Source organism: Anolis carolinensis, unplaced genomic scaffold (assembly GCF_035594765.1).
Source record: "Anolis carolinensis isolate JA03-04 unplaced genomic scaffold, rAnoCar3.1.pri scaffold_10, whole genome shotgun sequence".
In the NCBI taxonomy this organism is placed as follows: Eukaryota; Metazoa; Chordata; class Lepidosauria; order Squamata; family Dactyloidae; genus Anolis; species Anolis carolinensis.
The window spans coordinates 25,571,839-25,716,017 of NW_026943821.1; the positions used below are offsets into that span (position 1 = coordinate 25,571,839).

The window sequence follows — 144,179 nt, forward strand, 5'->3', positions numbered from 1 at the left end:
TGTATAATTAGTTTTGTTTATTTGATATAAGTGAAGCAAAGCATGAAAGGCCAGACTCTTGCAAAATTAATGGAAAGAAATGTGTTAGGAAGAGTCTGGAGAACATGCCCTACGAGGAGCGGCTTAAAGAACTGGGCATGTTTAACCTGCAGCAGAGAAGGCTGAGAGAAGACATGATAGCCATGCATAAATATGTGAGGGGAAGTCACAGCATAGCAAGCTTGTTTTCTGCTGCCCTGGAGACTAGGATGTGGAACAATGGCTTCAAAGTGTTGTCGAAGGCTTTCTTGGCCGGAATCACAGGGTTGCTTGTTTTCCGGGCTGTATGGCCATGTTTCAGAAGCATTATCTCCTGACATTTCGCCCACATCTATGGCAAGCATACATCACAACCTCTAAGGATGCCTGCCATAGATGTGGGCGAAACGTCAGGAGAGAATGCTTCTGGGACATGGCCATACCACACCTTGTTTATTGTTGCTGTGTGCCTTCAAAATCAAAATCATTTTTGCCACGGCTTTCCTCTGAGGCTGAGAGAGTGACATCCCCAAGGCCTTGCTTAAAGACAAGGCCTCTAGATTAGAAAATGGCTGGATACAGAAGAATGACAGTGAACTACGGACATACCTAAGGAAAGGTCCAAGATGGTGGTGGTTGTTGTTGTTGTTGTGCTTCTGGAGGAGAGATGTTTCCGGCCCATTTGACTACCTCAGGCATGGCCAACTTGGGCCTTCTCTCAGGTGTCTTGGACTTCAACTCCCAGCATTCCTCACAGCCTCAGGCCTCTTCCTTTTGCTTAAGCGGCTGAGGGGGAAAAGGAAGAGGCCTGAGGCTGTGAGGAATGCTGGGAGTTGAAGTCCAAGACACCTGAGAGAAGGCCCAAGTAGGCCCATGCCAGGTTTAACCCCACCCACATACACATATTAACACTGGGAGTGATTTACAAAAATATTTAGGGGCAAGCGGGAAGTAAAGGCCTGAAACAGAAGCCTCAAGACTGAAAAATGAGGCATCTATCAGGTGTGGTGAAAAATCCAAAATGGAAGCCTCTTGAATAGAAGCTGAGGCAAAGTCTGGTGTGTTTGAGGTAAGAAATCCGAAATGGAAGCCTATTCCATGGAAATTGGGGCAAAGCCGTGTGTATTTGTGGTAAAAATTCCGAAATAGAAGCCTCTGGAATGGAAATTGAGGCAAAGTTGGGGTGTTTGAGGTAAAAAATCCGAAATGGAAGGTCTTGAATGGAAACCGAGGGAAAGTCGGGTGGGTTTGAGGTAAAGAATCCAAAATGGAGGCCTCTTGAATAGAAATTGAGGCAAAATTGGGCATGTTTGTGGTAAAAAGTCTGAAATGGAAGGTCTTGAATGGAAACTGAGGCAGAGTCGGGTGGGTTTGAGGTAAGCAAATCCAAAATGGAGGCCTCTTGATTGGAAATTGAGGCAAAATTGGACGTGTTTGTGGTAAAAATTCTGAAATGGAAACCTCTTGAATGGAAACTGAGGCAGTCGTGTGTGTTTGAGGTAAAAAATCCAAAATGGAGGCCTCTTGAATGGAAATTGAGAGAAAATCGTGTTTATTTGTGGTAAAGTCTGAAATTGAGGCCTCTTGAATGGAAACTGAGGCAAAGTCGGGTGGGTTTGAGGTAAGCAAATCCAAAATGGAGGCCTCTTGAATGGAAATTGAGGCAAAATCGGGCGGGTTTGTGGCAAATTCTGAAATGGAAACCTTTCAAATAGAAACTGAGGCAGTTGTGTTAAAAAATCCAAAATGGATGGTGTTTAATGGAAACTGAGGCAAAGTCGGGTGGGTTTGTGGTAAAAAGTCTGAAATTGAGCCTCTTAAATGGAAACTGCGGCAAAATCGGGTATGTTTGTGGTAAAAAGTCTGAAATGTCAGGTCTTGAATGGAAACTGAGGCAAAGTCGGGTGGGTTTGAGGTAAAAAAAATCCAAAATGGAGGCCTCTTGAATGGAAATTGAGGCAAAATTGGGTGTGTTTGTGGTAAAAATTCCGAAATAGAAGCCTCTTGAATGGAAACTGAGGCAGTCTGTTGTGTTTGAGATAAAGAATCCAAAATGGAAGCCTCTTGAATGGAAACTGAAGGAAATGTGGGTTTGTCTGAGGTAAAAAAAATGTGAAATGGAAGCCTCTTGAATGCAAACTGAGGCAAAATCTGTTGTGTTTGAGGTAAAGAATCCAAAATGGAAGCCTCTTGAATGCAAACTGAGGCAAAATCTGTTGTGTTTGAGGTAAAGAATCCAAAATGGAAGCCTTTTGAATGGAAACTGAGGCAAAGTCGGGCGTGTTTGTGGTTAAAAAGCCTGAAATGGAAGCCTCTCGAATTGTAAATGGGGCCAAGCCTTGTGTGTTTGTTGTCTAGAGGGAAGGTTGGGGTCCTATATATCTATGCAAAAAGCCTAAATTTCTAAAACATTGGTGGAGGCGCAAGGCCTGAAAGAGACGCTTTAATGGTTGAAAACCGAGTCACAAACTAACTGGTGTGTAGGCGTGCTTGGGTGTACTGTTGGCTTGAAACGGGCACATGTTTGTATTCCCCCGACTTTCCGCGGGCCAAGGCAGCCCGGCCTGGGAAGCCGCGCCTTCTCTTCTCCTCTCTCCCCTTCCTTCTCTGAGAGCCGGAGCGTCTCTCCCTGGCTGAGGCAGGCGCCTCCGAAACTCAGAGAGAAGCGCCGGCGGCGAAGGAGGGAGCGAGGAAGGGGAGGGAGCGAGCGGGCGAGGGAGAGAGGCTGTTCCCGGCTCCGCGCCGCGTTTTCCCGCTCTCCCTCCTCCCTCTCTCTCGCTCAACGAGCTCTTCGACTCCGCTCAGCTCAGCTCAGCTCGCACACACTTCTCCTTTCGCCTCTTTGGTGTGCCTCCGCCGGAGCCGGGCCTCGTTTCCCTTCCCTTTCACAGACACACACACACAGAGCATCCCCGGCCTGTCAGAGTCTACCACAAAGTCACTGCCAAGAGAGGGCGAGGCTTTGGGGAAAGGGAAAGGCCCAAAGGGCGAAAGAGGCGGCTTTGGGGGCGCAAGGGGGACTATTTCGCGTCCTCCACAAGGCGGAGGGGTTTCGGGAGGGAGTGACGCGGCCCAGCGAGACTGCGGCTCTGCTGCTCTCGGCGCCCGCTTCCTGGAAACTCCCGCTTCGTGCGGAGAGAGAGAGAGCGAGAGAGAAGGGGAGGGAAGGAGGGAGATGGAGAAGGGGGGCGGGGAGCTCGTCACTCGGCCTCAGAGCCGGGAAAGGCGAGCACAACTCCTCAAAGTACAAGGAGGAAGGCGAAGGAGGAGGGAGGGACCCCATTCCGTGTCAAGCCTGACCTACAAAAAGGAAAGGACCGAGTGAGGGTCCTCAAGAGACACACAGGCCCTGTCACAAGGCCCAGGAAGTCCAGGGCCACAGAGTTGGGAGTCTAGAGAGCCAGACCCCCTCAAACTCAGGGCAGCCTGTGTGATGTCCAAGGCTTTCGTGGCCTTTATTATTATTATTATTTTATTTTTGTTCCCCGCCTCCATCTCCCCGGGGGAGGGGGGGGGGGACTCCGGGCGGCTTACAAATACAAAATGAACATAACAATAACATCAAGTTATCACGGAGTTGCTGTGTTTTCCACTATATGGCCACTGTATGTTTCAGAAGCATTCTCTCCTGACCCTTCACCCACATCTATTATTATTATTATTATTATTATTATTATTATTATATTTTATTATGACACAGCAAACAAGATAGACATGCTGGACCTCGCATCACAAAATCACAAGTCGAACACTTCCCAAGTGTCTAGGACTGTGTGATGTATTTTCGGATGATGCGTGCAGATCCCAGTCGGGTGGCCTTTTGCAGTTGGCAGAGGAAAGTGTGAATGTTGCAATTAATCGCCTTGATTAGCACTGAATAGCCTTGCAGCTTCAAAGCCTGGCTGATTCCAGCCAGGAAACAATCAGGGCCAGCTAACACCTCCCAACTAGACGAGTGATGCTTATATATTATCTGCAGAAGGTCAAGGGTGGGTGAAAGAATAGCCTTGCAGCTTCAAATCCTGGCTGAGTGAGGCTTATATATCTCCGAATAACGTCCAGGGTGGGAGAAATAACTCTTGTTTGTTGGAGGCAAGTGTGAATGTTGCAATTAATCGCCTTGATTAGCACTAAATAGCCTTGCCACTTCAAAGCCTGGCTGATTCCAGCCAGAAAACAATCAGGGCCAGCTAACACCTCCCAACTAGGCGAGTGAGGCTTAGATATTACAGTAGAGTCTCGCTTATCCAACGTAAACGGGCTGGCAGAATGTTGGATAAGCGAATATGTTGGATAATAAGGAGAGATTAAGAAAAAGCCTATTAAACATCAAATTAGGTTATTATTTTACAAATTAAGCACCAAAACATCATGTTATACAACAAATTTGACAGAAAAAGTAGTTCAATACGCAGTAATGCTATGTAATAATTACTGTATTTATGAATTTAGCGCCAAAACATCACAATGTATTGAAAACATTGAGTACAAAAATGCGTTGGATAATCCAGAACGTTGGATAAGCACAAAATCACAAGTTGAACACTTCCCAAGTGTTCAGGACTGTGTGATGTATTTTCGGATGATGCGCGCAGATCCCAGTTGGGTGGCCTTTTGCAGTTGGCAGATCGTAATTTTGTCAATGCCTATTGTTTCCAAATGCCAGCTGAGATCTTTTGGCATGGCACCCAGTGTGCCCATCACCACCGGGACCACCTGCACTGGTTTCTGCCAGAGTCTTTGAAGTTCAATCTTGAGGTCCTGATAGCGGCTGAGTTTTTCCTGTTGTTTTTCGTCAATGTGACTGTCACCTGGGATGGCAACATCAATGATCCAAACTTTTTCCTATTCCACAACTGTTGTTATTATTATTAGTGACATTTATATGCCACCCTTCTCACCCCGAAGGGGACTCAGGGCAGTTTACAAGTATATATACATACAATATATTATATTATACGACTATATTGCAATATTATTAGTAATATTGCATATAATATAAATATACAATTATAATAGTGAATTATAATTATTACATTGTATTACATCATAATATTAATATTACATGTATATACAATATATTATAATATTATTATTAGTATAGTATATTATTATTATATATCATTAAATTGATACAGGAGACATGGTGTATCTGGCAGGCACCCTCAGAGGCTGTGGGGACTTTTTCTCCCACCCTGGACCTTAACACAGATATAGAAAACCTCCCTTGCCTTGATTCCAGGTATGAAACAATCAGGGCCAGCTAACACCTCCCAGCTAGGCGAGTGAGGCTTATATATTATCTGTAGAAGGTCCAGGGTGTGTGAAAGAATAGCCTTGCAGTTTCAAAGCCTGGCTGATTCCAGCCAGGAAACAATCATAGAATCATAGAATAGTAGAGTTGGAAGAGACCACATGGGCCATCTAGTCCAACCCCCTGCTAAGAAGCAGGAAATCGCATTCAAAGCACCCCCGACAGATGGCCATCCAGGGGTGCTTTGAATGCGATTTCCTGCTTCTTAGCAGGGGGTTGGACTAGATGGCCCATGTGGTCTCTTCCAACTCTACTATTCTATGATCAGGGCCAGCTAACACCTCCCAACTAGGCGAGTGAGGTTTATATATCTCCGAATAACGTATAGGGTGGGAGAAATAACTCTTGTTTGTTGGAGGAAAGTGTGAATGTTGCAATTAATCGCCTTGATTATCATTAAATAGCCTGGCAGCTTCAAAGCCTGGCGGATTCCAGGCTGGAAACAATCAGGGCCAGCTAACACCTCCCAACTAGGCGGGTGAGGCTTAGATATTATCTGTGGAAGGTCCAGGGTGGGCGAAAGAACTCTTGCCTGGCTGATTCCTGCCTGGGGGAAATCCTTAGTTGGGAGGTGTTAGATGGCTCTGATTGTTTCCTGTCTGGAATCAGCTGCATTGCTAATCAAGGTGTTGAATTGCAACCATTCATACAGACAAAAGGGTTCTTTCTCCCACTCTGGAGATGGATCTATAAACCCCAGTTGCCTAGTTTCTATAACCTCACAAGCCCTGCCGTAGATGTGGGCGAAACGTCAGGAGAGAATGCTTCCCAGGGCTGGAGAGATGACTCCACCCCCCCTCCCTCTCCTTTCTCTTCTTTCTCCCACAGAACTTTTTCCATCCGAGGGGGAGGCGCTTCCTGTGATCCCTGCCCCCTCCCCCGAGGAAGGAAGGAAGGGAGGGGAGAGTTGGTGCCTCCCTCCAAAGCTTTATTGGGGGGGGGGGGAGAGCGAGGGAGTTGTGTGTGTGTGTGTGTCCGTGTCCCTCCCCATCTGCGCCTCCCTTTCTTTCCCCGGGAGAAGGGAGCGGGAGGGAGGGAGGGAGGGAGGGAGGGGGAGGCCGGCCTTCTTTCGCAACCGCTGGCCCCTCCCCGCCAGGCTCCTTTGCCTCATTCTCCTTTCAGAGACCTTCAATTTATCCCATCGCCGAGCGAGCGAGCGGCGTGTCAGCTGCGAGGAGGAGGAGGAGGAGGAGGAGGAGGGGGCGGGGAAGGGCCTGGCTCCGCGCCTGCGCAGAACAGCCCGCGCCCAAGGCTGGGGGAAGGGAGGCCCACTTGGAAAATGGAAACAGCAGCGCCGAGCACAATCCGGAAGGGAAGGCGGCCGGCTGCGGGAAAAGGCCCCTCTGCTGCCTCCTGGCGCCCCCACGCCGCACTGCATCCACATAGAATCATAGAATCATAGAATAGTAGAGTTGGAAGAGACCACATGGGCCATCCAGTCCAACCCCCTGCTAAGAAGCAGGAAATCGCATTCAAAGCACCCCCGACAGATGGCCATCCAGCCTCTGCTTAAAAGCTCCAAGGAAGGAGCCTCCACCACGGCCCCGGGGAGAGAGTTCCACTGTCGAACAGCCCTTCTCACAGTGAGGAAGTTCTTCCTAATGTTCAGGTGGAATCTCCTTCCTTCCCTGTAGTTTGAAGCCATTGTTCCGTGTCCTGGTCTGCAGGGCAGCAGAAAACAATCTTGCTCCCTCCTCCCTATGACTTCCCTTCACGTATTTGTACATGGCTATCATGTCTCCTCTCAGCCTTCTCTTCTGCAGGCTAAACATGCCCAGCTCTTTAAGCCGCTCCTCATAGGGCTTGTTCTCCAGACCCTTAATCATTTTAGTCGCCCTCCTCTGGACGCTTTCCAGCTTGTCAACATCTCCCTTCAACTGTGGTGCCCAAAATTGGACACAGTATTCCAGGTGTGGTCTGACCAAGGCAGAATAGAATAGAGGGGGAGCAGGACTTCCCTGGATCTAGACGCTATTCCCCTATTGATGCAGGCCAGAATCCCATTGGCTTTTTTAGCAGCTGCATCACATTGTTGGCTCATGTTTAACTTGTTGTCCACGAGGACTCCAAGGTCTTTTTCGCACACACTGCTGTCAAGCCAGGCATCGTCCCCCATTCTGTATCTTTGATTTCCATTTTTTCTGCCGAAGTGAAGTATCTTGCATTTGTCCCTGTTGAACTTCATTTTGTTAGTTTTGGCCCATCTCTCTAGTCTGTCTCTCCACTCTCTCTTCCATACTCTCTTCCTGAGTTATCAATGTCAAATCCCAATTCTGGGATGGGCAAACCTCCCTCCAGGTGTTTGGGTTGCCTGTTGTTTGGTCGATGCTTTTAATTTTTTTTAATTCTACTGGTTTCTATTGCTTTATATTAATAATATTAATAATAATAATAAAACTTTATTTATACTCCGCCACCATCTCCCCGTGGGGCCTCGGGGCGGCTTACATGGGGCAGAGGCCCAAACAACATAAGGACAAAATATAAGCAACATAATACAATCACAATATAAAACAGATAAAACAGTAATGCAATATATCAATTAAAACAACAATACAGGATAAAAAATTACAGTAGAGTCTCACTTATCCAACGTTCTGGATTATCCAACACATTTTTGTCGTCAATGTTTTCAATATATCGTGATAATTTGGTGCTAAATTCATAAATACAGTAATTACTACATAGCATTATTGTGTATTGAACTACTTTTTCTGCCAAATTTGTTGTCTAACGATGTTTTGGTGCTTCATTTGTAAAATCATAACCTAATTTGATGTTTAATAGGCTTTTCCTTAATGCCTCCTTATTATCCAACATATTCGCTTATCCAACATTCTGCTGGCCTGTTTACGTTGGATAAGCGAGACTCTACTGTACATTAAAAACACATAAAAGGTAAGACCGTAATAATAATTATAATTCACTATTATACAGTAGAGTCTCACTTATCCAAGCTAAACGGGCCGGCAGAACCTTGGATAAGCGAATATCTTGGACAATAAGGAGGGATTAAGGAAAAGCCTATTAAACATCAAAATAGGTTACGATTTTACAAATTAAGCACCAGAACATCATGTTATACAATAAATTTGACAGAAAAAGTAGTTCAATACGCAGTAATGCTATGTAATAATTACTGTATTTACGAATTTAGCGCCAAAACATCACAATGTATTGAAAACATTGACTACAAAAATGGCTTCGATAAGCGAGGCTTGGATAAGTGAGACTCTACTGTAATTGTATATTTATATTACATGCAATAGGAGCCCCGGTGGCGAAGTGTATTAAAGCCCTGAGCTGCTGAATTTGCAGACCAAAAGGTCCCAGGTTCAAACCTGGGGAGCGGAATGAGAACCCACTATTAGCTTCAGCTTCTGCCAACCTAACAGTTCGAAAACATGCCAATGTGAGTAGATCAATAGGTACCGCTCCGGCAGGAAGGTAACGGCGTTCCATGCAACCTCTCGGGGAGAAGGGCGGGGGAGAAATATTGGAAATAAATCGGAAATAAATGCAGTCATGCCAGTGGCCACATGACCTTGGAGGTGTCTACGGACAACGCCGGCTCTGCAGCTTAGAAATAGAGATGAGCACCAACCCCCAGAGTCAGACATGACTGGACTTAATGTCAGGGGAAACTTTTACCTTTACTAAGATGTGTGGCACAGTGTGTTAAAGTGCTGAGCTGCTGAACTTGCAGACCGAAAGGTCGCAGGTCCGAATCTGGTGGGCAGAGTGAGCACCTGCTGTTAGCCCCAGCTTCTGCCAACCTAGCAGTTCGAAAACATGCAAATGAAAATATGGGAAAGTTTATTAAACTATAATAATAATAATAATAATAATAATAATAATCCTTTATTTATATACTGCTCCATCTCCTCGAGAGGTTTCCACCATGTGTGCTAAAAAAGAGTCAATAGTCAAAATCATACAGCAACACGAACATAACAAACATCATAAAAACATCATAAGACAACAGTAAAAAACAATTCAATTACAATGGACATAGTTATGGTTCCAATCAGTATATTCCATCAGGGAGTCAAATACCAGGAATCAGGGCTGCGAGGTAGACATAATCAATTACAGTAGAGTCTCATTTATCCAACATAAACGGGCCGGCAGAATGTTGGATAAGCGAATATGTTGGATAATAAGGAGGGATTAAGGAAAAGCCTATTAAACATCAAATTAGGTTATGATTTTACAAATTAAGCACCAAAACATCATGTTATACAACAAATTTAACAGAAAAAGTAGTTCAATACGCAGTAATGCTATGTAGTAATTACTGTATTTACGAATTTAGCACCAAAATATCACAATGTATTGAAAACATTGACCACAAAAATGCGTTGGATAATCCAGAATGTTGGATAAGTGAGACTCTACTGTATAAGGGATAGATAAAGATGTGTACATAGGGCCTGGGGGTGAATAGTGTCCAGAGCAGGGTCAGTATGTTAAACAACTGAGCTAATCTTGCTCAAAGACCTGCAGGAACCACCAGGTTTTCAGTCCTTTGCAGAAAGAGGGCAATGTAGGGTCTTTCCTGCTCTCTCCGGGGAGGGCGTTCCATAGCCGGGGGGCCACCACCGAAAAGGCCCGCTCCCAAAAACCTGCCAGCTTACCAGCTGTTAGGAATTGTGGGAGCTGAAGTCCAAAACATCAGGAGGAGAAGAGTTTGAGAAACACTGCCCCAAACAATATTTTGGTTGCAGGCCTCACTTTTGCATCCCTGACATCTTCAGTTAAATTAACTCAGCCCAAAGGACCAAGATAATTCCTTTAGACCCAAGTCAGCATACAGAGTAATGAGCCAGATGGATGGCTGGAGCTGACTGAGATAAAACAGCTCCTCGTTCTTGTGTCTGTGTGTCGTCAACTCGCCAGTTGCATGATGGTGACCCCATGCATTTCATAGGGGTTTCTTAGGAAATTAATATTCACAAGTGGTTTTGCTAGTTTCTTCCTGTGAAATGTAGCCGACAGCACCAGGTATGATATACCAATATACCAGTCCTAAATAAACTCCAGTACAATTTAGAGCATGCAAGCAGTTCAGAAACCCAGAATACTCTGCACTTAATCCTTTCTACAATTTAACATTTACTTAGCCCCAAAAGTGTGTCAGGCTCTATTAAACAGGAATTTGCTGAAGCATATACATAGAGCCCGGCTGGCACCTGGGTTAGCTTAAAGCCTCTCTTTGTCAGCACCAGAATAAATGGAGGAGCATTAATGATCCTATTTTAAGACAATGAAGAAACAAACAAAAACATTTGAGTTTGGTAGCATTCTTGTCCTTTCACAAGGAAGGAACACAAGGAAGACAGCGTGGAAACATTTTGTAAGATTAGTACTTCTTATTATGAGAAGATTTTTGCTATGATTCTAAAACAAAGCAGAAATCAAAGTGCCAGTCCTTGTGCTGTCAGTCTTGGACAGCTATGGAGCTTTATTTTATTTTCACATATCAAGAAATATCCCTTTGTCATATTCAGATGTTATGTGTCTTGTTTTATTTATTTATTTCTATAAATTATAATCTACTTTTAAAAATTCAAATCAGCTTACAAGTATGTCAAATTGTTTATTTTCTTCTGGGGTGTGTGCTTCTAGTCTTAGGGCCATTAAGCAGAGTGAGTGGTTGCCTCTGGCAGTAGGTTTAGGATATCATGAAAGAGTTGCAAATTGCCCATTATTTGTTGTTGTGTTTTTTAGGAAATGGGAGGAGACACTTGTTAACATTTTCTGCCTCATCTGCAAATATAACTTGGCTGACTTAAGATATGATGCTCCCGGAATCAGGTTCAAGCTGCAGCATACCTGAGGACCCTGATGATAAGGCTGGCCCTGATTCCCTTCCATCTGTTGATGCCTCCTGGTACGTACAAGGATGGTGTCTTTTGGCCACATAAAGTTACACTTGTAATCATACGTATTCTGGTATTTACATTCTGCATCCCTTCTGCCCACATTCTATATTCACTCCTACAATTATTACAGACCTTCTGAACCCAGTAGAAATAAATTTAGTATACATACCTACAACATTTTTTCCTCGTCTTTGGGACATATAACTCTGGCCAACCTCTGCTGGTGCTGAGCAAGAGAGTCACACGGAAGGGTATTAAAACTTGTGACCCTTCAGGTGTTTTGGACTTCAGCTCACATATTTATTGCCTGTTAGACAAGCTGGCTAGCTAATTGGAGGCCCAAACATCTGGAAAAACATAGATTAAGGCAGTGGTTCTCAACCTGTGGGTCCTCAAGTGTTTTGGCCTACAACTCCCAGAAATCCCAGCCAGTTTACCAGCTGATAGGATTTCTGGGAGTTGAAGGCCAAAACATCTGGGGACACACAGGTTGAGAACCACTGGATTAAGGAAATGGTTTACCATCTGGTCTGGGGGAATTCCCCTTGAAATACTTTTAAAGCAGCCTTGCATTTAGGAAGACGGGTTCAACGGCATGACTGATAATGGGACAAATTATTCTCAAAGGATTTTGCATGCGAATAATTTCCATCATTTTTAAACTGGGCCAAATGGACCCACAGTGCTCACCCTGATAAAAGATCATAAGGTATATGACATGTGTCCTCTAATTTATCTTTCCCATGTTTTGTTCCTGTTAATGTGGAAAACCCAATTGTGGAATGCAATCCTCCATCATAGTTATCCATCCTATAGCACTATTTTTTAAAAGAAATTTTATTTGATACATCCTGACAATTAACAAACTTTTGCCATACAGAACGTATCATATAGCACTATTTAATAAATATATGCGATCTAATTAAATATCTGGCAAATAGGTGTAGAGGACAAATAGTTTAAGGTTGCCAGAAGTTTGGAAGCTAAAGAAAGATTTTTTAAAACGTCCTTGTTGTAACTGCAAGGTAAATGTGTGTGTCTCTGCTTTCTCCTTCATGCTTTAATCATTTTGACATCAGGCTGTACAGAAGTAATTTAAAATTAATGTGATTGACGTTTTGTGGATTGCAAGTCTCACCACAGAGCTCCGCCTCTGAAATGGGATGGCTCAAGTTGAGCTTTCAATTGGCTGCCGAGCTTAAGGCAGCTGACAGAACACCTAGCGAAAACAGAGCAAACAATTAATTTGCTAATTTCGTTTTCTTTCCAATTTAAAACCAGAAAATTATCAACCATCAGGTCAGAAGAGTATCTGTCTTCTCTCATGGTTTTACACGGGGAGAACACTTGCTATGTTACTTAAAGAATCAAAATAGAAGCCACAAAAGTAGATAAAGGAAGGCATTTTTAAATTATTTATTTTTTCTTTAATAATATATCTCTCAGTATTACAAGTAATGAAGAAGAAATAACAAATTGAGATGGAATCAGAGTGTTAGGGCTCTGCAGGCAAAGGGGTTTAACAAGTGGGATGGAGCAGCACAATGGTGTTCTCTGAGGCAGCCTGTTAAGGAACAGGATGAGATCATGCTTACTCCAGCCTCATAACAAAGTAATAATAATATGCTGTCTAGGGCTCAGAAAACTCTTCTTCCTGGCATATGAAATAAATTTTCTTAGCCTTGGGGGTAATTGTGTCCACCTGTGAATAGCAAGATAATACTCCATAGTGTACTTTATATTCCTTTTAAGACCAGGAAATTTATGCAAGTTTTTGGAGGGAATAATAATAATAATAATAATAATAATAATAATAATAATAATATCACACAGTCCTAGATACTTGGGAAGTTTTCAACTTGTGATGTTCTGATATCTATCTTGTTTGCTGTGTCATAATAAAATAATAATAATAATAATAATTTTATACCCTGCCTCCATCTCCTCGCAGGGACTCGGCACGACTAACATGGGGCCAAGCCCAAAATTGGGCTTGAACTTTTTAATTTTTTAAAAATAGTTTTTTTTCCTCATGTCAGGAGCAACTTGAGAAACTGCAAGTCGCTTCTGGTGTGATAGAATTGGCTGTCTGCAAGGATGTTGCTCAGGGAACACCTGGATGTTGGATGTTTTACCATCCTGTGGGAGGCATCTCTCATGTCCTCGCATGGGGAGCTAGAGCTGACAGATGGGAGCTCACCCCGCTCCCCAGATTCAAACCGCTGACCTTTTGGTCAGCAGAAGCATGGTGCTGAGCCTTCAAGGCTACTCTGTGAAGACCTTAATAGCTCTGCTGCCGCCCCTCCTAATGCAGAATAGGAAGCTGGTGGGAGCAATATAACCAGCCCCTTTTGTTGCCTATGTTTAAAAAAAAAAACCATTTACCTTCTTCAGTACAATGAAATCCAATGAAATGTGTCTGCGCATCCTTCGCATAATTATTCTGCAATTTGTTGTTTACTTTGTTAAGCGCCTTTGTAGCCTAGCAGCAAGTCTGCATAATTTGCAAATTGGTGAACATGTGGCATTCATTCGCTGGTGAGCTGGAGTAGAGTGGGAGCAGGTTCACCGTTAAATAAATATAGATGTAAAGGAGACAATGGAATATTCATTGGAAATAGATGGTCTTAGCATTCATATAGAAAATACTGAAGGGATTGCAGCAACAAAGTGACAGTTACATAGGAAAGCAACTAGTGTCCCTGGACTTGAAATCCTTCAGAAACTTTGAACATTTTTAAAACGGCTTGTGACTTTTCAGCCAGCAACGTCTTTTGTTGGCTCCATGGAAACTAATTTTCTAATCTACAGACTAACAAAACGCTGTCTGATAGCCATGTGCAGTTAGAATTCCATTTCTATCAAGGGAGGAAAAAACAGCTCAGTTCACTAAGGCAGCACTGAATCTCTAATTGACATAATTGAGACAAACCAGCCGCTGGATTGATGGGGCAGCAGGAAGGGAGCAGGTGTCCCGGCCGAGAAAGAAATAGAAATGCAGCCACACGGCCTCCCTCTCTAATCAATAGCTTCCTAACAAGAAAAAAGTTTTATTTAGAACGTATTTTAGAGTACAAATAAAATAGATAGGTGCCTAAAGTGGTAAGAATACATGTATATAACTGGAGTAAATAAATAAATCTGCTAGGTTTATTCTGTTTACATCCTGTTTTGGATACTGGACCAGACTGTGGCAATGTTTTCATTTTCAGCCAAGGCAATACTTATTCATTGCTAGCTGTAATACCCAACAGGAGAATATTTAACCACGGTTAATGATAATTCAGTTTAAACTCTTCTGAAAGAAGACTATACCTGCATTGTTTAGAGTTCAGACATTCTTTATGTTGTACATTAATCTCAGTTGCCATTGAGAGTGCCTTCCTCTCCCAATCATCCGTCTGGTCCATGTGATTGTGATCTTACCACACCTCAAAATTAATTCATTTAGTTTAGAAGAATAAATAAATAAAATTGTGCCATAACTGGTTAAAAACAAGACATGCAAATTGAATTATACTGAGCAGTGATTCTCAGTTTTTTGTCCTCCAGAAGCCCCACTCAACACAGTCGGTTTTTAGGGATGTGTTAGTCTAAAACTGGGAGAAGACAATGTCCAGTGTGTTGTCGAAGGCTTTCATGGCCAGGTTCACAGGGCTATTGTATGTTTTCCGGGCTGTATGGCCATGTTCCAGAAGTATTATCTCCTGACGTTTTGCCCACATTTATGGCAGGCATACCTCACAACCTCTGAGGATGCATGCCATAGATGTGGGCAAAACGTCAGGAGAGAATGCTTCTGGGACATGGCCAGACAGCCTGGAAAATATACAACAACCCCGACAATGTCCAGTCTTGGGCCGTATGTTGCTCCAAAGATAGTTTTGCAGCTCTCGGCCCTTCCACATTAAACTTTCCTTTTTTTCTCCCAGAAGGTGGACTGGAATTAATGACCCCTGGAAATACCCATTGTTTAAATGTAAACATACTATTATTTTTCAAAACAAGAACTGGATTACCATCCCCTCTCATTTTTTTGGTATTTTTAGCAACCCAAAGGGCAGAAAACTGGCTCCTAGATGTACCACAGTTGCTGTCCTTGTGGTCTGAAATAACAATGAGTAACATTTCACCCTCCAGATGTTGCTGAACTACAGCTCCCAGAACCCCTTTCCATCAGCTACATTTTCTAAGGCAGCTGGTAATTGTAGTCAAACCTGCATTTTACCTATCTGCATGTGGGCAACCAACAACGTGGACTCATTTATTGTGAGTATATTACATTAAAGACCCTCAGCGAGTTCAACCAAGGTATGAAAAACCAATATTCCCTGATGACTAATTTAAAAAAGGACTAGAGACACAGGATAAAGAAGAGTATGAGTAGAAATTGATATTATAGCCACTAGAGGGCAATAGTTCAAAGTCATATGAGACTTCTGTTTGCGTACCAGTCAGGAGGAGCCTAATACGAGTACACTATTATCCAATAAAGTAACTTGCCCAGGCTCTTTGGATCTCTAAACTTCTCTCATTTTGAAAGCGAATTGGGCAACCACATAGTTAAACAAGGTTATCCTGTTATGGAGTTTGATCAATGTTGCAATAGGTTTTTTTAAACAAAATTTCTCAATATACTGTATAGAAGAAACACAATTGGAATGAGCGTGATTACTTTCAATTGCAACACAAAGAGACACCAAAAGAACAACAGGAATTGAGTAGAGTTGAGGTCTCATAGTAAAAAACAACTTCAGTTGCATGACATGTTTATTTGAAAAGTCAGACAGAAACCCTGAGTTGCCAGACACAGAATCAGTTAAATAAAAAAGGACAGAGCCAAGCTGATTTTTTTTTTTTGCATTTCACACAATGAGGCTCTTGCTTGTGCTATAGTTTGTTTTAAAAACAAAAGACATTCCTCCCACCTTGATGACATTCCCACCATGGGGAAACCATTTTTTACAAGCTCATTGCACGTTCAGAAGTTAACTATGGCCTGGCGTGGGTCTAGGGGCCAACTGCATTACAAGAGATAGAAAAAAATAATCCCAGTGTGGCAAGTGAGGATGTCCACAACAGTGTGATGTTCAAAGAGGGCAGGGTGGAAAAACTTACTGCTGTGATCATCTGGGTCGGGCTCCCCGGATACCAACTGAGGAGACAGCCAGCAGAAAAAAAGGCCTGAATTTGCTTCTGCTGCAAACAAGCCCGGCAGGTAAAGCGTCTACTATCCAGTCAGCAGATAAGGCAGCCTCGTGTCAGGAGTAGGATGCTGCCAGACTAGTCAACTATTTGGCCTGATCGAACACATCTATTGTTTGTTAGGGAGCGTTAAGTTGTTGTATGAATGCCTTATTATTTGCCTCATCTTTTCTCTTTTTTTGTTGGGGACGTTGTCTGTTCCTGTATTGTTTGATTTTAATTCAATGTATATGGGAAATGGGGCGGCAATACAAGTGGTACAGGGCAAGGCAGGGTTATATGTGCTTAGAGAGGAAGGGGAGAAAGGTGTTTTAACACCCATCTCACTTCCCAGACACCCTGCCAGCCTGGGAAACTTGGGAAAGTGAGTCAGGCCACCCACCTCATCTTGCTCTTAAGTAATGCCAGGTAGGTTAAAAATAAAACACACATAATATACAACCTCCTCAAAGTTGAGAGAGCTGACTCGGCATGCTCTACTGAGACTTGGCTGGGGGATGATAGTGGTCCAACCAGGGCTCAGGACCTCCCAGGCAGGTACTGCGTGAGTGAGCAAGTGAGGGAAAGTGAGCGGAGAGGGTGTAGTTGTTGTATATAAAGCCCATCTTAGTTGTTTCCCGGATCAATGCACTCAGCAGGTCATACTCTGGGGAGTGTCTGCTCCATCCTGCCAGAGGACATTTCATCAGCTGCCCCAAGACTGTGGAATGACCTGCCGAAAGGGATCTGGCAGCTAAATCAGCCATAGGAATTTAAGACGCAATTAAAGACCTATCCAGTCAATTTTTAACTATGAATGTTTAAACTCCTGTCCTGTATTTATTGTATTTTAATATATGCATTTCATAGAAATACATTTCAATATCTCTATTTTACATGTTGTATAATGATATGTTTTTAACTGTGTTGTACCCTGCCTCAATGAGAGATGAGTAAAAAATAAAAAATAGGATTAGGATTAGGATTATTATGAAAGAAAAGAGACATTTGTTCAAAATTCTTTTGGACTGCAGCCACGTAGCTTCAAGGATTGGGAACATTAAGTTAAAATGCTCATGCACATCAGATCTCGTATATTAGTAAAAGAGAGAGCATCTGTAGAAACAGAGGGTATCCTGTACGAAAAAAGTCTCTGTTAGAATGATTGGTGAGAGAGAAGGACAGAGCATGTTCCAGTTGTACCAGGTTAGCATTTCAGAGGCATTGATTCATCCAATGCTTGCTTGTTTGCAGGCTGAAGAGGCTGGCTATGTCATGGCAACAAGCAGTAGAGTGATGTGTGTTCAGCTTCTCAGATGCATGATATAGATCCCTTTACAGATAATTTCTCTGTACACTGAAAACAAAAACAAAGAGGGGAATCCAGAGAGAGAGCAAGAGCTAGTCTATCTGGAGGCACTTGGCCCTGGAAATACATTTGAGGATGTGCCTCAAAACGGCGTCTTGCTGGGACAACGTCTCCTGTTCCCGTGGAAATCCAAGGAAGATTGTCAGAGAAGCAGCACTGGTTGGGGGGCCTGGGGAACACCCAGCATTTCCACGTCACAGTGTGGTCGATGGGAGCTTCTTGACTCGCCTCTGCGCGAGGAAGGAGTACTCGATGGGCTTCAGCTGGGGACCTGGCTTGGAGTTGTTCAGTGCAGAGTATGTGGCAGCCATGGCACCCTAGAGAGAGAAGAGGCATGGGTGTCTCCCCCAAAGGCACACATAGGTTTTCCTCACCCCAGTTCATATTAAAAGCATGAAAAAAGAATAGGGAGGGACATTTCACCCCACGATTTCTAGATGAGCTCTGAAACACATATGTTACCCTACACGCATTTGCATATGTACACATCCTATCAGGAAATCAGAACACTTACTCTCCGCTGCATGCAGTTTTTGGCAGCAGGCCTGCATAATTGCAAAACAGCCCTAGATTTTCAAAGAAAGCTTTGCAGCAAATAGTCCAAAGGGCCTATGGCTGTCGACAAAGTCACTGGAATGATGCTGCCTAGCATTTTGGCACCCTGGATCCACCTGGCTAATAACTGGCTCTAGGAGAATGGGACAATGCCAACAAGGGCTGGAATTCTCTTTCAGCATATGGGCCACATTAATTTCAAAGAAAATTCTGGCTACTGCAGCCCAGCAATGAGCAGGGTCAAAGGCAAGAGGGTGGGACCAAAAATATCGGCGTGTTTGAACCTAAAACTCTTACTACCAATAACTGCATCATTTCAACCTTTTGTAATGTGAGCAAATCCATACAGTAACTGGTATGGGATAGGGAACGATATAAATAAACAATATTAACAACAATAACATCAATCAGAAAGAGGATCTTCTGAAGAATTACTCCAATAATATGGAATGGTATTCCATTGTATTGTTTACTAGAGAAACTGGTGATAAAAGAAGATTGTTGGATAGAAAGAACAAATGCTGCCATTTCTATTTGAAATGTAGGATTTAAAGTAATATATTCAATAGGTTAAACATCTAACAAATATAGAAAGGAACACAGAAATCCTGTGTCAAGCTATTTATCCTTTTAGCTCAGTATTGCCTACCCTGAGAGTGCTATGTTGGGTGTGGATATGCAACATGTGGCCTAATAGGTATTACTAGAATGAAAGTCCCTAGCTATCATAATCAATTATCAGGAATTCTGGGGGTTGTGATCCAACAGTGTCTGGAAGGTTGTGTGATTCCTGCATCTGGTTTGCCTTAGGCAAACATCTTTCACTTTATTGCTACATAAAATCCTTTTAAAATTAGATAGTGCAGTGATCAGACGAAGGATGCCTACATGTAAAGCAGGTGTTCTACCATTTAGCTATGGAGAAAGAGCAGGTAGATTGGAATATTAGGACTTAATATGAAGGTTTTATTACATGAAGGTTCTTTTTAGCAGTTGTATGGAGAGATCATTCACGCCGGGTCTGACTCCTGCTCATGTGTGACAGGCAGAACTTGTGTTTATCAATTATCTTCAGCATCACGAAGGGGAGAGCCAGCCCTTGCTTCCCAGTGATGGAATGACAAAGCTCCAAGCAAAAGACAAAAACACTGCCAGTGGCATAAAACCACACAAAGATACTAACTAGCATGGGAGGGATTTCCCTCCACACGCTGCTGAAAAGGAGCCTACCAATGTTCCGTTTTCCCAAGACAACCCTTCATGCTTGGACCTCCACAAGTGGTTGCCACACCCCCAGGGCAAGGGAACAATCTGCTATAAAGACCCAATCCACGATCAAGACCATGGCTTCCCAAAAAAAGATGCATCTGTCGAAGCAAATTTGTTAATCCTGTAGTGTTTGATGAAAGAACACAAAGAGGCCCAAGCGGCTGCTCGACTAATCTCCGACCTCGAAGAAGCTCTTGTGCTCGACGTGGAGTGTGCCTGAATCCCTGCTGGGACAGGTTGGGAACACAAACCAATTCTATACCCTGTCACAATCAATGGGACAATACAGAGGAAGATACACATTGTGAGAGCATCGAAAGCCAAAGCCCCTCCGTCCAAAATCTTGACACAAATTGAGGCAGTCTGTGACTCTCCTGGGAGGCAAAACACACCTAGTGTTTCTCTAGCATTTGAAATACTAGGCAATTCAGAGCCATTCATCCTGATCAGGCTCATCTGCTTAGTTAATTGGCATGGCTATTTAGTTGACCAGTCAGGTATTCACCCCTGAATAAATGAAAGTAACTATCCCCATATCACACCACAAGCATTCAGAATAGACCTAGGTCATAAAGACAGCGTTATCTAGGTAGAGATTCACTAACTATCACAAAAACCAATTTAGCTGGAGTGCGAAAGCGCTGTCCAGAATCTATCTGCTGCAAGATGGAACTGGGAAGGTGGGACTGGCTCTCCTCTTTATGATCATAAAGGTGATTGACATATAACAAACCCTGCCTGTCAAATGTACGGAGAAGCCAGACTCAGCACCAAGACTGCCTCACTACACTCCTGGGAAAACAGCAAGGTAATAGTCCTTTACTGTGTTGTAGGATGCTTTTGGGGACAATCAGTGTGGTGCAATGGCTTCACCAGTAACTCATTGTAACTCTGGAGCCCAGGGTTCAAATCCCCACTCGGCCACAGAAACGCTTTGGGTGACCTTAGACAAGTCACACTCTCTCAACCCGAGAGAGAGGGACAAAGGCACCCTCCCTAGAACAAATCCTGCCAAGAAAACCTCATAATATGTTATTCACTTTACACTTCAAGGCATACAACAACTACATAACAATGACTTCAAGGCACGCAACAACTACAGTAGAGTCTCGCTTATCCAACCTCCACTTACCCAACGTTCAGTATTATCAAACGCAGCCGGTCTTTTAGTAGTCAGTGTTTTTGTAGTCAATGTTTTGGTGCTAAATTTGTAAATACAGTAATTACTACATAGCATCACTGCATATTGAACTGCTTTTTCTGTTGATTTGTTGTATAACATGATGTTTTGGTGCTTAATTTGTAAAATCATAATGTAATTTGATGTTTAATAGGCTTTTCCTTAGTCCCTCCTTATTATCCAACATTTTCACTTATCCAATGTTCTGCCAGCCCGGCCCGTTTATGTTGGATAAGAGAGACTCTACTGTACATAACAATGACTTCAAGGCACGCAACAACTACATACATGCTTTTAGAACTTTAGGGTAGGAATAAAAGAATCTTATTGAACAAAACCTCCACTAAGTATGTCTCTTAAAGACCATCAGATGGCGAAAGGGACCAGGTTTTACTAGATCCAATATGCTACCTAAGAGGAGACACACCAATCCGTCCAATTCAACCACAGGTTCATACCTTGACAAGCTGTACATCCTGGTGACTCAGCTGGCTCTGGGGCAACCTGTCCTTCTGGGTGATCCACAGGTGCTGGAGGACTTGCTTGGCGGTCAGGCGCTGATGAGGATCAATATGGAGCATCTTTGATACCAGGTCCTACAAGAAGCATTCAAAGAATACAGCTATGGTATGCGTTTTCCACATGCAGGTAGTTTGGAATGTCAGTGTGGGATGAAGAATGGCTACATGAATTTGAGATCTGGTCTCACAATCGGACCCAAGTTGTCTGGAAGCAGATCTATTTTGATTGTCAGGTACAAACCTCTTTCTGCATTCAAAGAGTAATAGCATGTTACCTTCTTAAACTATTGCTCCAGATTTATCAGTGGGCTTAAGTGGAAGCATCACATATTTGATCTGAATGTAAAATATGACAGCCTTACCTTGGCTGCCTCAGAAACTGTGTCCCAATTCCCTCCTTGGAGCGAAAATTTGCCTCCGCCTATCCGAGTCAGGATTTCCTCAGGGGTGTCACTGGGCCCATTGGCAAATGGAGTATACCTGTGAGAGGAATTTTAAATTATTTTAAAACAAGGTAAAGGTAAAGGTTTTCTCCTGACATTAAGTCTAGTTGTGTCCAACTCTGTGGGTTGATGCTTATTTCTAAGCCGAAGAGCAGGTGTTGTCCATAGACACCTCCAAGGTCATGTGGCCACTGGCATGACTGCATGGAGCACCATTACCTTCCTGCCGGAGCGGTACCTATTGATCTACTCACATTTGCATGTTTTCGAACTGCTACGTTGGCAGAAGCTGGAGCTAACAGCGGGCGCTCGCTCCGCTCCCGGGATTTGAACCTGGGACCTTTCAGTCTTCAAGTTCAGCAGCTCAGCAGTTTAACACACTGCGCCACCAGAGGCTCCCCACTATGTTATATTATTATATAATACAATCTCACTCGCATGTACAAGCTGCTCAAAACTGTACTTAGATTTAATTAATAAACACTTTATCATATTCTTAATTCCCTCTTGTAGAGTCTGCTGAATTTTATCTTACAGTTTGTATATTGTATATTATGTTCAGACTCTAATGTTTTGATGTTGATGTTTTATGCTGGTTTGTATGTTTATACTATTTTACTTGTTTTTCATTGGTTTAATTATGCTGTATTTTATTGTATGTTGAAACTGGGCTTGTCCCCATATGAGCCGCCCCGAGTCCCCTCTGGGGAGATGGGAGCGGGATATAAAAATAAAGTTGTTGTTGTTATTATTATTCTGTGGTTGGAAAATGTATGTGCTTCCGGTCATAAGTTGTCTCATTTTTCTGAGTCGTAATGGCCCACTGATGTCATCTCTAGACCCTACCCAGAGACTATAGCTGTGCCCACCTCCTGTCTTTGGGACTTCTCCTTTAGATGGAAAAAATGCCTTCAGTACTCCTGTCTGCTGCTCTCATGCAAAGCCTTTCTCAGACCACTGCCTCTTCCCAGACTAACTGGGATTCTTTTCTGGCTCCACGTCCTTCTCTATGTGGATGTTCGCAAGAAAAAGGAGGAGAAAGCTGCTTGCGGACTCAAGAAAAAGGCTGCCATCTAGCGGCAAGAGCCGATCCGGGACACCCAACCGAAGGGTGTGGCAGGCTTTCCCTGGCTTTTGCAGAAGGAAGACTCTCTTTCTGGATCTGCTCTGTAGCTGAAACTCTAGTTAGAATCTGGTCAATGCCAGGAAGGACAAATAGCCAGCAACCCATGTAAAGCAGCAGTAGCCACTTCTCTGCAACAGTCCACCTTTGAAAACAGTCCAAAAAATTCAGATGCAACGAAGATGGTGCCAAGATGCTTAACTGGAGGAAAAATATGAAGCCACTGCTTTTCCATCCGTGGTGCAGTTCAAACTCTGGTATTAACTTTGGAAGTCCTACCTGCCTTGGGGCTAAATGACCTCAAAGACTTTCTCCTCCCACCTATAGCTATGTAGAGTTCTCAAAGACTTTTCTCAGGACATACTGAGGAGACATAATGTATGTCTAGCAGAAAAATATTTTCAGCAATTGCATCCTAGTTTCCGGACCTCACAACTGTTCTTGGGGTCAAGGAAAGTCTTCATTTTACAAGGCCTTCAGTTGTAGAACAATGATCTTTCGCACTGTTGTTATTCTTTACCTCTGGTTTTATTCTGCGTTTAAAAATCTGTTCTAGGTTTTGTGTCGATCTGTTAGGTGCGCACTTTGCAGACAGGAAGGAATGCCTCTTAAAAGCAAAACTTGTTATAACACAGAAGTATCCTAAAAAAAAAAATACCCCTTCTAACCTTCAAATAGTCATTGTTGAGAAAGAGGAGGACCAGGAATGTTCCCTTAGACTCCTTAGATGATGTGTAGGCTGCAAATTCAATAAACATGGATGTCTGGAGCTCTAATATTAACTAAACAGACAAGATGCTGCAACCAATAATAATAATAATAATAATAATAATTTATTTTTGTATCCCGCCACCATCTCCCCAAAGGGATTCGGGGCGGCTAACACGGAGCCAAATCCAAAATACCAAGTGTGAACAAGTTAAAATATAAAACAAGACAATAAAACAGGCAAAAAGCAATATAAAAAACACAAACGAATTCGGCAGTTTTAACAAATACAAAAACAATATAAAAACCTACCCTGCCAACATTGTGTAGAGGAGGATCCCTAAACTCCAAATATCACAGGCTTCGTCATACCCTTGGCGTTTCAAAACCTAAATGAGATGAGCGGGAGAGAAGATATTTGAGAATCATCCACAACTGTGATAAAATTTGACAGAAAGTGTTATAAAAGTTGAGCTGACTTTGAGTCCTGCGCTCTTAAGAAGAAAGTGCCCCAAATAAGCACACAATTCAGTTTCATTGGCTTTGAGTTACTACTACAACATAATGAAACAAGACGGTTGAAAACACACAACAGCAATAATTCAATATTGTTTAGAGATGTATATGTCTGGCAACTGAACCTCGGAGGAAATTCTCCATACTATGTTGTTAGAAAGAGTAATAGTTATGTTGTACCTAGCTTCAAGCACTCACCATAACATCATCAGTCTAGACAAGGTTTGGTTGTATTTTCATTGCAACTAGGCTCGTGAGCGACTTACCTCTGGAGCCACAAAGTTGGCAGTATAGCACGGGGTCATGAGGAGCCCATTGTCCGCTCTCAGCTGCTTGGCAAAGCCAAAGTCACAAATGCGAATGGACTCTGGGTTTACAGACTCATCTACATAGAGGATGTTGCTAGGTTTCAAGTCTCTGTGAACCACCTGTGAAGAAAGCACCAAAACCCATGGGTTATCTTATCTGGCCATGACTGCATCCCAACTTATAGGCATAGCTGGCATTCTGTTGGGTTAGTTTCAGCTATGGCAGACCAATCCAATCAATTGGTGATTGAAAAGTCAACATGCAGGAAAATTAATGGGTCTACTATAGACAGGACTAATAACTTAGATCAATAGCTCCTGCCATAGACATTAGTGCTATTTATTTATGCACTTTTCTACAAAACAATGCCTCTTCAGAACTTGGGAGGTTCCTCCACATCACATACTCACCCCTTGGGAGTGAAGGTATTCCACAGTCTTACAAATTGTGTGCAGGACGGAGCTGGCTTCCCTTTCAGAGAAGCATTTCTGCTTGAGGATCCTGTCCAGCAGCTCCCCGCCTCTCATCAACTCCGTCACCAGATAGACATGCTTGCCATCGTCATACACCTGCCAAATGAATGGTAATGTGAAAGGCTGTTACTTAGACCACAAGGGCCATCTAGTCCAATCACAGTCTGGCATGCAGGAACACACAATCAAAACATTCCCATCCCATCCAGTCTCTTGAAAATTTCCAAAGACGGCGTCTCCGCCACACTCTCAAGCAGCATATTCTTTTGTTGAACAACTATTATTATCAGGAAGTTTACCCTAATATTCAGGTGGAATATTTTTTCCCATTAGATCATCGCCAACCAGAAGATTGGCAGTTTGAAGCCCAAGTTGGAGTGAGCACCCATCCGTCAGCCCAGCTAACTGTCCACCTAAGCAGTTCGAAAACAGCTGAGTTGTGAGTACAGAAATTAGGCTCCGCTTAAGCAGGGAGGTATTTTACGGCACCATAAAAATGCCGGCGATCACAGAACAAGGAGGAATAACTCTGCGATCTTCATCGTCATAGCAGATGGAGCGACAGCACCCCGTGGCCAGAATCGAGCATAACCTCCAGGTACTGAAGTTGGACAAAAAGGCTGATATCTCTCTATCTGTTTGTCATGTATGTGTGTTGTGATCTGCCCTGAGTCCCCTTCGGGGTGAGAAGGGCGGAATATAAATGCTGTAAATAAATAAATTCTAGGAATCTTGCAAGTCATGCCTATGCCCTATATCAACAGCCAAAGAGTTGATCTTCCCCCTTGTCACGGGTCTTTTCTTCTATACATTTCAGGCAACACATTCACACAAATCCATGTGTGAACAAAGCCATCCTTGCGCGTTCACAACTGCTTTATCCTGACAAGCATGGGGACCTGATTGGTCCTACTTACATCCTTCAGCGTGATGATATTTGGGTGCTGTCCGTATCGTAGCAGTATTTCAATCTCCTCTGAGGGATCTCTCTTACTTTTGTCGATCACCTGCATGACATATATTGCTTATTATTACTATATAAGAACATCAATTTAGCATTTGAGGGTCGTAAACACTGCATGTGGGTCAGTTCAGTAATTTTTCAGCAGTCCGACCAGGTTAGTTCAGCATTATTCCCTTACTACCTATAAGGACTGAGGCTGGAAGATCAAGAACTAGCCTGAGGCTATTGAATCAAGGCCTGATTTGAAAACAGGGACCTCTCAGCCTCCATTACTATGTGGCATCTGCTCAGGCTGGGGGTCCAACAGTGCAAAGAGAAATAAAAAGAAGGGGAAAAGACTGGCACTGCTTTATTGTATTCAAGGTGTTGTCTATGAAATCTTATGCCAAACAAAACTTGCTTAACCATTAAGGAACCGTTAGACTCTGTTGTTATTACTGCAATAGCATTAACACTTCTACCCTGCTGGCCATTATACAACTGGCTCTTTGTATCCACAGATTCTACATCCACACATTTCACCATTCAAGGCTTGAACATATTTTTAGAAAATCCCAAAATCAAAGCCGGATTTTGCCATTTTGACCTAAGTAAGCAACACCATTTCACTAAAGCATTGCATACAATAAGTCTTTAAAATCCATGGATTTTGGTATCCACAGGGAAAGTGTATGTGTCTTGGAACCATGTCTCAGCCGATACCAAAAGGCCTCCTATACAAAGCGTTGGATTTTAGCACAGCAGGTTTATCACCAAGCTGCAAAAAATCTCGCCAATCGGAAGGTTGAGAGTTCGAAGCCCGGGTCAGGGTGAGCTCCTGACCTTTAGCCCAGCTATTGCCTACCTAGCAGTTTGGAAACAAATGTGAGTAGATAAATAGGAAACGCATTAAAGCAGGGAGGTATTTAGACTTGGTGTTTCGATCAGAAAAAAAGAGGAAGTTTACAAGCAAAGAAAGCTCTTCGGCAAGGAGATGGAGCGACAGCACCCGAGTGCAGCCTCCAAAGATGCCGAAAGACGGGAAAGCCTATGTATACCTCTATCGGTTGTCTGCCTTGTCAGTGTTATAATTGGCCGCATGTTTGCCGCATATGTATATTCTGTGATCCGCCCTTTCGGGATGAAAAGGGCGGAATATAAACACTGTAAATAATAAATAAATAAATACTATAGATAAATGAAATTTGTCATTTTTAGTAACTTTCCTGCCCTTCTACAAAAGAAGGCAGCATATTCCACTGTTTTATGAAGAAAGACAGGGGCGAAATCAAATAAAATCTCACTGGGATTCCACAATAAAAGGTGGCATTTTCCTAACTGCCCAATGTTCCTGGCTCCTCGTTAACCCCTTTTAACGAAGTGTGACGATTTATGGGTAGAGCCAAGGAGAACGGCCCTCACCTTCACGGCGTATTCTGTGTTCGTTGCCTTGTGGACGCAGCGCTTGCACACGGAGTAGGAACCAACACCGATGGCCTCCTTCACAACGTAACCGTCACTGAACTGTAGGTTCTTGCCATGGAGTTGCTAAAGTCAGGGAATAAAAACAAAATATAGGGAACTGAGTGAGCATCAGACTACAAGGAGGAAGAGCTGAGCTTTTGTGATGCTGCCAGGCATTCCTCACGTGTCTTCTTACCTGGACGGCAGAATGTAAAGGCACTGTTGGGGATTTGGCCTTCTCATCCTCTATTGTGCCAGAAGCCACAAAACTGAAGCCACGGAAGAGCTGATGGGCCCCTGCGCTTGGTGGGATCCCAGGTGAATCTGGAACGGGGGAGTGAAGACAAGGCTTTGAAGCTGCAAGGCTATTCAACGCTAATCAAGGTGGCCAATTGCAACATCCACACTTGCCTCGGGCAGACAAGAGTTCTTTATCCCACTCTGGACCTTCCACGGATATATTAACCCCACTTGCCTGGTTTCCAACAGGCCTCACAACCTCTGAGGATGCCTGCCATAGATGTGGGCAAAACACCATAGAATCATAGAGAGAATGCTCCTGGAACATGGCCATACAGCCCAGAAAGCTCACCGCAACTCAGTGATTCTGGCCATGAAAGCCTTTGTCAACACAGTAAAGAACAGTGCCAACCTTTTGGTGTGCGGGAGGTAAACTCTTTGTCAAAGTAAAAAGTATCATCAGGACGACCCACGGCAGGCTTGAAAGGCGGCTTGATTTCTCTACGAAAGAGCTTCTGCAAAGTGGAAAAGGAGGCAGAAAGAAGGGATAAGTGAACCCATCTTACAAGGAAAAAGCTCCTGAAATACAGAGACAAAGTTGTAGTTTCAGAAGGTATTTAGCTTTCTCTGCCAAATGCTACTGGTGTCTCACCGAACTATAACCTCCATGTTTCCATAGCATTGAGTGATGTCAAACTGCACTAATTCTACAGTGTAGATGCACCCAAAGAGCAGGGGTCTCCAAACTTTTTAAGCGGGGCCAGTTCACGGTCCCTCAGACCGTTGGAGGGCCAGACTATAGTTGAAAAAAAAACCTATAAACAAATTCCTATGCACACTGCACATCTCTTATTTTGAAGTAAAAAAAACAAAACCCAAATGGGAACAAATACAGCCTTAATGTTAATGATAATCATAATAAAAATAATGAAGCGGGTTGGAAGAGATCCCTTGGGCCATTTAGTTCAACCCCCTTCTACCTTTGTGCACCAAAAGCACAAGCAAAGCACCCCTGACAGATGGCTACCCAGACTCAATGTTGTTAATAATAATAATAATAATAATAATAATAATAATAATAATAATAATAATAATACATCACATAAACCTAAACGCTTGGAAAGTGTTCAACATATGATTCTGTGATATGAAATCCAGCATATATATCTCATTAGCTGTGTTATACTTTGTGTTTGTGTCAATAATAATAATAATAATAATAATAATAATAATAAAGAGGATTGGAAGAGACCCCTTGGGCCATTTAATCCAACCCCCTTCTGCCTTTGTGCACCAAAAGCACAAGCAAAGCACCCCTGACAGATGGCTACCCAGCCTCAATGTTGTTGTTAATAATAATAATAATAATAAAAAGGCCACCCTGCTGGGATCTGCGTGCATCATCCGAAAATACATGTATGTTTGACTTGTGATTTTGTGATATGAAATCCAGCATATCTATCTTGTTTGCTGTGTCATAATAAAATAATATATCACATAGACCTAAACACTTGGGAAGTGTTCAACATACGATTCTGTGATATGAAATCCAGCATATATATCTGATTAGCTGTGTTATACTTTATCTTTGTGTTAATAATAATAATAATAATAATAATAATAATAATAATAATAATAAGGATTGAAAGAGATCCCTTGGGCCATTTAGTCCAACCCCCTTCTGCCTTTGTACACCAAAAGCACAAGGGGATGGATGGGGTTTTCTGGAGTTGTAATCCAACACAGCAGAAGAAGCAGGTTTGAGAAGGTTGCTAGATGCTCATTGAACATTTTAAGTGGTAGGAAAAGGCCAATACTCACATTCCAGTCAATGGTGGAATAAAAAGGGTGTCGCTTGATTTCCTCCACACCGTCCGAACCAGACCCTGGAAGATTAAAAACATCGTTTTCAACTGTTCTACACAGACCCTTGTGCAGCGCAGGGAAAGGTCAACGTGCTCAGAGTTACAACCAAATGAAAGAAACACACGCACACAAGCAAAGTTTTATAAACAGGGCTGCTGAGATTCAGCATAAGCTCGAGAAGCTCAGCTTCATTTAGTACAGAAGCGCAATTCTTAGTTCCTATGGTTGCAAGAAAGTGTGTGGGCAATGCCTGATGGAATACCAAACGCGAGGAATCTACTACGTGCGAAGGAAGCGTTGCAGACAAAGGGGATAGTCAATCCACCAGATGCTTCCTAACAGCAAAAAAACAAAGCTCAATGGCAACAAGCATCTTTTAATAATAATAATAATATTACGTGGAACACCCTCCCCAAAGATATTTGACAAGTCCCTACCCTTTTGGACTTCAGAAGAGCCCTAAAAACATGGCTATGTGCCCAGGCTTTCAAGGAATAGATGATAAAGACGGCACGGATAGACCTATGGATACAGTACAAGGCTTTCTGGACGAACGGAGCTGATCAAATGTTTTAAATTAATATATTGTATTTAATAGTCTTAATTAATTTTATGTATTGTTTGATATTGTTTTTGTGTGGGCATTGAATTGTTGCCATTGTTGTAAGCCATCCTGAGTCCCTTCGGGTGAGAAGGGCGGGATACAAATGTTGGAATTAAATAAAATAATAATAATAATAATACAGTAGAGACTCACTTATCCAAGCCTCGCTTACCCAAGCCATTTTGGAATTGATTATATATACGTTTTTAAGGTGTTTATAATGTGTTTTAACAATGTTATTAATGGATCTATTTATATTGTTTTGTTTTTAGGATTGCATTTTGGACATTAAATTTTGCCAATTTTTGTAAGCCGCCCTGAGTCCCCTCAGGTGAGAAGGGCGGGGTATAAATGTTGTAAATAAATAAAGAAATAAATAATAAATATTTGTAGTCAATGTTTTCAATATATTGTGATGTTTTGGTGCTAAATTCGTAAATACAGTAATTACAACATAACAATACTGCGTATTGAACTGCTTTTTCTGTCAAATTTGTTGTAAAACATGATGTTTTGGTGCTTAATTTGTGAAATCATAACCTAATTTGATGCTTAATAGGCTTTCCCTTAATCCCTCCTTATTATCCAAGATATTCGCTTATCCAAGCTTCTGCCGGCCCGTTTAGCTTGGATAAGTGAGACTCTACTGTAATAATAATAATAATAACTTTATTTATACCCCGCCACCATCTCCCCATGGGGACTCAGGGCTGGCCCGTTTAGCTTGGATAAGTGAGACTCTACTGTATATATATTTCTATTTGTTTCCCCATGGTTTATTTCTTTGCCCTTTTCTCTCACTCTCTTCTTTTTCCTTCATTTTCCTACTTTCTATAAAAACTAAATGTCCTCACTCTTTCGATGTTAAGCTTCTGCCGGCCTGTTTAGCTTGGATACGTGAGACTCTACTGTAATAATAATACAGTAGAGTCCCACTTATCCAAGCCTCGCTTATCCAAGTTTCTGGATTATCCAAGCCATTTTTGTAGTCTCTCTACTGTAATAATAATAAAACTTTATTTATACCCCGCCACCATCTCCCCACAGGGACTCGGGGCGGCTCACATGGGGCAAGGCCCGACCAGCATAATTTACAAAAACAACTGTATAAATACATTGTACAATATGCAAAAATAATAAATCACAGTAAGTGTGTTTTATGGCACTTGAAGCTACGGTAGAGTCCTGTTTCTCCGACCTCCACTTATCTGACGTTCTGGTTTATCCGAGACAATGAGCTGCTGTTTTATGCTGCGGATGTGCCTGGGCGCAATGCAAACAAGGGCGCCTTACCTAACCGGTTGGCTGGGTTCCTCTTGAAAAGGGATCGCAGGAGACTCTGTGCTTCAGCGCTCAGGAATTGGGGCATGCCCAGCTTCGCTCTGCAGAAAAGGCAAAGGCACACATACATGCATAGGTATGTTATGCAACTCACCATGAGTCATGGAGAAAGAAGCAAAGGAGCGGTGGCACCTCCAGCTTATATATGAGTCTATACCAGGCATGGGCAAGCTTGGGCCCTCCGGGTGTTTTGGACTTCAACTCCCACCATTCCTGGCCTCAGGCCCCTTCCTTTTCCCCCTCAGCCGCTTAAGCGGCTGAGGGGGAAAAGGAAGGGGCCTGAGGCCAGGAATGGTGGGAGTTGAAGTCCAAAACACCCGGAGGGCCCAAGCTTGCCCATGCCTGGTCCATGCAGGACCTTGCTTTCTTTGTTTATGTCTCCCAAATCTTACTTGAGGATGAGCGTCATGGTCTCTTTCCGGTCCTTCCCTTGGAATGGCAGGGCCCCCGTCAACATCTCAAACTGCAAAGAACGGCAAGCAAAAATGTCAAATGTATAGGATGGCCTGGAGATAATTGATGATTTTATTTAAAATTCTTGTATATATATTTTTTCTATTTAGAATGAAACATATAACAATGTAACGCAAAACATTTTCAAACCCACGCCCTGCGTTTTGGTCTCCGTTCTGTGTGATTAATGTGCATTTTATAGGTATGTCTCTTTTATGGAACTGCATTGTAATATGTGTGTTTCTAGCAATTCCTGTGTGCATTTTATAGGTATGTCTCTTTTATGGAACTACATTATAATATGTGTGTTTGTAGCAATTTATAATATACAATTATAATAGTGTATTATTATTATTATTATTATTATTATTATTATTATTATTAATATTATATTGTATTACATTATAACAACAACAACAACCAATTATATTATATTATTCCAGTTTATAATATTTAATATTGTTAGCATAGCACAATATAAGCATTATATATTACTATATCGCACTATACCACTATACTGCAATATTATTAGTAATATTACATGTAATATATAATAAACAATTATAATGTCCTGCGTTTTGGTCTCCGTCCTGTGTGATTAATGTGCATTTTATAGATATGTCTCTTTTATGCAACTGTATTGTAATATGTGTGTTTGTAGCAATTTATAATATACAATTATAATAGTGTATTATTATTATTATATTGTATTACATTATAACAACAACAACAAATTATATTATTCCAGTTTATAATATATAATATTGTTAGCATAGCACAATATAAGCATTATATATTACTATATCGCACCATACCACTATAGTGCAATATTATTACTAATACATGTAATATATAATATACAATTATAATAGATTATTATTATTATTATATTGTATTACATTATAACAACAACAACAACAACCTATTATATTATATTATTCCAGTTTATAATATATAATATTGTTAGCATAGCACAATATAAGCATTATATATTACTATATCGCACTATACCACTATACTGCAATATTATTACTAATACATGTAATATATAATATACAATTATAATAGTATATTATGATTATATTATATTATTCCAGTTTATAATATATAATATTGTTAGCATAGCACAATATAAGCAGTATATATCACTATATCTTACTATACCACTATAGTGCAATATTATTAGTAAAATTACATGAACTATATAATAATAATAATAATAATAATAACTTGGGAAGTGTTCGACTTGTGATTTTGTGATATGAAATCCAGCATATCTATCTTGTTTGCTGTGTGATAATAAAATAATAAAAATAATACGTTTATTTGTATCCCGCCACCATCTCCCCGGAGGGGACTCGGGGCGGCTCACAGAAATATCAGATACAAAACAATAACAATGTACAATACATCAATAAACAATAACATGCACCAGTTATAATATTTAAACATTGACCAAAAAAATGAAACACACTTACTAAAAACGTAGCATTAAAAACAGCGAGGTTGTAATGATAGATTAGCAAAGTGCACGAACATAGATAAAGTGCCACAGATTTCAGCTTCTAAGCCTGGCTGCTTCCTGCCAGGGGGAATCCTTTGTTAGGAGGTGTTAGCTGGTCCCGATTGCCTTCTTGTTTTTACCCCATTTTGTTTTGAGAAAGCCAGATGGATATTAAGTAGGAACCGCCACAAGATGGCAGCACTGATTCAGTAAACAATCTTTATGACTTCCATTACAGCAGCCAGAGTTAACCTTTTACAAATATTTTTAATTTAATCGATGGGCATGATTTGTTGAGGTCCCTCAATGGATTGTTTTGGGGGCTGCGATAGCAATTCTGAGGCTGTTTTGTTGGAGGCATTTTAGAACTTCCCTATCTTCATGAGTTTGTCTCAATACGTCGTTGGTTAACGCAGGCATGGGCAAAGTTGGGCCGTCCAGGTGTTTTGGACTCCAACTCCCACCATTCCTAACAGCCTACTACAGCTCCCAGAAGCCCCCAGCCTGCATTCGCAGGCTGGGGGCTTCTGGGAGCTGTAGTAGGCTGTTAGGAATGGTGGGAGTTGGAGTCCAAAACACCTGGACGGCCCAACTTTGCCCATGTTTGGTTCAACATCTATCTGGCTTTCTAACAACAATGTCTTCTTGGCAGAAGAAAAGTGTTGTTGATTTATTGGGACCTACCATTAACACCCCATAGGACCACCAATCGGCGCTCTGAGTATGGCCCTGGCGATTCACCACTTCCGGGGCCATGTACTCCACGGTCCCGCAGAAGGAGTAGGCCTTCTTCTCGTGGTCGATGGCTTCTTTGCTCAAACCAAAGTCTACAGAAGGGCAAAGGCATTGGAGAGCAATAAGGGAAGGCAGGTGGAAAAAGGGAGCGAAGGGGATCAAAAAGAGAGACGAGTCAATAGTCAATCACTTTATCTACTCAACAGTAATAAAAATAAACAATTTTCAATAACCTTCTCTACTCAATAGTCAAAAATACATCGTTTTCAAATTACCGTATATACTCGAGTATAAGCTGACCCGAATATAAGCCAAGGCACCTAATTTTACCACAAAAAACTGGGAAAACATTGACTCAAGTATAAGCCGAGAATGGTAAATTTCAGAAATAAAAATAGATACCAATACAATTACATTAATTGAGACATCAGTAGGTTCAATGTTTTTGAATATTTACATCAAGCTCAAATTTAAGATAAGACTGTCCAACTCTGATCAAATCATTATTCTCATCTTCTTCAATGTAAATGTGCTTATGTATCCTTTTAATAATAATAGAGTAAAATAATACATGTAATAATAATAATAAATACAGGAAAATAATACATGTAATAATAGAGTAAAATAATAAATGCAATAATAATAATAATAAGATCAGCGTGAAATAATAAATGTGTTAATAATAATAATAAATACAGGAAAATAATACATATAATAATAAATAGAGTAAAATAAAAATGTAATAATAATAATAAAATCAGAGTGAAATAATAAATGTATTAATAATAATAATAAATACAGGAAAATAATACATGTAATAATAAATAGAGTAAAATAATAAATGTAATAATAATAATAATAAGATCAGAGTGAAATAAATGTATTAATAATAATAATAAATGCAGGAAAATAATACATGTAATAATAAATAGAGTAAAATAATAAATGTAATAATAATAATAATGAGATCAAAAGTGAAATAATAAATGTATTACTAATAATAATAAATACAGGAAAATCATACATGTAATAATAATAAGATCAGAGTGAAATAATAAATGTAATAATAATAATAATAATAATAATAATAATAATAATAATTACAGGAAAATAATACATTTAATAATAGAGTAAAATAATAAATGTAAAAATAATAAGATCAGAGTGAAATAATAAATGTATTAATAATAATAATAAATGCAGGAAAATAATACATGTAATAATAGAGTAAAATAATAAATGTAATAATAATAATATCAGAGCTTCTCTACTCAATAGAGTCAAAAAGACATCGTTTTCAAATAAACAGTCACAATCAGTAAGAAACATTGTACCTGTGAGCTTGATATGTCCTTCGTCGTCCAAGAGAATACTATCAAGAAAAGAGAGACAGAACATAAACAAGGTGCAGAAATAATATATATCAGTGGTTCTCAACCAATCCTAATGCCGGGTCTCCTTAATACACTTCCTCATGTTGTGGTGACCCCAACCATAATATTATTTTTGTTGCTACTTCATAACTGTAATTTTGCGACTGTTATGAATCGTAATGTAAATATCTGATATGCAGGATGTATTATCATTCACTGGACCAAATTTGGTACAAATACCCAATACGTCCAAATTTGAATATTGATGGGGTTGGGAGGGTTGATTTTGTCATTGGGAGTTGTAGTTTCTGGGGATTTATAGTTCACCTACAATCATGGGAGTTCTTTTGTACCAAGTTTGGTTCAATTCCATCGTTGGTGGAGTTCAGAATGCTCTTTTCCACCAACGATGGAATTGAACCAAACTTGGTACAAAAGAACTCCCATGACCAACAGGAAATACTGGAAGGGTTTGGTGGGCATTGACCTTGAATTCGGGACTTATAGTTCACCTACATCGAGAGAGCACTGTGGACTCAAACAAGGATGGATCTGGACCAAACTTGGCACGAATATTCAATGTGCACAAATGTGAACACTGGTGGAGTTTGTGGAAAATAGTCCTAAACAAACAGTGAAAACGTTTGGGTTCTGCGTACTTCTCTGGTTTAAGGTCCCTGTAGACAATTCCCAGGCGGTGCAAATGGCCGAGGCCCAGCGCCAGCTCTGCAAGGTAGAACTTCACATCCTCTTCAGTGAACATGACCTAAGATTAACCGAGAATAGAAAACGGAAGAGGTCACGCAAGGCAGATCTCAATTAGCTAAGGACTGTGTCCCCCCATGTATCTTCCACTCTAAGAGACCAACAATGGTAAGGCACACTCTCATTTCAGTGCCACCAACATGATATAAACACACACACTCACACACCTGCAATTCTAAGACACACCTCGTTTTTGGAGATGTTTATATGGGGGGGAAAGCATCTTGGAACAGAGTAATATGATGGGTTGCTGGGAGTTTTCCAGGCTGTCTTGCTATGTTCCGGAAGCATTCTCTCCTGATGTTTCGCCCACATCTATGGCAGGCATCCTCAGAGGTTGTGAGGTCTATTGGAAACTAGGCAAGTGGGGTTTATATTTCTGGTCCAGGATGGGAGAAATGACTCTTGTTTGGGTTGCTGTGAGTTTCCCACCAATGAAGTCAACTGAATTATACTTGGTGGTTGATGGATATTACTACCGCTGTATTGACTCCAGTTTTATTGTCTTACTGTGTTTTATTTTTTGTGCAATGTATTTATGCTGTTGTTTTTGTAAATTATGCTGGTTGGGCCTTGCCCCATGTGAGCCGCCCCGAGTCCCTGTGGGGAGATGGTGGCGGGGTATAAATAAAGTTTTATTATTATTATTTTCCAGAAGCATTCTCTCATGACATTTTTTTTAATCATGTCAGAAGCAACTTGAGAACATGCCGCAGGTCGCTTCTGGTGTGAGAGAATTGCCCAAGGGATGCCCGGATGTGTTACCATCCTGTGGGAGGCTTCTCTCATGTCCCTGCAAGCTTGAGCTGACGGCCGGGAGCTCACCCCATCTCGCGGATTTGAACCGGCAACCTTCAGGTCAGCAACCCAACCTTCAGGTCAGCAGTCCAGCCGGCACAAGGGTTTCAACCCATTGTACCAGGGTGATAACAATGAAAGCTTATACAGAGGAGTGACTACAAAGGGAAAGGAGAGGTTGCTAAGCATTTATTTCTCTTTGTAACCAGGGCGCAGAATAGGAGCTGGAGTACTGGAATCGGACTGACTCTGGCTTCAAAATAAATATGGAAAATTTATATTGAATGCCTAATCTGTTGCATATTAACTACCATAGGGTAATATATACTCACTTCTTTGGAAAGGCGCATGAAGAGGTCTCCTCCTCTGAGGAAATCAAGGATAAGGTACAATTTCCCTTCTGTCTGGAAGGCTGAAATGCAATGAACAGAACAGGAGTCAGGCTTCCTTTCTACCTAAGTGACATTTAGAAGGTATTCCTGGAAACTAGCCTATTCCCTTCTCTATTCAATGTACCGTATGTCCCCCATGTCTGTGGGATCAATATGCACGGTTTTATTTATCCACATCTGACAATGTCCTCTCTAGATGTTTTCTAGGTCTGCCTGGGCCCTCAGTGTTTAAAACAATTCCTTGAGAACAGTAATAAACATTGTTTTTCAGATGTATGCATGCACAGCTGCTTAACCAAAGAGATCGCCTGGCTACAACCTTGAGCAATTCAGCACATGATCGAAGGGAAATTAATGTTGACACTCACCGTAATGGAGTTTCACAATGAACGGGTGGTTGACTTCCACCAGAATGTCCCTTTCCATTTTTGTCCTGACACGGTCTCGGACTGTCAACAAAGAATACAGCAGAACATAAGGAGGAGGAGGAGGAAAGAAGCCATATACTTACTGTATATACTCGAGTATAAGCCTAGTTTTTCAGCTCTTTTTTAAGACTAAAAAAGCCCCTCTCATCTTATACTCAGGTGAGGGTCCTGGTTGGCTTATATTTGGGTCAGCTTATACTCAATAATATATGTTACATTTATTACTTCTCTCTATTCTTATTGGTATTACAGTAGAGTCTCACTTATCCAAGCTAAACGGGCCGGCAGAAGCTTGGATAAGCGAATATCTTGGATAATAAGGAGGGATTAAGGAAAAGCCTATTAAACATCAAATTAGGTTATGATTTTACAAATTAAGCACCAAAACTTCATGTTATACAACAAATTTGACAGAAAAAGTAGTTCAATACGCAGTAATGTTATGTTGTAATTACTGTTGTATTATTTTGGTTTAGCACCAAAATATCATGATATATTGAAAACATTGACTACAAAAATGGCTTGGATTATCCAGAGGCTTGGATAAGCGAGGCTTGGATAGGTCAGACTCCACTGTACTATTACATTTATTTTACTCTATTTTTTTATTATTATTAATACATTTATTATTCCACTCTGATCTCATTATTATTATCATTATTATTATTTTACTCTATTACATGTGTTATTACATGTATTATTTTCCTGTATTTATTATTATATGTATTATTTTACTCTATTATTATTAAAAGGATACATAAGCACATTTACATTGAAGAAGTTGAGAATAATGATTTAATCAGAGTTGGACAATCTTATCTTAAATTAGAGTTTTATGTAAATATTCAAAAACATTTGAACTACTGATGCTTCAATTAATGTAATTTTATTGGCTGATAGGAATGGTGGGAGTTGAAGTCCAAAACACCTGGAAGGAGGGCCCAAGTTGGCCCATGCCGACCCTAACATGTGGCGCTTTCTCACCTTTCAGCGTTGCTTTCTTCAGGACCTTCATGGCATAGAGTTGCCCATTATCTGGAGGGGTGATTTTTCGGACAAGGAAAACCTGTGCAGAGGCCAGAATGAGAAAAAGAAAACATAGAAAGACATACATTAAAGGAGCAATAAGACGTTTTGGAGAGAAGAATCATGTCAACCTGAACCATACTGTTGTGTTCTATAGTGTTATGTATAAATCCATCAAGAAGGGGACTCACTTTGCCAAAAGACCCCTGTCCTAGGACTTTAAGCAGCTCAAAGTGGGATTGATCCGCCTTCTCAGACCCTTCTTTCACAAGGTATGTGATGGTGTATTCTTGGACAGAGCCATCTTTCTGGGGGGCGAAAAAGAAGAACATAGTGTTAGCACAACTTACAAACTTAAACCAGAAAAATCACATGGGGATTTAGAAACAGAAGTAAACATGAAACAATCAAGGCCGGCTAACACCTCAAAATAAAGTATTCCAACCAGGCAGTCTTTGAAGCTGCAAGGCCATTCAGTGCTAACTCAGTGCTTTCCATACGGTTGGCTTCCTTTCCTTCCTTGGTCGCCCACTGAACCAGCTAACACTTTCCAACAAAGGATTCCCCCAGGCAGGAATCAGCTAGGCTTTGAAGCTGCAAGGCTATTCAACGCTAATCAAGGTGGCCAGCTGCAACATCCACACTTGCCTTGGGCTGAAAAGAGTTCTTTATCCTAGTCTGGACCTTCCAGGGATATATAAACCCCACTTGCCTGGTTTCCAACAGACCTCCCAACCTCTGAGGATGCCTGCCATAGATGTGGGCGAAACATCAGGAGAGAATGCTTCTGGAACACGGTTACATAGCCCAGGAAATTCACAGCAACCCAGTCTTTCCTTTCATTGTTAGATTCTCTGGCCTCCCTTCCTAACAACATTTAGGCCGGGCTGTGGCGCAGGCTGGTTAGCAGCCAGCTGCAACAAATCACTCTGACCAAGAGGTCATGAGTTCGAGGCCCGCTCGTGCCTGCGTCTGTCTCTTAATAATAAATAATAATATTAAGTTTATTTATATCCCGACTCCATCTCCCTCCATCTCTTTCTCTGTTCTATGTGATGGCATTGAATGTTTGCCTTATATGTGCAATGTGATCCGCCCTGAGTCCCCTTCGGGGTGAGAAAGAAGGGCGGAATATAAATACTGTAAATAAATAAAATTCTATCCCCATCCATACAAGAGTGTTGTGTGTCTGTGCCAACACCATCCTTTACGGACAGGAGGACTCTGTCCCTTGGAGCCTGGATGACCGTAAACGTGCGAGCCTAAAGAGGCCACGATATCTCTAATTTCACCCCTGTGTCGTGCTCCTGCCAGCCGGAAAGCTTTCAAGTCAACAGCTTTGTGGCTTGCAAACATGTGCTGTTTTCATCCAATACCATATGTGCCTCCCACTCGCACTCGTCTCTCTCCTTCTCCCGCCTCCTCCTCCTCTTCCCACAGGATCAGGAGCTGTGGTGCGTTTTGCCATTGACTTCCCCGGCTTCCCTTGGCAGGTGGCAACGAGTGCGAATGTTTGTGCCACCACAATTACCCGCCATACCATAACAAACACCCCGGATTTGTTGCCTAAAACAGTTGGTGCGCCTGGCACATCCATCCCACCCCACCTCTCTGGCCCGCCAGGCCATCTGTTCCGCTCCATGCGCCGTTCCCGTGTCCCCCCAACATCTCCTCCTCGCTGCAGGGAAAGAAGAGCCTGAGCAAAGGCCAAATCCTTGCATCTGGCTTGGGCTGGAATGTGCCTCGTTCAGATCGAGACGCATACATGGTCTGCACCGAGACACCTGAGTGGTTGCATTCACTGAAAGATGTCACGGTGACCACGGCGTCTTAGACATTTCCTCCGATTTCGCTTGCAAAACCAATGAAGAAAAAGCAGCAAAATGAACATAAGCGGAGCTTTGTTCATGCACCGAGTCTGTCAAGCTCCCTCCCACACTGATCCGCCAGATGTCTTTGGGAATCCCATAAGGAAGACAAGATCCCTCTCTGCTTGTCTGTCACTCCTCATCAAACTGGCATCTAATCCACGAAGCAGCGTATAGATATTGAAAAGAATCCACTATGCATTCGTCTTATCTCAATTCAACGCCATCTGAGCTGCCTTAGACAGGAAATCAAACCACTTGCCTATCTGGCACACGTTCAGAGAAGACGATCCAAGGTCTGGAGATCATGTTTGATGAGGAATGGCTTAGGAAAGTGGGAAATGTTAAGCCAGAAGGAGAGAAGATTGAGTCATGGAAGAAAACGTTGGTCCCTCTAGATCAGCCATGGGCAAACTGTAGCCCTCAAAAATTGTATTTCAGCACGACTGAATTATTATATTTATTCTTTTATGCTATTTAAGGGAATATTATTTATTTATTATATTTTATTTACGTTGTATTGTCAAAGGCCAGAATCACAGGGTTGTTGTGTGTTTTCTGGGCCATGTTTCAGAAGTATCCTCTCCTGACAGAGGATGCCTGCCATAGATGTGGGCGAAACGGTAGGAGAGGATACTTCTGGAACATAGCCATAAAGCCTGGAAAACACACAACAACCCTTTATTTAAAGGTTTCCCCTGACGTTAAGTCCAGTCGTGTCTGACTCTCGGGTTTGGTGCTCATCTCCATTTCTAAGCCGAAGAGCCGGCACTGTCCATAGACACCTCCAAGTCATGTGGCCATTGGCATGACTGCATGGAACGCCGTTACCTTCCCACCGGAGCGATACCTATTGATCTACTCACATTTGCATGTTTTCGAACTGCTAGGTTGACAGAAGCTGGAGCTGACAGCGGGCGCTCACTCCACTCCCCGTGTTTGAACCTGGGACCTTTCGGTCTGCAAGTTCAGCAGCTCAGCGCTTTAACACACTGTGCCACCGGAGGCTCCAACCCTTTATTTATGTTATTTAATAAAATAATAAAATAAAATCCAAAAATTATAAATTAAATTGCATTTCCTACCTTTTGAATAAATCACACAGACAGTGGAAGCACTGGACATTTTGCTAAGGTCTTCAGTGCAGGTGAGAATAAGAACCATCCAAAGAGCAGGAGGAGAAACCTACCACTCGCCCACAACTGTCTTGGGCTACAAGCTAGAAGAAAGCAAGCCTAGCTAAGGCAAACTTGCTCTCTGTTCAGTACTGACCGGGTTGCTGACATTGCCTGGAGAAAGCAGCGTCAGGCGGCAAGGCTCCTCGCGGCGTTTCCCGTGTAGCCACAGGGTCAGGAAGGCAAAGATGCGAGGGAGCTTGGCCTTGCTAGCCACATCCATCGTTCTATCCCGGCCAGAGCGACACATCTCCAACTGACCGGTCCTTCTGGGCTCCCTATGGGCCCGTGGTTGTTGCCTGGAGGCGCTCCATCAGCCGGAGCACACTCCGTATTGCAAAGGACCATCCACCGACTCAGGTGATAAAAAAGCCAAACAAAACGGAAGTGTCGCTCGCAAAGTACAGCAACATGCAAACAGAGCTTCCTGCCTTCCCTTGAAGCAAAACACTTGTGGTAAGTAAACTTCAAACACCTTGCAGCTTTCGTGGCCCAGTTTCACTTTTGCTATTCAAAGGCAAACAAAACTTGGGCTGTTTTGTAAATTCTACAGGACGGATATAAACCTAGACGTGCTGATCCCATAACAATTCCCATCAAGTGGGAAAATATCGTTTATGTACACACCTTAGAAGTACAGTAGAGTCTCACTTATCCAAGCTAAACGGGCCGGCAGAAGCTTGGATAAGCGAATATCTTGGATAATAAGGAGGTATTAAGGAAAAGCCTATTAAACATCAAATTAGGTTATGATTTTACAAATTAAGCACCAAAACTTCATGTTATACAACACATTTGACAGAAAAAGTAGTTCAATACGCAGTACTGTTATGTTGTAATTACTGTATTTACGAATTTAGCACCAAAATATCACGATATATTGAAAACATTGACTACAAAAATGGCTTGGATTATCCAGAGGCTTGGATAAGTGAGACTCTACTGTATTCATTATCCCCACTTGTTTGTCTGCAGCTCACAACACAAGAGTGGAAAAGCCATCTTTATTTTTGCATGCCTTTGTTGTTTCCCACCCATGGCCACCCTAAGATGATCTCACATGGGGCTTCTTTGGCCAGATTTGTTCAGAAGAAGTTTGCCCTTGCCTTCCTCTGAGGCTGAGTGTGACTTGACCAAGCTCAAGGGCTTCATGGCCAAATGGATCTCAAGCCCTGGACACCAGAGTCGTAGTCCAATGCTCACATCCAGTGGTTCCTAATAATAATAATAATAATAATAATAATAATAATAATAAGTTTATTTATATCCCGCCTCCATCTCCCCCGAAGGGGACTCGGGGCGGCTCACAGCAAAATCAGATACAACACAATGATAAAATAAAATATGAAACATCAAAGAACAATAATAAAATATACACAGCAGCCGGAAAAAAAAACAAAACACACAACACGGTATTAAAACATCGAGTTAAAAACAATGAGGTTCCCAACCTTTGGCCCTTCAGATGTTTCAGACTTCAGTTCCCATAATCCCTAACAGCTAGGATTTTTGGGAGTTGAAGTCTAAAACCTTTGGATAAGCTAAGGTTGAGAATCACTGCTCAAGTCCCAAAACCGTGCTTGCTTTGAAAATTTTAAAAAGCTCTGCAGCGAAAACGCAGCATAACCTTCAATACGTTTCTCAGCAACCCATGGTGACATCTTTCCATTTAACTCAGATTAGCAGGGAGAGATCTATTTACAACTTGGAACAGGCTCCACTTGAGGCAGGTGTGTGGATGTGTACGAGTGGCAGAGCTTTACTCATCGATAACAAACAAACACACACACTCACACACACACCCACGGGAGGTCTTCAAATGAGCTCTGATTTAGAGTCAAGGAGCCAATGCAATATCACACCATCCAACCACAGGCTCAACTCTCTCCTGATTTGATTGATTGAGGGGGGAAAGGAAAGGGCCTGAGGCTGTTAGGAATGGTGGGAGTTGAAGTCCAAAACACCTGGAAGGAGGGCCCAAGTTGGCCCATTCTTAGGCTACAAGTGTGGTTTTTTAAGTGTGGTTTTTTATTTCTATAGGTAACGGTGCTCCATGCAATCATGCCTATGGCCACATGACCTTGGAGGTGTCTACGGACAACGCCGGCTCTTCGGCTTAGAAATGGAGATGTGCACCAACCCCCAGAGTCGGTCACAACTGGACTTATTGTCGGGGAAAACCTTTACCTTTACCTTAGGTTAATGTTTAACATTTTATAATTTGTGTATGTTTTTTGTTTATTGATGTATTGTATATTGTTATTGTTTTTATCTGATATTATCTGTAAGCCGCCCCGAGTCCCCTTCGGGGGAGATGGAGGCGGGGTATAAATAAACTTATTATTATTATTATTATTATTATTATTATTATTATTATTATTTCATTATGACACAGCAAACAAGATAGATATGCTGGATTTCGTATCACAAAATCACAAGTCGAACACTTCTCAAGTGTCTAAGACTGTGTGATGTATTTTCGGATGATGCGCGCAGATCCCAGCAGGGTGGCCTTTTGCAGCTGGCAGATCGTGATTTTGTCAATGTCTATTGTTTCCAAATGCCAGCTGAGATCTTTTGGCACGGCACCCAATGTGCCCATCACCACCGGGACCACCTACACTGGTTTCTGCCAGAGTCTTTGAAGTCCTGATAGCGGCTGAGTTTTTCCTGTTGTTTTTCATCAATGCGACTGTCACCTGGGATGGCAACATCGATGATCCAAACCTTTTTCTTTTCCACAACTGTGATGTCTGGTGTGTGTTGTTCCAGAACTTTGTCAGTCTGGATTCGGAAGTCCCACAGTATCTTTGCGTGCTCATTTTCCAATACTTTTGCAGGTTTGTGATCCCACCAGTTCTTTACTACTACTACTACTACTACTACTACTACTATTATTATTATTATTATTATTACATCAATTCATCTCCAGAAATAAATTGTCCATCTCTAGTATTAGTTCAAGACATGCAAGGAAGGTGAGAGCATTGGCTGGTCTTGCAATGTTGTGTTTTTTTACCTTATCTGCCGTGTTCACAGAGTCTTTTTCTATCCAAGCAGTTTCTCGTTTTGCCTGCAGAAGAAACAAAAATGAGTATGGAGAGCCAAGCCACACTTTCCTAAAGCTTTCACTTGAAGAGCAAATGTCACTTGCAGGGCTGGCAACATTGCCAGTCAGAAGTACAACATATGCAGGAATTATCAATTCCCTCATAATTTGCCATCTTTCAGATTTCCAATTTTTTTGAAGCAAAGCTTCCTGTACTTACTGACATAACAAAAAGTGGGGAAGGGGGTTCAATGTCCCTCTGCCATTCTCTCTTCTGCTCCAGAAACGGTTCAAATCAGAGCTTGGAAGTTCCGAGCGGGTTGGGATGAGGAGGAAAGTAGTAATTCATCCCCATTACTCTTTACAAGGTTGTGCCTGAATCAATAATTTGCGTAATTGCTCTTTGCTCAAAGGGAAATTGTTATTTTATCTGCCAGTGGCACACTGCTAATGCACTACTTTTTAATTGCTTTCTTAAAGCCTTAAAAAGTCTTCGCTTCAAATGGCACTCAATGTCTTAACAGTAACATTTGAGGAGTAATGTGTATCTATGGGGTTTGACTTTTAGAAAGTTAAACGTACTCTTGTTGCAGATGTGTGCCTTCAAGCCTCTGTAAATTGCATAATGCCACTGAATGTTTGCCATATATATGTACCTGTAATCTGCTCTAAGTCCCCTCAGGGAGATATTATTATTATTATTATTATTATTATTATTATTATTATTATTATTATTATTATTATTATATTATGACACAGCAAACAAGATAGATATGCTGGATTTCATATCACAAAATCACAAGTCGAACACTTCCCAAGTATCTAGGACTGTGTGATGTATTTTCGGATGATGCGCGCAGATCCCAGCAGGGTGGCCTTTTACAGTTGGCAGATCGTTATTATTATTATTATTATTATTATTATTGGGATCTGCACGCATTATTCGCCGATACATCACACAATCCTAAACACTTGGGAAGTGTCCGACGTGTGATCCAATACAACAGCCAGGAGAGTGTCTGCTGTGGACTCACCTTGTTGTGTTTCAAGTAATAATAATAATAATAATAATAATAATAATAATAATAATAATAATACTTTATTTATACTCTGCCCTTCTCCCCCAGGGGACTCAGAGTGGATTGCAGTATTTACATACATAGGCAAACATTCAATGCCTTTACAATCACATGAGACACACAAACACAAACAAATATTAAATAATAATAACAATAAAACATTATTTATAACCCGCTTCCATCTCCCTGAGGGAAATAGTACATTTAGCTAAGCGCAGTCATCAGATAGAGCAGAGTATAAATAAAGTATATTATTATTATTATTATTATTATTATTATTATTATTATTATTATTATTTTATTATGTCACAGCAAACAAGATAGATATGCTGGATTTCGTATCACAAAATCACAAGTCGAACACTTCCCAAGTGTCTAGGACATTATTATTATTATTATTATTATTATTATTATATTATGACACAGCAAACAAGATAGATATGCTGGATTTCGTATCACAAAATCACAAGTCGAACACTTCCCAAGTGTCTAGGACTGTGTGATATTATTATTATTATTATTATTATTATTATTATTATTATTATTATTTTATTATGTCACAGCAAACAAGATAGATATGCTGGATTTCGTATCATAAAATCACAAATCGAACACTTCCCAAGTGTCTAGGACTGTGTGATATTATTATTATTATTATTATTATTATTATTTTATGTCACAGCAAACAAGATAGATATGCTGGATTTCGTATCACAAAATCACAAGTCGAACACATCTCAAGTGTCTAGGACTGTGTGATATTATTATTATTATTATTATTATTATTTTATTATTATGTCACAGCAAACAAGAGAGATATGCTGGATTTCGTATCACAAAATCACAAGTCGAACACTTCCCAAGTGTCTAGGACTGTGATGTATTTTCGGATGATGCGCGCAGATCCCAGTAGGGTGGCCTTTTGCAGTTGGCAGATCGTAATTTTGTCAATGTCTATTGTTTCCAAATGCCGGCTGAGATCTTTTGGCACGGCACCCAATGTGCCCATCACCACCGGGACCACCTGCACTGGTTTCTGCCAGAGTCATATTATTATTATTATTATTATTATTATTATTATTATTATTATTATTATTATTATTATTAGAACCCTAGATGTTCAGTGTCCTCATCGAACATTCAAACCACTGGTCCTTGGACAGTGTTGCCATTCATTCTCCAGGACAGCAGTGCATGGCAGGTAGTTTTGCGACTTGGCCCACATTACTTTCCAAGCTCTGGTTTGAACCCTGGAAACAGAAGCCATTGAGCAACAGTAGATTGTACACATTTCATAAGCAAGCTTGCAGAATTTGGGTGCTTTTGGGTACCAGTATCCACAGCCTTAGGAAGAACTAGACTAGAGAGATAAACACAGCTCGGTTGAAACATCCCTCAAACGTTGTTTGACAATGGAATACATTGCCTGGGAGTGTAGCGTAGTCTCCTTCTTTGGCAGATTTAAACAGAGATTGGATTGATGGCTGTCAGTTTTAATTGTATATTCCTGCAAGGAAGACTGGGGTTGGACTGGATAGCTCAGGTATGGGAAAACTTTGGCTCTCCAGATGTTTTGGACTACATTATAGCTTATGACATGATAGATAAATAAATAAAAACATTTGATGCTACGGAATTCTGGATGTGAAGCTTGGTGAGGCACCAGGACCCGAAAAATCAGAAAACGTGTGTCTCGGGGAAAGGCATTGCACGGGTGTTGCCTGGTCTGTTCACACAGGAGCAAATGCTTACATATTCTGCAAAATATACACTTTTCCCCTCTGCTACTTTGCTACATCTTTTAGTCTTTCCGATGGTTTTCAAAACGGGAAGTTTGTTTGCATCTAAGACAAGGAGGAGGAACTAGCTTCTTCAGAAAATTGCTTAAATTACCCACAGATTGTACAGGAAGACGTTGTGAAAAAAAGTTTATGCTACTTATTGAAACAGAGGCGGACTAAAAACTACCAAAAAGTGCAGCGCACATTGTTGTGAGATGGTGAGTAGGGGTGATTATACACATATTGTTGTTTCTGGTACACATTGCAACACATTGCCAATACCCACAGTGTCATATAGAGTGGGTCACATCTGGAGGGTCCCATGCCAATAAAGGTTACTCATTCATAGAGTCACAGAATTGGAAGAGACCCCAAAGGCCATCCAGTCTAACCCCCTTTTGCCCTGCAGAAAAAGCACCACCAAAGCACCCCCGACAGATGGCCATCCAGCCTCTGCTTAAAAGCCTCCAAGGAAGGAGCTTTTCCTTGGCAGAGAGTTCCACTGTTGAACAGTTCTTTTTACAGTCCCTTATTATAAGAAATGTCCCCTATTTGAAAGCTGGAAACCGTTCCCAGTTATATAGTCTGAACAATATGCCAATAATTCTGTATTACGGGGCATAGGCCCTCCATAATATCAGAAGTGTATGCATCATGTAATTTTATGGATGTCTTAATAATAAATACAGTAGAGTCTCACTTATCCAATACTCGCTTAACCAACGTTCTGGATTATCCAACGCATTTTTGTAGTCAATGTTTTCAATACATCGTGATATTTTGGTACCAAGTTCGTGAATACAGTAATTTCTACATAGCAAAACAAGTGCTTTTATGCACAAAAAAAAGCATTTTTGCAACAAAAAATATCCTAAAGTAAGGGAGAAATACTTAATAATGTTCAAGAGATTTTATAATTCACTCAGCACAGAGCAAAATCTGGGTTTTTTCCCTGCCTATGGCAGCGAAACAGGTGAAGATGTGACACCCCCAGGTTTCGGGCAGTCCTTCCTTTCCTGTCCTTTCTAGCTCTTCTTGTGCCTCCTACGCAAATATTCAAAAGACGGGGTTTTGCGGTTTTTCAGAACGTCTTACAGAAATCCTGGCCTCGGCCTTTGCATGCATCTGCAGGAAATAAAGAGAATTAAGAGCTCCCCGCCCTCGATGTTCAAGTGAGTCTGTTTAGAAGAGAAGGCGGAGAGGAGACATGATTGCCATGTATAAATATGTGAAATCGTGTCATAAGGAGGAGGGAGCAGGCTTGTTTTCTGCTGCCCTGGAGACTAGGACTCGGAGCAATGGGTTCAAATGACAGGAAAGGAAATTCCACCTGAACATCAGGAAGAACTTCATAACTGTGGGAGCCGTTCAGCAGCGGAACTCTCCGCCTCAGAGTCTGCTGGAAGTTCCTTTTTTGGAGACTTTTAAACCAAGGCTGGATGGCCATCTTTCGGGGCTGCTTTGATTGTGCTTTTCTTGCCTGGCAGGGGGTTGGACTAGATATCCCATGCGGTCTCTTCCAACTATGATTTTATGACTCACATAAAATCATTGTTTTTTCTTTGTATGTGAATTAAGTGAATGTATCCTTAATGTGAATTAAGGTAAAGGCACGTGAAATAGAATTACTGCTGCTTAGAAAACACAGCAAGCTCATATTTATGCTCCTTTGTAGAGAATACTTTGGCCTTTTCAAAAGCATGTCCTTGGGGCAACTAAAAACATTTCAATTAACGCACTAAAATGCTCACTCATGAATTCAAACGCCATCTATTAATGATGGAATTATGAAAACAGCAGCATATTTGTGGGGGAAAAAATTTTAAAAATCTAAAAGGGAAGAGAAAATAAATAATAATAATAATAATAAAGAATTAAGGGTTAGAAGGACTTCCTTCTAACTTTAATAGTTCTATAGTCCATTTCCAGACCGTATTTTCTTGTTTTGATTTTTTCCCCCACGGATAGATTTCCTTTTTTAAATCAAGCACTCTTAAGGGTAGAAATAGGTAATATATACAGCAGAGTCTCACTTATCCAAGACTCGCTTATCCAAGTTTCTGGATTATCCAAGCCATTTTTGTAGTCAATGTTTTCAATATATCATGATATTTTGGTGCTAAATTCGTAAATACAGTAATTACAAGATAACTTGCATACTGAACTACTTTTTCTGTCAAATTTGTTGTAAAACTTGTTTTGGTGCTTAATTTGTAAAATCATAACCTAATTTGATGTTTAATAGGCTTTTCCTTAACCCCTCCTTATTATCCAAGATATTCGCTTATCCAAGCTTCTGCCGGCCCGTTTAGCTTGGATAAGTGAGACTCTACTGTATGTTTTTTTCATGGTTTATTTCTTTGCCTTTTTCTCTCATTCTCTTTTTTTCTTTTTTCTTCATTTTCCTACTTTCTATAAAAACTACCGTGTTTCCCTGAAAATAAGACTGTCTTATATTAATTTTTTCTCACAAAGATGCTCTAGGTCTTATTTTCAGGGGATGTCTTATTTTTCTATGAAGAAGAATTCACATTTATTGTTGAACAAAAAATGAACACTTATTATATACTGTACAGTAGTAGTCATAACAAACCAGCATAACCAGACAAACTGTGAGTCCTATCAAGAATTTCTTCTTACAACCATTATTTCCATGTACAACACTTTATGGTATGTACATTTACCGATCCTGCATGCTCTGGTGTTCTGTTCAGCGGACAAGCTTCCAAACAAAAACTTTGTTAGGTCTTACTTTTGGGGGAGGCCTTATATTTAGTAATTCAGCAAAACCTCTACTAAGTCTTATTTTCTGGGGATGTCTTATTTTAGGGGAAACAGGGTAAATATTCTCACTCTTTCGGTGTTAATTCAAGCTATTTTATAAGAATAAAAGCTCAATAAAAAGATTTATAAAAAAAAGAAAACAGCAGCATATTTAAAAGGATCTAAAAGGCATTCTGGGCAAAGACAGAAAACGGTGTTCACCTCTGCCAAGGATAAAGCAGGCATGGGCAAACCTGGGCCCTCCAGGTATTTCGGACTTTGAACACCTGGCTCCCTGGCCCTTCTCTCACCCCACAGGCCCTGACTCTCCACGTCTCACGGGTGCGGCGCATGCACGGAAGAGCCGCGTTGCACTTGCCTTGGTGCGGAAGAGGAGCCGCATCATCCTCTCCGCAACTCCCTGGGAGCCGCTCTCGCCATGGCCTACCAGCCTTGCTCCCCGGTGCATGGACGCTGCTGCCCGGAATGTCTCCGGCACTCTGTCAACTGGACATATTCTGGAACTTTTCAGCGCAGAGGAAGCGGTGTAATTTCCCCACTGATAAACCACAAAGAATATTTCCAGCACAGAGACACAACTGATGAATCAGATAGGTAGTGCTGGGGTGTATGTCTCTCTGTGTTTAGAGAACATACAGTATGGCTAGAGTTTGGAGACATCACTTTTTTGGGGTTGCTGTGAGTTTTCCGGGCTGGATGGTCATGTTCCAGAAGCATTCTCTCCTGACGTTTCGCCCATATCTAGGGCAGGCATCCTTAGAGGTTGTGAGGTCTGCTGGAAACGAGGCAAGTGAGGTTTATATATCTGTGGAATAACGTCCAGAGTGGGAGAAAGAACTCTTGTCTGTTGGAGGTGAGTGTGAATGTTGCAATTGGCCACCTTGATTAGTACTGAATGGCCTTGCTATTGCTTTCCTCTTAGGATGAGAGAGAGTGACCTGATCATGATCCACTACTGGGTTTCATGAGCATGGATTCAAATCCTCATTGCCTGGACTCCATTTGGTCACCCAGAAGACCATTACTCAAACTGGGTCTCGGTAGAGGTGCCAGGAAGCCAAACTGGAAGTCTAGGGATCCAAACATTGGCATCTAGATTTACTACCAGCTCCAAATCAATGGCCAATTAGAGTGTTGATTTCTTAACTACAACAACTTAGCTTGGAGGCCGACCTAATCTGGCAACCCAGAATTGGTACCAAAGAAAAGGTATAGCCTCAAGACTAAGTCCAGTGTGCCTCCCATTTGGAGATGAAGAATAAAGCCACCCACATTCGGCATGTGGACAACTTCAACAGAAAGGAGGAAACCATGATTGAACAAAATCTGGCTCCCAGTATTAAAAAAAACTCTAAAATCAGAACAGTAAATAAGAAGCAACACTCTGAAAACAGAGGAGTTCCAGACATAAATCAATCAGGGGCAGCTAATGACTCTGAACAAAGGATCCCCCCAGGTAGGAAGAAGCCAGGAGATGAAGCTATTCAATGCTAATTAAGGTGATTAACTACAACATTCACACTGGCCTCCAACTGACAAGAGTTCTTCTCTCATCCTGGACTTTCCACAAATATATATAAACCTTCCTTGCTGAGTTTCTCCATACCTCGCAACCTCTGAGGATGCCTGCCATAGATGTGGATGAAACGTCAGGAGAGAATGCTTCTGGAACATGGCCATATAGCCCGGAAAACATACAACAACCCAATTCCACTTTAAGTTTTATAGCAAGAGACTATGGAAAATAGATTTGCAGTTCAGGCAGAGGCATTTGAGATTCCCAGCCAAGGAGTTTTAGTTCCTCACCAAACTACAATCCCCAGGATGTCAAAGGATATTGCTATAGCAACTGAAGTGCAATCATAGTGCTGTAATGACGAACGAAGCCTGAAAAAAGGGCCTGATCAAACCAACAGCACTTGGCGCACATTATGGGTGCCAATCTGCAGAAGCGCACGATGGCTTTGGAAACGCAGTTAGAATAATGACTCAGCCTGGTTTTGACAAGGCAGTGCTTTTGCATCGCATTCTTTGGATCCAAGAAATAAACAACCTTCAAATACATATAAGCCCTCGCAGAAAAAGAATTGGCTTGAACCCACAGTGGATTAGATTCATGGCGGCTTTACTGTACACTAAGGGTGCTGCCAAAATGTATTACATTCCCTTTTTTCCAAGCTTGTCTGCAAAGGCATTTGTGCTTCGATGGCAGCTGATAGGATCATAGAACCGGGCACCTTTGGCGTGCCCTGATTTTCCCAAGAGAGCACTCCAGGAGTGAGAAAACTGGCCGCTGTTGTGTATCAGGATCATATATATCCTGCAGATTATGTGGCAAAAAGTCATAGTGTGAAATTTCATCAACAGGAAGCCACTGGTAGGAGGAAACCACTCCAAAGCAGCAGCTGTCACTCTGTGATGCGCGGGATATTTCTGGCCTCGCTCCAGCGAACACATGCTAAAAAGGTTCTCATGAACTCCGTCCCTATCTCCACTTTGGACTTATTGTGGTAGGGACTTGAAGGAGAACCTTTTCTCATACCATCCTGCCTACGTTCTTAAGGAAATTTGCAGAAGACATGCTCGGCAGGATGTAGGGTAAAGAGATATACAAAACACAACGATGGTTCAAAACGACTCTGAGTCTCTGCAGTACTGGAAAAATTCTTCAGGACTCCACAGGTTTTGAATCTAATACAGGGTCTAAAATACTTATAAGATCTTCATCTGATGGTTTGATTATCTAAACCAGGGGTCCTCAAACTTTTAAAGCAGAGGGCCGGTCCACAATCCTTCGGACTGTTGAGGGGCCGAATTATCATTTGGGGAAAAAAACTGAACCAATTCCTATGCACACTGCACATATCTTATTTGTAGTGCAAAACAACAATAACAATGAAAGAACAATACAATATTTAAAAATGAAAATAATTTTAACCAACATAAACCTGTCAGGATTTCAATAGGAAGTGTGGGCCTACTTCTGGCCAATGAGATAGTCAGGTTAATTAGGATTGTTGTTGTTGTTGTGTGTCTTCAAGTCATTTCAGACTTTGGATAAGCCTAAGTCCAAAATTATTTATTCATTCATTTACTACATTTATTTACTACATTTATATCCCACCCTTCTCACCCCGAAGGGAACTCAGAGCAGTATGTACATACAATATATTATATTATTAACATAGCACAATATCAGCATTATACTATATTGAACTATACCACTATACTGTAATATTATATGTAATATATAACATATAATTAATATTATTATATGATATTATTGTTAGTTTTGTATTGTATAAAATGATAATATTATTATCAATATTATATGTATATACAATATATTATATTATTAAAACTGATATAAAAATATTATATTATAAATGAGGGCGGGGGCCAGGTAAATTACCTTGGAGGGCCGCATCCGGCCCCCGGGCCTTAGTTTGGGGACCCCTGATCTAAACTATTAGATTCAAAACCTGTGGAGTCCTGAAGAATTTTTCCAGTACTGCAGAGACTCTGAGTTGTTTGACTTATTCCAGGTTTAAGCCAATTAAATTTATAGTAAATTCCTCTAGGACCACAGAGACTTATATCATCATATATTGTTTTGGGAATGTTAAATGTATATTATGCTCTAATATACATACTGTGTTGACAACATATGTTTTTGGAATCCTGAGGAATCTTTCAAATACCGTAAAGACTTTGAGTCAGTTTGACTCTAGTACGTATTGAAGACTCTAGGTTTGCAGTTTCTTATATAATTATGTTTGATTGATAATATTTAGTAAGATACATCTGCGTATTATAACATTGACCAGGGCACTATTTTTGTGAATGTTGAATGTATATGTTGCTCTAATATACATATTGTGTTTATAACATATGTTTTGAACCATCATTGTGTTTTGTATATCTCTTTACATTGTTTAGAATAGACATCTGTGTTTATTTATTAGGATGGAGGGTAACATAGGCCACTTTCGGCTGCGATGGACGGACGAAAGAATGCCCTCCTTGTCATGGCTCATCCCATGCCAGCTTACCTCCTGCTTGGCATCAGGAAAACATGCCTTTAATTCTTCCGGGCATTTGTAAACACAGGAAACTGCCTTATACCAAGCCAAACTATTCTAGTTCAGCATGTTCTAGAACAGGCATGGGCAAACCTGGGGATTGATTCGATACTGTTTCTGTTCTGCTGCTGCAGAACCAGTTTGGACAAGTTTTCATTGCTGACTGAGTACTGCTGGCGAAGAGAGGTGTGTACTCAAAGAGGCCTTGCTATTTTTGAGGCCTGTTTGCTGCTGAGAAAAAAAAGGGGAGAAGAACCAGGACTGTATTCTTCTCAGAAGCAGATTTGTGGACTGAGAAAGGACTATTTATGACTGTGGACTTATGTAAGTGATCAGAGGGACCATCATAAATACTACTGTTTTGATCTCTTGGAATCAGTAAAGTTCCTGTGTTTTTGTTCTGCAAACCTGAGTGGCATGTTATTGTTCTGGGGGTGACTCTGGATCGCGGGCACACACAAGAACTTCCAAGGTGCTGTACACTAAATTTCAGAGGAAGGAATTGGCAAAACTATCTCTGAATATTCTTTGCCTAGGAAAACCCTATATGAAAATCATGGGGCTGCTGTAAGTCGAGGCGACTTGAAGGCTTTCACCCACAACCACAAACATTCGTATCAAAAGCATATTTCAGAACTATTTCTTTGCAGAAGTGAAAGTGCTGCTATTAACTGCCTGCTAAAAATGAAGGCATAGAAACACGGTTGAGAATTGAGCTGCATGGGGGATTTCGTCACAAGTCACCAACAAAATGCGCGCACACACACACCACCTCATCCAATTTTTAGAAACTTGTCAAAGTTGTGGCCACTGTTAACATGATTCCATCTTGTGGAAAAATTCCTTAGGCTTGTTTGGTTGAGCAGGTGGTACCTATATTTCCATTCTCTCCTGACATTTCGCCCACATCTATGGCAGGCATCCTCAGAGGAGAGAATGCTTCTGGAACATGGCCATACAGCCCGGAAAATGCACAACAAACCAGTGATTCTGGCCATGAAAGCCTTCAACAACACAAAGTCTATTATTATTATTATTATTATTATTATTATTATTATTATTATTATTATTATTATTATTATATTATGACACAGCAAACAAGATAGATATGCTGGATTTCATATCACAAAATCACAAGTTGAACACTTCCCAAGTGTCTAGGACTGTGTGATGTATTTTCGGATGACGCGCTCAGATCCCAGCAGGGTGGCCTTTTGCAGTTGGCAGATCGTAATTTTGTCAATGTCTATTATTATTATTATTATTATTATTATTATTATTATTATTATTATTACAGTAGAGTCTCGCTTATCCAACCTCCACTTATCCAACGTTCTGTATTATGAAACACAGTTGGCCTTTTAGTAGTCAATGTTTTTGTAGTCAATGTTTTCAATACATTGCGATGTTTTGGTGCTAAATTTGTAAATACAGTAGAGTCTCACTTATTCAACACTCACTTATCCAACGTTCTGGATTATCCAATGCAGTTTGCCTCCCACCCCAATCCACAGCTGTTTCTCTAGACAGCAAGGATTGAACTTTTTATGGATTTAATTTCTGACAATGTTGCTACTATAAGTTCATTTTATGTAATTCTATCTTTATTTGTAGTCAATTTGTTAGTAGCGAATGTTTTTTTAGTCAATGTTTTTGATATATTGCAATGTTTTGGTGCTGAATTTGTAAATACAGTAATTACTACATAACGTTACCATGTCCTGAACTGCTTTTCCTGTCGATTTGTTGTAAAACATGATGTTTTGGTGCTTAATTCGTAAAATCATAATGTAATTTGACTTTTAATAGGCTTTTCCTTAGTCCCTCCTTATTATCCAACATTTTCATTTATCCAATGTTCTGCCGGCCCATTTATGTTGGATAAGTGAGACCCAGTACCATCCAAGGGAGCCAAAGACCTTAAGATCATGACCGGGGGGGGGGGGGGGGGGCTAGTAGGGTGTATCTAAATGCTGTTTTATGTTTTAATATCTTAATGTTAATAGTTTTAAATTGTATTTATATGTTGATTGTTTCTATTGATTTTATGTTATATTTTATTTGCTTTGTATAATGAGGCATTGAATTTTTGCCTAAATGTATGTTGTAATCCGCTCTGAGTCCCCTGCGGGGTGAGAAGAGCAGGATAGAAATGAATAATAATAATAATAATAATAATAATAATAATAATAATAATAATAATGTATTATTATTGGTGGAATAAAAGACAACAACAACAACAACAAAAAGCTAACCAGGAAATCAAGGACCTTTGGGGAGGTGACAGGGACTTTGGGGGTGGAAAACAATAGGCTACATCTCCCCAACCCTGTTGTAAATGAGGACCTGCTTGATATTGCATAAAATAAAATAAAATAAAATAAAAATAAAAATTAGTATTATGAAGCTGATGTTCCAGGTGTCACCAAGCAACACCTGAGAGGCCAGATCCCACTGCGATCATTCAATGAGACATACACTCTCCCTCCAACAAGAACAAAAATATCTCCTCCAAGAAGAGGGCAGAAAAAAAGGCAAGTTCCATTTCCTGGCATCCTTCCTAAAGGGCTTCTACTATCTGTTGTACTAATTCCACAAACCTGAAGAGGGCATAAACACTCTGTGCGCTAAAGAGAGATTTTAAACCTGTGCAAGAAGCTCCACCAATGCAATGTCAACATCCTGACTGTTTAAAACAGTCATCCATGTTTCCTGTTGAGAAAACAGAAGCTAGCAGCACACGGGAAAAATTATAGAGAGAAAACAGAAAAACTTCAGTTAGAGAAGATATTTTCCTTATTGTCACTTCTCTGAGACAAGAGTTGAATTAACATGGAAAGAATAGGGATAGGGTGTCAATTCCGCAAAAGCGAAGAGCAGTTCAATCTGTTTCGGTTTTTGTGTTGTCGAAGGCTTTCATGGCCAGGATCACAGGATTGTTGTATGTTTTCTGGGCTGTATGGCCATGTTCCAGAAGTATTCTCTCCTGACGTTTTGCCCACATCTATGGCAGGCATCCTCAGAAGTTGTGAGGTATATGGAAGCAGGCTATAAATAAAGATTATTATTATTATTATTATTATTATTATTATTATTATTATATCCTGCTATATATACCTCACAATCTCTGAGGATGCCTGCCATAGATGTGGGCGAAACATCAGGAGAGAATACTTCTGGAACATGACCATACAGCCCGGAAAACATACAACAATCCTGTTTCATGTGTTGTCGAAGGCTTTCATGGCCGGGATCACAGGGTTGTTGTATGTCTTTCGGGCTGTGTGGCCATGTTCCAGAAGCATTCCCTCCTGACGTTTCGCCCACATCTATGGCAGGCATCCTCAGAAGTTGTGAGGTATATGGAAGCAGGCTATAAATAAAGATTATTATTATTATTATTATTATTATTATTATTATTATTATTATTATTATATCCCGCTATATATACCTCACAACGTTTCGCCCACATCTATGGCAGGCATCCTCAGAAGTTGTGAGGTATATGGAAGCAGGCTATAAATAAAGATTATTATTATTATTATTATTATTATTATTATTATTATTATTATTATTATTATATCCCGCTATATATACCTCACAACCTCTGAGGATGCCTACCATAGATGTGGGCGAAACGTCAGGAGGGAATGCTTCTGGAACATGGCCACACAGCCCAAAAGACATACAACAACCCTGCAATCCTGTTTCAGTTTTTATTCAAAACTAACCATCTGACTCACAAGTGAAAAGCAGGTAGTCGCAGGGAATTTCAGTAAACATCAGCCAGAAAAACAGTGGTGTCTGTGATCTCCAAAACACTCAAGCAGACAAACGATGTGTATTGGAAACGTCAGGAGAGAATGCTTCTGGAACATGGCCATACAGCCCAGAAAATGTACAACAATCCAGTGATTCCGGCCGTGAAAGCTTCCAACAACACATCGTTCCTACAAACAATTCAGTGCCTGAAGCAGAGAAAGCCCAGACCAACGGTAATTAAAAATAATTAGCTAAATAACTGACCATTTGCAACCCTGGTGGCATTCCCAAATGGGGAAGACCGTGTGTGTGTCAATTCCACACAAAAGGCCCAGTGGTTTCTTTTTCAGTCCAGCAAAACAAACCCCAAGGTACAAATACCTGTTCAGACAAAGCCCGGTTTGTTTTCCATCAGATATCGAGATTCCCGCAGCCGAACACACACCCATCGCGGTGCCATGGACTATGCAAGCACAATGCAACACTCAGGTTTTTTCTTTTTCTTTTTGAGGAACGGAAATACGCTGTGCAAAAAGATATGGTGTACCTGAAGGAGACAAGTGGCCTCTTGAAACTGGGAATATGTCACCCGAATTCACCAGGTTTATATTCCAGTATAAATAAGCTCATTTGAATTGCTAGAGGCAAGTTCCAAAACCCACACTGTGATGCAGGCCAAGTATCCCTTCTCTGAAACGTTTTGGATTTGAGATTGGTTTGGATTTTCAAATACAGTAGAGTCTCACTTATCCAAGCTAAACGGGCTGGCAGAAGCTTGGATAAGCAAATATCTTGGATAATAAGGAAGGATTAAGGAAAAGCCTATTAAACATCAAATTAGGTTATGATTTTACAAATGAAGCACCAAAACATCATGTTTTATAACAAATTTGACAGAAAAAGCAGTTCAGTACGCAGTAATGTTATGTTTTAATTACTGTATTTACGAATTTAGCACCAAAATATCACGATATATTGAAAAAATTGACTACAAAAAATCTTGGATAATCCAGAAACTTGGATAAGCAAGGCTTGGATAAGTGAGATTCTACTGTAGCTGTGGCGCAGCTGGCTAGTAACCAGATGCAATAAATCACTACTGACCGGGAGGTCATGAGTTCGAAGCCCGGGTCGGGTTAAGCCCCCGACCATTAAATAGCCCAGCTTGCTGTTGACCTATGCAGCCCCAAAAGACAGTTGCATCTGTCAAGTAGGGAAATTTAGGTACGCTTTATGCGGAAGGCTAATTTAACTAATTTACAACATCATAAAACTGCCAGCAAAACACGAGGAAAGGAACGAGGAAGTACAGACACTAGTGGAAGGTGAAGCAACAGCTCCCCCTGTGGCCGGAATCGTGAAGCTGGAAAAAATGTTAAATGCCTCTGTGTCTGTCTATACTGTATGTTGTTTGTCTGTTGGCACTGAATGTTTGCCATATATGTATTCATTGTAATCTGCCCTGAGCCCATTTCAGGGTGAGAAGGGCGGAATATAAATACTGTAAATAAATAAATAAATAAATATTTGCACCTAAGCACATAACGAGTTATCTTGGAGATGGGACCCAAGCCTAAACATGAAATTCATGCATGTTTCATACACACCTCATACGTATCGCCTGAAGGTAATTTTATACGCCATATTTCAAATAATGTTGCGTGTGGAACCCATTTAAATAGTTGTTGACTTGATCTTTCCTGGGAACCATGCTGTACTCAAGCTTTAAAAATTTAATGCTATCTTTCTCCCCCAAATGTGCTATATGTATAATTTGGAATTTTGCAGCTCACTATCTTGCATATCAGTAAAACAAACACTCAACACCACCCTACCAGGGAAATGCATAACCTTCCCAGGATGTGCAAACATCCCTTATGCACGAAAATGGGTATAATCTGAAGCAATAAATTCAACAGCAGGAGCATATCTGAAGTCAGTTTGGCCTGCTTGTGAAACACAGATGTGCAAAGCCCAAGGAAGGTTTGAGACAGATACATTTCAAGAACCATTGTTTACAATTCTATGCATCTTTCATTTCTGCTAACCTGGTTTGCCAAATCAATCAAATAAAATTGTAATTCAATTGGCGCAAGTTTTAATGAAGCCCAGGTCAGGGTGAGCTCCTGGCCTTTAGCCCAGCTTCTGCCTACCTAGCAGTTCAAAAGCAAAATGTGAGTAAATAAATAGGTACTGCTTTCAAAAAAAAGGAAATGCCAAAAAAATTCCAGCAATTCAATCAAGGAGGACGTTTATGAACAAAGCTTTTCAGCAGGGAGATGGAGTGATAACACCCGCTGTGGCTGGACCCGAACACAAGCCTCCGAGATGCCAAAGATGGGAAAAGCCTATATTTCTATCTATAAACAATTGTGTGTCCTGCAGTGTATAAACCTCTTTGAATGTTTGCCACATATGTATGTTCTGTGATCCACTCTGAGTCTCCTTTGGGGTGAGAAGGGCGGAATATTAAATACTGTAAATGAATAAATATGGTGATGTATTGCGAAAGGAGGACAAGTTGTCCTCCTTACGTGATTCAAAACACTTTAAACTTCAAAAATTCCTTAGAAGCTGTCACGGAAGCTAACTTGACAATTGAGTAAATGTAGCATGTGTTTTGTTCTTAAATATTACTAGCTGTGCCCGGCCACACGTTGCTGTGGCGAAGTATGGTGGTATGGGAAATAAAATATTGAGGAATTGGTGGTAGTTACGGTAAAGGGTAAAGGTTTTCCCCTGACATTAAGTCCATTATAAATGGGTTATATAGATGCGTGGAAGAGCCTTGAGTCTACACTGCCATATAATCCAGTTAAAATCAGATAATCTGTATTTTATAGGCAGTGTGGAAGAGGCCTAAGTGAGGCCTAACTCTGCCTGTCCCCTGGGCTGAGTGGGTTGCTAGGAGACCAAGTGGGCGGAGCTTAGTCTTCTAACTGGCAGCAATTGGAATAAAAACAATTATTCCTCTCCCTCTAATTAGGACTTTATTTTTCTTTTCTTTTTGTTGTATGAATGTAGAGGCATGCATGAGGGGTTGTGCTGCCAAGTTTAGTGTTTCTGGGATGTGTAGTTTTGTTGTTTTGTCCTAGGCCGAAATTTCATTACCCTTTTATATATATAGATTAGGAATGAGGGGCTAGGGACCAAGAGCCCGAGGAAGCTTCTATACCAGGAATGGGCAAATTTTGGTCCTCCCGCTGGGTGTTTTGGACTCCAACTCCCACCATTCCTGGCCTCAGGCCCCTTCCTTTTCCCCCTCAGCCGCTTAAGCGGCTGAGGGGGAAAAGGAAGGGGCCTGAGGCCAGGAATGGTGGGAGTTGGAGTCCAAAACACCCGGCGGGAGGACCAAAGTTAGCCCATGCCTGTTCTATCTAAATGCATCTTTTACAAAAACAAGACACAACGTTTGGAGCACTTTCAAAACAGCAATTGTGCAACTAAGCTATTTCCACAGCAGTCGGGGAAAAAAGCTAGCTGCTTATGAGGAATGCAGAGCTCCAAAAACAGATCCTTTTTGAATTATTAATTGGGGACTAAGCAGAAAGAGAGCAGAACTGATAGATTTGTTTAATGGCATCAAAGAAGAGTCTCCCATTAGCAGGCACACGACCATCAAGAGCTCCGGGGGTAAGAGATGCACGTGCATGAAATCACCCCAACGTTAGAGCAAAACTACTGACTTGTTAGAAATGCACTATTGAATTATGAAAACAAACAAGAAATTGACATCGAAAATGTACAAAAACCTTCTGGAATGGTCAACGGAGATGGAAGGAGTAAAAGACTATATGACTACTTGGGCAAAAGATGTAGGCCATACAATCATGTTGGAAGATTGGGAAATAATACAGCAGACAAAAAACCAGTACAAGAAAACCGCACTACAAACTAGAGCTGACAGCTGGCACAACAAAACATTGTATGGAAAGTTCCTTGACAAAATTGAAGGAAAAGCTGACAAGGAGAAGACCTGGCTATGGCTCACGAATGGGACCCTGAAGAAGGAGACAGAAGGCCTGATCCTTGCAGCCCAGGAGCAAGCCATCAGAACAAAGGAAATTAAGGCCAAGATCGAAAAATCAGCTGATGACCCAAAGTGCAGACTCTGCAAGGAAACCGACGAAACCATTGATCATATCCTCAGCTGCTGTAAGAAAATTGCACAGACAGACTACAAACAGAGGCACAACTATGTGGCCCAAATGATTCATTGTAACTTATGCCTCAAGTACCACCTGCCAGCAGCAAAGAACTGGTGGGATCACAAACCTGCAAAAGTATTGGAAAATGAGCAGGAAAAGATACTGTGGGACTTCCGAATCCAGATTGACAAAGTTCTGGAACACAACACACCAGACATCACAGTTGTGGAAAAGAACAAGGTTTGGATCATTGATGTCGCCATCCCAGGTGACAGTCGCATTGATGAAAAACAACAGGAAAAACTCAGCTGCTATCAGGACCTCAAGATTGAACTTCAAAGACTCTGGCAGAAACCAGTGCAGGTGGTCCCGGTGGTGATGGGCACACTGGGTGCCGTGCCAAAAGATCTCAGCCGGCATTTAGAAACAATAGACATTGGCAAAATTACGATCTGCCAACTGCAAAAGGCCACCCTGCTGGGATCTGCGCGCATCATCCGAAAATACATCACACAGTCCTAGACACTTGTGAAGTGTTCGACTTGTGATTTTGTGATATGAAATCCAGCATATCTATCTTGTTTGCTGTGTCATAATAAAATAATAATAATAATAATAATAATAATAATAATAATAATAATAATAATGACTTTATTTTTATACCCCGCTCCATCTCCCCGAAGGGACTCGGGGCGGCTTACATGGGGCCTTGCCCGATAAAATAATCAAATATCAAAACACAGCAATAAAACAGTTATCCAATAAAAACATCAATTACAGTAAAAACAATCGTTAAAATCAACATAAAACATACAATATTCACACTGGAGACTAATTCATGGAACCCCGGCAACGTGCAACATGTGCCGAAATGGGCCGAAATGGGGAAGGTAATTTCACAGTGGACAATAAAAACAATAAAAAATGTGGACAATAAAAAACAAATGGATATATGCGCCAGATTTAAAGGAAAATTGGATTAAGATGATGTATTGTTGGTACATCACACCTCAAAAACTGGCAAAAATGTACCCAAAAATGAGTGATAAATGTTGGAAATATGAAGAAAAAACGGGGACGTTTATACACATGTGGTAGAATTGTAGAGTGGCTAAGAAATACTGGTCGGAGATTCATGAGGAGGTAGAGAAAATTTTAAATGTAAAAATTCAATTGAAATAAGAATATTGTTTGCTGGGAATAATCGATTTTAAAATGACAGAAAATGAAGAGAAACTTTTCCACTTTTTAACAATGGCAGCCAGGATCAACTATGCGAAAGTCTGGAGATCCAAGGAAAAACCCACAACTGATCAATGGATACTAAAGATAATGGACACTATGAATATGGACTCATTGACTCAAACAATAAAATATTTCCAAGGAGTAAAAAGTAAAAAAACAGATTGGTCACCATTAAAGAAATATATGCTACAAAGGAAAAGGAAAATGTTAATAACGATTTAGATGAAAAAGCAAGAACGAAACAAAACAAGGTCTAAAGATTTTAAACAAGGTTTAAAAATGTAATAATAATAATAATAATAAAACTTTATTTATACCCCGCCACCATCTCCCCAACGGGGACTCGGGGCGGCTTACATGGGGCCATGCCCAAGACAATACAATAGACCATAACATAATACAATTAAATAATACATTACATAAAATAAAACAGTACAACATAAGATCAAAACAGCAATATAACACGAGCGGGCCGCATGAATACTACATTTAAAAACTAGATTAAAAATTAAAACTCTGGGTGAGAAAGGGATCAGAATAAAACCTCGAGGGACGGGACATCAGATAGTGAACCAGTCTAGAGGATAAATATCGGGGGGGAGTAGCATAGAACATTTACTCTCCGAAAGCACACCGGAAGAGCCATGTTTTTAAATCTTTCCTGAAGGCTAAAAGGGTGGGGGCTTGCCTGATTTCAATGGGCAGCGAGTTCCACAAGCGAGGGGCCACCGCAGAGAAGGCCCTCTCCCTTGTTCCTACAAGGCGAGCCTGAGATATAGGTAGTGGCGACAGGAGGGCCTCCCCCGATGATCGGAGAGGTCGGGCAGGTTTATGATAGGAGATACGGTCACGAAGGTAGGCGGGTCCCAAACCGTTTAGGGCTTTATAAATGATGGTCTGCACCTTGAATTGGGACCGGAAGATGAACGGCAGCCAGTGGAGCTCCTTAAACAGGGGAGTAGATCTCTCCCTGTAACTCGCCCCCGTTATTAGTCTGGCGGCCGAACGTTGGACCAGCTGTAACTTCCGGGCCGTCTTCAAGGGAAGCCCCACGTAGAGCGCATTACAGTAGTCCAGTCTAGAGGTAACTAATGCATGCACCACCGTGGTCAAGTCAGACTTCACGAGGTATGGTCGCAGTTGGCGCACAAGTTTGAGTTGTGCAAAAGCCCTCCCGGCCACCGCCGACACCTGCGCTTCAAGCGTCAGCGCTGAATCCAGGAGGACCCCCAAACTGCGGACCTGTGATTTCAGGGGGAGTGCAACCCCGTCCAGCACAGGTTGCCACCCAATACCCCGATCCGACGAGCGACTGACCAGGAGGGCCTCTGTCTTGTCAGGATTGATCCTCAGCTTGTTCCTCCTCATCCAGTCCGCCACAGCGGCCAGGCACTGGTTCAGCACCCAAGGAGCTTCCTTGGAGTCAGGTGGGAATGAGTAGTGGATTTGTGTGTCATCTGCGTAGAGATGGCAACACCCTCCAAAACTCCGGATGACCTCTCCCAGCGGTTTCATGTAGATGTTAAAAAGCATGGGGGATAAAATAGACCCTTGCGGGACCCCACAGGTCAAAGGCCAGGGGTCCGAGCAGGTATCCCCCAGCTTCACCATCTGGGAACGGCCCTCCAGGAAGGACTGGAGCCACTGCAAAACAGTGCCACCGAGTCCCATCCCGGAGAGCCTCCCCAGAAGGATACCATGGTCGATGGTATCGAAAGCCGCAGAGATGTCCAGGAGAACCAGCAGGGTCACACTCCCCCTGTCCAGTTCCCTGCGGAGGTCATCCACCAAGGCGACCAAAGCCGTCTCAGTGCTGTACCCAGGCCTGAAGCCAGACTGTGAGCGGTCCAGAAAATCAGTGTCATCGAGGAACTCCTGGAGCTGCGTGGCCACCACCCGCTCCAGAACCTTGCCCAAAAACGGGAGGTTGGAAATTGGTCTGTAGTTGTTACATACAGATGGGTCTAGCGAGGTCTTTTTTAGTAACGGTTTTACCACCGCTTGCTTAAAACAAGATGGAAATGACCCCTGACCCAGGGAGGCATTTATTATAGCCACAAACCAATCCAACAACCCCTCTTTGGCCTGCTTAACCAGCCAAGAGGGACAAGGATCCAGAGCACAAGTGGTCGCCCTCACAGACCCAAGAATCCCCTCCACGTCATCCGGAAGAACAAGCCGGAAAGAATCCCACAAAATCGGACAGACAGGTGCCTCGGTTACCTCCGCTGGAACTACAATTAAGCTGGAGTCCAACTCATGGCGTATCTGAGCAACTTTGCCTGCAAAGTGGTGCGCAAAATCGCTGCACCTAGTTGCCAAGTCATCAGGAAGCCCCTGGGTCTCAGGAGGCCGCAGGAGCTCCCCAACAACTCGGAACAACTCCGATGGCCTGTTGGCCGCAGACGCTATGCGGGCAGTCGTGAAAGCTTTCCTGGCTGCTCGCAGAGCCACGGAGTAAGCCTTAATAGCGGCTTTAGCCCGTGTTTGGTCAGACACATCCCGAGATTTCCTCCAGATGCACTCTAGTCCCCTCCTCGCACGCTTCATCACAGCCAGCTCCTCAGTGAACCAAGGAGTCGACATGACTCTACGCAGCGAAAGAGGACGTTCGGGAGCGATCGTGTCAAGTGCCCTTGTCAGCTCACTATTATAGCGATCAGCCAGGACATCGACAGGATCGCCAGTCTCCAGAACAGGAAGATCCCCAAGAGACCTCAGGAGTCCATCCGGATCCATCAGCCTCCTGGGGCGGACCATCTTAATGGGTCCACCACCCCTGCGGAGGTTAGAAGACACGGCGAAACTCAAACAGATCAGATGATGGTCAGACCATGACAATGGAAGAATATTTTGCTCTTCCACTCTGACTGTCCCACCGTCCACAATGAAGACGAGGTCCAGCGTGTGTCCCGCCTGATGTGTGGGCCCAGATATAACTTGAGTCAGCCCCATGGTCGTCATGGCAACCATGAAATCCTGAGCTGCACCTGTCAAAGAGGTCTCGGCATGAATATTAAAGTCCCCCAAAACTATGAGTTGTTGGGAGACCAGGGCCGAATTGGAGACCACTTCTGCTAGCTCGGACAGAGAGACTGCTGGGTCGCGGGGTGGACGGTACACCAGCAGAATCCCCAAGCTGTCTCGGGCTCCCACCTTCAGGAAGACACACTCAAACCTCGAAGACTGCGGAACGGCGCATCTGATCAGGGCGATGGACTGCCGAAAGATCACCGCGACTCCTCCTCCCCGCCCCCCAGCCCTGGCCTGCTGATGCACCCCGAAACCTGGTGGGCACAGCTGAGTGAGATTCACCCCACCCAGCTCGTCCAACCACGTCTCGGTGATGCATGCCAGATCCGCCCCCTCATCCAGGATCAAATCCTGGATAACAGCTGTTTTACCGTTGACGGATCTGGCGTTCAAAAGCAGGACCTTAAGGCTGGGAGGTCTGTCCTGAAGACTACCACACCTATTCCTCTCCAGGGTCGCAAAAACTCTGTTGCGCTTCTCCCTGGGTCGAAAGTGACCGAAAGTGACTGTTGCGCTTCTCCCTGGGTCGAAAGTGAAAATGTAGCTTAAAAAAAGAAAAGAAATGCACTATTAAATGTTTTAACTCTTCCGCAATATGTTTATGTATGCCTGCACATCAGTGTAGACCATCTCTGCTGTTTGTGGGCGAAATTACCCATGAAAGCCTTTGACAATGCATCAGATACCATGGTTTACAATGCAGAGACCGGTGAGAACAGTCTCTAACCAGAACAGTATAGCACATTATTATCCATTTAAATGCCACAATAGGCAGTCCGTTGTTTCCAAGGGAGCTTTGGGAATGATTTTCAGTTTTAGGCAGCTGAGATCGCAGCATCTATATCAGGCATGGGCAAACTTGATGTTTTGGAGTTCAACTCCAATTCAACCAACCCAACAGTACTTGAAAGTGATGGGATACTGGTACACAGAAGTTGGGCTGTTGTTGCTAATACTGAACAGCAGCAGAAACAATGCTCAGCACAGCTGCTGCAGGGTAGAAAGCAAAGTATTTTATCTACTGCATCGCACAGAGGTAGGAATGGATTCACTACCCAAATTCTCAGCAAATCCAATACACCAGACAATGCAAACTCACCGTCTCCGCTCTCCCCTTCTGCCACCCCCTTTCTTTCCAGAAGACGGAAAGTAATCTGAACGCCTGAATCAGGGAAGCAGCGTGAGCCAAGAAAAAAGACCGGTGCTTAGCTTGCATCAAGTTGCATTTAGACTGCAGCATATAAAGAGCCCGGGTTTGTAAGAAATCACAACCACCTTCCCCATCTGGAGTCTGTTGGACGTACTGGACCGCAATTCCCATCATGTCCAGTCAACATAGTCACTGAAGCACCATGGCTGGGGATGCTGGAAACTGCAGTCCAGCCTGTCTGGAAGGTCCTGAATTGAGAAATGTTGAACTATAGAGATAAGTCTGGAACACCCTCCCCAGAGAGATCAGACAAGTTCCAACTCTTTTGGGCATGTCATATACAAGTGGTATGGCGATGTGCCCAGGCTTTTAATGAATAAACGATAATGACACAGACTGACCTATGGAGGTTTTCGGATGAACGGATTTGAGCATATATATTTTAAAATTTATATACTGTAATTTTATATTGTATTTAATTGTTTTTTAACTGATTTTATGTACTGTTGATTGATTTTGTATAGGCATCTAATTGTGCCAGTGTTGTAAGCCGCCCTGAGTCCCTTCGGGTGAGAAGGGCGCGATATAAATATTGGAAATAAAATAAATAAATAAATAAGTCCACCAAGGTATGCGAGATCGATTTGCTATCTGAAGTAATAATACATAATATTATAACATATAATATGATATATATATTATTGCAGGCCGTGGTTGTGCAATGGGTTAAACCCTTATTCTGCTGAACTTCTGACCTGAAGGTTGGCAGTTCGAACCCACGGGATAGGTGAGGTCCCGTTGTTAGCCCTAGCTCCTGCCAACCTAGCGGTTCAAAAACAAATGTGAGTAGATAAATAGATACTGCTTTGGTGGGAAAGGCATATAGACGCTCCAAGCAATCATGCCGGTCACACGACCAGGAGGTGACAACACAGGCTCCTCAGCTTGGAAATGGAGAAGCCTTTGCCTTTGTCGGTGTATGTGTGTCTCATGGTATTGTAACAAGGCATTGAATGTTTGCCTGTATCTGTTTACACTGTAATCTGCTCTGATTCCCCATGGGGAGAAGGGCAGAATATAAATAAAGTGTTATTATTATTATTATTATTATTATTATTATTATTATTATTATATCATATTCTGTAATATACTAAGATACAATGTTATGTTTATGCATATAGAGTTAATTGTAGTACATAATCTTTCAGTACTGAAAGCTTTCACAGAGGATTGTGTTTCAGAACACATTTAGTAATATTTTCCTTCGATCCAACATGACTCTCCTCAGAAGAACTCATGCCTCTTGTCATTATGAAATTCTCATGTCATATACAAGTGCTATGAAAGCAGGAGCAAATGTTCTTAGTACACATCAATGGGAGCTCAACAAAACGTTCAGTCTTCTCCTACAAGACACTCTACTTCTACGACACTCACACACAACAATCCCATCCACGGAGGATTATTTCCTGGGTGGGCAGAGAGATGCTTCCTTGTGATTTCTCCCCAATATGTCAAACCTTGATGTTCCCCAAATCCTGCTCTTCCCTGTTGTGCTGTCAATCGGTGCATCTCAAACCCCAATGTCTGTGACTCCAACTCCCAGAATCCCCATGCTATGTTTCCCAGGGATGATGGGAGCTCTAGTCCAAAATACATACATACACACATATTTTTAGAACGATCAGTTTCAGCATAGGCAAGGCAAACACTCCTTTCCAGAAGAAGGCTTTCCTCTGGAGTCTTACCTTTGACAGAGCATCTTTTCTTTCTTCTGGAGCAGCTTGGCCATTCTGGAAAACAAAACATCCCATTAGCAATACTATACGACCTGAAGTAATGCTATATTTTGAGCATAGAAGTATCCCATAAAATAGCACTGGGGAGTTCAGAAATCCACAAACAGTTCTGAAGACGGGAAGAGAATATGTTAGGTTGTGGGTAAATGAAACCGTAGCTATTGACTCCGTGGATAATGGGTCCTACTGTATAAGCAATGTCACCAAAATTGCACTGCTTGATGTTTATACTTTCACTGGCTTGATACCTGATAACAGTTTCAAAAATTCAGTGTCTTTCTTTGCACCTAAGACGCTTTGTCATGTTATCATTTATTCAAATGACACAGTCCAGTTTAATAAGGATGGATAACAAATAAATCAAGATGAATATCACAAACCTTATAAATATCTAGGTAAAAGTAACGTTAAGTCCAGTCGTGTCCGACTCTGGGGGTTGGTACTCATCTCCATTACTAAGCCAAAGAGCCGGCGTTGTCCGTAGACACCTCCAAGGCCATGTGGCCGGCATGACTGCATGGAGTGCCGTTACCTTCCCGCAGAAATGGTACCTATTGATCTACTCACATTTGCATGTTTTTGAACTGCTAGGTTGGCAGAAGCTGGAGCTAACAGTGGGTGCTCATTCCGCTCCCCGGATTCAAACCTGCAACCTTTCGGTCTGCAAGTTCAGCAGCTCGGCGCTTTAACACGCTGCACCACCGGGGCATGTAAATATCTACATGACCACAAATTGATGTCAAAATAGCATTGCATTAGAGTGCTACCTTAAGACACCACCGCAAAATATGGATGCTGTAAGGAAGGAGTTAATGATTCCAAGGATGACTCAGCCAGGACTAATCTTGGCCAGGGCGTGCCCCACAGGTAGCCAAGAGGCAGCTGCACTTACAGGAAACTCTCTCAGCAGGAACGTTTTTTTTTATCAGCTGGATCCTTGCCCTACCGTCCAGAGGTACAAAGTCAACCAAGGAGAACAGCCAGCACAAGCTGAATTGTGATCTCAAGAAACCTGTTCGGATTCTGTCTAGTTCTTGGATTGCCATACACCTTTCTGAAATGTTCCATGCTTTACCAAAAAAGGGAAGATGTACAGGGCAGTCCACATGTTACAGAGAAGATAGATTCTGTAGGGTTGTTCTTAAGTTGCATCTGTATGTAAGTTGGAATAGGTACATTTTAGGTGTAACTCCAGCCAAATAATATATATTAACCATTCCATATGCTCTCAAAAAGCATACACACACACACATATATCTATATGTATAAAAGAGTGATGGTATCACGGCAGCGGACAAAACAACAAAAGTAAACACCCCATAACCTCAAAAATTGACAGCACAACCCCTCATCCATGCCTCTAGGTTGATACAACAAAAAGAAAAGAAAAATAAAGTCCTAATTAGAGGGAGAGGAATAATTGTTTTTATCCAATTGCTGCCAGTTAGAAGGCTAAGCTCCACTCACTTGGTCTCCTAGCAACCCACTCAGCCCAGGGGACCCTTTACCTTAACTACCACCAATAATTTATCCTGTTTTTATTACGGTCTTACCATTTATGTGTTTTAAATGAAATTTTTATCCTCTATTGTTGTTTATATTGATATATTGTATAATTGTTTTATCTTTTTATATTGTGATTGTATTGTGTTGCTTATATTTTGTTTTTATGTTGTTTGGGCCACTGCCCCATGTAAGCCGCCCCGAGTCCCCATGGGGAGATGGTGGCGGGATATAAATAAAGTTTTATTATTATTATTATTATTATTATTATTATTATTATTATTATTATTAATTCTTCAATACTTTATTTCCCATACCACCATACTTCGCCACAGCAATGCGTGGCTTGGCACAGCTAGTATACATATACTTATATACACATATACATATATACAAACCCACCCACACACACACACACACACACACACATATATATATACATACATGATAATGCTTCAGCAGAGACCCATTTCTCCCTGATAATAACTCTTCCAGAAGTGAATTTTCCTTTTGAGGGGTAATAGCAAGCCATCTTGGAAATGGAACCCAAATCGCAAAATTCACTTGTGTTTCATATACACCTTATTACACATACTCTGAAGATATTTTATTCACAAAAATTGATTTTCCCATCTCCCACCTTAAAGACATTCAATGAAAATATTGTCACTTAGTATTCAATATTTTAATAGTGTTGCGATTGCAACAAAGTTTGTGTATGTGAAACCATCAAACTGCAAAGTTGTTACCGTTTCAGTAGCAATTTTGGATTATGGACTGTTACAGAGATTTGGATAAGACATGCTCAGCCTATATTGCAAATGGGGAAGAGGAGACTAAGAAAGAGCACCTTGTTTAAAGTCACCTGTCAAAGCTGACATTTGAATCCATTTGAATTATTCATAATTCAGTCTCCAAACCACTACATTTTGTCTCAGCTATTGCTAATTTCGCTAGCAAAAGAGCCCTGCAATAGTTTGTCTTTTCTCACTATCCTGCCTCAATCTTTTCCCTCCAAGACAGAATATACCTTTCCAATTACCGAACCAAGTCTGGATGGTTATATAACTTCTCACCTGCGGCTACTGCGCTGGGAGAAGATGTTTATCTGGAGGCAACTTGCTTGTTAAAGCCCTTTAATTCCATATAATCCTCTGTGCAGACAGAAAGCAATGTGCAAAAGTGAACCGTAGAAGCCAAGGCAAGTTCTGAAGCTGAGCAACAGAGGAGACGTAGGGCTTCGATCGCAGGAAATGTGACACCAAATCACTACCGCCGTTAAGAACCCTGGAAGCATCAGCCTCGGAGCATTAGCTGAGCAAAGACCATTCATGGCAAGAAGAAGGGGAAAGGGAAACATAATACTCAGAAGAAACAACCACAAAGTGCAGAGGTGGGTGGGAAGATCTGTCCCTCCATCAGAAGACACAATCTACCAGGAATCTAGAGTAAGTTCATAGCAATTGACTCAACTCCTAGTTCAATGTCACAAAAAACCTCTTAAGATTCAACCCATCTTTTAGTCCAGTTGCCAATTGGTGGTGAAGCAAGAGGTGGACATATTAGTGGAGGCCTCAGACTTCAGATTTTCTATTCAAGAGAAGTAAGGTTTGCCCAACCCACTGCTGGGAAGGATGTGTGTTTCAAGTCACCTATCAAAGTATAGACACACAATGAATCTTATAGGGGTGTCTTAGGCAGGCATTCAGAGAAAAACAGCCTTGGTCATAGATCCATGGAGAATAAATGACGAAAGGTTGAATGAGCTGGACCACTTGACCAGGGACCACTTTGACCAAGGACCATTCTCCGACATTAGTATCAAAAGGGTAACAAATCAGTTTTTGTCAACTTTAGATTCTGTGTGGTTACCTGGGGTGCGGATTCAGAAAATTGCATTGGATAGACCACATCAACTCTAGTTTCTGATACAGAACGTATGCCATCCAGTAGTCACCATCTGCTCGCCCACCGAAAACGATATTGAATAATCTAGAGCCGATGTGGTCTATCCAATGCAATGTTCTGAATTAGCATCCCAAATAACCACAGGAATAGCCCTAAAACGAAGACATGAAGGCACCACATGGAACAGCTCTGCTCAGGGAGAAGGAGGAGAAGCAGCAGTCAGGAGGCTTATTGTCGCACCTTTTGTGGGTAGGCAGCTTCTCTCCTCCCGACATCCCTGTTGCCTTGGCACTATAAGATGGTTTCACGAGACCAGTCGCGCTCGTTGTAACAGTGTAGTAATGGTTAAGCCGTTGACCATATTTTAGTTCTTGGGGACCACTGGTGGTCCACAGACCACAGACTGGGAACCACTGCTATAGAGGAAGGACCAGCAAACCACATTTAAGCACTCCTTGTCTAAGAAAACTATGAAGTTAACGAGTCAACAGGCAATATGAGGATTGTATAATTTCTGAACGGTAAATTAATTCCACCTTAGGGTTGCTTATGCAACGTTTACATTCGCTCCACTGCTGCTATATTAACATAATAAAGCACCAGCAAAGCTTCAATGTTGTTTAGCAAACCCTGTTTAGCAAACTCCATTCAATCCCTCAACCTTGCTTCCCAGTCACCTTTACCGATGCATAAAATCAAACCTTTGTGAAGACAGCAGCATTCGAATTAGGTGTACAATGAGAGTAACAAATACACAATGATCAGTCAATCTCCCAACCAGGCATGGAGCACATCCGTCTCGCAGGGCATATCCCTATTCAGTGTGTCAGAAAGCATTGCTTTACTTGAGTACCCAAGCTCACTGCGGTTCACTAGATTATATTTTAGTGCTGTTTTGCTCCTGCTGTTGCTAGCAAAGGGTCCCACGCTCCCATACAGCTCTTGGCATGAAAGTCGGAATTCATTAGGCACCAAAAAGTCTTGCACGGTGGTTTGGAAAACAACACAAGAGAAAACACAATGCTAATGAGCACAGCTCTAGCATTCAAACTGAATAATTTCAGGCTCTCCGGTTGAACACAAAAACTGCCAGGTGAAACCTGAATGGTACCTTCAATGTCTATCTGGACAACAGCTAGCCTACAGTGTTCATATCTATCCCATTTCAGTCCAAGACATACATCTTGGACATCTCCCTGAAAAGTTACAACAGGTTCATACAACACTATGAACCTGGAAATTAATCTCAAACTGGCTATACATCACGGAACAGTGAGATGAAACGTGATCGGAGGATTCGTCTCCTTAACAAAGCTAGGGTGATGGTGGAGAGGAATGAAGTCTGTCCTAGCCATTTCCCCAACATATTGGTTTTCTATGTACACTGTAATTTGCTCTTAAAAAGCCCACGCAAACACAGAGCTCAATAGTGTAACTCAGCAAGAGCCGAACTACATAATTCTCCCAACTGTTTGTTTCAGCTTGAATGGGTTGCGGTCTTACATACATAACTAAGCCCACTGAACATGGAAAGTCATGCTCAAAGAGGGGATTCTGGCACAATGACAGCATTTATAGCACAGCTAGAGAAATCTACAGCCCTGTTGTATAACCACAGCAGGGTTTGGAGTTTGCATCTGCAAGGAAAAGTCGCTTCAAAGACTGCAATCATTGGAAAGATTTCTCCAGACAGATGTGAACAATGGTTCATGATTATAGTAGGACTTCCGCATTCGCTGGTGTTAGGGGCACAGGATAGCCAAGAAAGTGGGGAAACTATCAATAAAAAGGCACTTTTTAAATAGAGAGGATTCCTCTTTAGGAATCTCTAGATCCTCTGGTGTGACTCCATGGTCAGCTTCTCCCAGAGAGACCATATTAATCAAATCCCGCAAAAAATCAAATCTGGAAAAGTTAAATCTGCAAATGTGGAGGGTTGGCTATAATTGCATTTCTATCTTTTGTCCCCTCCAAGGAGCCAGGGTTATATGCAGAGCTCTTCCCCTATTTGACATCATTACAAGTCTGAAAAGTATGTTAGGAGAGATGGCAATTTGCACAGTGCAGACATAGTTGACGGGGACTTGCAATTGAATCTCTCCAGTCTGAATCTGGCACCAACCACAACATCACACTGATGAAAATATGACCTCTGTGTTTTGAACGGCACTTACCATCTCCCTGTACAGTCATGACAATCCGATAGAGAAGCAACAGGGAACCTTGGAGGGATTATTTATTTATTTACTACATTTATATCCTGTTCTTCTCACCCCCGAAGGGGACTCAGAGCGGCTTACAAATCAAATGTACATACAATATATTATTAGCCTAGCACAATATAAGCATTAAATTACTATATTGTACTATATCATTTTATGGTAATATTATTAGTAATATTACATTTAATATATAATATATAATTAATATTATTATATTGTATTATTAGTATAATATGAGTTCATAACACCCCTGCTTTTATCTCCCTCTCAATCTGAATGTGTTTGTGTGCACGTACCTTTTGTGTAAGTGTGATTTATTGTTATAATTGTATTGTTTTACTTTGTTTAATAATGTGTATTATGTTGTTATGTAATGTTTGTGTTTGCTTTTATGACTGTAAACCGCCCTGAGTCCAATCCGGGAGATAGGGCGGTATATAAATAAAGTTTTTATTATTATTATTATTATTATTATTATTATTATTATTATTATTTTCTTACCAAGCAAAATGTATGGATAAGCATGCTGAGCAAGTAGGAGAGGAAGGAGGAAATGCTCAGAAACAAGACCTCGAACATGCACTTGTTGTTGTGTGCCTTCAGGTTTTTTTCTGACTTATGGTGATGCGAAAGCAAACCTCCCATGAGGTCTTTGTGGGGCCGAGAGAGTGCCACTTGCCCAATGTCATCCTATGGGTTTCCATGGCTAAGTGGGGCATCGAAACCGAGTCTACAAAGTCGTATTCTAAAGCACAAAACACTACGACGAGTTGGTTCTCAGCATGGATGAGGTGGGGAAGATAGCAGGCCAAATCACAGGTGTTTTAGCAATGGATACCCGCATGGGAATATTGGGTTGGTCTGCCTGGTCCTTGTGGTCTCTTCCATCTCTAAGATTGTATGTTCTTATCTGGATGGATGCCATGCAAATAGAATTGGAGTAGGAAACATACACACACTCATAGGCATGACTAATCCCCAAAACCAAGATACCAACACTTGCACAGCTTGAGAAATGCAAACACAACATTTCCTCCTGCTCCCCCAATACAATCACGATAACACCCATGTCCTGTGACTCAGACACCCCAAGAATTGAGAAAATATCCCAGAGTAACGTACACCTTCCTTTTCTACCTATGATTCTTGGGGAAAAACACCTGCTTCTGCATCAGGTGTGTTTGCAGGCAAAAAAACTGGCAAAAAATGCTTTAACCATCATGAAAACACATTAACTAGGAATTCTGCATCCATTAGATTTCTGCCTGACAAACAGAGGAGCTCTAGGAAAGAGACAGATGGATGTGAGGGAGAGAACAAACAAACACATATTAGATCAACTATTGTTTCTGTAATGCACGCACACGGGAAGATTTTATAGCGTAGCAATGCTTGGGTCAACACTCTGCCATATGCTAACTCACAATTCATGCAGCTAGTCTGAGCTTCTGTTCCAAACGCACAAAAATATGTATTCTTATTAGCCAGGTTGTACAAGTTCCTTGCATTTTATGAACTAACAAACTAGTCCGAGTATTGAAATGGTTTTGGTCACACTGGGAGATGACCTATGACAGACATCAGAAAGAGAAGTCCATTCCTGTTGGTTCTGCTGCACTTCTCAGTAGTTTAGGAACATAAAACAATACCCACTTCATCATAAAAAAGAGTTAAGGTAGTCCATTCTGCTAGTGGATTAGCCATGGAAAATCCACAAACAAGGTGCTCAAAGACATCGTGCCTTTGATACAGGAAGAACCGAATGGCCCTGCAACTTGAAAGCCTGGCTGCTTCCTGCCTGGGGGAATCCTTTGTTAGGAGTTGTTAGCTGGCTCTGATTGTTTCCTGTCTGGAATTCTCCTGTTTTCTGAGGGTTGTTCTTTATTTTAGAGTTTTAAAAAAAATGTCAGGAGAGAATGCTTCTGGAACATAGGTCATACAGCCCGGAAATCTCACAGCAACCCAGAAGCCAAAATGTAAGTATAAATGGCAATAATCTGGATGTGAAAATGCAGCGGATATTCCACTGTCACTCCCAAATCCGACAACGATGCGTGCTTGGAAGGGTTTATACAGCTTTGGATCCAGTTGCTCATGAGTCACCAAGATCTACTGAAGCTCAATGTAAGTAGGGCATAGCAAGGCGGAAGGGAGGAGGAAAAGAAAGAAAGAAAGAAACATGGCAGCAGTTTTAAGACTAACGGATGTTTTATTTTATCATGGCTTTTCATGGATATCAACTAGGCATGGGCACACTTCGGCCCTCCAGGTGTTTTGGACTTCAACTCCCACAATTCCTAACAGCCTACTGGCTACTTCTTTGAAAATTCAAACTAAGGCATCGGCGTTGACAAAATCTGCCTGGAAGGAGAGTGTGCCTAACGTTTAATTGGCCTATTTAATTAATGTAATCACTCACGGCAAGAAGGAGAATCATCTCTAATTGATGAAATAGGCAAGGGTGGTTTTCCTTAAAGATAAAAGCAATTTGAGCATGCAGGCAACTAAAAGAAGGATGATGATGATGGTGATATGTATTTATACCCAACTTTTTCTCTCTCAAAGCGGCTGACAATAAAAACCGTAACAATGGGTGAATTGAAACCTAACACATAAATACATATTGAACATGAAAATAAGTTTACTAACAACATACACAGCTGGGTACAAAACAACCCTGCAGAAACATGGCCAAAAGAAACATTTCAATTCTAGAAAATTGGGCATTAATGTGTTGTCGAAGGTTTTCATGGCCAGAATCACTTGATTGCTGTGAGTTTTCTGGGCTGTATGTTCTTGAAGCATTCTCTCCTGATGTTTTGGCCACATCTATGGCAGAGCTTGGAAAGATTACTTTCAAATTTTCTCTGTATTTTCATTTAATAGGGATAACTATCGACTCCAACACCTTCTTGTATCAACTTGAATATTTTCTTTTACAAAAATACAAATTGTCCTGAAACAAAGAGACAATCCCTGGGTTTTCATGTCTGGAAAGGATCATAAGGTCACCAACACCCACTCAAGGGCTGGATTACCCATCTATCAATCCTACCCACACAAAGCAAGTTAACTCCCATAATCCAGATTAAAATATACCACATGCAAGGAGCCTGAAGGAACAAGTTATAGTCAAAGTCCCTCTCTGCAATCTGCATATCTGGTATTTGTGCCAAATGTGGTCCAGTGAATGAAAATACCTCCTGCATATCAGATATTTACATGCTGATTCATAACAGTAGCAAAATGACAATTATGAAGTAGCAATGAAAATAATGTTATGGTTGGGGGTCACCACAACATGAGGAGCGGTACTAAGGGGTCGAGCATTAGGAAGGTGGAAAACTACTAAGGTAGATATTGCAGTATTGCCTTTGAATGGAAGTTCTCTGAAACCATCTGCTTTTTTGTCATAGTGACGTGGAATTTCTCACAATCCAAAAGGCAAGCATAGTTCGATCCCTATTTCCTGGATGTGCCATGGATACAGGGGTTATATCAAGCATGGGCAAACCTGGGCTTTCAAGGTGTTTTGGACTTCAACTCCCACAATTCCTAACAGCCTCAGGCTCCTTCCCGCCCCAGCAACATACGGCAGATACCAACTCTCCTATGTTTCAGGAAAGCCTTAAAGACATGGTTGTGCACGCAAGCTTTTAATGAATGAGAACATGGACTTTACATGACCTGTACCAAGACTTATGTTGAGAATTCTGGATGAATGGATTTTAATCTTGGATATGTTTAAAATTTTATATAATGTGATTTTATTTTGTAATGGTATCTGCTTTTATATGAATTGTTGTTTTGTACACTGTTTTTAGGCATTGAATTTTTGCCTATTTATTGTAAGCCGCCGTGAGTCCCCCCGGGGAGAAAGCGGAGTAAAAATGATGTAAATAATAAATAATAATAATTTCCCCCCCTCAGCCGCTTAAACCTGCATGTTCATGCTCACCAAGAATTGATCTCCTTAAATTGCATCGGTAATCTCTATATCTTACTGTTTGTTTTGGACAGTCGGTTGGTTTAAGTCTACTGTTAGATCTGAAGGGAAAGAAGAAATAGATTCCTTTCCCCTCTTCTTTTCTCTCTCCCAAAAGGCCTTGGTCTCTGTGGGATTTCCTCTGATTCCTTTCCTTTGTTTCAAAAGAAGACTCTTGCGTCATTATGGAAATAACTCACTGCCTTAAAACACTGTTCAATTTGCAGTCAAAGCCGGCAGCTTATGTATTTTTTAACATTTTAGAAAATGTCTTCCAAAGCACCAAGATTCATGCTTAGGTGAGATATGGGACTCTTTCACAACATGATGGGATTTGGTTCTAGGATCCCCGCCCCCAATGGGTACCAAAATATGTGAATGTAAAAGTCCCATTCTGTTATTATTATAACAGTGCAGTAAAATGGTGTCCGATATATACAATTGCAAGGTCAATGTTTGCTTTTTGGATTTCCTTTTGCAGAGGGGTCTGGAATATTTTCAAAACATGGCTACAGAATCCATGGATACAGAGCTTGTGGAGCTGACTATAGGCAATCATAGCATTATGTGTTGTCGGAGGCTTTCATGGCCGGAAGCACTGGGTTGCTGTGAGCAAACATGGCTGTTAGGAATGGTGGGAGTTGTAGTCCAAAACATCTGGAGGGCCCAAGTTTGCCAATGCCTGTTTAACGGTGTTTCAATTGGCTGTCCTGATTTGACTGGGCTTTACTTTTTTCTCCAAAGTAGTCCATATGATGGATGGCTGGATATATAAATAAATATTCCAAGCCATAAAACATGTCGTGCACTGTATTTTTGTAAAAACATTATTGGCAGAACTGCAGCTCACAGAACATGAACTGCACTTGGCGTGCGAGACGCTAAATCTGTTAGTTAATGAATACAGTACAATGCATCATGACCTTGCCCTCTGATACGGGAAGCTATGGAGGGGAATAGAAGGAGCTCTCCAGTTTCTGCTGGACTGCAACACCTATCAGCCTCAGCCAGTAGAGTGAACGGTGAGGATAGTAGTCCAAGAATATTTGGAGGATCACACATTGCCTGTTTCTGGAACGAGAGCTCAGAGCTGTGAATCACACCAACTCACACCAGGACTTCCATGCTAATAAGAATAGTGGAATCATAATATAATAATAACAATAATTTATTTGTACCCCGCCATCATCTCTCCAAGGGGACTCGGGGCGGCTTACATGGGGCATTTAAAGACCAAACTGCAAAGACTCTGGCACAAGCCAGGCAAGGCGGTCCCAGGGGGTGCAGTCTAAAGACCTTGGCCTGCACTTAAACACAATCGGCACTGACAAAATTACCACCTATCAGCTGCAAAAGGCCACCCTACTTGGATCTGCACACATTATTCGCTGTTGTTGGGCTTGTCCCCATGTGAGCTGCCCAGAGTCCCTTCAGGGAGATGGAGGCGGGATACAAAAATAAAGTTATCATTATTATTATTTGCTCCCAAACATGACCAAGCCCTTCTCGTCCTCTCATTGTCCAAAGCCAGAATAAAGGATTGCAGTTCTCTTTTCCCTCCTTGAATGTCAACACACGAGCTCTGTGACACCTGCACTAATCCCGGCTCCTCTCACCTTCCACACTTTCCTTCATCCACATCCTCTTTGCAGGAAGCGACTCCAGGCATTTCGGCACCTCCATCATTCCGGCATCGGAGCCAAGAATGAGCCCTGTCCTTAAAATAACTCCAGCCTCCATCTCTATCTCTCCAGGTGCATCTCTTGACTAGCAAGGCGCCTCCAAGGGTCATGTGGCCACTGGCATGACTGCATGGAGCGCCATTACCTTCCCGCCAATAGGAGCGGTACCTATTGATCTACTCACATTTGCATGTTTTCAAATTGCTAGAAGCTGGGGCTAACAGCGGGAGCTCACCATTATTCCCCGGATTTGAACCACTGATCTTTCGCTCTGCAAATTCAGCAGCTCAGCGGTTTAATCCGCTGCGCCACCAGGGGCTCCAGGGGGCTCCCATATAATAATAATAATAATATTTATAATGTATATAAATTTATTATATTTATAATTTTATAATATAATTTTATAATATAGATTATTATATTTATAATTTATATAGTAGAACATGCGGGTCAATAATAGGTCTCTTCAGCCATCTACAGATTCATCCCCAAGACCCCAATACTGGAAGACCATCATCCTTGAACTACAAGGGATCGTCTAAGTAAGTAAAGTAATTTATATTATTATTATATTTATTATTATTATTATTACTTTATTTTTGTGCCCTGCCTCCATCTCCCCAAAGTGACTCGGGGCGGCTCACATGGGGCCAGGCCCAACAACACAGTTAAAATGTCATTACATTAAAAAGCAATTCAATAATGTAAACAAAATAAAACAATAACATTACAGCAATAGGTTAAAAAGCAAAGAAAATCAGTTTCTGTTATCTTTCTGGGTGGGTGGACTTGTGCAACATACACACACACACACACATATATATATACAGTAGTCTCGCTTATCCAACGTAAACTGGCCGGCAGAGCGAATACATTGGATAATAAGGAATACATTGGATACATTGGATAACAACGAATACATTGGATAATAAGGAGAGATAACAGAAAAGCCTATTAAACATCAAATTAGGTTATGATTTTACAAATTAAGCACCAAAACATTAATGTTATACAACAAATTTGATAGAAAAAGTAGTTCAATACATAGTAATGCTATGAAGTAATTACTGTATTTACGAATTTAGCACCAAAATATCACGATGTATTGAAAACATTGACTACAAAAATGCGTTGGATAATCCAGAACGTTGGATAAGCGAGTGTTGGATAAGTGAGATTCTACTGTAGTTCAATACGCAGTAGTGTTATATTGTAATTACTGTATTTACGAATTTAGCACCAAAATATCACGATGTATTGAAAACATTGACTACAAAAATGGCTTGGATAATCCAGAGGCTTGGATAAGCGAGAGTTGGATAAGTGAGACTCTACTGTATATGGAGTTACACTTCAGAAAGGTACCTGTTCCGACTTACATACAAATGCAACTCAAGAGCCTCAGTTGTTCGTAACCTGGGGGCTGCCTGTCCTTCTTCGACGGGCCTCCCCTCCCCTCAGGGCCCTCACAGGAAGGCATCCGCTCTTAAAGGCGCCGGGATCGATAGGCTCGATGCTGAGGGTCGGGTTACTCTAACGACGGGCTGCCTCTGAGGGTTCCGTTCTGAGGGAAGGGCCCAACCCGCCGCCCCTTCCTCCGCCTACCTCGGCCGCGTCCAGCTCCATGTCCACCAGCTCCACGTCGGGCCAGGGCTCGGCTCCGAGCTGTGCGAGCGGCATCGCGGCGGCCTCTTCCCCGCAACAAGAGCCGCAATGCCTTCGCGCCGCTGCTCGCGCCTTCCCGCCAGACCGCAGCGTCTGTGAGGAACTCCGCCGGAAGGAGGGGCTCAGGGAGGAGAGGACACGCCCACTGCCCGCCCAGAGGAGGGGCCTAAGACCTTCAAGGGGCGGGGCTAAGGCTGGAGCGCCACGCCCACCGTCCTTCAAGAGGCGAGGCCTTGAGGCTCAAGCCTTGGAGGCGCCGCCCACCTTTCTTCGATAGGCGTGGCTAAGGCTGGAGCGCCACGCCCACAGTCCTTCAAGAGGTAAGGCCTTTGGGTTGGAAGGCCACGCCCACCATCTGCCCAGAAGGCGGGGCTAAGACTGGAGCGCCACGCCCACCGTCCTTCAAAGAGGCAAAGCCTTGGAGGCCCCGCCCACCTTCCTTCGATAGGCGTAGCTAAGGCTGGAGCGCCACGCCCACAGTCCTTCAAGAGGTAAGGCCTTAGGGCTGGAAGGCCACGCCCACCATCTGCCCAGAAGGCGGGGCTAAAACTGGAGCGCCACGCCCACCGTCCTTCAAAGAGCCAAAGCCTTGGAGGCCCCGCCCACCTTCCTTCGATAGGCGTAGCTAAGGCTGGAGCGCCACGCCCACAGTCCTTCAAGAGGTAAGGCCTTAGGGCTGGAAGGCCACGCCCACCATCTGCCCAGAAGGCGGGGCTAAGGCTGGAGCGCCACGCCCACCGTCCTTCAAAGAGGCGAGGCCTTGAGGCACAAGCCTTGGAGGTCCCGCCCACCTTCCTTCGATAGGCGTGGCTAAGGCTAGGGCGCCACGCCCACCACTTGCACAACTCCAAACCTTCAAAAATGGTGATTAAGACATCTTTCCACCATGTTTCCTCTATTTTTTTTCATCATTTTTAAATGTATTTGTTATGCAATGCTTTTGACACGAAATAAAAAAAAACCAAAAAAACCCCAATGTTTCCTGTATCAATTTAATGATATAATAATATATTATACTATTATAATATATTGTATATACATGTAATATTAATAATATGATGTAATACAATGTAATAATAATTATAAATTATTGTAATTATATATATTTATATGACATGCAATATTACTAATAATATTGCAATATAGTCATATAATATAATATATTGTATGTATATATACTTGTAAACCACCCTGACATCTTTCCACTATGTCTCCTGTATCAATTTAATGATATAATAATATATAATAATATTATACTATACTAATATTGTAATATATTGTATATACATGTAATATTAATAATATTATGATGTAATACAATGTAATAATTATAATTCACTATTGTAATTATATATTTATATTACATGCAACGTTACTAATAATATTGCAATATAGTCATATAATATAATATATTGTATGTATATATACTTGTAAACCGCCCCGAGTCCCCTTCGGGGTGAGAAGGGTGGGATATAAATGTCACTAATAATAATAATAATAATAATAATACACAATTATAATTGTATATTTATATTACGTGTAATATTACTAATAATATTGCAATATAGTCATTTAGTACAATATAATAATATATAATGCTTATGTAGTGCTTATAATGTGCTATACTAATAATATAATACATTGTATGTATATATAACTTGTAAGCCGCCCTGAGTCCCCTTCGAGGTGAGAAGGGCGGGATATAAATAAATAAACTAAGAAACTATTCCATTTCCACCCCTTCATTAATCGCCTGGATTATCTCAAGTCCTCCATCTCTAGGAAATTGGCACATTGACAGTGCGCCTGACAACGATAATGGCGAATTCGAGCATTTGAAGCTCAATTTGAATCACAAGTGAGATCCTGAAGCACTTTGATTCAGCACCGTGTCAGAACGATGAAGCAGGTAAACAGACCGTAAAACACAGGCGATTATGCAAGCGTCTCCAACCTGGCACTCTTCCCATGATGGTGGACTACAACTCCCATCGTTTCACCTTGCATGGCATGTGCTGGACTGCTATGGATTCTCCATTCTCCTAATTGGTGGCCTTTTTATCTCCTTATTTCATGTTTTAAATTGGTTTTTACTGTTATTGTATTGCCATTGTATTGTATTATCTGATTTTAATAATAATAATAATAATAATCTATATATATAAAAGAGTGATGGCATCAGGGCAGCGGACAAAACAACAAAACTACAGGCCCTCCAACCTCGAAATTTGACAACACAACCCATCATTCACGGCTCTAGGTTGATACAACAAAAAGAAAAGAAAAATAAAGTCCTAATTACAGGGAGAGGAATAATAGTTTTTATCCAATTGCTGCCAGTTAAAAGGCTAAGCTCTGCCCACTTGGTCTCCTAGCAACCTACTCAGCCCAGGGGACAGGCACAGTTAGGCCTCACTTAGGCCTCTTCCACAGATTATCAGATCTTAACTGGATTATATGGCAGTGTAGTCTCAAGGCCTTTCCACATCTATATAACGCATTTAGAATCTTATATTATCTGCTTTGAACTGGATTATCTTGACTCCACACTGCCATATAATCCACTTCAGTGTGCATACTAAACATAAAGACTGCCATACAACAGACATTCAATACAACCACTACCTCAACAATTTCTCACCAACACCACCAGAAAATGCCACAGCAACACGTGGCTGGGCACAGCTAGTAATAATAATAATAATAATAATAATAATAATAATAATAATAATAATAATAATAATAATAATTTGTTTTTCTGTCCCGCCACCATCTCCCCGAAGGGACTCGAAGGGCAGCTAACTAAGGGCCAAGCCCAAAACAGGGACAAAACATAACAAGTTAAAACAAGTACAGTAGAGTCTCACTTATCCAACATTCACTTATCCAATGTTCTGGATTATCCAACGCATTTTTGTAGTCAATGTTTTCAATACATCGTGATATTTTGGTGCTAAATTCATAAATACAGTAATTACTACGTAGCATTACTGTGTATTGAACTATTTTTTCTGTCAAATTTGTTGTATACCATGATGTTTTGGTGCATAATTTGTAATAGGCTTCTCCTTAATCTCTTTTTATTATCCAACATATTCGCTCATTCAACGTTCTGCCGGCCTGTTTATGTTGGATAAGTGAGACTCTACTGTATCAATAATTAAAAACAGTATCCACACAACAATCAAATAAAATAGACAATTAAATAATTTAATTACCATTAAAACACAGAATACAGTATACTGATTTTACTGTGTTTTACTTAGTTTGAAGATGCTGTTTTATCTGTTTTTCCTTTGTTTTATTGTTTTCGGTGTTAGCCACCCCGAGTCCCTGCGGGGAGATGGAGGCGGGATAGAAAAATAAAGTTATTATTATTATTGACACAATGACATTGTATGACACAGCAAACAAGATCGATATGCTGGATTTCATATCACAAAATCACAAGTCGAACACTTCCCATTATTATTATCATTATTATTATTTTATTATGACACAGCAAACAAGATAGATATGCTGGATTTCGTATCATTATTATTATCGTTATTATTATGGATGTAGTGTGCCTTGTTGCTACCAAAGCGACTAAGAAAGGCTTTATTGGCAGAACTTAAAGCCTATTCATTCTATCGATTTACTGCATCTGATCATAAAAGGAACGGCAGGATAAAAACATTTGAAATAGCTATTACCGCTGCTGTTAATAAGTTACAACTGATGGCAATTTTCCAATGCTCTTGGGCCCGCGGGGTAAAACCTTGGCGTCACTCCAAGTGTTTTAAGTTGGGTTGGATTGATTCGTCTATTCGGCTGTTTCTCAAATGGGTTGTTTATTGTGCTTTTGTTTTATTTTTAATCACAATAATATCCATTTTCCATGGAAGACTTGAGCGAAAGTGAGATACAAATCAACGTAATAATGATTGTGATCGTGGTTTATCTTGCAAGAGGACGGACATCTCAAAGAAACTAAAAAAAGGCAATGCTTAGCATCACCTTTTGTTGTGGTTCCAACTGGAGCATTTTAATTCCAGTTCTAGAGCCGCACAGAATCCTTCTGGATTGGGTCGCTGTGGGTTTCTATATTGCTGAAGGTTTTCATGGCTGGAATCGCTGGGTTGCTGTGAGTTTTCCGGGCGGTATGGCCATGTTCCAGAAGCATTCTCTCCTGATGTTTCACCCACATCTATGTCAGGCCTCCTCAGAGGTTGTGAGGTCTGTTGGAAACTAAGCTAGTGAGGTTTATATATCTGTGAAAAGTCCAGGGTGGAAGTCTGCTGGAGGAAGTGTGAATGTTGCAATTAATCACCTGATTGCAGTAGTTTCTAATATACCTCACAACCTCTGGGGATGCCTGCCACAAATGTGGACAAAACGTCAGGATAGAGTGCTTCTGGAGCATGGCCATACAGCCTGAAAAACTCAGGGGACCCAGTGAGTTTTTCCAGCCTTCGACAACACATCCTTCTGGATTGGTTTCAGGCAAGATTTAATGGTTAGCTGGTGCCACCATGTGACAGAATAAAGCATGAGCACTCCTTAAAAATAGGAAAAACGTGGGATAGTTAAGACAGTGACCATCTTAACCCAGGGATGTGTTAATTGTTTTAATCATTGCTGATGCAGAAAACAACGCAATGGCATTTGTAATATGAACAAGTATTCTGGTTCTGGTTAACTAACACAATACTTTGCATTATACATGACACTGAATCAAGAGCCACCCTGAGTGGGAAATGTGATGAAAGTCACAGTGAATCAACATCAGATCTTCCAGCTGAGTTCCAGCTCACTCCCACTGGCCCAAATCGGATGGTGGAAACAGGTACAGTAGAGTCTCACTTATCCAAGCTAAACGGGCCAAGCTTGGATAATAAGAAAAGCCTATGAAACATCCAATTAGGTTATGATTTTACAAATTAAGCACCAAAACATCATGTTATACAACAAATTTGACAGAAAAAGTAGTTCAATACAAAATAATGCTATATAGTAATTACTATATTTATGAATTTAGCACCAAAATATCACGATATATTGAAAACATTGACTACAAAAATGGCTTGGATAATCCAGAACATTGGATAAGCGAGGCTTGGATAAGTGAGACTCCACTGTAGTTCAGAAGCAGATTCAGAAGGCATTATTCGGTCACGGCACCTTGACATGATTCAGGAAGCAATCCAATCAAAGCAAACGATAGAAAGGTTCAACTCTATCTTTTGAAACTATGTCTATGCTCAAGAACATGGCACATGGCTTCAGTGCAAAATGGGATACTTTCATATATATTTAGATGTTCAGCCAAGACCCTAAGGAGGCATCTGATCTTTAGTTTCAGTTTTACTGCCAGCTTTTAGGCATCTTACTATTTTAACATGTTGATAATGGGAATCACTGTGTTGTTAGTTTATTTGAAAGAGTACATCATTGTCTATTGTTCCAGGCTGATTGGGTATAGCTCAGTCAAGAGATCTTGGCGTTCAGTTGGACAGCTCCATGAAAACACTGACCTAGGATATGCAGGCGTGAAATGACAAGACCAGTTCCAAAAAAGAGAAAAGCTTGATTCAGCTTGATGGCAGAACTGCCTTTAAACTCTTCCACACTGTTGCAGATATACATCCCTTACCTGGTCCAGCTCTACCATTAGGCAATATGAGGTGATCATCTCATGCAGCAAAAACAAGGCTTTTACTATGAGACTCTACAGTCGTTCATGTTACATCTTGGGCTCCTTAAACTGATCCAATGCTCAGCACATTGTCTTTTTGGCACTATTGAAATAAGATTAGACTCTTTGTCCAGTTTTTGTACATGAAATGCTCTTTATTTTATGCCACAAAATGCTTTGAGACATTCATATACCCCAGAATCCCAATATATAGGTCTATTTCTTTGAATTTGTAAAGCCTTTTAATTCAAACCAGTTTCTTTTTTTGTCTCCTTTAAAATAAATATAAAAATCAGGGTTTCCTTTTTTTCTTTCAAAAAAAGAAGCCAACTTTAACCTTATCATTATGTTCCCATATTTATAACACTTTCCCATCTCCCGCTAAAGGGCATGTTTATCATCCTACACGTGATTTAAAAGCTGCGTTCTTCCTTTGCTATGTTGTTTCCACAGATAAAAAGTCCCAGAGTACCAAAACAAATTTGTCATGCAAAGCGAGTGATTCAATGGATTGGTTTCTATATTAGCTTTTAACTCTCTAAACTCTGGAGACTTTAGCACTATATTATTGTTCTAACAGGCACCTGCATGCTTCTTCCTGGCTTCAGGTCCTTCAGAATTATTCTAATGTGTAGTTAACAGAATGCAAAGCGATTCCCGAAATCTCAAGATGCAAAGAATCACAGGGCATAGCAATAGAGTAAGAGATCTTAAAACATTTTTTGAATGAACTGCATAATTTCAGATAGTTAATGCTTTGGACTACAGATTAAATTACAGCATGAAAAGGCAGGGCAGAGTACTCTATGAATGGGAAATTTCACCTCGTGTCCCTGCTAGGTGAGACAGGAGCCTAGTAGTCCTGGAAGATACATTCATTTTTCTAACAATATGAAACCAAAATATGCCCAAGTCTGAATATGGCCAGTGTTCCTATTCCAACACTATTGGGGTATCCAAACCAGGTTTGGCCAAGTATGCTTTAGAGCTGCACACAACTCCCAAGCTGTTTTTGAGGCTCTTGATATCTCAAGACCCTTCCAATTGTCATCCACTAAACAAAAAAGCCTCTGGGGTGGCAGTTTGTCTTTTGAATAGATAGCAAGACTCAACATTGTCTATTTGCCAGACCACATAGCCCACAGAACAGAACCTATCTCATTCTATATCTTCATGCTTCAAAGTACTGTATTTACATTCTGCAAGGCTTTATTCTGCCCTACCAAGTTGTCTTGTTTCTTGTTTGAACAATGTTCAGAGGCCTTATACAGCCAATAACATTGTCACGCCTGCATTTGTGCTGAACATGTGACGTCCCATAGGAATTGGCACACCTCTCTGCAGACAGTGTACTAAACCCTGGCACAGCCCCCCAGCAGCTAAACCAAACACACTCCCTTCACCAAGCATGAACCAGTTAACTCTGCAAGGCTGTTATTCAGTTTATTTCGCTATATACCCAAATAAAAATGAATTTCAATTAGGTTTACCTTGAAATACAGAATATTTTTAAACTAAGTTGAATGGCTATAACACTTCAGGAAAATGTGTTCTTCTGCTTTGGTTTCTGAAATTAAAACATGGTTAATCTTTCATGCGTTTTATTTTTTCCATATATTCTATTTTAAACATTTACATTAGGGACCTCAGCTACTCCTAGCAGTATATTTAATGTAATTGTAATTCGGGTAAGACACATACAAACACGCCAATTACAATCCCCGAGAGCTGCAATTTGAACTCAAACCTCGATGAGTTCAAAAACATCTAAAAGCTCTTCATTTATATATGGCTACTGGAGCTTTACTAATAAGAATATACTTTATCATAGCCAAAAGGTTGGGAAGCGATACTACTGGAGTTTACCATCTGTTGCTGCCATTTGAATGTTTACAGTGATTACGTAGTATCCCATTCTAAGTCTACTTAAGATCTTTTGACCCAGGCTGGTCCAACCTGCAGCCCAAGATATCCAACACAAAATCATGTATTTAAAATATTAAGATTTTGTTGATTGTGCAGTTCTTGAGTGCGAACTTTGTAGACAACAGAATGGAATAATGTTCCCCCTACAAGTATTGCAGCATAATTCACGGTTTGGCCAGAGGACGTGCTTGACCATTTTAAAAGATGGAACAGGGTGGCACATAAGATCATTCAAGGATTTTTAAAAATTACTTAAATGTGATGCATATCATGAAAATTATACATGGCTTTTTGAGGGCTAATCAATTAGTGTGAGCAAATTTTATGTGTGGCCTAAACAATTCTTGCAGTGTAGCCCAGGGAAACCAAAAGGCATTAGATACCCCTGCTTTAAGCAGAGGTTCAAGTAATCCATGACAGATGACCTGCATATAATATCATTTGTAAGCAGCATTATAAATGCTGGTAAGTTTTTTTCTGAGTCAGTTACACTGGTTTGCAAAATCTTGGTAATTATTTATCAACAGGATTTTTTAAAAAGGAAACTTTAAAAACAACTTTTTAAAGTTTGCATCATTTTGCCAGGTTACATATAAGGGTTTTTTCAAGCACAAATTCCTTGATAATTCTTGCAACATTCTGGAAGATAATCACGTATAAAAAGAAAGTACAGGATGAATGGACAGACACATAGAAACTGTTTTAGCATACAAAGTGTTTCTGTGTCTGTCCATCTGTTCTTGTCTTTTCTGTCACAGCCACTTTATTTTGTGTTTGTATATATGGCTGAATTACACATTAAAATGTACGTGTTCTGACTTCTTGGGGACTGCCTGTACATGGAAGACATGTGTAATGATAGCAAAGGATCTTTATAGTTAGAAGCGACTGAAAGAAAGTATGTGATTCAATAGTTTGATGTTCATGCTGATTACAGTGGGGTTATGGAGACAGGGCTTCCTGTACAAACCAGGGAGAATGCATAGGCTACAGGGTACATGTAGTGTAAATGACAGCATAAACAGACTCTGATCAATGGAGCAGAGCAAGTAGGGCTATGAAACATTTTATTTCCAAAACATGCAACATAATTCTGTCATCAGAAAGTCGAACTATGCAAATTTACACATATTATGACTGGGGCTGATTTGTTATAAAACACAAAATGTCAAGCTGTTATGACTCTTTTGAATATTCTATATATAAAAAGATACAATTTTATGTTATTTGTTCATAAAATACTTCTATTATTCCAACTGACTTGTTTAGTACTGTATTATGTTTAGATCAAAACCAAACAATGACTTGATTACTAATTCTGTAATACAACCCTTGGCTTTTAATCCAACCACACATAAAGTATTCAGATGTGGGTGTTCACCCATGGCTTGTCTACATAATCGCACTCCATTCTTCGACTGTAGCAGCTCCTAAAGAACCATATTTTATTTCTTGCAAAACAAAAGGAAGGCAACTGAAAACTCTAGCTTGTCTAAGGAGTAAGTCTGGATCTTAAAAAAATACAGTACAGTACAATTCTCTGGACAGATGGGGAAAAACATAACTGAATATTCAAGAGCATCTCAAAGACCCCCCCCCCCCCCCCCAACATGCTAATCTTTTCATGGCAAAGTGTTCAAATGTGAGATTTCTCCACCTGGGTGAGTACCATTTCCTTTTCTGGAGCATGCTGTGCTCATGAGGGTACTAGTATTGTGTTTGAGATACACCTGGAAGCTTAAATATAAGTGAAAAACTGAAAAAAGCACACCATGAAGCAAACATAATACTATTTAAAAACAGTCCAAGCCAAACAATATCCAGCTTTATTAAAGGTACTTTTCATAAAACGATCAATCAATGGTATTCAGGCAGGACATGGGCTACAATCTGCAATGTTTTACAACAAGTCCCAACTCCCCTTCTTCGTGGACTACCAAAATGTAAACTTACTATATAAAACCCAATGAAGAATCTTCAATTTGTACTTGGAACAGGGAAAGTTTAGAGTGAGGGTGGACACTTTTCACATTTAAGTATGTTGTTTAACAACTTTTCACAAGCCTACCCTGACTTTTAGAGGAAAACAAAACTGCAGAATTCTTAATCTGAAGATTCAACACTATAAAAAAAGAAATGCTGCTCATTTATGAGCCATCTTCCCTTCCTTAGTATTTGACACCAGAGATCTGGACTGCCTGACATTATAAGATTGGCTTGATTTAAGAAAGCAAGTAAAGATCCCTATGCCATTCTGAGGAGTGATACATACAAAGCAAATGACAATGTGAAAAGAATGAACACGGTAAGCAGAATTTTAAAATTTTCCTCCTCCTCAAGACACAGGCATTTTGGGAAATTTAAATGTTTAACCATTTGAGAAATCAATACAAACAACCATATATGTGAATCTTTTGTCTTTGTTTCCATGAATATCCCCTCTAGCAAAAATGAAGGGACTTTAAAAGTTCAGGTTCTAAGTAACAGAGTCAATGACATTTGTCCCCTCTCCTCCCCCTAAAACACAACAACGAAGCGTTCTGTGTGCTAACAACATAGCTTTAAAAAAAAGGTAAAACAAAATTCTGCATTGTTATAAAACTTGATAAAAAATAGTATTTCAAACTGTACAGTCACCAGAAGTACACAGTTATCAAAAATTCATACAATTCACTTGGCATCCCCAGCACCTTCAGCTTTCTGTGCCTGAAAGACAAAGGGCAATCTGTCAGAGTGCTTTATGTTGGTATGTCACAGGAATGTACAAACTCAAATGGCAATGTTTACATGAAACAAGCACACACCTGCTACACTACAAGCTATTATCAGATATTCCAGATGGAAAAGGCATGTCATACAGTTTAAGTGTCACCCAATGCATCAGAATTGCACTACTCTTACTATTAAAAAAGTCAATTGTTTTGTTCACATTAAATCAACAAAAAGTTTAACTAGAAACACGTTGGTTTGTATTCTTAACATTAGCTCAAATTCAGTCCAATCTGTACTCAATTTTCTAAGCAACATTTGCTTACCAAAATACATAAGATATTATGTTGCTATTATACCTGGTCTGTTTTGGCATCTCCATTTTCTGCAGGGTTATTTCCATCCTTGCTTGCATCGGCTTTCCCCTTCTTTCCCTTGGCTACTTTCTCACCCTTCTGCTAATCAAGTGAAATACATTAGCAGCTGTTAGTTCGTAAACAAACAAACATGTCTGTATTTTAAAGTCTATGTATTTAAAAACAACTGTTTATGAGTATCCCACATTGCAGAACTTTAAATTGAAATTACAACTTTAACTTCACCTTTGGAGCTGCCTTTTTAGGTTTGGGTTCCGGCTTTGGAGGAGCAGGCTTCTAAAAACAAAAATACATTAAGTTAGTACATTTAAATTAAGATACTGGTTAATGTTGGTGTGTGCTGTGTTGCATAGTTCTCTTCAGTGTGCCCAAATTAATGCATCCTACAACAAGTACAAGTTATTTAGAAATTACAATAACTATCCCCAAGAACACATTCTGTCATACAAATTACTTACAGCAGATAACCTTGCTGATCTCCGTTGTGGCTGTTTAAAGAAGGAAAAAAAAAAGGGGGGGGGGAAAGAAATGAGAAGTTATAAATAACTAGCAATGGCTGAAAATTACCACATGATATTAAACTGCAGAAGAACTATTTTTGAACTATTCAAAAAGTGAATTGCTGCTTCCAAAAAAAGCACTTTACCCCATTCCCTCCAAAAAGTGTGGCCCAGTGGAAGCTGAGCAGTGGGGACCATAAATCAACAGTTGGAAACAATACGCAGCCCCCAGGGGTGCCCTTTACCCACCCCTTTACTGCACTCTGGGTTTTGTGACAGATGTGACTCACTGCATAAATAGAGCCACAGTATACTAAGTGTAGGATCAACCCATTGTTTTCTCAAATAAAAACAATCCTCTTACCTCATCCTTTGTTTTGGCCTTGTCACCCTTGGTATCTCCTTCAGCCTGTAAATAGGCAAAGGGTGAAAAATCCACAACAACCCATTTTTGTTTCAGATTTCTAATCATAAAGGTTATTTTAAATATATAACACATTGGATACACTTGAAAGCCAGACTCTCAATTTCTTGCCTTATTCTTCCTATTCAGTTTTAATATATCCAGTCTCAAACCTACTTGGAATGGTTTATCTTCCCAATGTGTAGCAAGACACAATATACCAGTACCTTGCATTTCTATGTTTTGGCTGCATAAATAGGAGCATCAATTCAAAATAACAAGTTACTGGAAAATCTAGGTGGCCTATTGACACAGTAGATGTTTTGTGAGCTATTAGAAGGCTCAAGCTTGTAATGTACTAATTTTGAACGGCTGCACTGAATAAATTAAGTCCACATGGTTATGACAATTATTTCAATAATGTATGGGCAATCAATATTAAATACATCCCTCTTCTTTAATGAACACGTGTATCTCTTTATTTATGGAATCTGTATCTCCTGAAAAGAGAGATATGTTTGTTGGAGGGCTGTGCTGGTAATTGCATTGCCAGATGCTCCTTATTTTGATGCATTATCCTTTCTTCCCTAACATTGCAGCTTTAGGCTACATAATGGCTCCTTTTATTTCAGAACACTGTGACCTCTATTGAGTCCATGCAGCCAACCCAAGATCTCACTTATTTCTGGAATTTTGATCCTGCAAATTGAATCCTGTCCCCCCCCCCCCCCACTGCCTACTCCCCGAGGTTTTACAAATGCAAGAAGCCATTCCTTCTTTTACCCCTTTCCTAGTGTGTTTAAACACTTTCATTGAAGAAAACCTCAAGATTCAGAGCACAGGCACTTTCCTAGGTCCAGTAATCCCACAAAAATTATACACATACACACACGTAACTCTGAATGACCCTTGAAGATTAAACTAGCATTTAGCAATTCAAAACCACTCCATATGAACAAGGAAGGAAGGCAACAGGGGTCCTATCTACACCGACATATAATCCACTTAATTGCTTTGAACTGGATTATATGACAGTGATCCAGCCAAATTTGTGTGGGCAAATGGTATGATCTATGAAGGGAGCTTTACATTCCAAAACCTCATCTTAGACATAAAGGAGCAAAGACAGTCACCCTCATCTACAACCAAGAAAGGTAGGCAGGGGGAAAAAAACAACAAAAGGGTATTCTGGGCGAAAAATGTTTGAATTAAATGTTTAAATTAGAATGACTTATTCCAGACAGGGGCCCAGCCCTCCCCTCAGGGTCTTTAAAAACCAGCCATCATTTTGGGCGGCAAAAGGCCTTCCCGCCCTTTTTGAAGCGTGTGCACGGAGGGAGGGGGGAGAGAGGGAAGAAGCTGTGCGCACCCATCACCCCTTTGCGTTCACACCAGGGGCAGAAATACAGGGCGAAAGGAAGCACCATGCCAGGGGGAAGGAGCAGAGCAACCACTTCTTCTGGCCGCCTTTCCATTGGGAAACCAATGCCCTCAAGACCATGTGGATCCATATATATGGCCTCCACAGACACTTAAAGACCCCTTCTTCACAGATGTATAGAATCCATATTGAACTGGATTATCTGGCAGAGTGGACTCAGATACCCCAGTTCAAAGTAGATAATGTGGATTTTCTGCCTTGATATCCTGGGTTATATGGCTGAGTGGAAGGGCCCCCAGATTAACTGGAAGTGCAGATTCATGTAATCAGATTTAAAGCAGAAAACCTGGCATCAGATCCTGGGATAAAGACCACAATTCCCCAAATATGCGTCAAACAGCTACCCGCCAAAAAACCCCAAATTGAGCAGTTTAGGGCCCTTCCACACAGCCCTATATTCCAGTTCAAAGCAGATATTGTGGGATTTTGTGCCTTGATATTATGCAGGGCCATAGCCGAGGGGGGTGGGTGGGTTTAAAAGTTCAACCCCCACCCCCCAATAAGTGTCAGGTTAAAGAAAACCCTGGTTTACTTATAAATTGGTTAACCAGCTAAAATTCATGAGTAAACTAGGTTTTTTGCAGGGGCTGAACCCTTAAACCCACCTTTTAGCTACATCCCTGATATTATGGGATATAGGGCTGTGTGGAGGGGCTCTTCCTGAGCCATAAAACCCAGGATATCAAGGCAGAAAATCCTATAAGATTTGCTTCGAACTGGGGGCCCTTCCAGTCCTATATCCCAGAATATCAAAACAGAAAATCCCAGTGTCTGCTTTGAACTGGCTTATCTGAGTCCACACTCAGATAATGTGGGATTTTCTGCCTTGATATTATGGGATATAGGGCTGTGTGGAGGGGCTCTTAGGGTTCTTCCAGAGTCATATAACCCAGGATATCAAGGCAGGAAATCCCATGAGATTTGCTTCGAACTGGAGGCCCTTCCACAGTCCTATATCCCAAAATATCAAGGCAGAAAATCCCACAGTATCTGCTTTGAACTGGCTCATCTGAGTCCACTCAGATAATGTGGGATTTCCTGCCTTGATATTCTGGGATATAGGGCTGTGTGGAAGGGCCATGAGATGACCCAGTTGAAAGCAGATACTGTGGGATTTTCTGCCTTAATATTCTGGGATATAGGGCTGTGTGGAAGGGCCATGAGATGACCCAGTTCAAAGCAGATACTGTGGGATTTTCTGCCTTGATATTCTGGGATATTTGGCTGTGTGGAAGGGCCCTGGAGAACTGAGTCCACACTGCCATATATTCCAGTTCAAAGCAGATAATGTGGGGTTTTCTTCAGCTGAGCGGAAGGGGCTTTAAACTCACTGACTTTGTCTCCCCCCCCCCCCTAAAAAAAAAGAGCCTTTCATTATGATCAACCTTAGGCTCACTGATTTTGCCCCCCACCCTTCATTATTTTCAACCTCGGGGCGGGTGAGCGCGCGCTTTTCCCTCCCAAGGCCTGGGAAGGGGGGCGGGGCTTGCGTGACAAGACGGCCGCTCAACGAGCAGCGCGCGCTTTCGTCCCTCCCCCTTTGGCGCTCCCTGATTGGCTGAGGCAGAATGCGCGGCAGTTAACGGTCGCTCGCTCGCGGCTTTGGCCCCGCCCACTCCTCCCCCTCCCCTTCCTTTTAAAAAAAATTTAAAGTCTCCACAACCGTTGGAACCTTTTTTTTTTTTAATTCTCTCTCCTCTCTCTTTCCCGCTCTTCGCCTGACAGGACAACCGTTAATCGCCATGGAAGAGAGAAATTGAGGGGGAAAAAAAGCGGGGGAAAAATGGCCGCTGACCTGATTGGCAGGCACCCCCGCAATAACGCCAACCCCCTTTCCAGATTGATACCTTTTCCCCCTCTCGTTAGTATGTATATTAAAATATAATATTGACACGTACCTTTCTCTTGGGCATGTCGGCGGCGCGTGACAGGAAAGAGGGACGCGAGAATTAAGCAAAGGAAGGCCTCTCAATGAAGGAGTAGGCCTCAAATAATAAAAAAAGGAAACACGACGATGAGGAAACACGACGACGGCAAGGCCAAAGAATGAGGAGATCGGGGTCTCTTGGCCTGTGACTACCGTCGAAGCTCGCGACCCCACTAATTCGAATCCGGGTGTTTATAAAGTTTTATATATAGAGGAGCCGGACGCGGCCTCAAACCGGTTCCAGCCGGATCCCCCACCGCCCCGGACGCGGATTGGGCGAGGCGGAGTCACGTGGGCGGGGCCTCGACGGGAAAGGGGGCGGGGCGTCCGAGGCGGGAGCAGCCAGTCGGCGCCTGGCCTCGCTGAGAGGAGGACGTCGCGCTTGTTGCTCCCTGAAAAGGACTGAGGAGAATTAAAACAACACAAAATAGTGTACAAATAGGGCAGAACAACAATTTGGGAGCGTGGGAGAAAGAGTAGAATACAATATATTGAAAAGAACTAGGAATATAGATTACCTCAGAGAGGCCATAAATCACCTCAGAGGCCATGAACGTTTCTTCCCGCCCTGCGGCTTGGGGAGAAATGGAGGCGCCTTCCCCTTGGACAGGTACGCCGAAGGCGTACCTGTCCAAGGGGAAAGCGCCTCCATTTCTCCCCAAGCCGCAGGGCGGGAAGAAACGTTCCTTATTTAACACCTTCTCCCCTCTCTGAGGTAATTAAAAACACAAAATGAAGCCAAAGCTGTGAGGGGAAAAAACCATAATGGCCTCCTCTTTCCCTCAAGAGGAAGGTGCGGTCATTGCTTCATCGACGACGACGACTGGAAAAAAGCAACCCAGAGCGCCCCCTTCCTTCCCAACCAGAAGGGTCTTCTGTAAGACATTTTAAATAATAATAAAGGGGGGATTAGGAACAGAAACCCAAGATCATGGCAACCAGACCGATTGACAACTGGCAAATAGAGGGAGAAAACGTGGAGGCAGTGACAGACAATATTTCTAGGTGCGAAGATCACTGCAGATGCAGACTGCAGCCAGGAAACCAAAAGACAGGAAACAAGAAGACTACTTCTTGGGAGGAGTGCAATGGCCAACCTTGATAAAATACTGAAAAGTAGAAACATCACACTGGCAACGAAGGTCCGCATAGTGAAAGCAATGGTATTCCCCATAGTAACCTATGGCTGCGAGAGCTGGACCATAAGGAAGGCTAAGCGAAGGAAGATAGATGCTTTTGAACTTTGGTGCTGGAGGAAAATCCTCAGTTTATCCATACCTCACAACCTCTGAGGATGCCAGCCATAGGTGTAGGCGAAACTTCAGGAGATAATACTTCTGGAACATGGCCACACAGCCCGAAAGACATGCAATAACCCCGTGATCCCGGCCATGAAAGCCTTCGACAACACAATCCTGAGAGTGCCTTGGACCGCAAGAAGATCCAACCAGTCCATCCTCAGGAAATAATGCCCGACTGCTCCTTGGAGGGAAGGATATTGGAGGCAAAGTTGAAGTATTTTGGCCACATCATGAGAAGACAGGAAAGCTTGGAGAAGATCATGATGCTGGGGAAAATGGAAGGAAAAAGGAAGAGAGGCCGACCAAGGGTAAGATGGATGGGCGGTATCCTTGAAATGACTGGCTTGACCTTGAAGGAACTGGGGGCGGCGACGGCCGACAGGGAGCTCTGGTGTGGACTGGTCCATGAGGTCACCAAGAGTCGAAAACGACTGAATGAGTGAGACGACGAGGAACAGAAATTAGGGTAAATGGGGAGTGTTTGTTGTCCTCCTCGTAGGGAAAAGCTTCCTATTTCAGTAGCACCACTTTTGGGGTGCACCCCAAAGCCAGGAAATTAGGTCTTCCAATTGAGATAGGGGTTGACATGACAAGACGAAGGCCTAATAAATAGGTCTTTCTTTTTAAATTACAGTGTTCCCTCACTTATTGCTGGGATTAGGTTCCAGGACCACCCGCAATAAGTGAAAATCCGTGAAGTAGGGACACTGCATTTATTTTAATATTTATACATTATTTTAGTACAGTAGAGTCTCGGTCATCCAATGTAAACGGGCCGGCAGAACGTTGGATAAGCGAATATGTTGGATAATAAGGAGAGATTAAGAAAAAGCCTATTTAAACATTAAATTAGGTTATGATTTTACAAATTAAGCACCAAAATGTGTTATACAACAAATTTGACAGAAAAAGTAGTTCAATATGCAGTAATGCTATGTTGTAATTTCTGTATTTACGAATTTAGCACCAAAATATCACGATATATTGAAAACATTGACTACAAAAATGGCTTGGATAATCCAGAAACTTGGATAAGCAAGGCTTGGATAAGTAAAACTCTACTGTACCAGCAGTCCACATAATCTCCAGTTCAGAATAAAAGACGACGATTAAGGCACATTTCTTTGGATTCATTTAGCCTTAAAATAGTTGTTTTTAATGATCATCTGTTTGTTTTTTGCATGAAAGATGACTGTCACAAGTCTTTTATGAAAAAGCCTGACAATTTAATCTTCACAGATTTTATATATATGGTAATGCCATCCAAAATGAAACAAACAAACTGAATGCTGCATCGGGTTCTCCTGAAAATTACGTACCATTTTCCAAACCTCTAAGGAAGATAATAGTCCTCTCCCAACAGATTGAAAATATGCTTTTCTGGACTTCCATGGGTAATCTTGTTCTCCATATGTTCATATTGAAGAGTTAAGGATGAAAAATTGTAAGACATAACTATCTCCCAAATGGAGACCGAAACAGTGCTTTGAGAAAGTATTGACCTCATTCCAGATGGCCATTTATTTGTGTGCACACAAGATTACCCTCTTAATTTTACCAATAGCAACATTTTTAGACTTCATTACACACAGATTTATAGAATGTTGAAAAAAATGCGACAGTAGGTGTGTTAGTTGTGCAAGAAAACCCTAAATACACACCATGGTAACAGTTTTATTAGCCACAGAAAGTTGCAAGATTTATCATACTAGTTTTCAAGGCTCACTGGCTTCTTTTGACTAAGGAAGAATTCAGTGAATTTCAAAAGCTAGCACCTTTTGATGCGGCTGAGAAAGGTTTACTCATCACAACGGATCATTTGGATTTTATTGCCTCTTGATTTGTAATATAAAAGTGCTGGTATGCTGGGAAATGGAATAAAATCCCTACTGCATGCACAGTTCTTCCCACATGTGTACCAACTCTATTTATTTATTAACAGAACCTACAACAAATTCTCCTTCTGCTATCTTAAAACCATAATCAAGTGAGATAACATAAATCTCCTTCGGCCAATAGGTTCCCAAACCGCACAGTGGGTCATAACTGGAAAAATTACAGAAGTAAAGCAGGGACAAGAAACTCATGGTCCCATGTCATTGTACTCCAACTCATACCAGCCCCATTCAGTGTGGTCAATGCTTAAGTATGATGGGAGTTGTAGTCGTGCAATAATTGGAGGACCACACTTTCACCAAACCTGAGGTAAAGTCTTGCATATACACCCAAACTTATGTTTTCATTCTGTAAATGAACCCTTCTGTGTAGCAGCTGGACTATTTGTGTCTCGGCTCATGTTTTCCCTCCCCATCACCTTTCTGTCCCAATTTCGGGCCCAACAAGCTCTTCTCGTCATGCAGATGCCACTGTCAATTTTTCTAGGAAGTCCATTCTTTTGTTTTCCAGCGCTTCCAAAAAACCCTGGACTCTCTCTTCCCGCTCTGCCCTTAATTCCTGCAAGAGTGTCCTCCGTCTCTGAGCATCCGCACAGGATGCAGACCCCTCCTCCTTCAGCTTCTCCAAGACGCAGGCCTTGTCGGTCTCCATCTGCTGCCACTTCCTTTCCTCCATATATAAATCCCTGGCTTTCTAAAAAGGGAAAATAAGGATAATGATACAATGATTTTTAGAATTACCCTAAAGTACAAAATCCTAAAGTACCCTAAAGTTCTCAACTGTAGATTTTAAGATATATATATTTGGCTAGATTCTACAAGACTGAAAAAGGGTAGTGAATACTCATAATTCTGTATAGATGATTTTGAAACCACGTCAAATTGATTTCCAGTGGGATTTTCTTCCAAGTAAGTATACCCCAAAGTTAGATTATCAGTTATAATTTTCATGTTACTTCTAGATTGACACATAAACCTTTCCAGTGAAATTATACAGCTGCCAAGATTGGAATGGGCAACACTAGTTTCCTAGATCTTCAATCAGGCAGATTTCTGTAGAGAATGTAGCATTTGCTCTTTTGCCCCACCCTCTAACTTGGAGTCCTACCTGCAAAGCATTGTAATTCATCTGGAACTGAAGAATAGCTTCCCATAAATTCCAGAAAGAATATTCTGGCCACAACACAGGCTGAAACACCAGGCAAGAATGGGACGTCTGAGGAAAGAAAGACAAGGATGTTAATAGATGGTCCATGACAGAAGGAAAGGGAATGAATACCTGTAACAGCTTTGTAACTACTGCCAAATTTGATTTGCTTTGGTTCAAAAGTAGAGCTTTAGCTCATGCTGGGCTAAGTCCATCAATATCCTGGGTTGTGCATTATAAAATTGTCTGTGAAAGGAGCCAAATTATTAACGTATTTCTTGAAATGGGACCTGGCAAAGCAAATCTTACTGGTCAATATAGGAGACAATACAATTAAGTTTTACCTGCCAAAGCATGAAATCACTAAGCCGGACCTCTCCAGAGGTTCTGATCAGGATGTCTGGGTGAGGAGATTTGGAGCTATACAGGCATTTGTCAATTAGCGATTCTGACACATCACTAAAGGAAAGAGAAACAAGAACTCAAGTTACAATTGGCATTTTTATCTACACCCAACATGCCCATTGCAAAGAAATGAAGTCTACCCTGCTATGCTTCAGAAGTTTAAAAACACATACTTTTTAATTCTTTGGAAAATGATCTGCCAAAGGAAGGGCACTGCTTCCTTACTGACACAAGGACCAGCCTATCAATAGCATGAGCACAGTGGGGTGCATTTGGGAGGGTTGACAAGGACTAGCCAGTCAACATTGTGTGAATCTGATGTCTGCCACAAGGACTAGTTGAATCCTCGAGAAGGAGATACCAGTGAAAATAGCACATTGTTCTAAGCCTTGCATATGCAAAACTGGTCTCACAACTGAAATCATGCATATGGACTAAACACATGCACACATACACAGATTTACCTGGGTTGAAGCAGCCCTTCCTCGACACCCCAAGCCAGCTCTTTTACCGCATTGCTGATTTCTTCTCTTGATGTATACGCAAAGGCAATATTCAAGAAACACCTTTTTTAAAAAAAATACAAAAGAGCATGGATTGTGTGGACAAAAGACAGCTTTTCCTCCCATTCTCAGTTGCTGCCTAGTAAGGTCACTACAGCAAGTGGGGGAGAGCAACCTGCACCATCCACCAAAGAGAGGGGAAGCAGATAGAAGGAGTCTATTTGCTCTTCTCTGCGAGAAAGAAACCTGTAAGGACCACTGCTTGAATCATAAAATGATAGAGTTGGAAGCGACCTCATGGGCCATCCAGTCCAACTCCCTATCTAGAAGCAGAAAAATGATATTCAAAGCACGCCTGACAGATAGCCATCCAGCCTCTGCTTAAAAGCCTCCAAAAAAGGAACCTCAACTACATGACTGAACTGTTATTTTGGATTCTACTTGGAGAATCTGAGGGCAAGGCAGGAAGTGTATTTGTGCAAATGAAAAGAGGTTCAAAGAAGCACAAGAGAACTCACGTATTGTACTGTTTTGTTGCCAGCACAACCTTGGCAATCAGTTCCTGGATATCTCGTGGCAGCAAGGGTAGGTCTCCAAGGATTCGGACACACACCCCATGTTTTTCCAAGTTTTCCCTACAAAGCATGAAAAGACAAATGAAGTCAAACAAAGACAAGTCACACCTATTCAATGCCAATACATGCCTGGGATTCCCAAGGACAGATTAGTTGAATTTTGGTCTCTTGGACTTCTTTCTTGGTCCTTTTTTAACCTTTACATGTCTACTAGGGGACCCAGAATGTCTACCAGGGGCTCCCAAAACATGCCCTCAAGAGCAAAAATTTGGGGGGGATTGTGGGAGCAGGTGAAATCTTCCATCCAAGCAAAAATATAGCCCTATGCATATTTCATCCAGAGATGGAGAGGATAGAAATGTTCATTATTGTCTTCTAATTGTAATGTCTACAGAAAAGGTCACATTCTTTAGAAAGGTTTGCAATGGCAAGCAGCAAAGAAGGGTCTTACTGTTCTTCTAGAAGACGAGTGAACTTTTCTCTTGCCAATTGCATCAAGCCATCCACTTCTTCTCGGGGTCGCTTGAAATTCTCAATACTAAAGGCATAAACTGTGACTTCACGAACACCCAGACTCAGGCACCACTGCAATGTCTGTAAGACAGGGCAGAAAAAGGCGCTTAGCAGCAGTTGGACCATAAATTAGTTTCTGGAAACAGTGATGAGACCTGGCTCTAGCACGAAGTTGTGCAACTAGTAGATTGCTAAAGGCTTTTGGGTTGTTGTGTGCCTTTAAATTGTTTCCAACTTCTGGCAACTCTAAGCTGAACCTATCATGGGGTTTTCTGGGACTGAGTATGTTGCTCACCAAAGGTAAAAAGAATTTCAGCCTATCTCAGAGAATTTGCTTTTTATGTGGAGGAAGTCTTCTCAATCCTCAGTCTGTAGTATAAGACTCACAGTCTGTAGTATCTTTAACAAAATTCTGACATTATTAACTGCTAAGTGGAGTCATTGATAATGACAGATTATGACAACACTGACACCTCCAAAACCATCTCTCTACAAGGGAGGACATTGGGTAATCCCAACATGAATACATCCCAAACAAGTTTGTATTCTGCAACCTTGTGGGAGAAAGCAAAGATTTTCCTTTCACAAGAAATCCAATATAAGGATCAGTAAAAAAAATATTAACAAGACATTTATGTTAATCATCCTAGTTCAAACTCACCAACTCTTCAAATTCATACAGAATCTACAGTTAAGAATCACAATATTTACGTGGAAAAATGACTTAATCAGTTTTATCTAAACATTATCTTTGCTTCAGAGGGCTAAAGGTATCACAGAAATTCTCTCCCCTTAATATTTTATTCTGGGCTGGTCCAATCCTTTTTAGAATTCAGGGATTTTGCATGGAGATCCCATGGGTGGATCTACACACACCAGAGAATTAATGCAGGGTGTGTAAGGGGAGCCAATACAATAATTGCACATAATTTAACATAGTATTCAAATGAGCTATTAACTCCTACATAAAGCAAAGGTTAGGAATATTTCAACTGCTCATTAGCAGGAAAAGGCTAACTTCTCACTGAGATTGGCTGAACTCTCCTCCGTTTTCACTACCTACCTCCACTGATTATGAGACTCTATAACCTGGTTGTCTGGTTGTGCCTCCCACTCTCAGCAATCAGGCAATAGGTCCCAGCAACCTAAAAAAACTGTGACTAACTTGTCTCCTTTTGCTGTTTGCTTGTAGCCTATTAGAGTTGAAAGGGATCACAAGGGTCCTCTAGTTTAGCCCTTGCCAATCAGGAAGACATATAACATATTTCCTAAAGGTGCCTACTCAAACTCAGTTTAAAGGCCTCCAAAGATGCCACCTTTCAAGGCAATCTATTCCACTGCCATATTGTTTTTATTGTATTTTGCCATCTTTGATTTAACTACCGGTATGTGTATTACTTTGCCCTGAGCTTCTATCGGGATGGATTGAGTATAAGTCATATACTCAATTAATTTGGAATGGATCTGGAAAATATAAGGAAAGAAAGAACACAGTATGACCCACCTGTGCAAGTTTTGCAAATCCCTGTGAATGCCCCTCCAGTTTCTTCACTTTATGTTTCTGGGCATAACGGCGATTGCCATCCATGATGAACGCGATGTGTTTTGGCATTGGCCCTGCCTGGATGTGAAAAGCAAATAGAGGAGAGGTAGAATGAAAAGCAGCCTGATTTTACACTGAACCTGTAACATCTCCCCTGCCTTTTGATATTGGACCACAACACCCCTCATTCCTAACAATCGTGCCAAGGTGCCTGAGGATTATAGGAGTCGTAGTCCAACAGACCCCTAGTGCTGGCCTGGAAACAAGAGAGAATGCAGACATAAAGTTGCCAAGGATTACAACGGAACTGAGAAATACTGGTTATAGAAACACCGAGACTCATATGTTTCCAAAATGAACAATCACTGCACTTGAATGTTTCTAAATATGCATTATTTTTAACACTTACCTTGATGACACTGGCACAGAATCTCTCCAAGAGGGACAGTTCTCCCTCTCTTATCCACGACATTTTCCTTTTTGCTCAGGATGCACACCTTGAGATGGAAAAAAAAGTTCAAATTTATTCTAAGAATCTAAAGAAATGACAACTGTGTGAACGCAACACAATATAGTGCTATTGTAAGAAAAAGCAAGGTGGTACAAGTTGAGCATCCCTTATCTGGAATTCTAAAACCCAAAATTGGCCACCTGGGTGGCTGAAATAATGACACCTTTGCTTGTTGATGTTTCGATATACCTGGTTTCATGCATTAAATTATTGTGTACAAAATTACCTCCATGCTACGTGTATAATGTGTTCATGAAAGATACATGAATTTCCTGTTTAGACTTGTGTCCTATTTTCAAGTTCTCATTATGTATGTATGTGGAGATATAGGTATTCCAAAATTCAAACACACATTGTGAAGCATTTCAGATCAGGGGATAAACTGCACTTGAGGATGCTAAAGCTACTGGTTCCCGACTCTCCTGTTTTGTACAACAGTTCAGAACAAATATAGGAAATGTTGGCATCCGAATGAGCAATATGGCAATGCAGGGAAAGAAGTGACCACAACTTCTCAACTCCTCTGTGCTTTTCAGTATTTCCAACTCTCTCGCACAGAAAGAGAAGAGGAATGGCATTTCAAAGCAAACCAGTAACACATAATAATTTCCATGGTCCAATTAAATGTGGAGAATGAAATTAAGATCTTCCTTCTCAGACTGGTTCTACCTCCTCAAAAAGTCTACCCACAGGTCTTTTTCTAGTTAACAAATGTGTGTAGTTTGCATCTGTGACATACAGAGAAACAAAATACCCCAAGGAGAGTATTTTTTTAATCATCAGTGTTTCCACCTTTTAAATAAATAAACGCAGGCATTACTTTACTTACTTAGGTGATCCCTTGTCTGAGTATGATGGCCCTCGAAGTGTAGTGTCTTGGCAGTGGGTATGTGGGTGACTGTAGAGACCTATTCTTGGTTAGGCAGGTATATGGCAGTGTAGAAGGGGCCTACAACTCCCAGGATCCTGTAGCATGGGGCCATGACAATTAAAATGGTGACAAAACTGCCTTAATTCTACACTGTAGAACAGGCATGGGGACCCACAGTTCAAGAAGAAGGTTTTCTGGGTGTTCAGAACTCCAGCTACCAGGAGTTTCAGCCAGCTTGACAGACAGGCAGGACTTCTGAGAGTTGAAGTCCAAAACACTTGGAGCACCAAAGGTTGGGTGCTACTGATCTAAGGGAAAGGAGAGGGAGTCAGACACCCCCAAAAAGCCCCACAAAGCCCTTCTCGGTCCCTAATTTCCCCACAAAGTGGTACAGACTATTCTTTTGGGTCCTTCATTTTTTGGATGTCACAAGGATGCCTCTACTTACCTAGAAGTGAATCCCCTTGATTTTAACGAGGTGGGCGTGCAGGAGGCGGCATATATAGGGCTCCACTGTTAACAAGAGAGAGGGAGAGACGGAGTTATAAAAGGGGGACAAATACATACTAAAGCAGCATTTCTCAACCCTGAAGGGGGGGGGGGGTCGCCAAAGATCAGTACTTTCTGTTGGTCGTGGGGGTTCTGTGTGGGAAGTTTGGCCCAATTCGATCATTGGTGGGGTTCAAGGGGCTCTTTGATTATAGGCGAACTATAAATCCCAACAATCAAAACTCCCAAATGTCAAGATCTGTTTCCCCAAAACTCCACCAGTGTTCACATTTGGGCATATTGAATATACATGCCAAGTTTATTTATTTATTTCCAATATTTATATCCCGCCCTTCTCACCTGAAGGGACTCAGGGCGGCGTACACAACTGGCAGCAATTCGATGCTGACATATAAATAAACATAACAGTAAATAAAATCCATTACAAACAATTAATACAATATAAAAATATAAATATATACAGTTAAAATCCTTTTAATGACCTTTTAAATCCTTTTTTTAATGACCTTTCTCAGGGGCAATATGCAAAATATGAGAAAAATATTTCTAGAGTTTAAAAAAGTTTGGTCCGGATCCATCATTGTTTGAGTCCACAGTTCTCTCTGGATGTAGCTGAACTACAACTCCTAAACTCAAGGTCAAGGCCCAACAAACCCTATTGGGCATGGGAGTTCTGCGTGCCAAGTTTGGTCCAATTCCATTGTTAGTGGAGTTCCGAATGCTCTTTGATTGTAGCTGAACTATAAATCCCAGCAACTACAACTCCCAAATGAGAAAATCAACCTCCCCGCAACCCCACCAGTATTCAAATCTGTGCCAAATTTGGTCTAGTGAATGAAAACACATCCTGCATTATCAGACGTTTACATTACGAATCGTAACAGTAGCAAAATAACAGATAGGAAGTAGAAACGAAAATAATGTTATGGTTGGGGGGGATCACCACAACATGAGGAACTATATTAAGGGGTTGCAGCATTAGGAAGGTTGAGAACCACTGATGTAATGGCACACAGGTAACTCAGCGGTTAGACTGAAAAACCATAAAATAATGTTATGGTTGGGGGTCACCACAACATGAGGAACTATATTAAGGGGTTGCAGCATTAGGAAGGTTGAGAACCACTGATGTAATGGCACACAGGTAACTCAGCTGTTAGACTGAAAAATCATAAAATAATATTATGGTTGGGGGTCACCACAACATGAGGAACTATATTAAGGGGTTGCAGCATTAGGAAGGTTGAGAACCACTGATGTAATGGCACACAGGTAGCTCAGCTGTTAGACTGAAAAACCATAAAATAATGTTATGGTTGGGGGTCACCACAACATGAGGAACTATATTAAGGGGTCGCGGCATTAGGAAGGTTGAGAAACAAGGCGACACTTTATAACCTCGGGCTTAGAAGAGTGAAAGATCCCATTCACTCACCTTCCTGCGTGGAAGCAACACCAGCCTCCACCTCCTTTGCCTGCTGCTGCTGCTCTGCCAGCAAGTATGACGTGCACTTCCGCATTCATCACTAGGACCCGCCCACCACGTTGCGTCACCTCGGGGATGCGCGCGCATACCGGGAAGTGAGCCGAGGAGGTTTCCCGCTTCGGTTGAGCGAAAGTAAACAAGGCGGCTTGGAGATAGATAGAAGTAGAGAGGGCCTGGCCTTTGGAAGGAGGTCTGTTGTTGTTATGTGACTTCTAATCATTTATGGCTTCCTACTGCCAAAATATCAGAGGAAAAATTTGAGGCTGAGAGAGTGTGACCTGCCCAAGGGGCATCCACACTGTAGAGTTAACGCAGTTTGACCCCCCTTGCAAAGCCATGGCTCCATGCTACGGAATCCTGGAACACAAATGGGCAGAGGAGGCTGAAGGCTTGGTAAAACTGCGGTCCCTTGTACACTGCCATATAAAATCCAGATTATCTGTTTTGAACTGGATTATATGGCAGTGTAGACTAAGCCCCCTTCGACACTGCTATATTTATTTTTTATTTTATTTATTACAGCATTTCTATCCCGCCCTTCTCACCCAGTATGGGGACTCAGGGCAGCTTACAATATAAAACATATATATATAACAGTTACAATAATATTTCATCTCGATTTGAAATTAAATTACAGTAGAGTCTCACTTATCCAAGCTAAACGGGCCGGCAGAAGCTTGGATAAGCGAATATCTTGGATAATAAGGAGGGATTAAGGAAAAGCCTATTAAACATCAAATTAGGTTATGATTTTACAAATTAAGCACCAAAACATCATGTTTTACAACAAATTTGGCAGAAAAAGTAGTTCAATACGCAATAATGCTATGTAGTAATTACTGTATTTATGAATTTAGCACCAAAATATCACGATATATTGAAAACCTTGACTACAAAAATGGCTTGGATTATCTAGAAGCTTGGATAAACTAGGCTTGGATAAGTGAGACTCTACTGTATATACCTACGTATCTAAAAATGTGTAGAAGAAAAATAAAATTAAAAGAAAAAGACAACAAAAATTGTATATATAAGGGGAAACTTGTACTTCCATTCTTCATTCTTTGCAGTAGTTCCAAACACTGTCTATCATTTTTTCCCCATTTTCTACCCTTCTTCACCCCTATTCTGTGTTCTATTGGGTCTTCTTTCTTTTATATGTATATACACACACATAAATAGCTGTATTTATCATTCTATTTCATTAGATTTTCATGTATTCTTTAAAGAGACACCAGTCTGTACTTCTAACATTACGTCCTGTGACTTTTTTCAGTAAAAACATTAATTTATCCATATCTATGATGTCCATTATTTTAATTAATAAGTCCTCTTTTGTTGGCACTTCTTCTTGTTTCCATTTTTTAGCATAAACCATTCTTGCTGCTGTAGTGATGTATACCAGATTATCTGCTTTGAACTGGATTATATGGCAGTGTAGACTAAGCCCCCTTCGACACTGCCATATTTATTTTTATTTTATTTATTACAGCATTTCTACCCCACCCTTCTCACCCAGTATGGGGACTCAGGGCGGCTTACAATATAAAACATATATATAATAGTTACAATAATATTTTGTCTCAATTTGAAATTAAATTATATTAAAAACCTCTGATGTAGCCTTAATAGTTGTCATTATGATATTAAGCCAGGAAAAGGGTGGGGGGGTCAAGAAGAAGGTCTTTTTAAAGTCACTACAATTTGTCAGTGTTTTGTCGGTATTTCCCTGGTATTTCCCATATAATCCAGACTATCTGCTTTAAACTGAATTATATGGCAGCGTAGACTAAGCCCCCTTCTACACTGCCATATAAAATCCAGACTATCTTTTTTGAACTGGATTATATGTCAGTGTAGATTAAGTCCACTTATACACTGCTATATAATAATACTTCTGCACTCTGAACTCACTTTGCAGCAAATGAAGTATGCAAGCCAAAACGATGGGAGGAAGAAAAAGAAGCTAGGAAATGTTAAAAGCAGATGGGAAACTTGGATGGCAGAGGATTTCCATTCTATAGCATGGAAAGTTGGATGATTTTGAGATTCTAATTGTCAGCTGGACAGGGTTCTTAAGGCGTTATGCAGCAGCTCCTAACCACTCCTCTGCATTGTCCGTGCCTTCCCTTTGCAGGCATACCACACCCCTCATCACAAATTACAATTTGTTAGTTAATCACAGTTTGTGGTGTGGTTCGTAATATATAATGCCCTGTCAATTAAGTATTGTCATCCTTTATAGAACACCACAGAGTCGAATAGGTGATTGTTATGCCCTTCTTGCCCAGGCTTGCATAGATTTGCAATTCACCAGGGTTAGAGAAGTTGGCCAGTCAGCTCATCTTTTTTCTTTTAAAAATCCAGGCTTTGAAGCTGCAAGGCTATTCAGTGCTGATCAAGGTAGCCAATTGCAACATTCACACTTGCTTCAAGCAGACAAGAGTTCATTCTCCCACCCTGGACATAGATATATAAACCTAGTTTCCATGTACCTAGTTTACAAAATACCTCACAACCTCTGAGGATGTTTTCCATAGATGTGGACAAAACGTCAGAAGAGAATGCTTCTGGAACATGGCCAGACAGCACAGAAAATTCACAGCAACCCAGCGATTCCAGCCATGAAAGCCTTAAGCAATACAGAAAGCCCTCCAGCACATGAAGACAGGCAAAAATAACCCTCTGAAAACATCTCCGTATCCTGTCCTCAAATACATCTCTTTTCAGTTCTTGGAGACACACAGCAATAACAACATATTTCATGCTATCGCCATGCTACCTCCAGTTCTTACCTTTTTTTTTCTTATTCAGGTTTGACCTATCAATCATTCATCTTTCACAATTTATCTTCTGAACTATTGTGGGTCAAAGCCCATTCCATCCGAGATATTCCATCATGGCAGCACCAGGAAAAGTTAATTTTTGGGGTCTACATCTTTCAGAATCCTCAGACCCACCTATGGAAGGTTCTGCAAGTTCAAAAGCCGGTTTTCCGAGCCTCGCTGAATGAATTGATATGTATGCATGGAAAAGAGGTAGAGGCAGGAATGTGTTTCGTTCAGCAAAACCAAAAGGCCAAGCAATACATGAGGGGTGTGTGCTGCATTACAACACAGGACACTCACAAAATTTAAAGTTGCTCAGATGAGTCAAAGATCTAATCAGATTGGGTGTGACCCACCCCCAAATGAGGATCGATTGGGAAAGGAGTGTGTAAACACAAACAGAAGGACAATCAGTTTCTGTGGTGAGCTAGATCACTAGACCAGAGCCTACTGAGTCAAAATCAGATTGTTTTTGGTGTAGGTGGGTGATGGCATAGGTTGGGCCAAGGAACAAGACATGCTTGCCTTAACTGGAGATGTAATGCACAGTTGAGTAACACATGCTTCGTGGTGTGGTTGGATTACACCTCCCATCTGTTCTGACTGGCAGGGGATGGTGGGAGTGGTGGTAAGTGGTGCCAAGACACAACTGAATATGGAAACGTATGGATTGCTTTCATTCTTTGGTGAGAATTGTTGGGGAGAAACCTTTATGGCAGGGGTCCTCAAACTTTTAAAGCAGAGGGCCGGTCCACAACCCTTCAGACTGTGGAGGGGCCGAATTATCATTTGAAAAAAAAACCCGAACAAATTCCTGTGCACACTGCACATGTCTTATTTGTAGTGCAAAACAACAACAACAACGAAAGAACAATATAATATTTAAAAATGAAAACAATTGTAAACAACATAAACCTATCAGGATTTCAATGGGAAGTGTGGGCCTCCTTCTGGCCAATGAGATAGTCAAGTTAATTAGGGTTGTTGTTGTTGTGTGCCTTCAAGTCATTTCAGACTTTGGGCGAGCCTAAGTCTAAAATTATTTATTTATTCATTTACTACATTTATTTATTACATTTATGTCCTGCCCTTCTCACCCCAAAGGGGACTCAGAGTGGCTTACAAATTATATGTACATACAATATATTATATTATTAGCATAGCACAATATTAGCATTATATACAGTAGAGTCTCACTTATCCAACATAAACGGGCCGGCAGAACGTTGGATAAGTGAATATGTTGGATAATAAGGAGAGATTAAGGAGAAGCCTATTAAACATCAAATTAGGTTATGATTTTACAAATTAAGCACCAAAACATCATGTTATACAACAAATCTGGCAGAAAAAGTATTTTATAATGTGTTTTATGAATACTGATGTAAGTTAATAATAATTTTTAACTGATTTATATTGCACTGTATAAATTTTATATATGCATTTTATTGTAAGCCGCCCTGAGTCCCCTGTTGGGTGAGAAGGGCGGGATATAAGTATTGTAGTAGTAGTAATAATAATAATAATAAAGAGAACCCCGCATTAGCTTTGCTTTTAGGGCTCCCATAAGAAGGAAATGACTTGAAGTCACACAGAAACTTATATGAATATATATAACCTGTAAGACAATTACCTTCAAAGGGTCCTGACTCAGGAGGGAAACCAGGCAGAGAAACTCAGTCTCGTGAGAGATGCAAAAAGCAAAGTTTATTTTCACCACAGCTGTGAGAAGGCGGGACAGCGGTACACCCCAAAAGGTTTGTATTTGCAAATGGCTGCCGCAACATGAGCATAGCAAACAAAGAATTTATATCTTTGGCTTATCTAAAATTGACCAATGGCTGAGGGTCTTCCTCACCTTCCACCAGAACTTGCAGGATCGGTAAATGTACATACCAGTTGTACATGGAAATAATGGTAATAATATATTAAAATGTTATATTATTTATATTTATACAGTAGTAACAAGAAATTCTTGACAGGAGTCATAGTTTGTCTGGTTTGGTTATGTTGGTTTGTGATGACAACTACTGTACAGTATATAATAAAAGTTCATCTTTTTGTTCAACAATAAATGTGAATTCTTCTTCATAGAAAAATAAGACATCCCCTGAAAATAAGACCTAGCACATCTTTGGGAGCAAAAAATAATATAAGACACTGTCTTATTTTCGGGGAAACACGGTATAACATATATCCCTTTATTTCTCTCTCTTATCCAATCTGCACTTCAATTTTTTTAAAACGAAGAGATAATCCATGTGATCAATCAGACTTCCCCAACCTGCTGGCATTCTGTTTTCGACTGCGGGTTTCATCAATCCTAGCCAGCTTTCTCACAATCAGGAGCGATGGGTGTTGTCATCCAAAATGCCTGGAGGACACTGACTGGGCGAAGCCTATTTATGAGTTCTGAGTCCAAACGGCCCCATAGGAAATGCGCAGTTCGGATTGCTATAAGCCCTTGTCCGAGGGTCGTGTTCGAGGGACGGCTTGCGATAAATCAATAGGCCTCCATGCCAAGCCATTTACCCCATGATGGGACCGGACAGCTGCCTGACAGCTCCTCAATCACTTCCGAGGTTCATTATAGATACTGACCACTGCAGCGGTCACTTGGGGACCCAGGAGGCGAAGGAGTGGTCGCCCTGGCCCCCAGCATTGATTTTTTTGCATTTCGGCAAAGGTCACTGACATGTAAACAAAGATCAGGGCAAGACCAGAACAGCCAGAAATGGGCTGAAAGTTTTCTGGGTTGTATGGCCATGTTCCAGAAGCATTCTCTCCTGACATTTCGCCCACGTCTATGGCAGGCATCCTCAGAGGTTGTGAAGTCTGTTGAAAACCAGGCAAGTGGGGTTTATATATCTACGAAATAATATTCAGGGTGGGAGAAAGAACTCTTTATCTGTTTGAGGCAAGGGTGAATGTTGCAATTGGCCACCTTGATTAGCATTGAATTGCCTGTAACTGTGTTCATTTTAATTGAACTGCTTTTACTGCTGTTTTATGATATTGTTTTTATTATGTTTATTTGTTCATGCTGTTGTATGATGTTTTGACAACTGACTGTTTTGCACATATGCTGGAAACTGCCCTCCAGGAGCTGGAGTGGTATGTAAATAAAGGATTATTATTATTATTATTATTATTATTATTATTATTATTATTATTATTATTATTATTGCAGCCTCCTAGGATGAAGATACCTTTTGGCTGCAACGTGGCCAAAGTGATGGCTATAATTGGGAAAGAAGATCCGAGTTCCTCCAACTCTGGGAAGTATTTTTGCAAAATGTAAACCTGCCTGTTCACACTTTCAAACAATACAGTATTGTTATTGTTTTTATATTGTATTACTTTGGTTTTAATGTGTTTTATCTGGTTGAAGATGTTGTTTTTACATGTAATTTGCTTCGCTTATTACTGTATATACTTGAGTATAAGCCTAGTTTTTCAGCCCTTTTTTTAGGACTAAAAAAGCCCCACTCGGCTTATACTCGGGTGAGGGTCCTGGTTGGCTTATATTTGGGTCAGCTTATACTCGAGAATATATGGTACATTTATTATTTTTCTCTATTATTATTGGTATTATTACATTTATTATTTTACTCTATTATTATTACATTTATTATTGTACTCTTTTATTGTTGCTACTATTACATTTATTTTACTCTATTTTTATTATTGTTATTAATACATTTATTATTTCACTCTGATATTATTATTACATTTATTATTCTACTCTATTTATTATTACATGTATTATTTTCCTGTATTTATTATTATTATTATTACATGTATTATTTTACTCTATTATTATTAAAAGGATACATAAGCACATTTACATTGCAGAAGATGAGAATAATGATTTAATCAGAGTTGGACAGTCTTATCTTAAATTTGAACTTTATGTTAATATTCAAAAACATTTAACCTACTGATGCCTCAATTAATATAATTTTTTGGTATCTATTTTTATTTCTGAAATTTCCCACCCTCGGCTTATACTTGAGTCAATGATTTCTCAGTTTTTTTGTGGTAAAATTAGAGGACTCGGCTTATATTCGAGTATATACGGTATTTGTTTTTTGGGCTTGGCCCTGTGTTAGCTGCCCCGATTCCCTGCAGGGAGATAGAGGTGGGATAGAAAAATAAAATAATAATAATAATAATTATTATTATTATTATTAGCCAATTTATACTGCCACATAATGCAATTTGAAACTGCATTGAACTATATGAATTATATGTCCACACAGACTATATAACACAGTTTCAAACGTTTAATGTGCACTTTACATAGTCTATTATCTTAACCTAGCTGTTTTTAATTCCATGTTTTATTAAGTGTGTTTTTTTATTTCTATAGGTTAATGTACAAAATTTTATAATTTGTGTATGTTTTTTGTTTATTGATGTATATTGTATATTGTTATTGTTTTTATCTGGTATTATCTGTAAGCTGCCCGAGATGGAGGCGGAGTATAAATAAACGTATTTATTATTATTATTATTATTATTATTATTATTATTATTATTATCATCATCATCAACACAACAACGTTGTATGACACAGCAAACAAGATAGATATGCTGGATTTCGTTTTGCAAAACCACAAGTCGAACACTTCCCAAGTGTCTAGGACTGTGTGATGTATTTTCGGATGATGTGCGCAGATCCCAGTAGGGTGGCCTTTTGCAGTTGGCAGATTGTGATTTTGTCAATGTCTATTGTTTCCAAATGCCGGCTGAGATCTTTTGGCACGGCACCCAGTGTGCCCATCACCACCGGGACCACCTGCACTGGTTTCTGCCAGAGTCTTTGAAGTTCAATCTTGAGGTCCTGATAGCGGCTGAGTTTCTCCTGTTGTTTTTCGTCAATGCGACTGTCACCTGGGATGGCAACATCAATGATCCAAACCTTGTTCTTTTCCACAACTGTGATGTCTGGTGTGTTGTGCTCCAGAACTTTGTCAGTCTGGATTCGGAAGTCCCACAGTATCTTTGCGTGCTCATTTTCCAATACTTTTGCAGGTTTGTGATCCCACCAGTTCTTTGCTGCTGGGAGGTGGTACTTGAGGCATAAGTTCCAATGAATCATTTGGGCCACAGAGTTGTGCCTCTGTTTGTAGTCTGTCTGTGCGATTTTCTTACAGCAGCTGAGGATATGATCAATGGTTTCGTCAGCTTCCTTGCACAGTCTGCATTTTGGGTCATCAGCTGATATTATTATTATTATTATTATTATTATTATTATTATTATTATTATTATTATTATTAATGGCCATGTAGATGGGATGAAAATTCAGTCCTCCTCCCAACATTGAATTTCCTGATGAATTTCTCAAATCCCCAAAGCCTCATAAAAGGTTTGTATGACAGAAACAGGCACACAAAATGCCCCCAGAGAGTGCGACTTGCGCAAGGTCACCCAATGGGTTTCGTGGCCAGGCAGGGATTCGAATCTGGGTCCCCAGAGCATTCGGACCCCCAATGTTTTCCTTTAAAGGGCTGCATTCTGTGTTTTTGTACCGTTCACAGTAGTTACCTGCGAGCGGAAAGAAAGTACCGACTCCCGAGAGAAGATTTACAAGCTGTCAGCAGGAGGGCGAAAGGTCACCGAGGGTCAGAAACTCCATTTCAAAGGGGTCACCGTCCACTTCTTTCAATCTAATGAAGCCATTATTCGAGAGAGTGACCGCTGGGCTGACCAGTCCCTTGAAGCAGTGACCACCGCTACGGCCAAAGAGACAGGACAGGAAGAGGCCTTCCTTTTCTACATTGATTTCCCTGATTCGGGAAAAAGGGGCCGATGAATGGACGGAGCGCCATTGTCTCTGGCCAAACTCAGAGGCGCAAAAGGACGCCGCGTCCCGGCCGTGATTTTCTCCAAGACGGGGTTTTATGCACATCTTACCGCAATTGTCTTTTATTTGTTTATTTCCATCATTTCTATGCCGCCCTTTTCACCTGAAGGGACTCAGGGCGGCTCACAGTCTGACAAGATTCAATGCCAATATACAACACAAAAGATAAAACATAAGCAATTAAAACAATTAGCATAACAGTTTAGCATAATAACAATAAATACATTTAAAAAATCTATATATACTAGCTGTGCCCGGCCATGCGTTGCTGTGGCGTTGTCTGGTGGTGTTGGTGAGAAATTGTTGAGGTGGTGGTGGTATTGAATGTCTTTATGTTTAGTATGCACACTGAAGTGGATTATATGGCAGTGTGGAGTCAAGATAATCCAGTTCAAAGCAGATAATATAAGATTCTAAATGCGTTATATAGATGTGGAAGGGCCTTGAGACTACACTGCCATATAATCCAGTTAAAATCTGATAATCTGTGGAAGAGGCCAAAGTGAGGCCTAACTGTGCCTGTCCCCTGGGCTGAGTAGGTTTGCTAGGAGACCAAGTGGGCGGAGCTTATTATTCCTCTCCCTCTAATTAGGACTTTATTTTTCTTTTCTTTTTGTTGTATCAACCTAGAGCGGTGAATGATGGGTTGTGTTGTCAAATTTTGAGGTTAGGGGGCCTTTAGTTTTGTTGTTTTGTCCGCTGCCCTGATGCCATCACTCTTTTATATATATAGATAAAAGGGTAATCAAATTTCGGCCTAGGACAAAACAACAAAACTACACATCCCAGAAACACTAAACTTGATAGCACAACCCCTCATCCATGCCTCTACGTTCATACAACAAAAAGAAAAGAAAAATAAAGTCCTAATTAGAGGGAGAGGAATAATTGTTTTTATCCAATGGCTGCCAGTTAGAAGGCTAAGCTCCGCCCACTTGGTCTCCTAGCAACTCAGCCCACCCAGCCTCTCAATAATAATAATAATAATAATAATAATAATAATAATAATGATAATAATAATAATAATAATATCCTAAGGTTAGCAGATACCCCTAAGGGTCATCCAGTTCAACTTCCTTCTACCATGCAGGAGGACACAATCCAACCACTCCTGACAGATGCCCATCCAATATCTGCACAATAATAATACACATCAAATCATAGCATCAGACAGTTAGGAGACACCCCTAAAGGCCATACAGTCCAACCCAATTCTGCCATGCAGGACACAATCCAAGCACTCCCAACAGATGGCCACCCAACCTCTCAATACTAATACTAATACTAACAATAACAACATCATCATACAATCCTAAGGTTTGGAGTGATCGTCCAGATCAACTTCCTTCTACCATGCAGGATGACACAATCCAAGCACTCCTGACAGATGGCCATCCAGCCTCAACACGTTCTCACCAACACCACCAGACAACACCACAGCAACAGCTAGTACAATATAAATTACTTAAACCATTCATCCGCAAAACCTTGCAACATTGCAAAATCTTTTCAACATTGGGCATTCAAAAAAGCTGTATGAACTACTAGGAAGACAATTTTTGTACTGGTTGTGTGTGTTCAAATGGTTTCCAACTTATGCACACAGGGTTGTCTTGGCAATTTGTTCAGAGCGGGTTCCTCTGAGGCTGAGAGAGCGTGACTTGTCCAAAGTCACCCAATGTGGGTAGCCAGGGCTGTCAAACTGCATTAGGTGCATCTTCACAGTAGAATTAATGCAGTTTGACAGTACTTTAACCGTCATGGCTCAATGCTTTGGAATGGGTTAAAGCCTTGTGCTTGCAGGCAGTCCGGATCCGGGGAGCGGGGTGAGCTCCCATCTGTCAGCTCTTGCTTCCCATGTGGGGACATGACAGAAGCCTCCCACAGGATAAGTAATACTTCCCTGGCTCAACATCCTTGCGGACGGCCAATTCTCTCACACCAGATGCGACTTGCAGTTTCTCAAGTTGCTCCTGGTACACAAAAATCCGGGGAGTTGGGTGAGCTCCCATCTGTCAGCTCCAGCTTCCCATGCAGGGACATAACAGAAGCCTCCCACAGGATAAGTAATACTTCCCTGGTTCAACATCCTTGCGGACGGCCAATTCTCTCACACCAGATGCGACTTGCAGTTTCTCAAGTTGCTCCTGGTACACAAAAATCCGGGGAGTTGGGTGAGCTCCCATCTGTCAGCTCCAGCTTCCCATGCGGAGACATGGCAGAAGCCTCCCACAGGATAAGTAATACTTCCCTGGTTCAACATCCTTGCGGACGGCCAATTCTCTCACACCAGAAGTGACTTGCAGTTTCTCAAGTTGCTCCTGATACACAAAAATGCCTTGGAATGCCTGGGAGTTGTAGTTTGGCGAGGCCCCAGCACTGTTTGGTAGAAAAAGGCTCTGGACTTTGTAAAGCTACAGTTCTCATGAAGCCATAGTATTGAGCAAAGGCAATTAAAGTGATGCCAGGCTGCATTCATTCCTTTAGTAAAACTACTGTACTGTTGTAGCAAAACTCAAAGCAACAGCAGGCTGCTTTTGTGACATTTCTCGATACGACCACTAGAGGGCACTGCACCCAATGCAATGTTTACTTTGGAAAGAGCAGCAGAGCATGGTTAAGAACTTGCTAAGTGATAGTAGTATAATCTCTCTGATCTCCACAGGTCATGGAAGGATGCCTTTCATTTTTAAAAGGGAAGTAGGTAGCATTTTAAACTATTGTTAGGTTTGTATTGCACCTTTATTCATTTCTTTGAAAGCTAGCATTCAAAGGCTAGGTTTGTATTGCACCTAAGACTTATTTCTTTGAAAGTTAGCATTTCCTATGATTTGACTATTGTAAATACAGTAGAATCTCACTTATCCAACATAAACGGGCCGGCAGAACATTGGATAAGTGAAAATGTGGGATAATAAGGAGGGATTAAGAAAAAAGCCTATTAAACATCAAATTATGTTATGATTTTACAAATTAAGCACCAAAACATCATGCTTTACAACAAATGGATAGAAAAGTAGTTCAATACACGATAACGTTATGTCATAATTACAGGATTTATGAATTTAGCACCAATTTTTTGCAATTTGTTGAAAAATTGACTACAAAAACATTGACTACTAAAAGGCAAACTGCGTTGGATAATACAGAACCTTGGATAAGCGGAGCTTGGATAAGCGAGACTCTACTGTATGTTGCATACACTGTCTGCCTTGAAGTCATTCCCCACACAGAGATTTCACACAGAATTTATTCAGGGGGAAGACTGCCTTGGCCTTCCTCTGAGGCTGAGAGAGTGTGACGTACCCAACGTTGCCCAGTGGGTTTCCTAGGTGTGTATCTGCACTGTAGAATTAATGCAGTTTGGCAATACTTTAACTGCCCTGTGATCCTGGGATTTGTAGTTTTGCAAAACATCAGCAAAGAAGGTAACAGAGCATGTAAAAACACAACTCTGATGTGCATGCTCCTACAGGGTGTGTAAAAACAACATCAGGAGAGAATGCTACTGTAACCTACCCATAGGTAAAGGTATAGGTTTTCCCCTGACTCTGGGGTTGGTGCTCATCTCCATTGTCCATAGACACCTCCTAGGTCAGGGGTCCTCAAACTTTTAAAGTAGAGGGCCGGTTCGTGGTCCCTGAGACTGTTGAGGGGCCGAATTATCATTTGGGAAAAGAAAAAAAAACACGAACAAATTCCTATGCACACTGCACATGTCTTATTTGTAGTGCAAAAACATCCCTCCCAACAACTATTTATTTATTTACTTACTACATTTATACCCTGCCCTCTCTTGCCCCGAAAAGCGGCTTACAAGTTGTATGTACATACAATATATTATATTAATGGCATAGCACAATATTAGCATTAGATATTACTATATTGTACTATACCACTATACCGTAATATTATTAGTAACATTACATTTAATATTTAATGTATAATTAATTTTATTATGTTGCATTATTGTTAGTATTATATTGTATGACATTATAATATTAGTATCAATATTATATGTACATATAATATATATTATATTATTAGCATGGCACAATATTAGCATTAGATATTACTATATTGTACTATACCACTATACCATAATATTATTAGTAATATTACATTTAATATTTAATGTATAATTAATTTTATTATGTTGCATTATTGTTAGTATTATATTGTATGACATTATAATATTAGTATCAATATTATATGTACATATAATATATATTATATTATTAGCATAGCACAATATTAGCATTAGATATTACTATATTGTACTATACCACTATACCATAGTATTATTAGTAACATTACATTTAATATTTAATGTATAATTAATTTTATTATGTTGCATTATTGTTAGTATTATATTGTATGACATTATAATATTAGTATTAGGTCTCCGTGATTATATTCTTATCCTTTTCTCACCCCAAGTTTTAATTAAGTGTCTCATGCGGCCCGCCCTGTTATATATATATATATATATATACACACACACACACACACACACACACACACACACACACACACACACACACACAGTAGAGTCTCACTTATCCAACACTCGCTTATCCAACGTTCTGGATTATCCAACGCATTTTTGTAGTCAATGCTTTCAATATATCGTGATATTTTGGTGCTAAATTCATAAATACAGTAATTACTATATAGCATTACTGTGTACTGAACTACTTTTTCTGACAAATTTGTTGTCTAACATGATGTTTTGGTGCTTAATTTGTAAAATCATAATTTAATTTGATGTTTAATAGGGTTATCCTTAATTCCTCATTATCCAACATATTCGCTTATCCAACGTTCTGCCGGCCCGTTTATGTTGGATAAGTGAGACTCTACTGTATATATAGATTTTGTGTTGCAGTGTATATGATTATTTATTGTATTGTTTAATTGTATTGTGATATGTTGTTTTATATTTTGCTATATTGTACTGTTCTGGGCATGGCCCCATGTAAGCCGCCCCGAGTCCCCGTTGGGGAGATGGTGGCGGGGTATAAATAAAGTTTTATTATTTTATTATTATTTATTATTAACATGCTGCTCCTCCTCTCAGCATGCCTTTCCTGATCTCAATGGAAGGGCTAAGTGCGTGGTTTCGTCTACTCGGTATGACAACTCCCATCGTCCCTTCAACATCCTGGCTGTCCATAATGGAAGTTATATTCCTGTGCATCTGGAGGGTGTTGAAATGGAGGGAGGCTGATTTATAGGTTGGCTGTCATTGCCTCCGTAAGTCGGCTTTATGGCCTGGCCCATGTCTTCGTGCTGTGCGTAATTCATCCGAAAGGCCTGCGGATGTGTGCTGTCACCACCTCTTCCCTCCCGGCTCATGAGACTGTAAGTCCAACCTCATGGGTCGGTTGTTGTGGTCTGCATCCCCTTTGCCTTGCAGTTGTTCAGACCCACCCCGGGAGGGTGCTGCCGGCCTTCCATCCGCTGCACCAAAGCCAGGTGGAGGATTTGCAGATATGTTCGTAATGGCCAAGACACACAAGGAGCCAACCAACGTTTAACTCAGGGTTCCTCAAACTTTTTAAGCCGAGGGCCGGTCTACAATCCTTCAGACTGTTGAGGGGCCGGATTATCATTTGAAAAAATAAATAAATACAAATTCCGATGCACACTGCACATGTCTTATTTGTAGTAGGGTTAGAAGGCACGATCATCAAGTTTGCAGACGACACCAAACTGGGAGGGATAGCTAACACTCCAGAAGACAGGAGCAGAATTCAAAACTATCTTGACAGACTAGAGAGATGGGCCGAAACTCACAAAATGAAGTTCAACAGGGACAAATGCAAGATACTTCACTTTGGCAGAAAAAATGGAAATCAAAGATACAGAATGGGGGACGAGGCCTGGCTTGACAGCAGTGTGTGCGAAAAAGACCTTGGAGTCCTCGTGGAGAGGAAGATGAACATGAGCCAACAATGTGATGCGGCTGCTAAGAAAGCCAATGGGATTCTGGCCTGCATCAATAGGGGAATAGCGTCTAGATCCAGGGAAGTCCTGCTCCCCCTTATTCTCTTCTGCCTTGGTCAGACCACACCTGGAATACTGTGTCCAATTTTGGGCACCACAGTTGAAGGGAGATGTTGACAAGCTGGAAAGCGTCCAGAGGAGGGCGACTAAAATGATTAAGGGTCTGGAGAACAAGCCCTATGAGGAGCGGCTTAAAGAGCTGGGCATGTTTAGCCTGCAGAAGAGAAGGCTGAGAGGAGACATGAGAGCCATGTACAAATACGTGAAGGGAAGTCATAGGGAGGAGGGAGGGAGCTTGTTTTCTGCTGCCCTGCAGACTAGGACGCAAGGGAACAATGGCTTCAAACTACAGGAAAGGAGATTCCACCTGAACATCAGGAAGAACTTCCTCACTGTGAGAAGGGCTGTTCACCAGTGGAACTCTCTCCCCGGGGCCGTGGTGGAGGCTCCTTCCTTGGAGGCTTTTAAGCAGAGGCTGGATGGCCATCTGTCGGGGGTGCTTTGAATGCGATTTCCTGCTTCTTAGCAGGGGGTTGGACTAGATGGCCCATGTGGTCTCTTCCAACTCTACTATTCTATGATTCTATGATTCTATGATTCTAGTGCAAAAACAACAACAACAACAATGAAAGAACAATACAATATTTAAAAATAAAAACAATTTTAACCAACATACATTTATCAGGATTTCAATGGGAAGTGTGGTCCTTCTTCTGGCCAATGAGATAGTCAAGTTAATTATGATTGTTGTTGTTGTTGTTGCGTGCCTTCAAGTCATTTCAGACTTTGGGTGAACCTAAGTCTAAAATTTATTTATTTATTATTTATTGATTTACTACATTTGTATCACACCCTTCTCACCCCAAAGGGGACTCAGAGTGGCTTACAAATTATATGTACATACAATATATTATATTATTAGCATAGCACAATATTAGCATTATATATTACTTTATTGAACTATACCACTATACTGTAATATTATTAGTAATATTATATGTAATATAGAATATATAATAAATATTATTATATGGTATTATTATTAGTGTTATATTGTATTACATTATAATATTATTATCAATATTATATATCTATACAATATATTATATTATAAAACTGAGGGTGGGGGCCAGGTAAATGACCTCGGAGGGCCGCATCCGGCCCCCGGGCCTTAGTTTGGGGACCCCTGGTTTAACTCTTGAAGTCTTTGGCAATCGAGCTTGGCTCCTTAGTCTGAACAGTTTTCCTACTGTGTTGTCGAAGGCTTTCATGGCCGGGATCACAGGGTTGTTGTATGTTTGTATGGCCATGTTCCAGAAACATTCTCTCCTGACGTTTCACCCACATCTATGGCAGGCATCCTCAGAGGTTGTGAGGTATATGGAGAAACTAAGCAAAGGAAGTTTTATATATCTGTGGAAAGTCCAGGGTGAGAAGAACTCTTGTCAGTTGGAGCCCAGTGTGAATGGTGTAATTAATCACCTTAATTAGCATTGAATAGCTTCATCTCCTGGCTTCTTCCTGCCTGGGGGAATCCTTTGCAGTCCCCCCACCTACCGTGTTTCCCCGAAAATAAGACAGTGTCTTATATTATTTTTTGCTCCCAAAGATGTGCTAGGTCTTATTTTCAGGGGATGTCTTATTTTTCTATGAAGAAGAATTCACATTTATTGTTGAACAAAAAGATGAACTTTTATTATATACTGTACAGTAGTTGTCATCACAAACCAACATAACCAAACCAGACAAACTATGACTCCTGTCAAGAATTTCTTGTTACTACTGTATAAATATAAATAATATAACATTTTAATATATTATTACCATTATTTCCATGTACAACTGGTATGTACATTTACCGATCCTGCAAGTTCTGGTGTTTTGTTTGGCGGGCGCCGGGTATGCTTCCAAACAAAAACTTTGCTAGGTCTTACTTTTGGGGGAGGCCTTATATTTAGCAATTCAGCAAAACCTCTGCTAGGTCTTATTTTTTGGGGATGTCTTATTTTCGGGGAAACAGGGTATGAAGTTTGACTGAGGAAGAAACATGCCATAAGCACAGTGTAGCCCTGCCTCCTTAAGCTTTTTTTCCGTGTCAGGAGTGACTTAAGAAATTACAAGTCGCTACTGGTGTGAGTGAATTGGCCATCTGCAAGGACGTTGCCCAGGTGGTTGTTTGATATTATTACTGTTGTATTAACTTTTGTTTTATTACCTTATTGTGTTTTAACCTGTGTATATTGTGCTAATGTATTTGTGTTGTTACATTTGTAACAATGTGAGCTGCCCTGAGTCCCCGAGTGGAGATGGTGGCAGGGTATAAATAAAGTTGTTATTATTATTATTATTATTATTATTATTATTATTATTATTATTGACACAGACAGAGTATGACACAGCAAATGAGATATATATGCTGGATTTCGTATCACAGAACCACATTATTATTATTATTATTATTTTATTATGACACAGCAAACAAGATAGATATGCTGGATTTCGTATCACAAAATCACAAGTCGAACACTTCCCAAGTGTCTAGGACTGTGGGATGTATTTTCAGATGATGCATGCAGATCCCAGTAGGGTGGCCTTTTGCAGTTGGCAGATCATAATTTTGTATTATTATTATTATTATTATTATTATTATTATTATTATTTGTTCAGAGTCGTTAGCTGCCACTGATTGATTCATGTCTGGAACTCTTCTGTTTTTAGAGTTTTCCTTCTGAGTAGAAGAAAGCATGCTTACCTGTGCCAGCTGGATCAGCCCAGGTATTCAATCTGGGACAACCACCTGCTGTTAGGAAAAGTTTATAATCACACTATAACTCCTAGCGTCCCCCAAAACATAGGGCCTTGGGGCATTATAATGTGACTTTCTTGAAGTTTTGGAGGGCTTGGGTTAATGGGAATGAATAGATTAATAAATTTCAGAGAAGCATCTCTGAACCAGGGAGGATTTATAGCACAGGCAAGACTTCAGATCATTTATTAGAAGGTGACCCTAGAGGTCATCTAGGCCAACCTCTTGCTCCGTCCAGGATTGGCCAAGGGTTCCCTAGACTCTCCTTGCATTTTTATTATACTTTGGACACATATCATAGAATAACACCTAAAGAAGTCCAAAAATATTTTTTTTGTAAAGGAAACAATGGATAGCAAATCCACGGATAAGGGGGTCATGCCCTACTTTTCTGATTTCTTCAACAAAAATGTCCCCAATTTCATTCCCCATAGCTATTGGTTGTGTCTCTCCACCAAAAAAAAATTTTTTTTCTGGGAGTCCAGTTTTGTCACTGTTTCTCATTGGATCCGTTTTAAGGCCTTTTAACGAAGCAGGACGTGGTCATTGAGTGGCGTTTAAGTGGCAAATTGCGTCCCTGGAGGCATCTAGACACACGTTGTGCTGTTTTTTAGAGGCAACTGGATTATCAGAGATCGACGGGGGTCACAAGTGTCCTTGATAAATATGAAACTGGGGTGGTGGTGTGTTTTCCGGGCTGTATGGCCATGTTCCAGAAGCACTCTCTCCTGACGTTTCGCCCACATCTATGGCAGGCATCTTCAGAGGTTGTGAGGTATATCTGAAATTGCTTGCTCTTACCATGCTTTCGTCTCCTTCTGTAAAAAAATATATATTTTTTTTGCAAAAAGTATGTTTTTTGTCCAGAGTGCAGAATTCATTAGGGAGAGCGAGTGTCAGCCGCCTGCTAATGAGAGACGGAGGGGTTCACCTCCAGGTCGGCAGTTCACACTGTGCCCGGGTCAGAAGTCGAGAGCGACCCGCTGGCTGTGGCAAAACTGGCCCGGGGATGGCCAAGGCTCCCGGCAAACCCGGCTCCATGTCACGCCCGGAGTGCCGTCATTACAGTTGTCATTAATTGCCGTCGCTGTAACAGTCAGGCCAATAAGAAGACCCTTCTTACCAGGGGTGCATTTGCTCTCAGCCAGGCATTTCTTTTATGAAAAGCCTTGGAAGAGGCAGGCCACACAACTGCATGCAGCGCCCTTACCTTCCCGCCGGAGCGGTACCTATTGCTCTACTCACATTTGCATGTTTTTGAACTGCTAGGTTGGCAGAAGCTGGGGCTAACAGCAGGTGCTCACTCTGCTCCTTGGATTCGAACCTGCAGCCTTTTGGTCTGCAAGTTCAGCAGCTCAGTGCTTTAACACGCTGCACCACCGTATTGAAAAAACAATATAGTAGAGTTTCACTTATCCAAGAACCTTGGATAAGGAAATAAAAGGTAAAAGGGTTGTTGCTCATCTCCATTTATAAGCCAAGAACCAGCGTTGTCCATAGACACCTCCAAGGTCATGTGGCCATAGGCATGACTGCATGGAGCACCGTTACCTTCCCGCCGGAGCAGTACCTATGTATCTACTCACACTCTAGGGGTTGGTGCTCATCTCCATTTCTAAGCCGAAGAGCCGGCATTGTCTGTAGACACCTCCAAAGTCATGTGGCTGGCATGACTGCATGGAGCGTCATTACCTTCCCGCTGTAGTGGTACCTATTGATCTGCTCACATTTGCATGTTTTCGAACTGCTAGGTTGGCAGGAGTATACTATACTAATATTATAATATATTGTACATTCATGCAATATTAATATTATGATGTAATACAATGTAATAATAATTATAATTCACTATTGTAATTATATATTTATATTACATGCAACATTACTAATAATATTGCAATATAGTCATATAATATAATATATTGTATGTATATATACTTGTAAACTGCCCTGAGTCCCCTTCAGGGTGAGAAGGGCGAGATATAAATACAGGACTCAGGGTGGCTTACAATAAAACACATATACAGTAGAGTCTCACTTATCCAACATTCTGGATTATCCAACACATTTTTGTAGTCAATGTTTTCAAAACATTGTGATATTTTGGTGCTAAATTCTTAAATACAGTACAGTAGAGTTTCACTAATCCAAGCCTCACTTATCCAAGCCTCTGGATAATCCAAGCCATTTTTGTAGTCAATGTTTTCAATATATCATGATATTTTGGTGCTAAATTAGTAAATACAGTAATTACATCGTAACATTACTGCGTATTGAACTACCTTTTCTGTCCAATTTGTTGTAAAACATGATGTTTTGGTGCTTAATTTGTAAAATCATAACCTAATTTGATGTTTAATAGGCTTTTCCTTAATCCCTCCTTATTATCCAACATATTCACTTATCCAGCATTCTGCTGGCCCGTTTATGTTGTATAAGTGAGACTCTACTGTATAAAATTATACAATACATTATGAATCAATTAAAAAGTTATTAAATTACATCAGACATTCATAAAAACACTTATAAAATACAGATGGGCAAATTAAGCACCAAAACATCATGTTATACAACAAATTTGACAGAAAAAAGTAGTTCAATACGCTGTAATGTTATGTTGTAATTACTGTATTTAGTAATTACTGTAATTACTGCTGGCCTTCGATGTTTAGTTGTTGCTGGATTGATCTATCTGTCCATTCCATAATAGTCCCATTGTTGTTGTCTTGCCATTTTATACCGCATTTTATTGTCCAATTGTGAAATTTCCTTTTCCCATTTCGTATCACTCTGCATTTCGCCTGAGATCTATGAATTAGTCTCCTGTTTTTAACACTGTATCCTGCTTGTTGATTTTAATGATTGTTTTTATTGATGTTGATGTTTTTTACTGGGATAATTGTTTTATTGCTTTGATACTGTTATTTGTTTTTTTTATCAGGCCTGGCCCCATGTAAGCCGCCCCGAGTCCCTTCGGGGAGATGGGGCGGGGTATAAAAATAAAGTTATTATTATATTATTATTATTATTATTATTATTATTATTATTTAGGAATTTAGCACCAAAATATCACGATATATTGAAAACATTGACTGGGGCTGTGGCGCAGATGGGAGAGCAATGAGTCACTGACCAGGAGGTCATAAGTTCGAGGCCCGCTCGGAGCTATGTTTGTTTGTCTTTGTCCTGTGTTAAAAAGGCATTGAATGTTTGCCTAATATGTGTAATGTGATCCGCCCTGAGTCCCCTTCGGGGTGAGAAAGAAGGGCGGAATATAAATGATGTAAATAAATAAATAAATAAATAAATTGACTACAAAAATGCCTTGGATCATCCAGAACCTTGGATAAGCGAGTCACGGATACAGGATTGTTTTGGGGAAGAGCAATCTTTATCCAAAGGCCTGAGTGAAGAGCCAGGTTTCCAAGCTCTTTCTGAATGCTAGCACATGCCCAGGAGCTAGCATTCCAGGCCCTGGAGAGTGTGCTGTGGGTGGGCTGCTCGGCAGAGATCCCGAATGAAGGAGCCTTTCAGGACCCTGGAGAGCGGCAGGCGCGCGCCCGGCGGCCCAGGCGGAGTGCGTGTGGCTTGGCTTCCCAAAGCAGGGTGCCTGTCCCTTTAAAAGCCAGGGCTGCTCTTGTCCGGCCGGGGCCGAGCGCCGGAAATGGAGGGGCGAGTGGCCCTCCCGGCTTCTCCCTGGCCACTCGGCCATTGTCCTCGCCCAGCCGTGAAATCCCGGCCCTTCCAAAGGGGGAGGGAAGGGGGGGCCCCAGCCTCCTATCTTGCAGGATTGAGCCGCATTCTTCCTTCCTTCTCCCCCAAAAAACTCCATTCCCGCCCCAAATATGTTTGGGCAACTCTTTAATAACAATAATAATAATAATAATAATAATAATAATAATAAATATTATAATTATAAGAACCAGGAAGATAGTTCCATCTTGTCTCCTGTGCCATAGCAACATGCTATGCTAATCTATATATATAAAAGAGTGATGGCATCAGGGCAGCGGACAAAACAACAAAACTACAGGCCCCCCAACCTCGAAATTTGACAACACAACCCATCATTCACGGCTCTAGGTTGATACAGATAAAAACAATAACAATATACAATATACATCAATAAACAAAAAACATACACAAATTATACAATTTTGTACATTAACCTATAGAAATAAAAAAAAACACACTTAATAAAACATGGAATTAAAAACAGCTAGGTTATGATAATAGACTATGTAAAGTGCACATTAAACGTTTGAAACTGTGTTATATAGTCTGTGTGGACATATAATTCATATAGTTCAATGCAGTTTCAAATTGCATTATGTGGCAGTATAAATTGGCTAATTATTATTATTATTATTATTATTATTATTACAACCCATCATTCACGGCTCTAGGTTGATACAGCAAAAAGAAAAGAAAAAATAAAGTCCTAATTACAGGGAGAGGAATAATAGGTTTTATCCAATTGCTGCCAGTTAGAAGGCTAAGCTCCTCCAACTTGGTCTCCTAGCAACCCAATAAAAATAATAAAAAACACTAAAAATAATTGAAAACACTAAAAAAATTAATACAATAAAATACTATAATAACAGAAAATAACAAAAAATAATACAAGAAAATAATAAAATATAATAAATAAAAAGATAACTTACAATAAAAATAATTTAAAAATACAAATAACGTCAAATAAAAATTACACAACAATTTTTAACCAATACCACCACCACTTTGCCACAGCAACGCGTGGCCGGGCACAGCTAGTTTTATATATATCTATATATATAAAAGAGTGATGGCATCAGGGCAGTGGACAAAACAACAAAACTACCGGCCCCCCAACCTCCAAATTTGACAACACAACCCATCATCCACGGCTCTAGGTTGATACAACAAAAAGAAAAGAAAAAATAAAGTCCTAATTAGAGGGAGAGGAATAATTGTTTTTATCCAATTGCTGCCAGTTACAAGGCTAAGTTCTGCCCACTTGGTCTCCTAGCAACCTACTCAGCCCAGGGGACAGGCACAAGAGTTTGGAGAGACCCCTAAGGGCCATCCAGCCCAACCCTTTCTACTATGCAGCAGGACACAATCCAAGCATTCACAACACATGGACAACGTATACATACTATACAATACTACACAGGGACATAGACCCCCTCTACCCTCACCACTTTCACAGAACACAAACAACCAAATGCATACTCAACATAAAGACAACCATACAACAGACTTTCAATACCACCACTACCTCAACAATTTCTCACCAACACCACCAGACAACGCCACAGCAACGTGTGGCTGGGCACAGCTAGTGTGTGTGTGTGTGTATGTGTGTATGTATGTGTGTGTGTGTGTGTGTGTGTGTGTGTGTGTATATATATATATATATATATATATATATATATATAAAATTTATAAATATATAATACAGTAGAGTCTCACTTATCCAACACTCGTTTATCCAATGTTATAATAATAATACTATACAGTAGAGTCTCACTTATCCAAGACTCGCTTATCCAAGTTTCTGGATTATCCAACACATTTTTGTAGTCAATGTTTTCAATACATCGTGATATTTTGGTGCTAAATTTGTAAATACAGTAATTGCTACATAGCATTTCGTATTGAACTAATTTTTCTGTCAAATTTGTTGTATAACATGATGTTTTGGTGCTTAATTTGTAAAATCATAACCTAACTTGATGTTCCATAGGCTTTTCCTTAATCCCTCCTTATTATCCAAGATATTCGCTTATCCAAGCTTTTGCTGGCCCGTTTAGCTTGGATAAGTGAGACTCTACTGTAATAATAATAATAATAATAATAATAAATAAATAATTACTAATGTAATAATAAATAATTATTAATATTATAAGAACCAAGACGATAGTTCCATCTTGTCTCCTGTGCCATAGCAACATGCTATGCTAATTTGAGATATATATATATATATATATATATATATATATATATATATATATTAATAATAATTTATAAATATATAATATATTGTACTAGCTTTGCCCAGCCAAGCGTTGCTGTGGCTTATGGGAATCCTTTGTTGGCCAGGTGGAATAGCAGTGAATAGCCTTGCAGTCTCAAAGACTGGCCGTTCTCTGGAGTAGCTGGAGCTGTTTGTTGTATGAACGTAGAGGCATGGATGAGGGGTTGTGCTGCCAAGTTTAGTGTTTCTGGGATGTGTAGTTTTGTTGTTTTGTCCTAGGCCGAAATTTCATTACCCTTTTATATATATAGATATACATATAATATTGATAATAATATTATAATGGAATAAGTATTATACTACTAATAATACAATATAATAATATTAATTATATATTATATATTAAATGTAATATTATTAATAATATTACCCTATAATGATATAGTACAATATAGTAATTTAATGCTTATATTGTGCTATGCTAATAATATATTGTATGTTCATTTGATTTGTAAGCCGCTCTGAATTCCCTTCGGGGTGAGAAGAGCGGGATATAAATGTAGTAAATAAATAAATAAATAATAAAAAAACTTTATTTATATACCGCCGTATCTCCCGGATGGGACTCAGGGCGGTTTCCAATCATAAAAACAACACATACATTACATAGCAACATAATAACACATTATTAAGCAAGGTAAAACAATACAATTATATAGCAATAAATTAAGTGATGGGGGAAAGAAATGTGACCATGTAAGGGACTTTGGAGAGCCCCAAAATGGGTTAAAAGTGGGTTAAAAATAGGGCCAGGACGAGGGGAATCACTCCAAAGGGTTGAGTTTATTATTTGTTTATTTATCTATTTATTTACTACATTTATATCCCGCTCTTCTCGGCCCAGAGCGGCTTACAAATAAAATGTACATACTATATATTATTAGCGTTGCACAATATAAGCATTACATTACTATATTGTACTATATCATTATATGGTAATATTAGTAGTAATATTAGATTTAATATATACAGTAGAGTCTCACTTATCCAACGTAAACGGGCCGGCAGAACCTTGGATAAGTGAATATGTTGGATAATAAGGAGGGATTAAGGAAATGCCTATTCAACATCAAATTAGGTTATGATTTTACAAATTAAGCACCAAAACATCATGTTATACAACAAATTTGACAGAAAAAGTAGTTCAATACACAGTAATGCTATGTAGTAATTACTGTATTTACGAATTTAGCACCAAAATATTACGATGTATTGAAAATATTGACTACAAAAATGTGTTGGATAATCCAGAATGTTGAATAAGTGAGACTCTACTGTATTGAAAACATTGACTGCAAAAATGTGTTGGATAATCCAGAATGTTGGATAAGCGAGTGTTGCATAAGTGAGACTCTACTGTAATATATAATTAATATTATTATACAGTAGAGTCTCACTTATCCAATGTAAACGGGCCGGCAGAACATTGGATAAGTGAATATGTTGGATAATAAGGAGGAATTAAGGAAAAGCCTATTAAACATCAAATTAGGTTATGATTTTACAAATTAAGCACCAAAACATCATGTTACACAACAAATTTGACAGAAAAAGTAGTTCAATATACAGTAATGCTAAGTAGTAATTACTGTATTTATGATTTTAGCACCAAAATATTACGATGTATTGAAAATATTGACTACAAAAATGCATTGGATAATCCAGAATGTTGGATAAGCGAGTGTTGCATAAGTGGGACTCTACTGTAATATATAATTAATATTATTATATTCTTATTATATTAATATTATTATAGTATATTCTTACATTGTACTATACCACTATGCTGCAAGATTATTAGTAATATTATATGTAATATAAATATACAATCATAATAGTGTATTATTAATAATATTACATTACATCATAATATTATTATCAAAATTATATGTATATACAATATGTTATAATATTAGTATAGTATAATGTGAGGATCATATATTATTATATTGATTAATTGATACAGGAGACATGGTAAGATGGTTTCTCCCCTCCCTTGATCCGATTGCCTTTGTGAAACCCTCCTCTTCTGAAGATAGATTGATCAATCAATCAATCAATTCATGGATCGATCAATCCCTCCACCCAGGCGCCCTGATCTATAGATAAGTGAGTTGGGGGCGGGGAATCGCTTCTTGTCCTGTTTCTAGGGAGGCTTTTTAGATTGGGAACAAAACACCATTAAAAGGGACCCTTCCCCTTTAAAATAAATAACTTTTAATGCTCGTTAACTTAAGGCCCTTTCCACACAGCCAGTATATCAAGGCAGAATAACCCACAATATCTGCCTTGAACTGGGTTATCTTTTATTATTAACTGGGTTAATTATTATTATTATTATTATTATTATTATTATTATTATTATTATCTGAGTCCACACTGCCATATATTCCAGCTCAAAGTAGATAATGTGGGATTTTATTCAGCTGTGTGGAAGGAGCCTGAGGCTGAAACTATACTATCATTTAATGTGGGTTGAAACTGCATTATTCCACTTTATTATATGCAGAGGGGTGTGTATGTGTATGCATATATATGTATTACACTAGTATATTATATATATAGCACACATACACTATAATTTAGGAGTATTTATTTATCCTGCCAGAATTTAGGAGTGACATGCGCTCAATCTCTCTCTCTCTCTCTCTCTCTCTCTCTCTCTCTCTCTCTCTCTCTCTCTCTCTATCTATATATATATATATATATGAATAATAGAATTAATATAATAATATTATTTAGGAGTGACATGCTCTGTTCAGACCCTATATATATATTATATGATTGATATAATTAATATAATATAATTATTTAGGAGTGACATGCTCTGTTCAGACCCTATATATATATATATATATTATATTAATAAAATAATTAATATAATATAATATTAATAATAATCCATACGTCACAACCTCTGAGGATGCCTGCCATAGATGTGGGCGAAACGTCAGGAGAGAATACTTCTGGAACATGGCCACACAGCCCGAAAGACATACAACAACCCTATAATATAATATAATATGCAAAAAAGAAAAAAGTAAGTACAGTAGAGTCTCACTAATCCAAGCCTCACTTATCCAAGCTTCTGGATTATCCAAGCCATTTTTGTAGTCAATGTTTTCAATATATCGTGATATTTTGGTGCTAAATTCATAAATACAATACTTACAACATAACATTACTGTGTATTGAACTACTTTTTCTGTCAAATTTGTTGTCTAACATGATGTTTTGGTGCTTAATTTGTAAAATCATAACCTAATTTGATGTTTAACAGGCTTTTCCTTAATCCTTCCTTATTATCCAAGATATTCGCTTATCCAAGCCTCTGCCGGCCCGTTTAGCTTGGATAAGTGAGACTCTACTGTAGTTGGAGGGCTGGAAAGAAAAAGAAAGTCTAAGGGAGTCTTTGCTTAATGTGTGTGTTTGTGGGTGGAAAGAGGAGGCGCAAAAGGAGGAGGGGGCGGCCAGGGGGAGGGGGGAGGGGAGGGCCATTGTCTCTCCGAAATTTGGGCAGCCCACCCCCCAAAAGGAGACCCTCCTCCCCCGCTATTGTGGGTGAAGATGCGCCCGACCCCCTCCTCCTCCTCCCCCTCCTTCCTCTGGGTTTGAATCTCCCCCTCCCCTCCCCTATTCCCAGGCTGGTTTTGGGCAGAAGAGAAGAAGAAGAGGAAGAAGAAGGAGGAGAGGAAGAAGAGGAGGAGGAGGAGGAGGAGGAGGCTGCGCCCGCCCCACTCCACCATTTCCACCGGGGCGGCAGGATGGGCTCCGTCTCCAACCAACAGTTTGCAGGTTTTTGTCTCTTTAATCACCATAATCCTTCTCTTTCCTTCTCCTCCTTTGCTCTCACTTTACTCCCATCCCTTTGCTCTCTTCCCCTTTGGGTTCCTGGCTGCGAGTTTTCCGGGCTGTTTGGCCACGCTCCATGAGGATTTTCCGCTCTCCCGACGTCTCCACTTCTTCTTTTTGGGAAGGAGGGAAGGAGGCGGCGGCCCCGGCCATGTGCTTTCGGGCTCCCTTCCTCTTCTTCTTCCCCGGTGAGGATTTGGGGGCGGAGGAGGGGGGGGCCTTCAAGGAGCCCCGGACCCTCTGGACGGAGGCTTGGGGTTTCCTGGCCCCGAACTTACGACATCCCCGTCTGTTTTGTGCATGTCCCTTCTCCGCAAACGGAGGAGAGTTTTGGAAGGAGCCGGGCCCCTCTTTTCCCCTTTTTAGGGGCTCTCGAAACCCCATTGGGCTGGGTCTCGGGGTCCACGCTCTCTTCTTCTTCTTCCTTCTCCTCTTTCCTCTCCGTCTTCTTTCTCTTCTCCTTCCTCTTCCTTCTCTTCTTCTTTTCCTCTCCTTCCTCTTCCTCTCTTACTCTTCTTTTTCTTCTTCATCTCCTTCCTCCTCTTGTTCTCCTGCATCTCCTCCTCTTCTTATCTTTTCTTCTCTTTTCCCTCTTCTCCTTCTTCTTCTCTTTCCTGTCCCATTCTCCTCCTTTTCTCCTCCCTCTTCTCCTTCTCCTCCTTCCTCTTCTTCTTCTCATTCTTTCTTCGACTTCCTCTTCCTCCTCCTCTTTTCTTTCCTCTCCTTCCTCTGCTCCTTTCTCCTCTTCCTTCTTTCTCCTTCTTTGAGTCTCCTCCTTCCCCCTCTTTTCTTCCTCTCCTTCTTCTCTTCTCCCTCATCCTTCTCTTCTCCTTCCTCCTTCTCTGCTCCTTCTTCCTCTTCTTTTTCTCCTTCTCCTTCCTCCCCTCTTCCTCTTCTCCTTCTTCCTCTTCTCCCTCCTCCTCTTCTTCTTCTGCTTCCCCTTCCTCTTCTTTTTCTTCCTCTTCTTTCTCTTCTTTTCCTTTCTCTTCTTCTCTTTCCTCATCTTTCTTTTGTTCTTCTTGTCCTTCTCCGTCTCCTCCTTCCTTCTCTTCTCCCTCATCCTCTTCTCCTTCCTCTCCTTTTCTTCTCCTTCTTCCTCTTCTTTCTCTCCTTCTCCTTCTTCTTCATCCCCTCTTCCTCCTTCTCCTCTTTCCTCTTCTTCTCCTTCTTTCTGCTCTTTCCTGATCTTTCTCTTCTCCTTCCTCCTCTTCTCCCTCATCTTCTTCTTCTTCCTCTTCTCCTTCCTCTTCTTCTCCTTCTTTCTCCTCTATCCTGATCTTTCTCTTCTCCTTCCTCTTCTCCTCCTTTCTCCTCTTTCCTGATCTTTCTCTTGTCCTTCTCCTTCTTCCTCTTCTTTCTCTCCTTCTCCTTCTTCTTCATCCCCTCTTCCTCCTTCTCCTCTTTCCTCTTCTTCTCCTTCTTTCTCCTCTATCCTGATCTTCCTCTTATCCTTCTCCTTCTTCTCCTCCTTTCTCCTCTTTCCTGATCTTTCTCTTGTCCTTCTCCTTCTTCTCCTCCTTTCTCCTCTTTCCTGATCTTTCTCTTGTCCTTCTCCTTCCTCCTCTTCTCCCTCATCTTCTTCTTCTTCCTCTTCTCCTTCCTCTTCTTCTCCTTCTTTCTCCTCTATCCTGATCTTTCTCTTGTCCTTCTCCTTCTTCTCCTCCTTTCTCCTCTTTCCTGATCTTTCTCTTGTCCTTCTCCTTCCTCCTCTTCTCCCTCATCTTCTTCTTCTTCCTCTTCTCCTTCCTCTTCTTCTCCTTCTTTCTCCTCTATCCTGATCTTTCTCTTGTCCTTCTCCTTCTTCTCCTCCTTTCTCCTCTTTCCTGATCTTTCTCTTGTCCTTCTCCTTCCTCCTCTTCTCCCTCATCTTCTTCTTCTTCCTCTTCTCCTTCCTCTTCTTCTCCTTCTTTCTCCTCTATCCTGATCTTTCTCTTATCCTTCCTCTTCTTCTCCTCCTTTCTCCTCTTTCCTGATCTTTCTCTTGTCCTTCTCCTTCCTCCTCTTCTCCCTCATCTTCTTCTTCTTCCTCTTCTCCTTCCTCTTCTTCTCCTTCTTTCTCCTCTATCCTGATCTTTCTCTTCTCCTTCCTCTTCTTCTCCTCCTTTCTCCTCTTTCCTGATCTTTCTCTTGTCCTTCTCCTTCCTCCTCTTCTCCCTCATCTTCTTCTTCTTTCTCTTCTCCTTCCTCTTCTTCTCTCCTCGTCTTTCTCTTCTCCTCCTTCTCCTCCTTCCTTCATCCTGGGCCTTCGTCCAACGTGTCTCTGGCCTTGCTCTCCTCCTCAGGGGGCTGCCAAAAGGAGGGCGAGGGGGAGGAGGAGGGGGGCCTCTCCCGGGGGGGCTCTCCTCCGCCGGCCCCCCCGCGCCCCGACCACCACGACCCCGACCCCGACCCCGGGGCCCCTCAGGCGGTGCTCCTCCGCGGCGCCGGGATCTGCAAGTGGTTCAACGTGCGCATGGGCTTCGGCTTCCTCTCCATGACCAGCACGGACGGCGCCCCCCTCGACGCCCCCCTCGACGTCTTCGTCCACCAGGTAAGGCCCGGGGGGGGGGGCGGGGGAGGGGAGGGGGCTGCGGGACCCTCTCCTGAGCCCAGGACCCCTTTCCCGGGGACCAGGAGGTCCACACAGTGGGCGTCGGGCGAGGCACAAAGTGGCTGGGAGTGGAAACCACATCCTGCTTGTCGTTTTCTGGGGGTCTTGGTTTTGAGTCCTGTTCTTGGGCTTCTTTGGGGATCTTCTGAGTCAGAAAATGGCATTGGATAAACCACATCAGCTCTAGTTCCTTAGATATGGTGTTCAATGAATCTTTGGTAGCAGGCGATATTCATTAGTGTTGTGCTTTTGTATCGAAGTGCTGTTCGTTTCATTAATCTCCGCTCATTTTCGTAAAACAAAAAGAGTCCACTTATGCGACACAAATTTTCGTCTGGCTGACGAAAAACATGAAAATTTTCGTGCCATTGGCAGCAATGGGAGGGATTCCAAGGTGAAAATCGCCACACACAGAGGGCATTTTGATCCCTTTTAGCCCACCAACTTTTAAAATGTTTGGGTCTTCCCCAGAGTACTATTGTTATTATTAATAGTATTATGAACACCCTTTGGTACACATCAGATGTCATGGGGAGGCACTCCTCTCCCAGACCCAGCCTAGAGTCCCACAATAACTATCATTATTTATACTAATATTATTATTAACACCCATTAGCACACATCAGATGTCATGGGGAGGCACTCCTCTCCAGACCCAGCTTAGGGTCCCACAATAACTAGTGTTATTTATATTAATAATATTATTAACACCCATTGGCACACATCAGATGTCATGGGGAGGCACTCCTCTCCAGACCCAGCTTAGGGTCCCACAATAACTAGTGTTATTTATATTAATAATATTATTAACACCCATTGGTACACATCAGATGTCATGGGAGAATAACTATCGTTATTTATATTAATAGTATTATTGACACCCATTGGCACACATCAGATGTCATGGGGAGGCACTCCTTTTCCAGTCCCAGCTTAGAATCCCAGAATAACTATCATTATTTATATTAATATTATTATTAACACCCATTGGCACACATCAGATGTCATGGGGAGGCGCTCCTTTTCCAGTCCCAGCTTAAAATCCCAGAATAACTATCATTATTTATATTAATATTATTATTGACACCCATTGGCACACATCAGATGTCATGGGGAGGCGCTCCTTTTCCAGTCCCAGCTTAGAATCCCAGAATAACTATCATTATTTATATTAATATTATTATTAACACCCATTGGCACACATCAGATGTCATGGGGAGGCACTCCTCTCCCAGACCCAGCTCAGGGTCCCAGAATAACTATCATTATTTATATTAATAGTATTTTTAACACCTATAACATTGAGCTATGACAGCTAAAGTGGTGTCAAACCGTATAACTTCTCCAGTGTAGAAGCACCCTGCCTTGTGAAGCTCCTTGTGTAAGGGGAACTCACCCTGTAGCCCTCTCCTACACCACTTTTTGCATGGAAATTGGGTCCAGAAGGATTGGATTGTCTTCTTCTGTTTGTTCCTGTCCCACTTTGCTAAAGTGGGGCTCAAGGTGTTTACAAGGCAGGGGTCTAAAGGTCAGCTGTTAAAGCTCAGGCCATGCGATGCTGGGAAGAGCGAGACTCTTTTTCCCTGTTTGCCTCAGATTTCCCACAGTTACGATTGTATAGAAAGGGAAGGAAGTTTATGTGAGAGATGTACAATGTTCTTGTTCAGAATCAAGCCTAGTTTGTTTTCCTCGTCTTGCAACAATTGCCTCAAGATGAAGCATGGATGGATGCTAGTCTCCTTTTACCGGTAGTAGCCACACTGAGAATAAGAAATGCAAAATCTGTGATTGTGTTAATATAAAGCAAGCATCGGAATCAATATTATGATACTAGCTGTGTTCAGCCACACGTTACCATTTTGTAGTCTGCTGGTGTTGGAAAAAAAGTAGATTCTCGCTTATCCAACGTAAACAGGCTGGCAGAACGTTGGATAAGCAAATATGTTGGATAATAAGGAGAGATTAAGGAAAAGCTTGTTAAACATCAAATTAGGTTATGATTTTACAAATTAGGCACCAAAACATCATGTTATACAACAAATTTGACAGAAAAAGTAGTTCAATACACAGTAATGCTATGTAGTAATTAGTGTATTTACGAATTTAGCACCAAAATATCAAAATGTATTGAAAACACTGACTACAAAAATGCGTTGGATAATCCAGAATGTTGGATAAGCGAGTGTTGGATAAGTGAGACTCTACTGGAATGAGGAAGTGGTAGTATATGGGGTTTTTTTGGGGGCAGGGTGGTGTTTAGTGATGGACATTCCTTGGATGTGTTGGTGTATTGTGGCCAAATTTGGTGGCATTTGGTCCAGTGGTTTTGTTGTTAACTTGGTCCTACAAGTGGACAGAACCTAGCTGTGCTCAGCCACGCATTGCTGTGGCTTATGGGAATCCTTTGTTGGCTGGGTGGAATAGCAGTGAATAGCCTTGCAGGCTCAAAGCCTGGCTGTTTTCTTCTTATGAGAATCCTTGTTTGGTGAGCTAGAATGCAATGGAATAGGCTTGCTTCTTGGAAGTCTGGCTACATGCGTTCTAGGGGAATGGTTTTTAGGGCTGCTAGAATTGCAATGAATAGCCTTACTGCTTCAAAGCCTGGCTGCTTGCTAACTAGGGGAATCTTTGGTCAGCTTCAATAGTATAGAGTAGTATCGCTGCTTCAAAGCCTGTCCTCCTTCTACCAAGGTTAAACCTCTGTTGGTCTGGTTGAATTGCACTGAATAGCCTTGCAGCTTCAATGCCTGGCTGTGTTATACATAGGGGGATCCTTGTTTGGAGAGCTGGAGTAGCACCTTCAATCAAAGAGCCGCTTTGAAGCCTGGGAATCCTTGTTTGGCCGGCTTGAATTGCATTGAATAGTCTTGCAGCTGAAAAGCCTGGCTGCTTTCTACATATAGGCATGGTGTTTTTCTTTCTTTCTCTCTCTCTTTTTTTGATGGCCACTCCTTGGAAATTGATTAGTTTTGTGGCCAAATTTGGTGTGATTTGGCCCAGTGGTTTTGTTGTTAACTTGATCCTAATTATGCAAATTACATGTGTGTGTGTGTGTGTGTGTGTGTGTGTATATATATATATATATGATTATATTTTATTGTATGACATAGCAAACAAGATAGATATGCTGGATTTCGTTTCACAAAATCACAAATCGAACATTTCCCAAGTGTCTAGGACTGTGTGATGTATTTTCGGATGGTTATATTATTATTATTATTATTATTATTATTATTATTATTATTATTATTATTATTATTATTAAAGTTATAAGTTATTAGTTTTGTGGCCAAATTTGGTGTGATTTGGCCCAGTGGTTTTGTTGTTAACTTGGTCCTAATTATGCACATTACATGTATATGTGTGTGTGTGTGTGTGTGTGTGTGTGTGTGTATATATGTGTGTGTGTGTGTGTGTGTGTGTGTGTGTGTGTGTGTGTGTGTGTGTATATATATATATATATATATATATATATATATATATGGTTATATTTTATTGTATGACATAGAAAACAAGATAGATATCCTGGATTTCGTTTCACAAAATCACAAGTCGAACATTTCCCAAGTGTCTAGGACTGTGTGATGTATTTTCAGATGGTTATATTATTATTATTATTATTATTATTATTATTATTATTATTATTATTATTATCATCATCATCATTATTATTAAAGTTATAAGTTATTAGTTATTAGTTATTAGTATTGTGGCCAAATTTGGTGTGATTTGGCCCAGTGGTTTTGTTGTTAACTTGGTCCCAATTATGCACATTACATGTGTGTGTGTGTGTATATATATATATATATATATATATATATATATATATATATGGTTACACTTTATTGTATCTAGAAATGTAATCCAATAATATGAACTATAAAACAGTAATTAAACCAAAATATAATCCATGTGTTACCAGTTTACTTTATTGTATGACATAGCAAACAAGATAGATATGCTGGATTTCGTTTCACAAAATCACCAAGTCGAACACTTCCCAAGTGTCTAGGACTCTGTGATGTATTTTCGGATGGTTATATTATTATTATTATTATTATTATTATTATTATTATTATTATTATTATTATTATTATCATTATTCCTCTCTTGTTAAGGACTGCTCCCAATACCCTGGCTTTCATTTAATTTGGAGGACTAGCTACTAAACCTGAGCTGAAGAATGGTTAGATTCCTATTGCTCTGGATTTTCCTTGGCTTTGCTTTGCTTTCCTTCCCATCCAGGCAGATGGCAATTCTAAAAAAAAACGCATGGAAGTGGCCCTTTATTTCTCCATTTTCCTCCCCCATCCCCACCCCAGAGAATAGTTTCCCCCAGGTCAGGGCTTGGATACATTGATGGAAAAGCCCAGAGGGAATAAATCCGGAATGCTGATTTCCCTGTTCCGCATTGGCCTGCATTGTCAGGAGCCGGACTCTCCCGAGTGAAAGGACAATTGCTTTGTAGTAGCCCCATCCCCAGTCACATTGGTATGTGGCTGAGATTTTAAGTGTCCCTCTTAATTTGGAAGAACGGGGCCCATTGTGAGCACCAAGGTTTGGAATCGGTTCCAAAGGGAGGAAATGTTGGGAGCAGAGGCGGTTCAACCACCAGGCCAACTAGGCAGTTGCCTGTGGCACCATCTTTTTGGGGGCGCCATCGAGGCAACTCCTGCATCCTGTGGTCTGCCTCCGCAAGGTATTGAACTGCTTTTTCTGTTGATTTGTTGTAAAACATGATGTTTTAGTGCTTAATTTGTAAAATCTTAATGTAATTTGATGTTTAATAGGCTTTTCCTTAATCCCTCTTTATTATCAAACATTTTCGCTTATCCAACACTTTTATTTTTCAATGATTGGTTTTTTGGGGGGGGGGGGCGCCAAAATTCTGTTCGCCTACACTTGAAAAATACTTAGGGCCGGCTCTGGTTGGGAGAAGGACAGACGGAAAAATTAGGAGAGTCTGTTTTGTGCATCTCTGTGCGCTTCTGGAATCCAGCGGTGACCCCAGATCCTTCGGGCTGGGTGGCAGACCTCTGTTCTCCCCAGGATTTATTGCCCCCAGACAGTCTAGTTTTCTGATTTCAGACACCAGTAGTAGCCCTGCACACAAAAATTAAGTGGCTGGGTGTCTCTGGCCATTGTAAGGGCCTTGCCCCCAACGCCTCCTCCCCATTCTAGCAAAGAAGCACCACATTCCACTGGAAGCCTCTTCCATTCATCCAGGAAGAAGTCCTTAATGTCACCGCATGCTTTGGTGGTCACC

At 40.9% G+C, this 144,179-nt stretch overlaps 4 protein-coding genes and 1 long non-coding RNA gene across 9 annotated transcripts in view; 2 read left to right on the forward strand and 3 right to left on the reverse strand.

The window, feature by feature from the left end:
* Positions 1 to 829: 829 nt before the first annotated feature.
* LOC134293724 (uncharacterized) lies at positions 830 to 25,597 on the forward strand. 2 transcript variants are annotated; one of them, XR_010000685.1, is made up of 4 exons: positions 830 to 1,087; positions 11,063 to 11,225; positions 15,358 to 21,401; positions 25,201 to 25,597. It is a non-coding gene; the product is annotated as an uncharacterized LOC134293724 (long non-coding RNA). The 2 variants fall into 2 exon arrangements; XR_010000686.1 differs by having other exon boundaries at positions 15,358 to 15,486.
* On the reverse strand, positions 15,970 to 82,846 carry rps6ka1 (ribosomal protein S6 kinase A1). 3 transcript variants are annotated; one of them, XM_062962143.1, is made up of 23 exons: positions 82,660 to 82,845; positions 69,704 to 69,748; positions 44,862 to 44,915; positions 38,991 to 39,107; positions 38,758 to 38,839; positions 37,714 to 37,794; positions 37,286 to 37,365; positions 36,050 to 36,156; positions 35,352 to 35,389; positions 33,967 to 34,109; positions 31,718 to 31,788; positions 31,278 to 31,366; positions 29,336 to 29,400; positions 27,927 to 28,029; positions 27,471 to 27,598; positions 27,233 to 27,358; positions 25,785 to 25,874; positions 24,805 to 24,963; positions 24,352 to 24,513; positions 23,882 to 23,958; positions 21,658 to 21,775; positions 21,233 to 21,370; positions 15,970 to 18,087 (listed from the first exon to the last, which is right to left on the reverse strand). In XM_062962143.1, exons 1-23 carry the CDS (start codon positions 82,732 to 82,734, stop codon positions 17,965 to 17,967), a joined length of 2,271 nt encoding a protein of 756 aa, XP_062818213.1. In that variant the 5' UTR covers positions 82,735 to 82,845; the 3' UTR covers positions 15,970 to 17,964. The 3 variants fall into 3 exon arrangements, with proteins under 3 accessions (XP_062818213.1, XP_062818215.1, XP_062818214.1); XM_062962145.1 differs by lacking the exon at positions 44,862 to 44,915 and having other exon boundaries at positions 82,660 to 82,846; XM_062962144.1 differs by lacking the exons at positions 44,862 to 44,915; positions 69,704 to 69,748; positions 82,660 to 82,845 and adding an exon at positions 41,940 to 42,256.
* A 9,274-nt stretch (positions 82,847 to 92,120) lies between these two features.
* hmgn2 (high mobility group nucleosomal binding domain 2) lies at positions 92,121 to 97,952 on the reverse strand. 2 transcript variants are annotated; one of them, XM_008120579.3, is made up of 6 exons: positions 97,651 to 97,952; positions 94,273 to 94,317; positions 93,867 to 93,896; positions 93,634 to 93,684; positions 93,391 to 93,489; positions 92,121 to 93,028 (listed from the first exon to the last, which is right to left on the reverse strand). In XM_008120579.3, exons 1-6 carry the CDS (start codon positions 97,663 to 97,665, stop codon positions 92,993 to 92,995), a joined length of 276 nt encoding a protein of 91 aa, XP_008118786.1. In that variant the 5' UTR covers positions 97,666 to 97,952; the 3' UTR covers positions 92,121 to 92,992. The 2 variants fall into 2 exon arrangements, with proteins under 2 accessions (XP_008118786.1, XP_003227420.1); XM_003227372.4 differs by having other exon boundaries at positions 93,391 to 93,486; positions 97,651 to 97,949.
* A 2,161-nt stretch (positions 97,953 to 100,113) lies between these two features.
* dhdds (dehydrodolichyl diphosphate synthase subunit) lies at positions 100,114 to 108,980 on the reverse strand. Its single transcript, XM_003227371.4, has 10 exons — positions 108,889 to 108,980; positions 107,392 to 107,456; positions 105,971 to 106,058; positions 105,523 to 105,639; positions 103,957 to 104,099; positions 103,449 to 103,565; positions 102,892 to 102,993; positions 102,367 to 102,481; positions 101,984 to 102,091; positions 100,114 to 101,569 (listed from the first exon to the last, which is right to left on the reverse strand). The coding sequence occupies exons 3-10, from the start codon at positions 106,031 to 106,033 to the stop codon at positions 101,333 to 101,335; spliced, it is 1,002 nt and encodes a 333-aa protein (XP_003227419.1). The 5' UTR covers positions 106,034 to 106,058; positions 107,392 to 107,456; positions 108,889 to 108,980; the 3' UTR covers positions 100,114 to 101,332.
* Positions 108,981 to 135,977: 26,997 nt separating this feature from the next.
* lin28a (lin-28 homolog A) overlaps positions 135,978 to 144,179 on the forward strand; it is a 37,820-nt gene continuing 29,618 nt past the window's right edge. The window contains exons 1-2 of the mRNA XM_062962743.1: positions 135,978 to 136,266; positions 138,606 to 138,853. Of these exons, the coding sequence (XP_062818813.1) occupies positions 136,236 to 136,266; positions 138,606 to 138,853 (279 nt within the window). The 5' untranslated portion in view covers positions 135,978 to 136,235. The remainder of the gene's footprint in view (positions 136,267 to 138,605; positions 138,854 to 144,179) is intronic.

Bases quoted from the DNA above. Each gene is read 5' to 3' on its own strand.
- rps6ka1 (XM_062962143.1), bottom strand. From the start codon at position 82,734: ATGCCGCTCGCACAGCTCGGAGCCGAGCCCTGGCCCGACGTGGAGCTG. The intron at 44,916-69,703 runs GTAAGACTCCAG...TTTCTTCTGCAG, and splicing joins GAAAAGATGCTCTGTCAAAG to GCAAAACGAGAAACTGCTTG. The intron at 18,088-21,232 runs GTATGAACCTGT...TTCTCTCTCTAG, and splicing joins AGGATGTACAGCTTGTCAAG to GGTGCCATGGCTGCCACATA.
- hmgn2 (XM_008120579.3), bottom strand. The intron at 93,490-93,633 runs GTGAAGTTAAAG...TCACTTGATTAG, and splicing joins CTAAAAAGGCAGCTCCAAAG to CAGAAGGGTGAGAAAGTAGC. The intron at 93,029-93,390 runs GTATAATAGCAA...TTTGTCTTTCAG, and splicing joins GAGATGCCAAAACAGACCAG to GCACAGAAAGCTGAAGGTGC.
- dhdds (XM_003227371.4), bottom strand. From the start codon at position 106,033: ATGTCGTGGATAAGAGAGGGAGAACTGTCCCTCTTGGAGAGATTCTGT. The intron at 103,566-103,956 runs GTAAGACCCTTC...CATGCTTTGTAG, and splicing joins ACTCGTCTTCTAGAAGAACA to GGAAAACTTGGAAAAACATG. The intron at 102,994-103,448 runs GTGAGTTCTCTT...TTTTTAAAAAAG, and splicing joins GCAACAAAACAGTACAATAC to GTGTTTCTTGAATATTGCCT.